At 41.4% G+C, this 144,179-nt stretch overlaps 5 protein-coding genes and 1 pseudogene across 16 annotated transcripts in view; all 6 read right to left on the bottom strand.

Moving 5' to 3' along the window:
• The window catches only part of ZNF233 (zinc finger protein 233), a 15,757-nt gene extending 805 nt beyond the window's left edge, over positions 1-14,952 (bottom strand). The window contains exons 1-5 of the mRNA XM_027619410.1: positions 14,772-14,952; positions 12,816-12,877; positions 4,470-4,593; positions 3,852-3,947; positions 1-994 (exon numbers count right to left, since the gene is read on the bottom strand). The exon at positions 1-994 is cut by the window's left edge and continues 805 nt beyond it. Of these exons, the coding sequence (XP_027475211.1) occupies positions 1-994; positions 3,852-3,947; positions 4,470-4,593; positions 12,816-12,877; positions 14,772-14,805 (1,310 nt within the window). The 5' untranslated portion in view covers positions 14,806-14,952. The remainder of the gene's footprint in view (positions 995-3,851; positions 3,948-4,469; positions 4,594-12,815; positions 12,878-14,771) is intronic.
• A 7,101-nt stretch (positions 14,953-22,053) lies between these two features.
• Positions 22,054-39,441, bottom strand: ZNF227 (zinc finger protein 227). Of its 4 annotated transcripts, none has more exons than XM_027618677.2 (6): positions 39,381-39,441; positions 36,665-36,740; positions 36,185-36,246; positions 33,759-33,885; positions 32,890-33,012; positions 22,054-24,340 (listed from the first exon to the last, which is right to left on the bottom strand). In XM_027618677.2, the coding sequence occupies exons 3-6, from the start codon at positions 36,242-36,244 to the stop codon at positions 22,218-22,220; spliced, it is 2,433 nt and encodes an 810-aa protein (XP_027474478.2). In that variant the 5' UTR covers positions 36,245-36,246; positions 36,665-36,740; positions 39,381-39,441; the 3' UTR covers positions 22,054-22,217. The 4 variants fall into 4 exon arrangements, with proteins under 4 accessions (XP_027474478.2, XP_027474477.2, XP_027474479.2 ...); XM_027618676.2 differs by having other exon boundaries at positions 39,189-39,429; XM_027618678.2 differs by lacking the exon at positions 39,381-39,441 and adding an exon at positions 38,636-38,871.
• Positions 39,442-48,570: 9,129 nt separating this feature from the next.
• On the bottom strand, positions 48,571-48,767 carry LOC113936807 (annotated as a pseudogene).
• A 6,014-nt stretch (positions 48,768-54,781) lies between these two features.
• On the bottom strand, positions 54,782-68,357 carry ZNF226 (zinc finger protein 226). 4 transcript variants are annotated; one of them, XM_027618681.2, is made up of 6 exons: positions 68,194-68,357; positions 67,637-67,687; positions 64,114-64,170; positions 61,312-61,438; positions 60,136-60,228; positions 54,782-57,711 (listed from the first exon to the last, which is right to left on the bottom strand). In XM_027618681.2, exons 3-6 carry the CDS (start codon positions 64,126-64,128, stop codon positions 55,526-55,528), a joined length of 2,421 nt encoding a protein of 806 aa, XP_027474482.1. In that variant the 5' UTR covers positions 64,129-64,170; positions 67,637-67,687; positions 68,194-68,357; the 3' UTR covers positions 54,782-55,525. The 4 variants fall into 4 exon arrangements, with proteins under 4 accessions (XP_027474482.1, XP_027474481.1, XP_027474483.1 ...); XM_027618680.2 differs by having other exon boundaries at positions 68,209-68,357; XM_027618682.2 differs by lacking the exon at positions 67,637-67,687.
• An 8,039-nt stretch (positions 68,358-76,396) lies between these two features.
• On the bottom strand, positions 76,397-95,502 carry LOC113935962 (zinc finger protein 234-like). Its single transcript, XM_027618698.2, has 5 exons — positions 95,322-95,502; positions 93,633-93,703; positions 89,731-89,825; positions 87,229-87,355; positions 76,397-78,834 (listed from the first exon to the last, which is right to left on the bottom strand). Exons 3-5 carry the CDS (start codon positions 89,743-89,745, stop codon positions 76,970-76,972), a joined length of 2,007 nt encoding a protein of 668 aa, XP_027474499.2. The 5' UTR covers positions 89,746-89,825; positions 93,633-93,703; positions 95,322-95,502; the 3' UTR covers positions 76,397-76,969.
• Positions 95,503-102,747: 7,245 nt separating this feature from the next.
• ZNF155 (zinc finger protein 155) lies at positions 102,748-127,764 on the bottom strand. Of its 6 annotated transcripts, none has more exons than XM_035725080.1 (6): positions 127,669-127,713; positions 117,941-118,032; positions 115,658-115,699; positions 115,312-115,488; positions 114,730-114,822; positions 102,748-107,107 (listed from the first exon to the last, which is right to left on the bottom strand). In XM_035725080.1, exons 5-6 carry the CDS (start codon positions 114,764-114,766, stop codon positions 105,714-105,716), a joined length of 1,431 nt encoding a protein of 476 aa, XP_035580973.1. In that variant the 5' UTR covers positions 114,767-114,822; positions 115,312-115,488; positions 115,658-115,699; positions 117,941-118,032; positions 127,669-127,713; the 3' UTR covers positions 102,748-105,713. The 6 variants fall into 6 exon arrangements, with proteins under 6 accessions (XP_035580973.1, XP_035580974.1, XP_035580972.1 ...); XM_035725081.1 differs by having other exon boundaries at positions 115,333-115,488; XM_035725079.1 differs by having other exon boundaries at positions 115,362-115,488.
• Between the last annotated feature and the right edge of the window lie 16,415 nt (positions 127,765-144,179).

Genomic DNA, 144,179 nt, shown 5'->3' with positions numbered 1-144,179 from the left:
TGATTAACTAGCCTGTCACATGCCTCCCATTTGTAGGTTTTATCTCTAGGGTGGGCCCTCTGACGGGCTTGAAGTTGTGATGTCTGATTGAAGCCTTTATCACACATCTCACATTTAGAGGATTTCTCTCCAGTGTCGTCTATACAGCGAATGTTGAGATCTAGGCTATGACTGGAGCTCTTCCCATACATGCCACACCTATACAGATCCCCTCCTGGTTGGAGGGGCTCATGGGTGGGAAGACAGGAGTTCTGATTGAAGCTCTTAGCACATACCTGACATTTGTAGGGCTTTTCTCCTTTGTTGACTCCCTGATGATTTTGCAGGTCTGAGCTCTGACTGAAGTCCCCATTACACTTATCATTCCTACCACATTTCTCCCCTGCATGAATACTCTGGCAAATGCAAAACACTGAGCTCTCACCAATGTCCTCCCCACACTCATTATATATGAGGTGCTTCTCTCTTGAGTGGGTTACACTATGTTGGCACGATTTCCTCATGAAGTCTTTTCCACAATTATTGTGGCTATAAGCCTTCTTGCTTTTGTGTACTTCCTGATCCTCACAATGATGTGAGATCCTTGTCATAACACAATGGTCACACTTACATGGTCTATTTTTTACGTCAACTTGCTGACACCTACTCTGATAACTGTGTGACTCTCTCAGATAGATTTTCTTCCAGAAATCTCCAGTGGTCTTAATTGGAAACTCTTCACTTCTGATATTATTGGAACTCTCCCCTTGAAGCTTTATTACATGGTTTTCATCTTCAGAAACCTGAGGAGATTCTCCTGCCCATATCTGACAGGAGGAGTTACCTCGTTTTGGCAAGCTGGACTTCTTGCTTTGCATATTTATCATTGAGTCTTGATTTCTGGTTAATTTACTTGTAAATTGTTCCCATACCTGCCAGCATATAACATCTTCATGTAAAAGGTATCTTAATCCTACTTTTTGAAAAGTCTCTATCTCGTTTTGATTCCTGAGGCCTGGAAGGGTAAGAGGATTCAGAGGTGAACACGTGGACACGTGAACGTTTGGTCGGAGACAGAAATATTCCACAGGTCAATCCCACTACGAGACCTATTTCAACCAGTGAAGACTTCACCTTGACCTTACCACTGGTTTTTTCATGCCTATGGAAATGAAGAGGTAATGAGCAGACTCCTGCCCACTAAGGGCCAAGGAGACTCGTTTCCAACTATACCAAGACTAATGTTTACTGAGGTCAAATTAGAAATACAAGGCTACAGGGCAACAAAAAGATGTCCCAGAAAGATTATACAGAGGAGAAACTTTACTTCCTTGTTCATAAAAATAATCACTTAAATAATTCTGGCCTTTTATGCAGCAGGGGTATAAAAGCTACAAAATCCTATGTATTTGTAAGCCTTAAAATCATGGTTACATTACACTACCTGCATATTTGTATAAGACAAGCCAAAAATGGCTAGAAAAGGCTGAATCTGTCTTTTAGTGTTTACAGGTGGATTATCATGTGATGCCAAGAGTTTCCACAGGAGGGCGCCTGGGTGGCTCAGTCGCTAAGCGTCTGCCTTCAGCTCAGGTCATGATCCCAGGGTCCTGGGATCGAGCCCCGCATCGGGCTCCCTGCTCCACGGGAAGGCTGCTTCTCCCTCTCCCACTCCCCCTGCGTGTGTTCCTGCTCTCGCTCTCTCTCTCTGTCAAATAAATAAATAAAATCTTAAAAACAAAAAAGAGTTTCCACAGGAAAAGAAAGAAAGGACATCCTTGAAAAGTGAAAAGAATGTATTTGCAAAAGGAAATATTTCCTCTGTCTTGATAATGAATCCATGAGATGGTACCTTTATATTCTCAATTTAGCCAGTAAACGCACATTAAACAAACTAAATTTGAGAGGATTCCCCTTTGGTTCAATGAAGTCCTAATATATAATAGTCAACTGATGAACATTATAACTAGAAAAAAACCTGGAAAATGTAATCCAGTGGTGGACACATCCCATGGGAGTAAACACCCTATGAGCATTGTGGCCACTTAATTTGATTGGATTTTCTGATAAACCTGGACGGTTAATGTCATCTTTTAGGTTCTGTGGATTCATCTCTGTACAAAAGGTGCTATGGTAGTCAGCACACAAGATGGTCTCCTGCGGTCCCCCTCCTGGTATCCATGCCCCTATAGAGGTCTCCTCCCACAATGTACCGGGATCAGTCTATGAAACCAACAGAATATGGCAGAAGTGATGCTGTCATTTCCAAAGTTAGATCATAGAAGACATGGTGGCTTCTGCCTTCCACTCTCCACAGCTCTTGGGGAAACCAGGTGCCATGTTCTAAGGACACTCGGGCAGCCCCAGGGAGAGGCCCACTTGGCAAGGAACTGAGACCCCCAAATAGCCAGTAAGGAACTGAGGTATCTTGCCAACAATGTGAATGAGCCCATCCTGGAAGCAGACCCTTCGGCCCCATCAAGCCCTCAGAGGACTGCAGCTCTGGGGGTGCTCCTTGACAGCAACTTCATGAGATCCTGAGCCTGAACCGCCCAGAAACGTGCCCCAAGATTCCTGGGCTCACATTAACTGTAAATAAATGTTTTGTGGTTTTAAGCCAATAAGTTTAAGAGTAATTTGTTATATAGCAATAGATAGTTAATACAAGTGCCATAGAACTTCTAATTAGGGTAGACATTAACAATGTTCTGAAATAATCCTTTCATCATGCCAGCTTATTCTGCTCATGTGAACTGTCTCCACGAGGAGAGAAGAGAGTGGGATTCACTTAGCACCATTCTCTGTGAGCTTCTGTTTGTAAAGACCATTGAGGGAGAAGAAACCCTTTAGTTTGTGCTTCTGTGCAGTGAAAACAGACCTCAAGAATATTCTTCATAGATGGAGTAGGGCACACAGATGGATAGACAAAATGCAAAATTCTGGGGTATTCTGATGTTTGCCAAAAGAACTTTTAATAAGGGACATGGGGATAAAACATGCTGTAAGATTTGCTCAGCATTCTGAGGAATATGGGTTACAGAGTAGTATCCATTTGTCAAAACTCATCAAATTGCGTTCTTAAGATACGTAAATTTAAATTGTACCTCAGTAAAAAGAACTGTAAGACAAATAAGTCATTTTACACCCTGAAAATTCATGGGGTTGTACGCTTATAATTTGTGCAGTTTTCTGTATACATAAAAACAAGGGAGCGAGTCAGATGGAACCAGCATCCAACATGCCTGACTGCCTGCGTTAAACCTTCATGCGGCAGGAGGATACACGAGAAGAAATAATCGAAGGACCAGGAAGACCTTCCCCTCACTACTCACATCAGATTAGCAGCTAGGTTTTCCTGGGTTTTTGTTTGTTTGATTTGGTTTTGGCTTTTGGTGCTTATCTCCAGTAGGAATGACTATGATTACTGTTATTTCAGGCTGGGTTTACCTGAGGGATACGCAAATTAAAGATAAATGAAGGAAGGAGGGAGCAAAGAAAAGGGGACAATGAAGGGAAAGGAGGGAGGACAGAGGCAAGGCCAGAGCAGGAAGGATGTAACTCCGCGAAGGGAGGAGGCAGCGCTCACCAAGGGCAAAGCAGAGACCACAGGTTAGGACAAGCCCAGAGGAGTCCTTCTCACTACCGTTCAAAGGGCCGCCGTGAGGACTGCGGGTCATACCAAGACGGGGTCACGGAAGGCTGAACAAATGGAGTGACATGGGCCAACCTCATGTGTGGGCAGAACAGACTGCCCCACAGGAGGAGGAGGCAGTGGGAAAGCTGCCGCGATGAGGCAGGGTAATGGATGGCAGGGGCTCGGGTGGGCTGGCCACTGGGGAGGTGGTGAGGACTCAGAGCTGCACGCCTCTCACCTGAACGCCCATCCCCTGGGGTTTGTGTCTCCATCATCCAAAGCTTCTCTTCTCTCCCCAACAGTAATGTCGTATCTAATCTGAAGGGTTCATATCCTATGAAAAAGAAATGGCATGTGTGCAACGTGAATAAACTGAAGGCAAAAACTTTAATTCCAGAATTACAATCTTTACGCTCTTTAAGTAGTATTTTCCCAAATTCTGACCATGGCCTGCTGTAATAAATACCTTCTACGCTGTGATCCAGTACACAAGCACACAGATGTGTTGACCTCATCCTAACCATTACCTACTTCTGTCACATTCCCTTTCCTGCTTTTGCTCACAATCTCTGTTGCACAGTATGCAGTTCCTGACAAGGAGCTACGCTATTTCCGACCTATCTCATTCAACACAATAATGACGTAACTCACCAACTGATCTTAAACTTCACAAGATGTCCAACTGTAATCGGACAAAAAACAGACAAGGTACAGACAAGGTGTCCTACAGAAATGAGGAAACTGAGACCCCTCCCGCAAGTTTGGGGAAGCACTGTAAGAGTCCCCAAGTCTTACACATTTGAACCAAGACATTCCAGGGGGCTGATATTGAGTCAGAGAGGGCCCCTGTGCTCACCCACAGAGAGCAGGTTCCTGAAATTCTCCAGCATCACGTCCCGGTACAGCTTCCTCTGGGTGGAATCCAGCAGCCCCAGCTCCTCTCTGGTGAAGACCACCACCACGTCCTTGAACGTCACAGCCTCCGACAACACCAAGCACAGGCAACCTCAATCTCATAACCAATGGCCAGTAGGGACAAGGCAGCACTGAGAAAGTGGACAGGATGGGTGACAAGCTGTTCCGGATTCTGAGGGCCTTGGATCTACCTAAGCAGTTTCCTCCTCTTCTCCATCTCGTGTGTCATTTCCACAGATTTAGCCACAGTCACATCAACAATACAATAAAAAAATTAAAAACTAATTTAAAATTAAAAATTTCCAATTAAAGTTAAATTTTAAAATTTAATTGAAATTTGAAAACTGGGGGCGCCTGGGTGGCTCAGTTGGTTGAGCGACTGCCTTCGGCTCAGGTCATGATCCTGGAGTCCCGGGATCGAGTCCCGCATCGGGCTCCCTGCTCAGCAGGGAGTCTGCTTCTCCCTCTGACCCTCTTCCCTCTCGTGCTCTCTGTCTCTCATTCTCTCTCTCTCAAATAAATAAATAAAATCTTAAAAAAAAAGATTTTTAAAGTGCTGAATGAAAAGAACTGTCAACGCAGAAGTCTGTATCCAGTAAGGATATCCCTTGAGAATGAAGGGAAAATCAAGACATTCTCAAATGAAGGAAACTAATGTATTTGTTGCCAGTTATACTGGAAATATAAAAATTAAAAACAAATATGACCCAGGGCACCTGGGTGGCTCAGTTGGTTAAGCATCTGATTTTATTTATTTTTTTGTTTTTATTTATTTATAAAGATTTTATTTATTTATTTGAGAGAGAATGAGAGATAGAGAGCACGAGAGGGAAGAGGATCAGAGGGAGAAGCAGACTCCCTGCCGAGCAGGGAGCCCGATGCGGGACTCGATCCCGGGACTCCAGGATCATGACCTGAGCCGAAGGCAGTCGCTCAACCAACTGAGCCACCCAGGCGCCCTGTAATACCTGCTTAAATCCCCAAGCTCTGGCCCTCACAAGCTGTTAAGATCTTCAACAGACAAATTCTTAATCATTTTCCTCATCTGTGTAATGGTATTCATCTTGCAAGATTCCTAGTTATGTAAATGAATATACATATTTTTGTAACTGTACTGTCCAATTCAGTAGCCATGTGACTCACATGTGACTATGTAAGTGCAAATTTTAAATTACATAAAATTAAAAATTCACTCCCTCGGTTGCACTGGCCACATTTCAGGTGCTCAAGAGCCACGTGTGGCTAGTGACTACTATATCGGACAGTACAATACAGACTATCTCCATCCTCAAAGAAGTTCCACTGCACAGTACTTAGAACATATACGCTTGCCACAGAGTAGGTCCTCAATGGAAACTAAGTTTTATTAATATAATTGTAAGTGATACGGTAACTGTAGGAGTGCACGTGCACATTGATTTAATATTGTATTGATTTAGTCATCCCTGCTTTCTTTTGATCAATGTTGCATGGTATATCTTTTTCTATCCTTTTCCTTTTCAACCTGCTGATACCATTATATTTAAAGTGAGGTTTTGGGTTTTTTTTAAATTTGAACATCTAGTTTTAGAAAGTGATTCATGAATAAGATAGCATCCCATCTAGCAAGAAGGGAGCCCCCTGAGGTGAGTTCCTTATAGACTGCATATAGTTGGGTCATATTTATTATTTTTTTATTTAATTTTATTTTTTAAAAAGATTTTATTTTTATTTATTTGTCAGACAGAAAGAGCACAAGCAGGGGGGAGAGGCAGGGAGAGGGAGAAGCAGGCTCCCCGCCAAGCAAGGAGTCCGATGCAGCACTCGATCCCAGGACCCTGGGATCATGACCTGAGCTGAAGGCAGATGCTCAACTGACAGCCACCCAGGTGCCCCAAGCCAGATTTTTTAAAAGATTTACTTATTTATTATTTTAGAGAGAGATGGGGGAGGGGCAGAGGGAGAGGGAGAGAGAGAATCTCAAGCAGACTCCATGCAGAGTGCAGAGCCTGATGCAGGGCTCGATCTCACAACCCTGAGATCATGACCTGAGCCAAAATCAAGAGTCAGATGCTTAACCAACTGAGCCACCCAGGTGCCCTGGGTCGTATTTGTTTTTAATTTTTATATTTCCAGTATAACTGGCAACAAATACATTAGTTTCCTTCATTTGAGAATGTCTTGATTTTCCCTTCATTCTCAAGGGATATCCTTACTGGATACAGACTTCTGCGTTGACAGTTCTTTTCATTCAGCACTTTAAAAATAGTGTGCCATTTTCTTCTGGCCACCATGGTTTCTGATGAGAAATCCACTGTCTTTGACTGTTTTTTCCCTTATAGCTAAGGTATCATGTATCATGTCTCTCTGACTGCCTTCACAATTTTTTTTCTTTTTTGTTAGTTTTCAGAAGTTTAACTTCTTGGTGTACTTCTTTTCTCTTTAGCTATTATTATTGCTACTACTATTATTAATGACAACAGAGTACTGAAAAGGGCGGAAGACCCCAGAATAGTTTGTGTGTTTATCTTCCTCATTATCAAAGCTTAAAGAAACATTTAGTTTAAACAAGAAGTAAAATTATTTTTATGAAAAGCAAAACCAAAACAACACTTATTTTCCCCCAAAATTGAGTTTTTTAAAAGTTAAAAAAGACAGTAGATGTGTTGGTGTATTTCTTGCAGTTTACCCTGTTTGGGGTTCACTCAGTTTCTTGAATCTGTAGTTTTATGTCTTTTGTCAAATTTGGGAAATTTTCAGCCATATTTCTTCAAATACTCCTTCGGTCCCACCCTCTTCCTCCTCTCCTCCTGGGACCCCAATGACATGAATGTTATATATTTTGTTATAGTCCCCTGGGCCCCTGAGACTGTTCTTTTTTTTTCAGTCTATTTTCTCTTTTATTCATATTAAATAATCTCTATTATTCTATTTTCGAGTTCTTTCCTCTGTCCCTTCATTCTGCTATTAAGCCCATCCACTGAATTTTTAAATTTATTTACTATATTTTTCAGTTCTCAAATCTCCATTTGGTTCTACTTTATATTTTCTATTTCTTTGCTAAGATTTTGGGGTTTTTTTTCCCCAGCATGTCTGTAATTGCTTATTAAAATATTTCTATGATAGCTGCTTTAAAATCTTTGTCAAGTGGATGAATCTAGAAGACATTTTGCTCAGTGAATAATAAGCCAGTCATAAAAAGCATTGTGTATATGATTCTACCTATATGAGGTATCTGGAATAGTCAAATACCTAGAGACAGAAAGTAAAATGGTGGTTTCCAGAGACTGGGGTGAGGGGTGGTAATAGGAGTTACTGTTCAATGGGTACAGAGTTTCAGTTTGAAGATAAAAAACTTATGGAGATGTGTGGTGGTAATGGTTGCACAACACTGTGAATGTACTTAATGTCATTGAGTGGTACGCTTAATATATGTTATGTATATTTTACCACAATAAAAAAAGTCTTAGTCAGATAACTAACATTTTATATCACTTACAACTGAGAACTAACATCAGTGAGCATCATCTTACTGTGTCTGTTGATTGTCTTTCATACCAGCTGAGATTTCACTGGTTCTTGTATACCAAATAATTTTCCACTGAAACTTGAACATTTTGAGTATTCTTAATCAGACTCAGGATTTCATTTAAATCTTCTGTTTTACTAGGCCTTCTCTGACACATCTCTCGAAGGGGAAGGGAAGCAGAGTTTTGTTACTGCCAGCTGGGGGATGTAAGCCCAGATTCTCCACTTGGACTCTGTTGACACCTGGTGGGGTGAGAAGTTCACTACTTCTGGGCTAAGACTTCTGGCCCTTTACTTAGTGGGAAGAATAACGTCTCCTCCATCTTTCCAGAAGTGGCAATCTCCAGAATTGCTTTTTGAGAACAGAGCTTTTATGTAGGAAAACTGTTACAGCAGTGTTCTCTAAAACATTTTTTTAAAAATCTGGGTGGCTCAGTTGGTTAAGCATCTGACTCTTGATTTTAGCTTAGGTCATGACCTCAGGATTGTGAGATTGAGCCCTTTGTCGGGCTCCATGCTCAGCAGGGGTTCTGCTTGAGATTCTCTCCCTCTCCCTCTGTTCCTCCCTGTCCCAGGCTCTCTCTCGCTCAAATAAATAAATCTTTAAAAAAAAATCTTAAACTACCTAAATGTCTAGGATTAGGGAATTTTTAAATTTTTTTAAAGATTTTATTTATTTACCAGAGAGAGAGCATGAGAGTGCACAGAGGGAGGGGGAGAAGCAGACTCCCGCTGAGTAGGGAGCCTGATGCGGGGCTCAATCCCAGGACCCTGGGATCAAACGCCCAACCAACTGAGCCACCCAGGCACACCGGGAATTTTTTTTTTTTTTTTTAAGGAACAGCAATTCATTGAAATATGATGCAGTCATCAAAAATGCAGGTGACAGAAACCTCTGTTTCTGGCTTTAACAGAATAACTGGTACTAAACATGCCCTTCTATCATAAGTAGTAAAATAGAAAAAATATGAAACAAACTGCTTTCAGACACTGAAAGCAGAATGCTTTGATCGCTGAAATGAAGGAAACAAATGAGGTGAGCCCTATGATCACCCTAGATATTTGCCTATTGATAACTTTTGAACTGCAAGTGCAGGAAGGGAGAACCCAAACAGAGCCTTGCTGGACTGAAGAGACAGAAAAATCAGAATGGGGAGCCTGGATAGGTGGAAAATGTGGAGCAGAGTTCCAGAATGGGAATTATGCATAAGAAAAGCACTGGAAATCTGCCCAGGAATCCCTTTGAGTCTAGTGCTAAAAACCAAACTGTGCACATATAGGAGGAAACTCCACAGGCCAGGCAAAAAGTATGTGAGGACCAATGGGCTGAATGGTTCCCAGAGCTTAGTAGGACTTAGAGGTGTCTGAATTCCAAACAACCAAAATGGAAAGCCCTCACTGGTCATTAGGGACATTTGGCAGCAACAAAAGGGCCACCCTTCAGTAGAAGGGCTAAACTATCTCTAGAACAGAGTTTCTCAACAGTTGACATTTTGCACCAGACAATTCTTCATTGCTGGATGCTATCCTGTGCACTGTAGGATGTTTAAGAGCATCCCTTGCCTCTGCCCAGTAGTTGTCAATGGTACCCACCCTCTAGTCCTGACAATCCAAAATGTCCACACACTGCCAAATGTCCCATGTTGGGGCAAAACTGCTCCTGAGAGCCACTGCTCTGGAATAAAGGTTACTCTAGACCCACCCTAACCAAGCTTAAAAAACAAGGTTCCAAAGAATCTAACTGAACCAAAGGAACATATGACTATCTATTAAAAGAAAATGCACTTACAAAGTTGATGCTCATTCATAATAAAAACTCTGAGTAAAGTAGGACTAGAAGGGAACTTCCTCAACCCCAATGATGGACATGTACAAAAAGCCCACCAGGTGGTGGAAGACTGACTGCTTTCTCCCTAAGATTAAGAACAAGGAAAGGCTATATATATCGAAATTGTTCTAACAGTTTTAGCCAGTGCAATAAGAAAAGAAAAAGAAGTCTACACAATGGGGACAGGAATGGTAAAAATACAACTCTTTATTTACTGATGTCTGTGTAGAAAATCTTGACAGTTTAGAAAAACGTTTCTAGATTTAATATGCAAATTTAGAAAAGTCAAGATACAAAAGTCAGTTATATTTCTATATTCTAGCAACAAACAAATAGAAATTGAATTTCAAAAACAACAGCATTCAGAATAGCACCCCCAAAACATAAATCATTTAGGGACAAATTTAACAAATACATGTAAGAAACCCACATGTTGAAACCTATAAAACATGACTGAGGGAAAGAAATAAGACCCAGATAAATGAAAGAAGATATAAATGAAAGAAGATCTAAATGAAAGAAGATCTAAATGCTCTTGGGTCAAAAGGACTTGTATTCAGAATATTATTATTATTATTATTTTAGAATTTTAGTTTTCTTTTCTTTTCTTTTTTAAGATGTTATTTATTTATTTGTCAGAGAGAGATTGAGAGAGAGTGAACACAAGCAGAGAGAGTGGGAGAGGGAGAAGCAGGCTTCCCGCTGAGCAGGGAGCCCGATGCGGGGCTTGATCCCAGGACCCTGGGATCATGACGGGAGACGAAGGCAGACGCTCAACCGACTGAGCCACCCAGGCGTCCTGTATTCAGAATATTAAAAGAACTACTAAAATTCAATACAAATAAACAACTTAATTTAAAAATAAGCAAAAGCATTGAACAAACGTTTCAAAAAGAAGTCTGCAGATGACCAGAAAGCAGAAAAAAGACATTCAACATCTCAGGCATCAGGAAAAAGGAAAATGCAAATGAAAGCCAGAGTGATATATCACAACATAACTGTCATTAGGATAACTAAAATTTAACTAAAACTAAATTAAGACTGAAAATATCAAATGTTAGAAAAAGTGTGGCGCCAACTGGAACTCTAACACCTTGGGGAAAGCATATAAAATATGCAATCACAATGGAAAATGATTTGACAATTTCTTAAAAAGTTAAGTGTATGACCCAAAGATTATATTCTCCTCCTAGTTACTTATGAGAGAGAGAGAGAGAGAGAGAAAGCCTGTGTTCATCGAAAAATCTAGTACACAAATGCTTACAGAAGTTTACTTTCAAGAGCCAAAAACAAGGAGCAACCCAAATGCCCATCAATGAGTGAATGGATAACCAACTCGTGGAAAACCCACACTATGAAATACTATGCAGCAATAAAAAGGACTATTGATTTGGGTCCAAAAACATTAGGATGAACAAATGGAGCCAGACACAAAATGAATACACACTGTATAACTTCATTTACATGATGTGGGGGGACATCATCAAAGAGATATGACAGCCTGGCCACCTGGTGGCTCAGTTGTTGGGCGTCTGCCTTCGGCTCAGGTCATGATCCCAGAGTCCTCGGATCGAGTCCCACATCAGGCTCCCTGCTCGGTGGGAAGTCTGCTTCTCCCTCTCCCATTCCCCCTGCTTGTGTTCCCTCTCTCACTGTGTCTGTCTCTGTCAAATAAATAAATACAATCTTTAAAAAAAAAAAAAAAGACATGACTGCCAAATGACCTGTGAGCTGGACCCTGGCAATCGGAGGCTCCTCACCCCCTCCTGTCCTTGGGATGTGGGTTCTGCTTGTCTTTCCTGCTCCCACAGACGGCTCCAAAGATACAGATTTGAGATAATGATGTGGTGTTGAAAACACCTGCACAGTATACTGAGGACAGGGCCTCTTGATAAACTTCTAAGATGTGGAGGGCAGCTGAGGGGACCCATTTGTCTTGGTGCCACCCAAGACAAGCCTCACAGGTAAATTCCCTTTGCTTAGTAAAACTGCCACCTACCAACCTGGACTGGCCCGCCCCTTTCTTCCATTTCTCCCTGCCTCCCGAGTATAGGGCCCATTTCAGATTACAGCTGGGAAGCTCCCGGGAGGGTTGAGGACCAACATACAAAGCTCAAGTAATTTAAGATTAATCTAATCTGTAGTGACATAAAGTAAATTGGTCATTGCCTACAGCCAGGTGTATGGGACTGGGATTAACTGGGGAGGGACATGAGGGAACCAGAACTTTTAGTGGTGACAGAAATGGTTTACATCTAGACCGTGGCGGTGGTCATGTGGGTGTGCATGTTCATCAAAATTGATCAAATGCTTTATTATATGTAAATATGTAAACTGTAACTCAAAAAATGATTTTATTTTTATTTATTTGAAACAGAGAGAGCATGTGCACAAGCAGAGGTGGGGTGGAGGAGGGGCAGAGGGAGAGAGAGAAGCGGGCGTGGGGCTCAGTCCCAAGACCCTGGGATCATGACCTGAGCCGAAGGCAGAGGCTTAACCGACTGAGCCCCCCAGACGCCCCTAGAAACCCTTTTAAGATGAGCACATCAAAGAATGCTGAATCATAAAAAAAACTCAAATAGTAACAGTAAGCGAAAATATAAAATTAGAAACTGTACATATACTGTAATTATAACTTTATAAATATAGCAAGGGGAAAGCAGCAGACATATGCAGTGTAGTAATGTGGATTGGTTTTTTAATTTTCTGAAATCTATAAATTTCTGAGCTATTACTTGTGAAATGAAGATGACGCTAAAATAAAACCAAAGCCAAAACCAAAACAAAAGCTAAGGATAGAAACAAAAAAAGAGAACCAATAAAAAAAGAAGTAACTGGCATGTAACAAATACCTGTTTTCCTCCTTTATCCTTCCCATAGAAGAGAAAAAAGATGTGTCTAATCTTTGAGGAAAAGGCATGTAATTTTGATAAAAATCAAAACTCAACTCACCTGAAACTTGGTCATTTTCTCCTGGTGCTTCTGGGAGAGGGCAGAGTCCTGGGAAGGCAGAACTGGCAAAGAAAGAAGCCATGAGACGTAGGCCCTGCCCAGATGGCTGCTCTGTGTGCATTGTAAACAAATCTGTGCCTCAAAACTGTCACCTACAAAAGTGAGTAATAGTGCTTCCCTCATGGGATTGTTGTGAGGGTCAACATGTGAGTAGAGGAAGAAACTCTTATAGCTGATTCCCCTGCAGCTGCAAAAAAAAAAGCAGGTGATATAACAAAATTATTATATATATGTATATAAATATATAAATTTATAATCATCCATTTGTCTTTGCAAATGTCTTCTGCCATCATTTCCAGTAAAGGAGTCTTTTATAAGACCTCCAGATTTCAGAGCCTGTACAATTCTTTCCTTCTATCTATTTATCCATCTATTATTTAAGTAAACTCTACCCGCAATGTGGGGCTTGAACTCACAACCCTGAGATCAGGAGTCGCACACTGCACCGACTGAGCCAGCCAGACGCCCCTTACAATTCTTAGTCTTAAGAAATTCACCTTAGGGGCACGTGGGTGGCTCAGTTGTTTAGCGTCTGCCTTGGGCTCAGGTCATGATCCCAGGGTCCTGGGATCCATCCCCGCATCGGGCTCCCTGCTCCGCGGGAAGCCTGCTTCTCCCTCTCCCACTCCCCCTGCCTGTGTCCCCTCTCTCACTGTGTCTCTGTCTGTCAGATAAATAAATAAAATCTTTAAAAAAAAAAAGAAAGAAAGAAATTCACCTTTATCTCTGAAAAGCCCATAATTCTGATTGGCTATATTACTTAATAATCTGTTGTCCTGAAATGATGTTTAATTGACATCAGTGTCTGGTTTTGTAGGAGGTATGAATGCTTGAGTTTTCCTCACGCAGCTAGAAGAGTCTCAGTGGTACCTGCCCCTCTCCTATGCACACCGTAGTAAGGAAAAACTAATTAAAATTAGGACTTCTAGATGTTTTCATTTGAAATAAAAACTCGACAGTCTCTCATTTAAATGAATAGTGTTGCTCTGCGGATTACGTGAGCAAGTCGAGCAAAACTGCCCAAGCAAATCCAGAGACAGAAAGTGAATTAGTGGTTGCAAGGGGCTAAGAGAGCAGGGAGTGAGGGCTGATAGCTAAGGGGTGTGGGGTTTCTTCTGGGGGCGATGAAAATGTTCTGGAACTAGATAGTGGTCGTGGTCACACAACCTTGTGAATATACTTTAAAAGGGTAAATGATATGATATGTGAAATACACCTGACGTTCAAAAAACAGCAAAAAAAGAAAAAAGCCTTGGGCGCCTGGGTGGCTTAGATGGTTGAGCGTCTGCCTTCGGCTCAGGTCGTGATCCCAGGGTCCTGGGATCGAGTCCCGCATCGGGCTCCCTGCTCCTTGGGAGCCTGCTTCTCCCTCTGCTCTCTCTCTCTCTCTCTCCCTCTGTCTTTCATGAATAAATAAAAATCTTAAAAAAAAAAAAAGAAAAAAAAAAGAAAAAAGCCTTGGCTCAGTGCCTGGCACATTATATAAACTCTCAGTAAGTGATGATATGATGATTACTGCTCCCATGTAATGGATGAGGAGGCGGGGGATTCACAAGATTAAGTTACTGAAGGTCCCAGAGCTTGTGAGAGACGACGATGGACCTGAATCCAACTTTGACTCCAGAGCTCGTGTTTCTATATGGTCTCTGTGTTTCTAACCACAAACATGAAGAGGACGTAGGAAGGCTGTCCCTTGGGATGAGAGAAAGGGGAGCCCCAGGGCACAGGTCTGCTGAAAGTGATCTGCTGGGAGATACTGGAGCCAGTTAGTCAGGATTCTACCATCGACTCTTCTGACTTGCTAGCTCTTTGTGCCTCTTTCTACATCTATAAGATAGGGTCGTAACAGTGTCTAGCGTCTAGAGGTGTCAGGAGGTTTCCATGAACACAACATACACAAATAAGCGTCCAATATGCGGCATCCACTCATGTTCGTGGCTCTTCCTACTTCAGACAGAAGTACTCGAGTAGAGGGGCGCCTGGGTGGCTCAGTTGGTTCAGCTTCTGCCTTCAGCCCAGGTCATGATCTTAGGGTCCTAGGATCGAGCCCCGCATAGGGCTCCTTCCTCAGCCGGAAGCCCACTTCTTCCTCTCCCTCTACCCCTCCCTTCCACTTGTGTTCTCTCTCTCTCTCTCAAATAAATAAATAAAATCTTAAAAAAAAAAAAAAAAAAAGAAGTACTTGAGTAGAGATGAAAGCAATGGATCCACTTCTCAAAGCCTGGACGGAATCTCAGTTCGTAACACCAATTCTGTTGTGCTGGCCCTCTTTCTGCCTCCCCCTACTGCTCTGCTCAGTAACAGGGTTTTGCAAGGAGACCTGACATTTCACAGTGTTTAGTGGGAAAAAGGAAGTGAGGTCTGGGGTCCCTGGCTCGGCTCTCCACTTCTGGACTCCGAGAAGCCTTCCATCACTGGGGAGCAACCAAGGGGATAATTAGTGGTTAAGCATCTGTTTTGCCTATGAGATAATTAACACACCTTTTTCTCCCCAGCACCCAGAATATACTGAGTACTCAAAACACAAGGAATCAAAAAATGATTGAAAAAACACTCCATCATATAAAGATATATATATGTACACACACACACACACACACACACACACACACACACACACACACATATATACATATATATAAATGACCGAATGAACAGTTCATAAAGACACATCCTGTATTATATTAGCTGAAAGCCTCATTACTACTCACCAAGCACATTCATTCATACATTCAACGAATACTTACTGAGCATTTGCTACGTGCCAGGCACAATTCCATATATTAAAGACACAGCAGTGAACAAAGTCTCTGCTCTCGTGAAGCTGATATCATAGTTGAGAAGACAGATAATTCACTAACCAATAGATATGTGTATTATGATTGATACTGTTAAGAAAAACATGGAGGGGGTGGGGCGGGGGGAGGGGCGATGGGGAGGTGCTATGGTAAGACCTGATGGTTTTATTTTATTTTAAAGATTTTATTTATTTATTTGACAGACAGAGACACAGTGAGAGAGGGAACACAAGTAGGGGGAGCGGGAAAGGGAGCCCGATGCGGGGCTCGATCCCAGGACCCTGGGATCATGACCTGAGCCGAAGGCAGACGCTTAACGACTGAGCCACCCAGGTGCCCAAGACCTGATGGTTTTAGTTCAGTGCTGTAGTTACTGGCTGAGTGATTTTCTGGAAACGACTTATCTTCTTGTATCTCATCTGTAACATGGGGAAAATAACAAGGTTCTTTTGAGAAATAAATGAGTTAATACATAAAAAACACTGGAAACTCTGCCTGACTCATAATAAGCTCCCAATAATTGCTAGTTATTCTTTTCACCACCTTCATTATTATGACGTGGTGATAAATCCAGAGATGATGCGTTAGTCCTGGTCTGTTTCTAAGAAAGTTTGTTTTAGGACATGGAAGTATTATCAGTAAATGTCTATCAATTTTTGAATACTCTGAAAAAGCTGTGGCTTCTGTATATAGCCACAGAGTGAGATAAAGGACAAAAATTTCTATATGGATCATTTTTACTGTTTTGTCACTTAATTTGTCTTCAGGAAACCATGAGCAATTAAATTCCAAAGGCACAAACTAAATTTGTCATGTTCTTTTCTTTAATTGCAACTCTTTTTTTTTTAAAGATTTTATTTACTTATTTGAGAGAGAGAGAAAGAGAACACACAGAGGGATGGGGGAGCGGGAGAGAGAATCCCAAGCCGACTCCACACCGAGCTCAGAGCCTGACGCAGGGCTCAATCTCACGACCCTGAGATCATGACCTGAGCCGAAATCAAGAGCTGGATGATTAACCAACTGAGCCACCCAGGTGCCCCTCTTTAACTCTAAGTCTTACAGGGCTCCTAGCTTTCTCACTAACCACCATTTTCCTAATCACCACATAAAAACTTTGGAATTGTTTATGTCCTCTCTCCCTCGACCTCCATATATTTATGATAATCTAGTATAAATCCTCTTGCCTCAATGTCCAGTTTTTTTTTTTTTTTTTGCATTAAAATATTCAAGGGCGCCTGGGTGGCTCAGTCGTTAGCGTCTGCCTTCGGCTCAGGTCATGATCCCAGGGTCCTGGGATCAAGCCCCCCATCCGGCTCCCTGCTCAGCGGGAAGCCTGCTTCTCCCTCTCCCGCTCCCTCTGCTTGTGTTCCCTCTCTCGCTGTGTCTCTCTGTCAAATAAATAAATAAAATCTTAAAAAAATAAAATAAATAAAATATTCAAGCAAAAAGAAAGGGATGGACAAAAGATGGACAAAACTTAGACTAACAGTTGAAGGTTGACGAAGGTTGATGGATGTGAGAATTCATTATAGCATTGTCTGTACCTGTATGTGAAAATGTTCACAATCACAAGTTACCAAATATAAAAATACCACAAGTATGATACAACTCCTGAGAAGCATAGAAAAATGCATATACACAGAAGTAACTAAAAAGAAATACATTAACACGTTTACAGCTGTTTCTACATCCTGGGATTATGGATCATTTTTGGCCTTCATCTATTTCTCTACTTCTCTATGATAAGCACAAACTACCACCATAAACAGAAAACAGAGTGTCATAGAAAATAAAGTAATTAAATGAGCATAGCTTTCAGGTCTTCTAAGGTCCCAAATTATTACCAAATGGCCTCCCTCCTTTAGACGTAGGGATTACTGTAGAGGCTGTGTTTTGGCAACAGGCTTGAGCAATGGAACCTTGAGCAAGGCAAAAGGGCCCACAGTGACCACCGAGCTAGTGCAAAGAGACTCATTAAGTGACCCACTCAAAATGGCCATAGTCCCTAACTAACCAGTGGGCTACTTACAACCAGGCACAGTGCCTAAGATTACCAGAAAAGGGAAAATTCCATACATCTCCATACCTCCTCATTCAGCCCTAAAACTGTGGCCCCTCACCACTGCCGAGAGGCAAACAGTCTCTCCTTTGCTGCCCTGCCTGCTCCTCTCTTGCAGTGTATTCGATAAACTTCTATCTCCTCTGTTCTGCCTTCGATGAATTCTTTCACCCCTGAGCTGCCAGCCCCCACCCAACTGGGATGCCCCATAATTACCACTGTAGGGCTGAAAAAGTGTATGGCATAGGGTCAAGAACCCAGACTGCCTGTGCTCAAATTCCCAATTCTGTCTCTTCCCTGTTGTTGGACTTTGGGAAAATAAATAACTTAAGTTCTTCACCTATCAACGATGTCATCTGTAAAATACAGATAATCACAGTATCTTTGTGTGTTAGGAAGATTAAGTTAATTAATACATATAAAGCTAGCTATCTGGCACTCAACATGTTACCAAATTGTTATTACTCATTCTTCAACACAGGTCTCATCTAACTCCCATTTATTCCATAAACATTTGAACATGTGCCCAGTAGAAAAATATCTGCTTAGGAGTGAAGAAGTCTGTTCCCCACTTGAGAGCAGAAATGGCACAGCAGGGAGCGTTGGGTGGATCAGTCGGTTAAGCACCTGCCTTCTAAGCATCTGCCTTCCGCTCAGGTCATGATCTCAGAGTCCAGGAACCGAGCCCCCCACGAGCTCCCTGCCCAGTGGGGAGTCTTCTCCCTTTGCCCCTCCCCCCGCTCATGCTCTCTCTCAAATAAATAAGATCATATAAAAAAGAAAGAAATGGCACATCATGTTCAATTCTCAAACGGTGGGACACTGTTACCAGCAGGAGGCAGGGGGTCACTCCCTCCTCCTCTCTGCACCCTCTGAGAACTCGGGGGCAGAGAAGGGAAAAGAGGCTGGGAGATACCACAATTTTTCCCCCCTCTGGTCCAGAATAAATCGCGGTGGACAATCCCAGGCACCAGCTGGGGTGAGACCAATCCTTCCTTTAAAAAAGAGGGGTGTGGTCATGGGGAGTCAGGAGGAATCCTAAACAGCCCTGATTCCCACGGGGACTCAGAGAAGGGCCAGCGACACCGCAGCTGCAGCTCTGAACCCATCCCGGGCTCACAGAAGTTTTCAGGGACTGAGAGCTTCTCGGAAAGAAAACGCAGATTGGTAACAACCGGCCACTGTTCCCGTGCCAGGATCGCTTCCAAGCATCTTTACGCTTCAACGTAAACCTCACTACACGTCTCCTATGGAGGAACTACCCTTAATTCCACTTTACGCAGGAGAAACGGAGAAATTAAGCAAGTCTACGAACGTATCGCTAGAAGGCGGCAGAGCGTGTAGAAGTGGGGAAGGCCAGGGGAACCGAGGTCGCGACCCCCGCCCTCCCCCAAGTCAGGGACGCGCGACCCGCCCTAAAACCAAGGTGACGCCCCCCCCCCCCCGCCTCCCCTGCTCTCCGAGGCTTCTATTCCCTGAGAGCGAGGAAGGCACCTGCAGGTCCCACGCCCAAGCGAGCTGGGCAGAGACGCAGGGGCTCAGCCTGACTCACGTCCCAGAAGGTACCACTGACCGCGGCTTTGCCCTCCCGCAGCGCAAGCGCCTGGACCGGTCGCAGCTCCGGGACCACGCTTCCCAGAATCCCTAGCGGCACAAGGGCTTATAGCGCCTCCGCGCGGTAGCGGAAGTGGCTCTGACTGCCCGGCTCTGGCGGACTACATTTCCCAGAATCCTCAGCAAGGTTCCGCTTACTCTAGGTTGCCACTTCTTTCCCTGTTAAACGTAAGAACTGTTGCCGTTCAGTGCGTTCTCGGGTGATATTAGCGTTTGTTTTCTGACTCTTGGTTTTGGCTCAGGTCCCGATCTCAGGGCCTTGAGATCAAGCCCAGCATGAGCTTCTGCACTCAGTAGAGTCCGTTTAGGACTGTCTCTCCCTCTCCCTCTGCCCCTCCTCCCCCCACTGAGGGGTGGGTGGGTGGGTGCGCGCTCTCTCTAAAATAAATGTCTTTTTTTTTTAAAGGGCCAGACCATAAATGTTTTAGGCTTTGCGGTCCAAATTCTTTGCTTCCTCATTTTTTTTTTATACTTTTTTTCCTCCTTAAAATTCTTTACAGGTGAAATTCCTCCTTTCAGGCCATACAAAAATAGGATAGAGGCTGGATTTGGCCAACAACCTATAGTTTACCGTTCCCTGGCTTAGAATTTCATGAATACATAGTAATAATTTTATCTATTGAAGATAATAGCTAATACTGTACAGCTCTTACTATATATATGCCAGGCATAAAGTTTCAACCCTCACAACAGAAGAGATATTATCATCCACACCGAACACATAAGGAAACTGAGGAACAGAGAGGTTAAGCATCTTGTTTGCAGTTACTCAACTGGCAAATGGCTGAACTGAACTAGTTCCAGAGGCTGCTTTTTAATTACAATAGACCACTTTGTAAATAATATTCTTGTTTGGTCTAACTGCAGTTTCTCCTAAAATACTTTACTTCTCTCAAGAAGTAATGGAGGGATGCAGTCCTTGATGTCCTGAGAATTGTCAAACTCACTCTGAGAAGTATAGGGGGAAATGGGAGGTGAATAGCAGATGGTGTAATGCAGGGCTGGTCAATGGCCAGAACTGCTCCCCAACCTGCCCTTCACAAGGTAGCATTCCTTCACATTAGCTGTACTAGTATCGGCAAGGAATCACTATCTGGTGGGTTCTCATTTGGATATGCCTATCTTTGGATTTATTTTTCTATTGGGTACTTTTTTTTAAGATTTTATTTTTTTATTTGAGAGAGAATGAGAGAGAGAGCACGAGAGGGAAGAGGGTCAGAGGGAGAAGCGGACTCCCCGTCCAGCAGGGAGCCTGATGTGGGACTCGATCCCAGGACTCCAGGATCACGACCTGAGCCGAAGGCAGTCGCTTAACCAACTGAGTCACCCAGGCGCCCCTCTACTGGGTACTTTTCTTCATGGTCCTGTGAGAGAGTCAATGCCCTGAGAACGGGAAAAGTTATGGTGGAAAGACTATGCCATTCAAATCACCTCTGGCACTTGTCCAATCCCCCATTCTTTTTCCATGAATAGAACCCCCAAGTTGTAGCTGGGTGCATGTTTACACTCTCCAGTAAAAAAGTGGATGATGCTGGGAGCCAAATTTTTTATTCTTGGAGAACAAAGATGCAATTTATAATGGGGGAAGGCTAGAAAGAACACTATGATGTCAAATTAATAATTGGTGGTAGAGGGGTGCCTGGGTGGCTCCAGTCAGCTAAGTGTCCGACTCTTGATTTCAGCTCAGGTCATGATCTCAGGGTTGTGAGATCGAGCCTCACATTGGGCTCCATGCTCAGCGTGGAGTTTGCTTGAGATTCTCTTTCTCCCTCTGCCTCTCCCCCCACTCGTGCTCTCTAAATAAAATCTTTTAAAAAATTGGTGGTATAAGTATAAACTCATGATTCATTCTACCTATGTATCTCCCTACCCACCGCCCTATTTATCATCTCCATCCCCTCAGTAACATATCTATCTCCCATGTCTTGATTTCTAAAAACCATTCCCTACTGTGAAGAACAGACACTCATATACATGCAAAGACTCAAACATGTTAACTGGTGAATCTGAGTAAAGGGTATACAAGAGATTTTATATAATTTTCACATTTTTTGTCAAGTTTTAGATTATTTCAAAACAGTGAGTTTAAAGAAATGTGTGTGTGTGTGTGTGTATATATATATATATTAATAACACAAAAATCCCATGCTTTGTTTTTTCAGGTTAATATATTCTGGACATCTTCCAACATCCTTAACTACAAACTTACCTTTTCCCATTTGATATTTGCATAGTGTTCCACTGGAATAAATCATAAAATACTTTGGCAATCCATTTGATTGTTTGCTATTATGAACAATGATGCAAAGACCATTCTTTTATATGCATCTGCAGCAGATACCAATTTACTTCTGAAGATCCAAGATTCATCAATGGGGATCTATTCCTTAATTTTAATCCAATATACCATATGAAATAAAGCAATCATGAGTTCTTGGTTACAGGAAATTTTAGTAATTTTATTCATTTTTTCATAGCTTTACAGCTTCAGTAAAAATAAGTCACTGTAAACAAGTATAAAATGTAAGTTAAAGGGAAAATTATCCAAAAACTTCCCTGACCCCCAAAAAACTAGCTAGTATATGGCAAGTATCCTTTCCATGCATTATCTTTAGGCATATATTCACTCTTAAAGACCATTTATATCACTTGGATCTTGCCAAGAGGGTCACAAGCCAATCCTCCCCTGAATATTAGTTCTATCTCTGTTATTAGGGTTCCATGCCATTATTTTAATGGATTTGTTAGAAAGATTCTATCTGAAGAAATCCCTTTCTTCTCAATGCTTGATAGTTTATTACCAGCCTGGACTCTCCAAACACGTGACGATGTGCATCCTGACCGAAGCCATTAACACATTCTTCACTTTTAACGATTCCTGCCAGTGTGGACTTTCTGATGGTATGTGAGACGTGAACGGTGACTGAAGTCCTTACCACATACGTCACATTTGTACGGTTTTTCTCCAGTGTGGACTCTCTGATGGGCTTGAAGACGTGAACTCTGACTGAAGCCCTTCCCACACTCTTCACATTTAAACAGTTTTTCCCTAATGTGAACACTCAAATGGACCCTAAGATTTGAGGGGAGACTGAAGGCCTTACCACACTCCTCACATCTATGGGGTTTCTCTCCTGTGTGGACCCTCTGATGATGGCGAAGGTTCAAGCTCCTTCCAAAGCCTTTCCCACATTCCTCACATTTATAAGGTTTTTCTCCAGTGTGGCCTCTCTGATGGTATATAAACTGTGAGCTGTACCTAAAACCCTTTCCACACACATCACATTTGTATGGCTTCTCCCCAGTGTGGACTCTCTGATGGGACTGAAGACCAGAGGACTGACTGAAGCCCTTACCACAAACACCACATTTGTATGGTTTCTCTCCAGTGTGGACTCTCTGGTGTACCCGAAAATCTATAGCCTGACTGAAGCTCTTATCACACTCCTCACATTTATAGGGTTTCTCTCCAGAGTGGACTCTCTGATGAGCATGAAGATTTGATCGCCAACTGAAGCCCTTCCCGCATTCCTCACATTTATATGGTTTTTCTCCAGTGTGAATCACCTGGTGCAGTTTAAGATTGGAACTGTAACTGAAGTCCTTCCCACACACATCACATTTGTATGGCTTCTCTCCTGTGTGGACTCTCTGATGGGTTTGAAGCTTGGATGACTGACTGAAGCCCTTCCCACACGTTTCACATTTGAATCGTTTCTCCCCAGTGTGGACATTCTGATGGACCTGAAGATTAGAAGCCTGACTGAAGCCCTTCCCACACTCCTTACACTTGTAGGGTTTCTCTCCCGTGTGAACTCGGAAATGGATGTGAAGATCTGTATTGCGGGTAAAGCCTTTCCCACATGCCTCACATTTGTATGGTTTCTCTCCAGTGTGGACTCTCCGATGGCATATCAACGGCGAATTGTGACTGAAGCCTTTACCGCAGATGTCGCATTTATAAGGTTTCTCCCCAGTGTGGACCCTCTGATGTATGTGATAGTGCGCGGCCTGAGTGAAGCCCTTCCCACACTCCTCACATTTATAGGGTTTCTCACCCCTGTGGACCCTCTGATGAACACGAAGATTAACACTCCAACCGAAGCCCTTACCACACTCTTCACATTTATATGGTTTCTCTTCAGTGTGGACTCTCTGGTGGCACTGAAAGTTCGAACTTTGACTAAAGCATTTCCCGCACTCCTCACATTTATAAGGTTTCTCTCCAGTGTGAGTCCTGTAATGAATGATAAGGCCGGTGCTGCTACTGAATCCCTTGCCACAACTGTCACATCTATAGGCCTTCTCCCCTGTGTGGGTAAGTGGATGAAAAGAGCTCTTACTAAAGCAATCACCAGATCCATGACATTTACTGAGTTTCTCTCTTGGGCGAATTCTCTGACGGGTCTGCAGATGTGAGCTCTGACTAGAGCATTTCTCTCTTGCGTGAACATTCTGATGATGTGGAAGCACCGAGCTATAACTGAGGCCCTTTCCACACTCACGACATGGTTGGAATTCCTTTCCTGGGGGTATATGATGATTGAAGCCGTCACTCAAGCTTTTGCCACATTTGCTGAATCTGTAAGGTTTCTGTTCTGTGTCAGTGTTAATATGATCGATAAGTGGTGATTTCTGCATGAAGGCCTCACATATATGCCGGTTATTTTTCATGTGAATTTGCTGACCTCTACTCTGATTCTGTGACTCACGCAGGTATGTATTCCCACAAGAGTCCTGGGTTCTCAAAATTGACCACTCTTGATTTGCAGTGTAAGTGGAGCCATTTCCTTTATGATTCATTACACTATTTTCATTTTCAGAAACCTGAACAGAATCACCTTGTAGTAACTGAGAACGCTTTCTCTGAAGACACCTGGTTAAATCACTTGCAACCTGTTTCCAGATTTGCCAGCAGGATAGTCCTTCATGGGAAAGGTATTTCAATGCAACTTTTCGAAGTGTCTCCATCTCATTTTGATTCTTGCTGCCTATAAGAAAAAGCAATACTCAGAGATGAGGACAAGCAAATGCTTAGGTAGAGAAATGTCAGGATTTCACATCTAGGCCATTGGATAAGGCCTCAATAAACCAGGGGCAGGGTCATGTCTGTACAACGTCATTTATCCTTTTATGTTTTCCATGCAAGTGGAAGCAAAGAATGGGGTCAACAGACTCTTACCCACTAAGTGTAAATGCGACCCTAAATTTAGAACCGTAAATTTGATAATTTAATATGAGAGCTGTAAGTTTGAAATCAAATGGCTGCAGGCCACAAAGACAATCCACACTCCATCCTACAATAACATCAGTTAAGTCTACTCACCTTTTCCTCAGGAGGCTTATGACAAGAGGGATTCTACCACTAGGTTACAAAAGCTCAGATTGTAGGCAGGAAATAATATTTTAGGTCCTGGCAGGAATTATCTTCCAAGAGTAAATTTGGGAAGTGGTTGGAATACTAACATTCATTATTCTAAACCTGGTAGTAATTCAGGGCTCTAGAAAGAAAAGGAAAAGGGAAAACTAATCTTGTATGACTGAGAAGGAACCTGGGAGAAGGAAAGAAACAGAGCCCAGCACAGACTCTCAAAGGCAACCCTGAAGAGGAAGAGGGGAGTTAAACTCGGCTTGGAAGGCTGTTTCCCAGGAAGTCGCAAGGCTCGCCTTTTCATTCACTCCCTTTAGACCCCCACTCAAATGTTGCTCAGTTGGGTACGGCCTCCCGCACCACCCAATACAAAATAATCCCTCCCCACTCCCACACACCTTTGATTCTCCGCCTTTCTCTTACCCTGCTTTACTATTCCCTACAGCGCACATTATTTGACTTACTGTATACGTCCTAACTTTTTCTTGTCTTTTTAGACCCACTAGAGTGTAACACGCATGAAGAAAACATGCGTTTTGTTTTCTTCATGACATTACCTCCACAGTAATACAATTTTTCAAATTGTTGGGATGCATTAATGAACTATGAAACCAATTCCATAAATTGAATAAAAATAGAAATAGAGTAAGAATATGAGAAGTGTATCACAAGCAGTAAGGATAACACTGTATGAAATGCTTGTTTCATCTACAGACACACACAATAAATATGCACATACATTACATCCATGCTGGGTGAAGACGTAAAATATTTGATTGAGGATCATGGCTAAAAATGAATGGAAGCCACTGGCTTAAAATGTTTGGGGGGGGGCGGGTACCAAGTCGTCCTTAATAATTAATTTCCTTAAATGTAAAGTTACATTCTAAAAATATAAGCTGAAAAAGTCTCAACACATATGTACACATTTCAGGTATGCTAACCAACTGGCCCCCTAAAGATGTCCATGCCTTAATCCCTGGAACCTGTGACTATGTTCATGTACATGACAAAAGGGGCTTTAGATTTAATTAAATTAAGGATCCTGAGATGGGGGTGCCTGGGTGGCTCAGTTGGTTAAGCATCCCAACTCTTGAATTCAGCTCAGGTCATGATCTCAAGGTTGTGGGATCAAGCCCATCAGGCTCAGCATGAAGCCTGCTTAAGATTCTCTCTCCCTGATCACAACCAACACCAAAGAAATACAAACAATTATAAGAACATATTATGAGCAACTCTATGCCAGCAAATTAGACAATCTGGAAGAAATAGATGCATTCCTAGAGATGTATCAACTACCAAAACTGAACCAGGAAGAAACAGAAAACCTGAACAGACCTATAACCACTAAGGAAATTGAAGCAGTCATCAAAAATCTCCCAACAAACAAAAGCCCAGGGCCAGATGGCTTCCCAGGGAAATTCTACCAAACATTTAAAGAAGAATTAATACCTGTTCTCCTGAAACTGTTCCAAAAAATAGAAATGGAAGGAAAACTTCCAAACTCGTTTTATGAGGCCACCATTACCTTGATCCCCAAACCAGACAAAGACCCCATCAAAAAGGAGAATTACAGACTAATATCCTTATGAACATGGATGCAAAAATTCTCACCAAAATACTAGCCAATAGGATCCAACAGTACATTAAAAGGATTATTCACCACGACCAAGTGGGATTTAACCCTGGGCTGCAAGGTTGGTTCAACATCCGCAAATCAATCAATGTGATACAATATATTAATAAAAGAAAGAACAAGAACCATATGATCCTCAATAGATGCAGAAAAAGCATTTGACAAAGCACAGCATCCTTTCTTGATCAAAACTCTTCAGAGTATAGGGATAGAGGGTACATACCTCAATATCATAAAAGCCATCTATGAAAAACCTACAGCAAATATCATTCTCAATGGGGAAAAGCTGAGAGGTTTCCCCCTAAGGTCAGGAACGCGGCAGGGATGTCCACTATCACCACTGCTATTCAACATAGTATTAGAAGTCCTAGCCACAGCAATCAGACAACAAAAAGAAATCAGAGGCATCCAAATCGGCAAACAAGAAGTCAAACTCTCACTCTTTGCAGATGATATACTTTATGTGGAAAACCCAAAAGACTCCACCCCAAAACTGCTAGAACTCATACAGAAATTCAGTAAAGTGGCAGGATATAAAATCAATGCACAGAAATCAGTGGCATTCCTATACACCAACAGGCAGAAGACAGAAGAAAGAGAAATGAAGGAGTTGATCCCATTTACAATCGCACCCAAAGCCATAAGATACCTAGGAATAAATCTAACCAAAGAGGCAAAGAATCTGTACTCAGAAAACTATAAAATACTCATGAAAGAAACTGAGGAAGACACAAAGAAATGGAAAAATGTTCCATGCTCATGGACTGGAAGAACAAATATTGTAAAGATGTCAATGCTACCTAGAGCAATCTACACATTTCGATGCAATCCCTACACATTCGATGCAATCCCTATTTTTCAAAGAAATGGAACAAGTAATCCTAAAATTTGTATGGAACCAGAAAAGACCCCGAATGGCCAGAGGAATGTTGAAAAAGAAAAGCAAAGCTGGCGGCATCACAATTCCAGACTTCCAGCTCTATTACAAAGCTGTCATCATCAAGACAGTATGATACTGGCACAAAAACAGACACATAGATCAATGGAACAGAACAGAGAGCCCAGAAATGGACCCTCAACGCTATGGTCAACTAATTGACAAAGCAGGAAAGAATGTCCAGTGGAAAAAAGACAGTCTCTTCAACAAATGGTATTGGGAAAATTGGACAGCCACATGCAAAAAAATGAAACTGGACCATTTCCTTACACCACACACAAAAATAGACTCCAAATGGTTGAAAGACCTAAATGTGAGACAGGAGTCCATCAAAATCCTAAAGGAGAACACAGGCAGCAACCTCTTTGACCTCAGCCGCAGCAACTTCTTCCTAGAAGCATCGCCAAAGGCAAGGGAAGCAAGGGCAAAAATGAACTACTGGGTCTTCATCAAGATAAAAAGTTTTTGCACAGCAAAAGAAACAGTCCACAAAACCAAAAGACAACCGACAGAATGGGAGAAGATATTTGCAAATGACATATCAGATAAAGGGCCAGTATCCAAAATCTACAAAGAACTTATTAAACTCAACACCCAAAGAACAAATGATCCAATCAAGAAATGGGCAGAAGATAAGAACAGACATTTTTCCAAAGAAGACATCCAAATGGCCAACAGACAGATGAAAAAGTGTTCAACATCACCTGGCATCAGGGAAATCCAAATCAAAATCTCAATGAGATACCACCTCACACCAGTCAGAATGGCTAAAATTAACAAGTCAGGAAACGACAGATGTTGGCGGGGATGCGGAGAAAGAGGAACGCTCCTACACTGTTGGTGGGAATGCAAGCTGGTGCAGCCACTCTGGAAAACAGTATGGAGGTTCCTCAAACAGTTGAAAATAGAGCTACCATATGATCCAGCAATTGCACTCCTGGGTATTTACCCCAAAGATACAAATGTAGGGATCCGAAGGGGTACGTGCACCCTGATGTTTATAGCAGCAATGTCCACAATAGCCAAACTGTGGAAAGAGCGAACATGTCCATCGACAGATGAATGGATAAAGAAGACGTGGTATATATACACAATGGAATATTATGCAGCCATCAAAAGGAATGAGATCTTGCCATTTGCAACGACATGGATGAAACTGGAGGGTGTTATGCTGAGTGAAATAAGTCAATCAGAGAAAGACATGTATCATATGACCTCACTGATATGAGGAATTCTTAATCTCAGGAAACAAACTGAGGGTTGCTGGAGTGTTGGGGGGTGGGAGGGATGGGGTGGCTGGGTGATAGACATTGGGGAGGGTATGTGCTATGGTGAGCGTTGTGAATTGTACAAGACTGATGAATCACAGATCTGTACTTCTGAAACAAATAATGCAATATATGTTAAGAAAAAAAAGAAGAAGATAGCAGGAGGGGAAGAATGAAGGGGAGTAAGTCGGAGGGGGAGACGAACCATGAGAGACGATGGACTCTGAAAAACAAACTGAGGGTTCTAGAGGGGAGCGGGGTGGGGGGATGGGTTAGCCTGGTGATGGGTATTAAAGAGGGCACGTTCTGCGTGGAGCACTGGGTGTTATGCACAAACAATGAATCCTGGAACACTACATCAAAAACTAATGATGTAATGTATGGTGATTAACATAACAATAAAAAAATTATTAAAAAAAAAAAAAAACCTCAATGAGATACCACCTCACACCAGTCCGAATGGCTAAAATTAACAAGTCAGAAAACGACAGATGTTGGCAGGGATGCGGAGAAAGGGGAACCCTCCTACACTGTTGGTGGGAATGCAAACTGGTGCAGCCACTCTGGAAAACAGTATGGAGGTTCCTCAAAAAGTTGAAAATAGAGCTACCATACGATCCAGCAATTGCACTACTGGGTGTTTACCCTAAAGATACAAATGTAGGGATCCGAAGGGGTACGTGCACACTGATGTTTATAGCAGCAATGTCCACAATAGCCAAACTGTGGAAAGAGCCAAGATGTCCATCGACAGATGAATGGATAAAGAAGAGGTGGTATATATACACAATGGAATATTATGCAGCCATCAAAAGGAATGAGATCTTGCCATTTGCAACGACGTGGATGGAACTGGAGGGTATTATGCTGAGCGAAGTAAGTCAATCAGAGAAAGACGTGTATGATATGATCTCACTGATATGAGGAATTCTTAATCTCAGGAAACAAATTGAGGGTTGCTGGAGTGGTGGGGGGTGGGAGGGATGGGGTGGCTGGGTGATAGACATTGGGGAGGGTATGTGCTATGGTGAGCGCTGTGAATTGTGTAAGACTACTGAGTCACAGACCTGTACCTCTGAAACAAATAATACATTATATGTTTAAAAAAAAAAAAAAGAAGATAGCAGGAGGGGAAGAATGAAGGGGGGGAATGAACTACGAGAGACTATGGACTCTGAGAAACAAACTGAGGGTTCTAGAGGGGAGGAGGTAGGGGGATGGGTTAACTCGGTGATGGGTATTAAAGAGGGCACGTACTGCATGGAGCACTGGATGTTAAATGCAAACAATGAATCATGGAACACTACATCAAAAAAAAAAAAAAAAGATTCTCTCTCCCTCTCCCTCTGCCCCTCACCCTCACCACCCGCCCTCTCCTCTGCTTGCATGTGCACTCTCTCTCTCAAAAAAAAGAATCCTTTGAAATGGGGAAGTTATCTTGTATTATGTGGATGGGCCCAAAATAGTTACAAGGGTCCTTATCAGAGGAAGGTGGGAGGGAACTCTCCCAGGCCCCACCCTATGCATCTTTCCCTTTTGCTGGTTCCAATTTGTATTCTTTTGGGGGCACCTGGCTGGCTCAGTCAGTAGAGCATTTGACTTTTTTTTTTTAAGATTTTATTTATTTATTTGACAGAGAGAGACACAGTGAGAGAGGGAACATAAGCCAGGGGGAGTGGGAGGGGGAGAAGCAGGCTCCCCGCTGAGCAGGGAGCCCGATGAGAAGCAGGCTCCTCGCTGAGCAGGGAGCCCAATGTGGGGCTCAATCCCAGGACCCTGGGATCATGACCTAGGCCGAAGGCAGACACTTAACAACTGAGCCACCCAGGCACCCCCAGCATTTGACTCTTGATTTGGGGCTAAGTTGGAGCCCCACCTTGGGGGTAGAGATTACTTACATATAAAATCTTTAAAAAAAATGGCTGATTTGTATTCTTTCTGCTATAATACCATTATAATTTTAAGTGTAGAGCTTTCCTGAATTGTTATTCTAGGGAATGCCAGTTGGGTCAGAAGTGAAGGCAGCCCTGGAAAGCCCAGCTGGTATCTGATGTCTCAGTGGGCAGTCTTGAGGAGGACTGTTCCTATAACCTGGAAGTCGGTGTTTGGTGAGGCTAACTTCAGGTGTTTGGTATCACAAGTCACTACAGCATGTAAAAGGCTTCTCACGTTGCTCTATCAGCTAGTTAATACCACCAGGACGCAAATTGCACTGGAAAACTTCAGGGAAGTCTGTAATTTTCTTTCCCTACCAGGACCCTCCTCATCTCCACGGGTATATGAGTGTCTTTTGACATCTGAACGTCCAAACTACTGAACAACTACCATATGTGGATGTTATGATTATTTCGGCGTTACAGAGAGGGGAGGGTGGTTAAGTGGGAAGCTGGCTGTATGAATGAGGTAGCCAACCTGAGCCTGTTACATGAGAGCTGATGAATGAAATGCCTGGCATACTGGCATTAATAATTTCTGATAGTTTACTTACGCATCCTGATAACTGTGAATAGCTTTTATCTTCTAAGGTTAATCAGTATGAATCTTTACATAGTCAAAGATGTCTCAGAAATGAGAATTATAGTAGACGTTCACTGGAAGACAATGTTCCAGAACAATCCCAACGGTCACACTAGTGTGCTCTAAACCTATCGGCCATCTCTAGGAGTAACAGAGATGTGATGTCCACTTGTCTCCAATATCGGTAAGCTTTTCATTTTTATAAAAATAAGCCTTTTAATTTGTCCTCTTGTGACCTACAAAGAGCATTTTAGGACAGTTTTTGAATGTGGGGCATGGTTGCAAAACGCACAAATATGCTGATGTTGAAGAGTTCAAAAAACCTTTGAGAGGGGCAGCCGGGTGGTTCAGTTGTTAAGTGTCTGCCTTCGGCTCAGGTCATGATCCCAGGGTCCTGGGATTGAGCCCCGCATCGGGCTCCCTGCTCCACAGGAAGCCTGCTTCTCCCTCTCCCACAACCCCTGCTGGTGTTCCCTCTCTCGCTATGTCTCTGTCAAATAAATAAAATCTTTAAAAAAAAAAAAAAACTTTGAGAAAAGGTGGCAGAAAATGCTACAGGATTTGTTACAAGAGAGACTTGGTCTATCATGCAAAACTGAGAAGTAACAATACTTATCAGGGTCATCATTCCTGAGGTCAAGTCTGCACGTGAAAATAAGACCCAGCGAAGGGAAGCAAGAATCTCATCCTGAACACATCAAACGTGAAGGAACATAAATACGGAAAAGGAGAAAAGAAGAAGGGGGGTACATCCATCAATTACTAACAGAGTTCATCGCCTAATTTATCACATTTGCAGAAAGGCTTCTCTGTTTCATTTTTCAAGCAGAGGGACAGCATACGAATTTACTTTGGGAATACTGAGTTTTTAATTTCTAAATGGGGAGAACTGAGGAATACGTAAATTAAGGAGAAAGGAAAGGAGATGGAGAAGTGAGGTGAAAGATAAGAGACAGAGCGCAAGAGAAGGATGGGGGCGGTGAAAAAGGCTAGGTGGGGAAGAAGTCGGAAGGCTGGGGACATGGACTAGGTATTCTTCCCATCTGGGAAAGGCTGGTATCATCGCTCACTTCTACAAGGACGCTAACTATTGAAACAACGTATTCATTTACCACGTGCACGGGATCCCCTCCTATGCAGAAGGCCCAACCGAGACTTTGAGTAGACACAACAAATGATGCTGCCAAAATTCCTACTTCATGGGGAGATCGATGGTGAACAAGTAAATTAAAATGTTTTAGTAGGTCAGGAGGTGATCAGTACTCAGACACAAAATAAGGCAGGGTAAGGGCCTGGAGAACGGAGAGAGGGATGATGTGTGAAAGGGCAGACACAGAAGGCCAAGCGGATGCCGATGAAATCCGAGCAAAGACCTTAGGAAGGGAGGAGCCACTGCCTCTCTGCCCAGGCAGAGGGGGAGCTAGTCGAAGGCCCTGCAACAGCAGAGACAACACCCCAGGGGAGCCAGGATGCCAGGAACGATCTAAGTCAGGGTAAAAGCAAGGTTGATCAAAAGGAACCTGGTGAGGAATCCAGATCGGGTAGGGTCTTGCAAGGCCACTGTGAGGGCTCTGAGTGAAATGGGAAGCTTTATAGGGTTTTCAGCAGGGCAACAGCATGGCCTCACTTGCTTTCTAACTGAGAGACCATGTGGTATCACTCTGGTACCATGTGGAGAACAGATGACAGGAAGGCAAGGGAGGAGGCAGGGAGACCAATGTGGAGGCTGCTGTCGCAGTCCGGGAAAGGGAGGAGAGTACTCGGACAAGAGTGGTCATCCCGGACGTGGTGAGGAGCAGGTTAGCTGGTACCTGAAGGAACAGCCACGTGGTCTTCCCTGGAATACCCATTTCTTTGGGGTTCTCCTTCCATCATCCAAAGCTCTTCTTCTGCCTCCAACTGGGATACCATATCTGGCCTGAAGGGAAGATGTCCTATGAAAAGGCAGATACACTTCTAAGATACACACGCAGCTAAAATATATTTTTGTCCAAGTTCTACAACCCTCAGAACCTTTTAAGTGATATTTTAGGGACTTCTCTGATCATGAACTGTAATAAGTAAATTTAGGTCATGACCTAGTTCATGTCCAGACAGAGATAAAATAGATTTAGCCAATGTCTGTTCTCACCCTATTTCCCACACTCTCACACCACTCACCACAAATGGTCAGTTTTTGCTGTAATGTGAGCAGGTCTTGATAAGGAACTCTGATAGTTTCTATCCTTATTCTATTTTATTCTATTTCATTGGAAAAAAACAAAAAACAACAACAACAACAAAACCACAGCACAGGGTACCGAATTAATGCCATGACTAAACAGGGTTTCTCAACTGAGGCACTAGTGGTATTTTGGACTGGCTAATTGTTTGTCCTGCAGGTTGTCCTGTGCATTGTAGGAGGTTTAAGCAGCACTGGTAGCCAGTGGCACCCCTCCCCACCCCCCAGTTGTAACAATTAAAAGTGTCTCCAGACATTGCCAAATGTCACCTGGGGGCAAAACCACCCCGGGACAGAATTTTACCTGAGCAGAAAGACCAGGAAAACCTATGCCTGTAATCCCAGGGATTAGAGAAACTTGTGTCTTCAGGGTCAGGGAACCAATTCAAAAGGTCCAAAGCTTTGGAACAACTAAGGACACTGATTGTCAAGGGGGTGTCATGGGGCGCCTGTTCTCACCCACTGAGACCAGGTTCTTGAAATTCTCCAGCATCACATCCCGGTACAGCTTCCTCTGGGTGGAGTCCAGCAGCCCCAGCTCCTCCATGGTGAAGACCACTGCCACGTCCTTGAACGTCACAGCCTCCTACAACACCAAGCACACACAACCTCAATCCTATAATCTCCACTGGAAAAGGGGCAGCACCGAGAAGGATCAAAAGGATTACCGAAAAATTTGTTGACAGTCTGGAGGGAGCCCAGGCAGATTTCAGTCCCACAGTTGTTTCTCCTCACTGTTCCCTCCCGACCACCCCACAAAGCTTGGATTCTGTCACTGTTTGTAATGTGTGCGGTGTTCACAGGCCTTCGGCAGCCCTCTCAGGACAAGCACACAGCTCTTCCGTGTTTTCAACGTACATGCTGTGTCCACCTGCCCCGTTCACAGCTGGTGAAGGCACTCTGCTCAAATTTCAAAGTTTTAATTCTAGGGCCTTGGGGAAATTCCTTAACTTCTCACTCTCTCCACTTCCTCTTCTCTTTAGATGTCTATACCACAAAGTGTTTGACAACATTAGATGACTAAGTATATGTTAAAGCACGTAGAATGGTGCCTGGCATGTAGCAAATTGCTCAATAAATCTGAACAGTTATCATCGTTATAGTGTCTCATTCCATTTTATGACCACAGAGTATAACTTTCCTTAGAACTGATGATTTATCTTTCATCATCCAAATCATGTATAATTAGTTACAGATTTTCAATTTTCTTTTTTCAGATTTTATTTGAAAGAGAGCAAGAGAGAGAGAGCACGAGAGCGCACAAGCAGGGGGAAGGGCAGAGGGAGAGGGAGTGGGAGAAGCAGACTCCCTGCTGAGCAGGGAGCCCGATGCGGGACTCAATCCCAGGACCCTGGGATCACGACCTGAGCCGAAGGCAGACACTTAACCGACTGAGCCACCCAGGCTCCCCCAGATTTTTAATTTTAATCAATGCTGCAAAGATCCTTTTACAGAGATCGTAGCTAAAAGCAGCAACTGCAAAGTCACAGAATAAACACTTTCAAAATTTTCAAAGCAGAGTGGCAAATTTCCATCTCAAAAGGTTTTCCCAATTCACCTTTCATGCAAGAGAGTATAAGTGTTCCTGAATCTCTAGACTCTGGCCAAATAGGACATAACTCCTTTTTAAAAAAATCTTCAACAATCTAAGTGAAATAAATAAATAGAAAGCCTTAGGCGCCTGGGTGGCTCAGTTGTTAGGCATCTGCCTTCAGCTCAGGTCATGATCCTGGGGTTCTGGGATCAAGTCCCGCATAGGGCTCCCTGCTCGGCGGGAAGCCTGCTTCTCCCTCTGACCCTCCCCTGTGTCTTCCCTCTCTAGCTGTGTCTGTCAAATAAATAAAGAAAATCTTTAAAAAAATAAATAAATAGAAAGCCTTTGTTAACATTTGCATTTACTTATTAATGATCATTATCTTTGTCAAAAATTTGCTTTGACACTCCATTTCTTTTACTCATATTCCAACTTGAGTTTTCCTTATCTTACTAATCTTAATAAGAGACTTATTAAGCCGTTCCCTAATGTATCTAAATATAGGTGACCCTTGAACACCAAGGGTCTGAACGGCATGGGTCCACCTTATATGCAGATCGTTTTATAGTAAACTATCCTCTCTTACGATTTTCTTAATACTATTTTCTTTTCTCTAGTTTATTTTATTGTAATACACAATATGTGATACACAGAACATACAAAATATGTGTTAATCAACTGTTTATGGTATTGGTAAGGCTTCTGATCAACAGTAGGCGGAAGAGATAAGTTTCTGGGGAGTCAAAAATTGTATGTGGATTTTCGACCATGCAGGAGATCAAGGTCTCTAACCCTTGCGTTATCTGAGCGTCAACTATATACCCATCACTTCCAATATTACAAATATAGAGTTAAGAATGCAAGCGAAAAAGGCATATGGGAAAGTGCAAAGAGGTGGCCTGTAAGCAACGTAGTAGTGTAAATTCTTTTGGTCCATTTCAAATTCATATTATTTTTTCAAAGATTGTTTTGTGAAATAATAAAGATAAAACAAAACACACATGCACACACACAGCCTGGCATACAACATGCACTCGAAATCTGTTGTTTTCCAGGGCGCCTGGGTGGCTCAGTCATTAAGTGTCTGCCTTCGGCTCAGGTCATGATCCCAGGGTCCTGGGATGGAAGCCCGACATCACATTGGGCTCCCTGCTCAGCGGGGAGCCTGCTTCTCCCTCTCTCACTCCCCCTGCTTGAGTTCCCTCTTTCGCTGTGTCTCTCTCTGTCATATAAATAAAATCTTTAAAAAAAAATGTTGTTTTCCATTAACTTTTACAAGAAAGAGGAGAGAGATGTGCCTAATCTGTGAGAAATTAAATCCCATGTGAGGAGACAGAAAAGAGGGCCTTACCTGAAACTTGGTCATTTTCTCCTGCTCCTTCTCGGGAAGGTCAGAGTCCTGGGAAGGCATAACTGGGGAAGGACAAAGAAACCATGAAATGCAGGCCAGGGAACCCATGTGGATCTTTGCAGAAATTATATAAAAGCTCTCCTACTTCCAGGCAGATGTAGCCACACAGAGCATGGTAAGCAGAGCATGGAGTAAATTCCAACTACCAAGTCTGTCAGCCAGGGGCGATTGGACAGTGAACAACCTATACAACCAAATGCAGTATCCCTACTATAAGAATTTCTCATCCTGAGGATGTCGGAAATGAAGGGTACTGTTAACATGTAGGTTAAAAAAAAAATGGCTTCTGAAGTCAAGAGCCTACGCTTAAATCCTAGAAACGATATTTACCATCTATATAACGTTGGGGGTGTTAAGGAAAAAACTGCGGCTCACTGTGATCATCTGCACATGAATATAAGAACTGCAAATCATACCCACCTCATAAGGTTGTTGTCCCACAGATTAAATGAGTAGATGGAAAGTTCAACGACCCAGGAGTCCCTTTTTCTTGCAGCTGCAAAAAAGCAAATGATACTTTCCATCATAAATTGTATCTGCAGATGTCTTTTCCAACAATAGCAAAAAAGACCTGAAAGGTATCTGAACGTCACATATTAATGTTCTCCTATAAAAGTCACCTTTATTCTCTGAAAATCCTAATTCCAACTTAAAATTTCTTCTTACTTATCTAACTAAAAATAAATAAATAAATAAATAAATAAATTTCTTCTTACTTAATTTGTTGCCCACCTAATAACATTTCATCCACACTGGTATTAGTAAAGCATCATTTCGAGTCAATTTACCTTATGAAGTCAAAAAGGATTATTGGTAAAAAAGCCTTTTACCCTATGTGCATGAAGATAAAGATACAAAATAAAAATCAAGACACAGAAGATAGATTGAGAGGCTCCAACATTTGTCCAATAGGAGGAGTATGAAGAAAAGAGAACAGAAGAAATAGCAGAGAGGTCTTATTTCAAAAGATAATTGCTGAGTTCATATACAACAATTCTGAACAATATAAATAAAAATAAATACACTCCTGGGGCGCCTGGGTGGCTCAGTTGGGTTAAGCGACTGCCTTCGGCTCAGGTCATGATCCTGGAGTCCCCGGATCGAGTCCCGCATCGGGCTCCCTGCTCGGCAGGGAGTCTGCTTCTCCCTCTGACCCTCCCCCCTCTCATGTGCTCTCTCTCTCTCTCATTCTGTCTCAAATAAATAAAATCTTAAAAAAATAAAATAAAATAAAATAAAATAAATAAATAAATACACTCCTGGGGCACCTGGGTGGCTCAGTCAGTTAAGCGTCAGGCTCTTGATTTTGGCTCAGGTCATGATCCCAGGGTTTGAGACCCAGCCCCATTTGGAGCTCTGCACTAGGCATGGAGCCTACTTGGGATTCTCTCTCTCCTTCTCCCTCTGCCCCTCCCCCACCTCTGAAAATTTTTAAAAAATAAATACATCCTGGGGCGCCTGGGTGGCTCAGTTGGTTGGACGACTGCCTTCGGGTCAGGTCATGATCCTGAAGTCCCAGGATCGAGTCACACGTCGGGCTCGCTGCTTAACGGGGATTATGCTTCATCCTCTGACCCTCCCCCTCTCTCTCTCTCCCCCAAATAAATAAAATCTTTAAACATAAATAAATAAATACATCCTAAAAAATCATGCTGAAACGCAGGAATGCAAAGAACTAAAAACAACAAGAATCCTTAAAGCTCCCAGAAAGAAAATAGTTCACCTAATAGAAATGACAATCTGATTGACAGAATCAAGGAAACAGAATGGAGATCTCAAACGACTGAATGCTATCTCCAAAAGGAAGAAAGAAAATAATTGTCAAACTTGAACTCTATGCTCAACCGAATGATTATTGACACGAAGGAGAAAAAGGACATTTCAGTTGAACAAAGGTGAAGAACAATCATAACTATGAACCCGAAAAGAAGCAATGGTAAGAAAACACCTGTAAATATGTTGGTAACTTCTTTGTTATTTAAAAAAAAAAAAAAAAGGCCCAAGAACGATAGGACCAATTTGGACGGTGGTTTTAACAAAATATAGACTTATAACCTGCCCTCCAGTTTAAAAAAGGCGGTGGTGCTGAGGTGCCATCATCAAATATCAAGTACATGTTTAGTCTCTACATTTCTCAGAATGAGAATACATGCTGGCTAAATTTAGTATCTGAGACAGACAACCGTTCTTATTCCAAACCAGCTGAGAGCAAATAAAAGGAAACCAAACTGAAGAAAGGAGAAAAGAAATGTAAAATGTGGTAAATTCAAAAATAAACACACGTGCGTGTGGTTAAAACTCACATATACACTCACACATATTAACACGGAGATTAAACATTCGCAGGTGGATGCAATCAATGTTGGGACCTTTCCCTAGGAAGTCACTCACTGAGTGAAGGAAGCCTGATGAGCGGAAAACAGACGACAGGTCAAGAAAGTACTTTCGCTGGTGCGCACCCGGGGCTATGCCCGGAGGAGCCAACGAGGAGTCTGTCCTTCCTCCCCTTTCCGAAGTCAGGGGCGGGGGTGAAGAACAGGACTCGATGAGACCGCACGACCCCGTCTGTCTCGCGGATAAACTGCAGCGGACATCCCCAGGCGCTGGCGCGGGTGACTCGGGACCTCCTAAAGGAGATGGGGAAAGCTCGGGGAGAGCTCGGTGTCCGGGAGGATGACAGCGGGGCCATGCCGTTGCTCCCACAGCCCTGGCCTCGCTCCCTGCACTGGGGCTTCCCGGCAAAAGGGCGCTGGGGACCGAACTACCGTTAGCAATAGCAAGAGCCGACCCGTTATCCCATGCCGCCACCTTTCAAAGCTTTGGACACGTATTGTCTCATTTACTGCGAATCACAACTCTACCCAGGAGTTACTTTCTCTCTCTCTCTCGCTACTTTACGGAGGAGGAAAGTAGAACGCAGAGAACAAGTCGCCAGAGAGTGTACCGATAGGAGTAGCAGCGCTGCTTGGTAAGTGAGGGAGGAGAGCTGAGGGATCCAAACTTCTGCCCTCCGTCTCTCAGCCGCCGCCGGCGGCCGCGACTTCTCCATCCTAAGACGGCCGGCTAGGTAGCGACTAGTCCCACGCTCAGGCCGAAAAGGCTCGGAGGGGTCGTGAGGGGTGCAAGGCTGACTCACCTCCGGACCGAAAAGATGGTGGCGGCCTTGCTTTTCCGGGGCGGAAGTGCCTCAGACTACACGGCGCCCCGGAACTACACTTCCCAGAAGTCCAGAGGGGGAACAAGCGCCTCAACCGCCCCTTGTTTCCGGACAGAGTTGAGGACTACATTACCCATAACTCCCAAGGGAAGGAAGAACTATATCCGCCCCCTTAAGCCACCCTTCCCCCCAACAAATCGCCCCATTGGTAATTCGAGGACTGCAATTTCCAGAATCCGGGAAGCCTTTTGCGGACATAAAGCAGTTAGTTGTCTGATGCCAGTGAAGTCGAGTTTTTTTCCCATTGACAAATAAAACGTACCTAGCAAATAGCTTTTTTTAAATTAATATTTTATTTATTTGACAGAGAGAGACACAGCGAGAGCAGGAACACAAGCAGGGGAAGTGGGAGAGGGAGAAGCAGGCTTCCCATCGAGCAGGGAGCCCGATGCGGGGCTCGATCCCAGGACCCTGGGATCATGACCTGAGCCGAAGGCAGACGCTTAACGACTGAGCCACCCAGGCGCCCCATACTTAACAAATTTATCTTAACAGTCAGAGGCTTAAAAGAAAGTTTGTAATAGAAGCAGGTCATGTGATACTTTACTAATGAAATTGTACCCACTACTACTAGCCGAAGGCATAAAATGATAGCCTTTATTTTGCAGTTTCAGACACTTTTTAGATATAAAAAAGAATGAGAGCCCAAAAAATTGCAATGGAGGCAGACTATATTGTAGATGTCAACTTTTGAGAGTAACACAAATAATTCAAAACTTGGCTTTTGAGGCCAACTAGACATACTCAGAGTAAAAAGACAAGCTTCAGCATACTTGTATGATCAATTTCCCAACCGGGGTGTTTGTCATCGTTCCTCAGAGAGACTTCTGAATTTGACGGATGGATACATTATTTTTAATTAGATTTTTATGAAATGGTCACTATTATTATTTACTCAAATATATGACAGCACTGATGTTTCAAAGAAATAAAGATGGGGAGCAGAGAGGAATACCTAACAATATCCATATATCCACTACAATATATGCTCCCATTTCTTATTTACTGAACGTGTTAGGCAGGAAGCTAGGAATGAGCAACAAGAGGATGGACCTTAGACACCCTGATGGAGAGCCCCAAACAAGAACCGCCCAGGGACCACCCTAATTCCGTCCTGTAGCAGTCATTGTGCAGTTACAACATCCTGGCAGAGGAAGAGTTAAGTTTGTTGTGCTCGTTGCTCTTGTGGTGAAAGCAGCCTCTTGTCCTTATTGGACCTGTCTCCAGAAGAGAAATAATGTTGCAGTTTCCTACCCTGTGCAGGCATTTCCAATATATTTTGGAAAAGGGCATGTGTAATTGGCTAATTTTTATATAATCCAGGCCTGTCACTCAAATGTTGTGACCCTAGGACCAGCCCCAAAGAAAAAATTGATACAAGCCCACCCCTGGGAGTTTGTCCAGGGTTGGGGGGAGTGCATTGTCTCTATAGATTGGCCTGCTCCTCCCTTGGAGTGTACTTTAATACTACTTTGCTCTGCTTTCCTTTCCTTTCGCTGTCCTGTAATTCTTAACTGTGGCAGCGAAAAGAACTGAGGCTTCCTTCCTTTTTCATCTAACTCTCAATAATAAACATGTATTTCTTCTGTTACACACAACTACCTCTCATGAAGTACTTTGTGTGCTAGGGACTATCCCAAACACTTTAGACTCTAGGATTCTCTTGTCACAACTTTTTTTTTTAGGTAAATACTATTACTTTTTTCATTTTACAGCTTAGGAGCCAGAGGCAGAGGAAGGTTAAGTAATTTGCCCGTGTTACTAAATTAGCAAGTGCTAAAGGCAGGTTTCAAAACTTGGCATTGGACAACCAGTGTATAATCAACACGAACAGATACTTCATTTCAATCTTTTTTTTTCCCTCCCTGACACCAGAGAGATATAGCATAACATGGAAATTCAGTTATTTTCACCTGCATTTCTATCCAGTGCCCTCAAGAGAAGTTCCAAATGCTTTAGCAAGTCACACAAACAGGAACCTTCCGTGTTTTTTTCTTCAAATCCACTTTCGGACCAAATTCATAATTACTCCTATCCAAATTTCAATGTTTCTATACCTCCTGACTTCCTTATATAACAACCATCCTCCTAGTTGCCAAGAATGAAAACCCTGAGGTTAACATTTACTCTCCTTTGCTCTCCATATACAATCAACATGTTAACGGATTTTGAACTCTACTGACTCTATGACTGGAACTTGGTTTTGGTTTAAAATACATCAGCTCTGGGGCATCTGGGTGGCTCAGTCGGTTAAGCATCCGACTCTTGATCTCAGTTCAGGTCTTGATCTCAGGGTCGTGAGTTCAAACCCTGCACTGGGCTCCATGCTAGGCATGGAGCCTACTTAAAAGAAATATGTCAGCTCCTCCTTCCCCCAATCCTCCAAGAAAAGTATTTTGTGTGAGAAGGGGAACGGATGAAATAGGACAGGAAAAACGTTGACAAGGGTTGCAGATTATTGATGTGGGGTGCATTACACTATTTTCTCTGTTTGTGTACATTTGGGCTTTTCCATAATAAATATTTAAGGAAGAAATACCATTTGTAGTACAGCATCAATGCATAAATGCATTACAAATGTTAACAGAGGTTATGTCTAAATCCTGAGGTCATGGGTGATTCCTATTCTTTCTTTTTTATATTTTTGTAGTCTTAATCTCTCTATAATGGGCATGCATTTTTCTATAATAAGAATATAAAGTATAAAGCCCCAAACCATCTTCCAAACCTGATAGAAAAAGACTTCCTCAAACCATATACAGAACTATTTCCTATGTTATTTTTTTAAGGGTACAACATTGAGATTAAACCATAGACTTGAGGCTCTAGCACCTTGGGTTCAAATGGCAGTTCTGTCTCTTACCAGCTGTAAGTTCTGGGCAAACAAGGTAAGTTCACCAAGAGTAAGTAAAAAGAAAAAAAAAGAATTTTCCTTGTCCAAAGATGCATTCTCCCTGCCCTTTTTCTTAGAGCATTTCCATAGGAAACCCAGTGCTTTTTGGATCTTTTCTCTGACCTTTAGACACACATGTAAATCTTGTTAGAGGCTAAATAAGCTTCTTACCAAGTTTAAAATCCAGAGGTGTTTTTCAAAGGTGTGGGTTTTAAATTTAAAAATTAAAAATTAAAAAATAAAGGTCGGGGCTTTGTACCCTTTAAATGTAAACGTCTGAGAAAATAATCCAGTGTCCCTATCACTGTGGGAGTTGAACCAAGCTGCTTTTCTCTGAACTATAGATCTGTTAACAGGGGAGATAAGATACATTTCATTACTCCCTCGGAATTAACTAAGACGATTCCCAAGTAAATTTAGCATAAATTTATCAAAGAATTTGCAGCAAATGGTGCAGTCAAGTCCTCTTATAGGAAGACAAGATATTGTTAATCTTGAGAATGCATGTATCTAGTGGTTGGACTGCATGTATCCAGTTTTTAAAAATATAATGGTATAAAAAGCCTGTAACTGCTTGAAACTTCATTCTTTGTAATCTCTTCCCCCAAATTACCTACTATACTGTGCTCTGAATGTGAGTATTCAGTAATAAGATGGCTTACTTTTCTACATTATGTAGAGAGAACTTTCCGTGTTAGTAGGATGTTTTATTTCCAACTACCTGTGCTTAAAAAAAAATAGCATTATCTATCTCATAAGGCTGTTGTGGTCATTTCATTAATTAATTCATGTAAAATGATAAGGAACCACTACCAATGACACTACTTGAAAGATGAGAATAACGAGACCAAGAGAGAGTAAGTAAATCGCATAACGTTGTTCTGCTAGGAAGAGCTGACTGGTAGATGAGGAAAGCCGGCTGGAGGGCTAGGAGACCTTCAGACACGACACCCGGACCGTCCCAAACCCTAGCAGCACCAGGTGCTCCATGCGGGACGCTTAGCGGAGGGGAACGCAAATCTCTCCCAACTCCACCCTCCTCTGCCGGCCGCGGCTTCTCTTACTTTTCCCGGGAACAGGGGCCCCGCTGGCTCCCCGCCCAGCCTTGGGCAGTTCCAGGCTTGGAAGTGTCCCTGGGATGGAAGACACATCTACTTGACAGGAAGGTGAGCAGCAATGTAGCCCTCCTGCAGCGAGTCTCCTTCCTACTGGAGGGAGCTCCTGGACCACTTCCCACAATTCCCGCGCCCCGCCGTCCAGAAGCGGAAGTGCTGCTGGCTACAAGGACCCCAGACTACACCTCCCAGAATGCCCGAGATGAATGACGCTCGAGCTCCGCCCCCGGAAGCGAAAATACTTCCGGGTACCCTGAGCATCTGTGTATTAACTCCTAGAGTGCCAGAGTGAATCTTGGTGAAATTCTGTCATTTTAGGCTGTGAGTTTCTCCCTTGGTGGCTCCTACCGATTCTGTTATTGAAAACTGAACAGCACTTTAGCCACTCGGGGGGTAGGGGCTCACGAGGGTCGGGGTAGGGTGGTGAGTAATCCCAAAGAACTGCCCTATAGGAGTAAAAATAGAACGGAAATGGATTGTCTTTGGTAGAGAGTGAAGACAAACTCCAAATCACCTCACTATTTGAAATTGGATTAGAGCGAAACTTTTTTGTTACACTCTTCAAGCACCTAGCAAAAACAAATGAAAATCTCTTCTAGAGAGAGGGAACATCATCCTAGGCTTCAAATTATTTCTATAATTTTACAATGTATTAATACTGAACAAATTAGTCCTTGAAGATAAAAGCATTATGAGGTATACAAAGAAACACTTCATAAGCTTCAAATTATCAAGAATAACAGCCTCAACGTAATATAAAGCAAACTTTAAAAAGCAAAATTAAGAGGCACCTGGGTGGCTCAGTTATACTGACTCCTGATTTTGGCTCAGGACATGATCCTGTGGGATCCAGCCCCATGCAGGACTCTCCACTCGATGTGGAGCCTGCTTGAGATTCTCTCTTACCTGCTCCCTCTGCCCCACCCCCCCCAAAAAAAACCAATATTGACAGAATTACAAGGAGGAAAACATTCGCAATCAGAGTGGAAGCTTTTAATACCTAGGAGGAACTGTAGAGTCTTAAGAGCATTTACTAAAACAGAAGAAAAGCTGAAAATAAAAATGGAAACATCCATCTCAGGAATTCAATAAACAGAAAACAAAAACTACAGTAAGTAGATGGAAGGAAATGATGAAAATAAGAAATTTATGAAATGAAAAACAAAATAGACTGAATTTTTTTAAAAGGCCAGAAAACCAGTCTATGAATAAAACAATAAGATTGATGAAGTTCAGTAAGAGTGACCCAACGAAAGACAAAAAGGACACATTACCAATTTCAGGGATAAAAATGGCAATATCAGTAAAGATATTAAGAAAAGATTAGGGGAAACATTACAGTGATAAATTTGAAAATAAATGTGAAATGGTTATAAACTCCTAGGAAAATCCACCTTAAAACTAAAATAAACTTACACAACAATTACATGTAATACTTAGTGATAAAATGTTGAAAATTTTATCTCTGAGGACAGGAATCAGAAGAGAATGCTGAATAGCACCCTTTTAATGAAATTGTACTGGGCCTGGTATCCAGCAAACTGGTCATGCTTATTTATCAATTCCAATAACTTAGTTGTAAGTTATTTTAGATTTCCTAAATACATAATCATGTCATTGGTAAATAATAAGTTTTGTTTCTTCTTTTCCAATCTTTATATCTTTTATCTCTTTTTCTTTCTTTTGTGCATTGACAAAAACTCTTGTTCCTTTTAACCCATTCACACTTTTCAAAAAGATTCTTGCTGAAATATTTTAAAGCATATTTTAGAAATTTTTTTCAGTACAACTGAATCCTGGACAAATGTGATAAAATATGATAAAATAATTTTGCATTTATTCCTTTATTTTCCTCATGAAACACTTTCATTTACTCGTCTATCCCATAGGATATTATTTCATTTGATGTACAATTGACTTTTGAACAACACAGGTTTTGAACCATGCAGGTTCTCTTATACATGGATTGTTTTTCAATAAATATAGTACAGTACTATAAATATATTTTATCTTCCTTATGATTTTAATAACATTTTCTTTTCTCTAGCTTAATTTATTGTAAGAATACAATGTATAATACATGTAACACACAAAATACGTGCTGTTTATCAGTAATGCTTTGGTCAATAGTAGGCTATTAAGCTTTGGGGAAGTCAAAAGTTATATGCAGATTTTCAATTGGGTGGGACAGTGTCCCTAACCTCTTTGTTGTTCTAGAGTCAACTATTTCTTTTTGTGTGTGTTCTTGTGCAAAATATGTATGTTGTGGTTTTGTGTGCACATATTTTTAATTTATATGTGGTATTGTGCATAAAACTAAATTGATTTTTTACTTTCCTCATTCAGCAGTATGTCTGTAAGATTCATCCATGTTTTTAGCATACATCTAATCTATTTTTTTTAGATTTTATTTATTTGACAGAGAGAGAGCACAAGCAGGAGGAGCAGCAGAGGGAGAGGAGAAAGCAGGCTCTCTGCTGAGCAGGGAGCCCGATGCGGGGCTTGATTCCAGGACGCTTAACAGACTGAGCCACCCAGGTGCCCCACATCTAATCTATTTTATAGAACTCACCTACAACATCTTATCTATTTACTCTTCCATGACAGACACCCAATTTTCCATTGGCAATAATGATGCAATACATCTCCATAGTCCTATACAAATGTATGAGAATTTATTTAGGACACATATCTAAGGAATGCATTTGTGGGTTCACAGCAATGTATATGTAAATATGTTTTTGTAATGTAAAATGTGTAATGTAAAATGTAAAAATGTAAATATGCTTACATTTACAAATGATAGCTAGATTAACCTTTGAGAAACTGCTGGACTGTTTCCCAAAGGCTTCAGACCATTGTACATTCCCACTCACAACGTGTGATGGTTCTGATTTTTCCACTTCCAATGTGGGATGCGATCCCAGGACTCCAGGATCATGACCTGAGCCAAAGGCAGTCGCTTAACCAACTGAGCCACCCAGGCACCCATACCAGCACTACTTTTAATAGCCAAGGACAGGAAACTGCACAGTGCCTATCTACAATCAAATGGATAAATAATTTTGGTATATTTATACATTAAAATAATATACAGCAATGAGAGTGAATCAATTACTTTCACTCCCAACAGTATGGATGAATGTCATGGACCTAATGTTGAGCAAATGAAGCCAACACAAAACTGTACATATATTATGTTCTATATCAGGTATAAAAACAGCAAAACAAATCTGTGCTATTATAAATCAAAACAGTGGCTACATTGTAGGGGAGAGTAGTGATTTGAATGAGGCATGAAGCAAGCTTCTAAGGTGATAGTCTAGTGCGGGTCTGCAAATGTGCAAGAATTTTATTAGGGGAAATGACTGTGAGAGAAAATGGAAAGTGAGCAGAAGAGGCTGGAAGAACTGCCAGACTATGATGTAAGTCTAACACTGAGTAAAGGACAACGGAAGGAAGATTGGGTGGAAATGCTCTAGATTTCTATCTAGGTAGTCTCAGGAAAGTTAGGTAAGTTCACTGGAGGGTCCTAGAGACAATCTTATCTGCTTGACAGATGAGTCCCACATTCCCAGGAATGGGCCTAAATTAGAATCCTTGCCACATTTACTTACTGACTGGGGGTGGTACTTGGGGTGTTTGGCCTCAGTACAAACAGCAATGGTCTTAAAACACAGCAACTGGAAGCCTTCGGTCACTTGCATTAGGATATTTGTGAAGTGCATTCTCATGGCTGTCATAGGTGCTGGTTTTGTTTGGTTTCTTTATCTAGGTTCTGGTGATTTGACTGTTGAAAATTAACCTACGATGTGCATTTTTTAAACATGTATTTATACTTCAATGAAAATTTTAAAAATATATAGTGCTATTCATATATTAGAAAACTCAATACTGTAAAAATATCAGTGCTCCCCTGAATGATCTATATATTTAGCAAAAATCCTAGCAGACTCTGTGTGTGTGTGTGTGTGTGTGTATGTAAACTAACAAGCTGATTCTAAATTTTTTTTAATTTTAAAGTAATCTCTACACCCAATCTGGGGCCCGAATTCACAATCCCAAGGTAAAGAGTTATACGCTCTACTGACTGAGCCAGTCAGGTGCCTTATGATTCTAAAATTTATAAGGAAAAGCAACAGTCAGTAATAGCCAAGACCATCTAAAAGAAAACAGAAAAGGGAGGATTTATACTACAAGATGTCAAGACCTTTTATGAGTTTACAATAATAAAACAGTATGATATACATGCAAGGATATATGAATAAACGAGAAGACAAGAGAAAATTCAGAAACAGATTCACACGTCTAGTCACTTGATACATGACAAAGATGACACTCAAGTATAATGAGGAAAGGACAGTCTTTTAAAGAAATGAAGCTAGGTCTTTTGCATAGTCATATGGAAAAATAATCTTGATCTTTACCTCATCCTGTATACAAACATCAATATGAGGGGCACCTGGGTGGCTCAATCAGTTAAGCATCTGCCTTCGGCTCAGGTCATGATCCCAGGGTCCTGGGATCGAGCCCCGCGTCGGGCTCTCTGCTCAGCAGGGAGCCTGCTTCTCTCTCTCTCTCTGCCGCTCTGCTTACTTGTGCTCTCTCTCTAATAAATAAATAAAATCTTTAAAAAAAACATCAATATGAGATGGAATGTGGATCTTAAAAGATTTTAAAAGAGCTACTAAAATATCTTCATAAAAAATAAAATGTCTTCATGAATTTGTGATAGGCAAAGATTTCTAAAAATCACTAAAAGAAACTATTGACAAACTTAAAGCATGATTGTTCACTGCAAGGTACCATAAGGAAAGTGAAAATGCAAGCCACAGAATTGAAAAAAAAATCACAATACACACAACTATTGAAAGATTCTTAGCAGAATATAAAGAAATCCTGTAAATCCAAGATAAGACTGACAGCCCAACAGAAAATCCACAAATCACTTGAACAAGCACTGCATTAAGGAGGATATACAAATGTTCAATAAGCCTTTGAACAGGTCCTCAATTTGCTCAACTGCATTAGTCATCAGAGTAATAATGGAAACCTCAATGAGACACCACTCTCCACCTACCAACACGACCAAAACAATTTTTTTTAATTAAAAAATAAAAACATCTGACACTACAAAGTGTCAACAAGGATTTGGAGCAACTGTAACTCTATTACTTTGCTGTGAGAGTGTAAATTAGTTCAATCACTTGGAGAATGTTTGGCAGTGTCTGCTAGTATTAGCAATAATCACGCCTTGGATAAACCTCATTGGCTACAATACTGCCACTGCACAAAGCTATGTCTGCTAGAATTAAATATACACATCCTCCATGACATAAGATTTGTACTTCCAGCGAGCAGAAAAATAAACACACTACACACACATCCCAAAATATATATAATATTTGGCCCATGGGATGTAGTTTACCTACCTCTGCTCTGCAATAACAAAATAAGTAAATGATTGCTTATAAACAGCAATATGGCTCAATCTCACAAACACAATTCTGAGCAAAATAAGTGGGACACAAAAGAATATATACAATATAATTCCATTTATGTAAAGATAAACAAAAGGAAAAGTAGTCAATGGTGATAAAAGTTAGGAAAGGGCATTTGAGAGAGAGGGGTAGTCACTGAAAAGGAGCAGCAGAAATGGTCTATTGTGTCTGTCCAAGCCTACGATGGTAATGCTCTTGTCTATGGATGCCTGAGGCACTGGTCCAGGCTCTGTATTACTTGTATAGAGCCCCACTGGGGCCAGTGTTGTGCCTGGACCAGCCCTCATTGGTTCTTACTATGATCATAGGACACACTTCAGCAAACAAAACAAAACAGGAATAAGATTTATAACTCACATGTCCTGGAGGGTACATGGCATGCCCAAGGGCCACACAGGGAGGTCAAAGAGAAAGAACAAGCTCAGATCTGGAGCTCTGCCTTTGATTGAGTCCAAGGGTGGGATGTCTGGGGTTTCATGTGGGTTCACTCATTATTGGCTAAATGGCAACATACAAATGGAATTAGGGGATGGAAGAGCAGAGGCCAGGTCACCAAAGTGGTCACTTATCTAGGTCACCCACGGCGACTAAAAGGGTAAGTTCATGGATGTGGATGGCCTAGATCCTCATCTGGTTGTTTTGCTAGAAACTATGTCATATAGCTGGCAATATGATTATTCAAAATGACTTTTTTAAAAATGGATGCCTCAGCAATCAATAGCTTAACATCAGGCACTTACACTACAGGGTTCAATATCAGCCAGTGTTCAATCAGGAAAGCTGTGTCACAATGATTTTAGAGATAAGGGAATTTTAAAATAGGAATTAAACCTTGCAAATGTGGAAGGAGGTATCAGAGTTTGTAGGAATTCTGAGAATCCAGGCACATCCAGCTACTGAAGAAGAACAGTTAACAGGGAACATGGTATAAGATCAGTGAATCCTGCAAACATGAGCCTAATTGCTATAATTCTTTTTTTTTTTTTTTTTTTTTAAAGCACAAGCAGTGGTAGATGGAATACCATGAGGGAGAACACAGTATTTTGTAAGGTCCACAGATGGTTCTTTTGCAGAAGCACTGGAGCAGGAAAGGCAATTCCATATCTAGAGCAACTTTTCTCCAATGAAAACAGTGTGCTGTCCCTTCCATGGTGGAAGTGGTCTTGTGTAACCAAATTCCTAGCAGGGTTTGGGTAATTCTCTTTGGAGAACAGTACCAAATTTTTCCCTTCTCATTCAACTGATCAGAGAACTCCTCATGAGGCCACTGGCATGGGTTGAGAGATGGGAGTCACAGTAGCAGGAATAGGAGCCATTCCCTATGGCAATCTGAGTCACTTGTTCAGGCAGCTTGCGACTTCTGTCTAAACCTAGTCTCATCTGTGTCACTGCCCCTTGATGTTGAAGTGCTACTGGCATGCTCAAATTTATGACTTCATTGCATGGTAATTTCCTGGTTCGTGGCCAAATATTTAGTTTTAACTAGGGATCAAAGAAGCTAGAAGCTGCTTTCTTGGGAGTAATGCCATCTGCAGAGAATGACATAACTTTGCTTCCAAATCCCAAATATGTATGCTGCGAGCTCCATGCAGTGTCCATATCTGTCATAGACACTTCATATGTCATCAGATATATATCAGGGGTCAAAAATCATTTCTGTAAAGAGCCAGATAGTTAATATTTTAGGCTTTGCAGACCACAAAGACAACTCTCACAATTACTCAACGCTGCCATATTAGCCTGAAGGCCCCATAGACAAAATGTAGAGTGGTCATGGCTGTTTCAGTAAAATTTTATTTACAAAAACAAGTGGCAGCCAGATTTGCCCCTTGGGCAGTAGTTTGCCAATTCCTGGATTAAACTGTGAACGAAGATTGAAAAGTTGGTATAGCTCTGAGCTGGGACCATAAAAGCATATTAATGGCCCTACCAGATGAAACTAAACTTCTCTGGATGATGTTTACTAATCGGTATAGAGGGAAAAAAGCACGTTAGCACAATAGCTGCATATCAGGTGCCAGCAGATGTGCTGATTCACTCCAGCAATAAAACCTCATCTGAAGCTGCAAGTCATGTCAAGTCCTAATTAAATTTACAATAATCCCATGTCATTCTCCAAGATTCACCTGTCTTCTGCACAGGTCACATGAGTAAACTGAAGAGGGGTATGGTAGAAAACATGACCCCTGTGACTTCCAAGATACCGCTAGGGGTACTAATCTCTAGAATCCTTTGAAGAATGTGGTATTGCTTTTGGTTTTCTATTTTGGTACATACAAGGCAGTTACAGTGTTTACTTGTCCTTTATCAAAACAGTCCTTGTTTCATTGGTGAGGGAACCAATGTAAGGATTCTGCCAATTGTTGGGTATTTCTATTGCAACTCTGCATTCTGGAACTTGGAAAATAACCAGATGATGGGCTCAGGAATCCATTCAGACCACCACATATGGACCTGAGCAAAAGCATCCATTATTTGTTTATAAGCCCCACTATTAATTGCTGAGCACAATGCACTTGAGGTTCCAGGAGTAATGTCATCTCTAGTGTCCAGTAATCCCTCCATATTCTGGTTATTTCCACTTACCTAATATATAACCTCCATAAAATACAGCTGCAAGTCACTTTGAGGAAGTCTAGAACAATTTATGGTATATAGTTTTGGCAGTATATCAGATTCTTTTAAAGGGACCCAGCCTGACCTTTAAGGTGCTCTGGAAATGGGAACTGACTCACGTTATGGAATTGGCTGAGGGGCCACAACTCTCATGTTGACTCAGGCCAGAATAAGAAAAGCTCACCAGAGGATCTAGTTTCCTGCAAGGAAACCATCTTGGGGGAGATCATTACAGGTTCTTCAGGCAAGAGGAGACTAGGTCAGAGCAAAAGCCTTCCTCCTAATGGCAAAGGAGACTCACCTAAGTTTAGAGGTCAAAGACCTCAACTTTGTTAGAATCTGCCCATATATTCGCACCTCAATTTTTCAGGATTCTATTCCTTCCCTTTGATGCCCTATAACATAAGAGAATCTACAAGGTTGTGAACCAATCAATGTGTTATCATTCGGTTGCTGACTGAATTTGACTTTGGGTCCCTTTTTTGTTCAAAAAAAAAAAGAAAGAAAGAAAGAAAGAAAGAAAGAAAAAGAAACGCTTACTCTATATAACAAGTCCCCAAAGTGTTAATATGTAGCCACGCTCAAAACTAAGATAGGAAAATCCCCCAGAGGCCAAAATAAGTGTGAGCCGACGGTGTCAAGTGGGAGTTGAGACTAAATGGCCTGCAAAGGCCAATGGAACTGGATACACAGAGGTTTAATCTTTAGTGTAGATGGGAGTCAAGGGCAGAGGAGCCATGCACACTCGGAGAGAGTAGTGAACTACCCATTATTACAAATGAAAGACTAGTTCTCTTTCACTGGTTGTGAAGAAACAGGAAGTCCCTATTGTTACCACCATCTTTGGACCAACCTAAAGAACAAGATCAGTCAGAAGGGCAGATAAAAGAATCAAAAGGAAACCATTCTGAAATCCTGACTGAACCAGGTTGAAATTCTGCTCTACTTGTGGCTTTTCCAGTTATGGGAGACAAATCTTTTTGGTTTAACACAGGGATCAACAGGTATTTTCTGTAAAGGGCCAGAAAGTATTTTGGGTTTTGTGGGCCAGTGTTTGTCACAACTACTAAACTGTCACTGCCATGAGAAAACAGCCATAGATACATAAATGAATGGGCATTACGATGTTACAATAAAGCTTTAAAGGTAGTAGACCACATTTGGCCCACAGGAAACAGCTTGCCAACCTTCTGTTTAACACACTAAATTAAAATTACCTTGAGAGTTGATGGGCTATCCTGGTATCTACTAAACAAAACTGAACATGGAAGGCCTAGGATTTCTCATATCTAATGCAACTTGAGGTAGCATATACTTTACATAGCATGTGAAGGTGTGGTCCAAGAAGTCAACTTTGGAATACATATATATATATATATATATATATGTATTTGCTGAGTAAAGCCCTTTAACCAAATAAGCGTTAAGTATCAGTGAAATGACTAAGTAGGAAATGGTATTCAAACCCGCTCAACAGCTTGTTCCCATCATGCTAGATGCTCCCTTATGGGTATCTTTTCCTTAGGGAATCTTTGTTAAATTTTACCTCAAAACACAGTACCTTCATTCTCCATCTTCATCATTTGCCTACTCAGTTACTCTGTAAACAATTTTCTCATCATTCCTTTTCTGCCACAGCTCAAGGTTCTCTGTGCCATGGTGTCTGTAAAGACACAGCTACTTCCCTAATCAGACCAAGCACTGGAAGGGACTGCCAGCAGTCCCTTGGGATATCCATTCACCCAGTAGGGAGGTCTGACAAGAATCAGGATGTATAAATTTCCACTGTTGGAATTACACTAGAATCTTCTGGTCACATGGACTTATGCCTAAACTTCAAATACATTAATTACAAATATATGGTTACACTCACTAATGTATGTCTCTGAATGACCACAGAAATTTTTTTAACAACGGATTTCCAGAGTTCTATTCCTTAGTTTTGGTTTTATATACCACATGATGATAGAGTTTCTTACTGTAAGGGATATGTTCTTACAAATTTTTAAAATTATAGTTTACTGTTACTACAAAGTAACCGTATTTTACTATAAAACTGATGCTTAATAAGAAATCTGAGTAAAATTTTGAAAAGTCCCTGAAAATCTTGCCACTTTATATAGGGTAAATAGCCCTTCACATGACTGGATGCATTATTAACACATTCAGAGACACACATATGTTTAAAGTATTTGATGTCCCTAAACTACCTTAAACTATTACTTCTTCTATCTTAAGTCTTAGCCATCATTTTAATGAATCTGTTATTGTATAAGTTTATCAAAATATATTTATATAAATTCCTACTGATGAACATTTCCACTTTTACAAAATTAACAGCAATGATGAGCTACTGATCTTTTTCTCCTATTTGAATCTCCTAATCATAAGTTCTTATTCTATCATCTCCTGATGAAAGAGATTCCACATTCTGTATTTTGATATATACTGACCAACTTCAAAAAGCAATTATTTCGGGTACCTGGGTGGCTCATCCAGTTAATCGTCCAACTCTTTTTTTTTTTTTTTAATCATCCAACTCTCGATTTCAGCTCAGATCATGATCTCAGGGTTGTGAGATCAAGCTCAGTGTCAGGCTCCACGCTGAGTGTGGAGCCTGCTTGGGAATCTCTCTCTAAAAAAACAAAAAACAAAACTAAAAAGCCATTACTCAATCCACTGCTAGGAAAAGGTGTGAAAGTCAGTCATGCCCCACTAACCAATATGTTTGATAAAATTACCACATTCCAACAAATATTTTTTTTCTTCTTTCTACTCCTGGGGAGAGGAAGGAGTAATAGGGTAGAGAACTTGACAAAAGTAATCTACTTCAAATAGCCTCTCTTACCCAAGTTTTTGGGTGTTTTTTTTTTCCTAAAGTTTTATTCATTTACTTGTCAGAGAGAAAACACAAGCAGGGGGAGCAGCAGGCAGAGGAAGCAGGCTCTGCACTAAGCAAGAAGCCTGATGTGGGACTCAATCCCAGGACCCCAGGATCATGACCCGAAAGCAGATGCTTTACTGACTGAGCCACGAAAGTGTCCCTACCTAAGCAGTTTCTATGAAAGTCATGCTAAAACCCTTATTTAGAAGGCAGTCACATCAAGTCTGGATGGAAATGTGGAGAATAAGAAACCAATGATCAATTCAACATTTACTAAGAAATGTTTGTCATTAGTATAACTTTGACACGTAAACCCCTGCCTTGACATTCTTGAGAATAGAAATAAACAGTGTAATGGCTTATTGTAGGATTAGCAATCAATTTTCAGTCTATGCTGTCACAAAAGATAACTATCCACTGATTTTATGCAGTGTAAATTCAAAGTCCAAGATGATAAGACCCAACTTGATAAGAGGCTGGGAAAGACAGGAGCTCATCACAAGGCAAAGCCCAATTACTAGGACAGATTGCAGTACTGAGTAGTTTTCTTGCATTTCAACTCTGTCTCCCTGAATTAATTTTATGAAGGCCACATTTAGGTTACCTGTTCTGAATACAAATTTTTATGAAATTCTGGAGGTAATCTCAACACAATTTTCAAATATACATTTCCTCCATTTATTAATTTAACAAATATTGAGCACCTCCCAAGTACCTGGCAATGTTAAGACCATGTAGAACCAGAACAAGTCTCTGCATTTATGGAGCTTACATTCTAATGGGCATTAATTTTAGTGTGTCCATTATACTTTTATACAAGGCCTGATAAAACTCATCCTTTCCAAAGCCTCTCCCCTGAGTAGTATTTAATAAAGGTCAAAGTTCAAACTGTACCTCACTATGCCACTTACAAGTGTTCTCTGCTGTGTGGCCTCCTGACTACTGGGATATGTTAAGCTGTGGCTCAAACATTGACTTTCATGAAATAAATGATTTTTTCTTTTGAACTTCAGGATTGGAAGAATTCACATGACACCTGGGTTTTCTTTTAAAAATCATTTTATACAACTATTTTCCTGGGTGGACTCTCTGATGTTCTTCCCACTCCTGTTACTTTTATAGGATTTATCACCAGCATGGATTCTGTGATGAATGGTAAGATTTGATCGCCAGCTGAAGCTCTTACCACACGTCTCACACTTGTAAGGTTTCTCCCCTGTGTGAACTCTCTGATGAGACTGTAGCTGTGAAGAGCGACTGAAGACCTTACCACACACATCACATTTGTATGGTTTCTCTCCAGTGTGGACACTCTGATGAAGCTGAAGACTTGAGGCCTGACTGAAGTGTTTACCACACTCCCCACACTTGTAGGGTTTCTCTCCTGTGTGGACCCTCTGATGCATGTCAAGATTCAAGCTCCATTTGAAGCCCTTCCCACACTCCTCACATTTGTATGGCTTTTCTCCCGTGTGGACTTTCTGATGGGCTTGAAGGTGTGAACTGCGACCAAAACTCTTCCCACACTCCTCACATTTGAATGGTTTCTCTCCACTATGGACTCTCTGATGGGCCAGAAGATTTGAGGCCTGCCTGAATACTTTCCCACACTCCTCACAATTATATGGTTTCTCTCCTGTGTGGATTCTGCAATGAATTTTGAGATCTGCTCTACGACTGAATCCCTTCCCACACTCTTCACATTTGTACGGTTTCTCGCCAGTATGGATCAGCTGGTGAATCTGAAGTCGGGAACTCTGATTGAAGCCCTGCCCACACTCCTCACACTTGTAAGGTTTCTCTACGCTGTGTGCCTTCAGATGGATTTGAAGATATGAACTCTGACTGAAGCCCTTTCCACATACCTCACATTTATAGGGTTTCTCCCCTGTGTGGACTACCAGATGAACTTGATAATGGGAGTTCCTCCTGAAGCTCTTCCCACACTCATCGCATTTGTATGGCTTCTCTCCTGTGTGGACTCTCTGATGTGCTTGAAGATTTGAACTCAGAGTAAAGCCTTTACCACACACATTACATATGTAGGATTTCTCTCCAGTGTGAACACCCTGATGGGCCTGAAGACTTGAAGGCCGACTAAAGCCTTTACCACATTCCTCACATTTGTAGGGTTTTTCTCCTGTGTGGACCCTCTGATGAATGTATAGATTTGAGCTACAAATGAAGCCCTTCCCACACTCCTCACATTTGTATGGTTTCTCTCCCGTGTGGACTCTCTGATGGGACTGAAGATGTGAATTCCGACTGAAGCTTTTACCACATGCATCACATCTGAATGGTTTCTCCCCGGTGTGGACTCTCTGATGGTCCTGGAGATGAGAGGCCTGACTGAAGGCCCTCCCACATTCCTCACAATGATAAGGTTTCTCTCCTGTGTGGACTTTGCAATGAACAGTAAGTGCTGATCTACGACCAAAGCCTTTCCCACACTCCTCGCATTTAAATGGCTTCTCTACAGTGTGGACTTTCTGATGGGTTTGCAGAAGTGAGCTCTGACCGAATTCCTTACCACTCTCACCACACTTATAGCCTTTCTCTCCCACGTGAACTCTCTGATGAATACGAAGAACTGAGCTATAACGGAAGCCTTTTCCACATTCACTACATGTATGCAACTTTGCTTTTGAGTGTAATTGCTGATGAAGATCAAAGGTAGAGAGATCACTGAAGGATTTTTCACATTCATTACACTGGTAAGGTTTTTGTCCTGTGTGAGTCATACTATCCTGGTCCAATGTTGAAATCTTCATGCTGTCTTTCTCACAATCATCGTCACTGTAAGATTGGTCACTTCTGTGTATTCCATGATCTAGGTGATGTGAAATCCAACTGATGACATCAACATCCTGTTTACACTGACACAGCTTATTTTTCTTGGAAATTTGTTGGTTTCTATTCAGATAACTCTGTGACTCAGTCAAAGAAGTTTTCCTCCATGAGTCCTGGGCTCTCAAAATTGGAAAGTCTGAGTTTTCAGTACCATTAGGACCATCCACTTTACAATTCAGTATACAGTTCTCATCTTCAGAAATTTGAATAGAGAATCCTGCCCCAAGCTGGCAGGGGGAATCACCTTGTTTGTGAAGCTGAGAACTATTTATCATGGAGTTTTGACATCTGGATAGGTCATTTGCAATGTGTTGCCAGATTTGCCAGCAGGAAAGCTCTTCATGTGGTCCTCTGTCTTGAACGGTCCTCAGCTCACTTTGATTGCTCCCTCCTATAGGGACAGAATTCAGAGATGTGGACAAGTGAAAACTTCATTCAAAGAGTCAAGATTTCACACTTAGGATACAGTATGATACTTTAATGAACCTCAGGATGGTTCAGCTTATCTTTTTCACCATATATGAAATACTCTGGCTTATATAGTGATGGAAACCAACCACTTAGCATTAATGAAATCCAACAAAAACAAAATTACTGCCACCTGACATACGATTTAAGTCATTTTTCAAAAATTACATGTCTTTCCCACCATAGTACAGTATCAATAAGGACAAGCATTTTGCAGTGTTGACAGCTTTTAACAGTGCCTAGCAGTTAGCAGGTGTTTAAGAAATGCATGCATAGATGGATTCGAAACTGATGTCTGAGATTATCCAGAATTCTAAATCCCAGTTTAAGTGTAAATAAGTCAGAGTAGAAAAGAGCTTTTATAAGTAAGGTATGTGAAATAGGACAAGAATGGGAAAATACAGTTTGCTAAGAAGTTGAAAGGCTACACCAGAGACAGCAGTATACCAAGGGGGTACTGAGGAGAAAATCAAGGGTGCTAAACAAAGAAAAGCATGAAGATCTATACACTAGATCCTTCTGAGGCTTCTGTACTGTCTCTCTAAATGCCTTCCCCCCACCCTCTGCCCCCGCCTCAAAAGGAATCAAAATTTTTTTTTAAGATTTTATTTATTCATTTGAGACACACAGATACAGAGAGAGCATGAGCAGGGGGGAGAGGGAGAGGGAGAAGCAGACTCCCCACTAAGCCAGGAGCCCAATGTGGGGTTCAATCCTGAGCCCAAGGCAGACGCTTAACCATGTGAGCCACCCAGGCACCCCAAAAGGAGTCAAATTTAGAGGCCAGGGAAGAATGCTGTCTCTTTGAAAATAGTGTGGAAAATTTTTGGATATAGATACACTGGCCTTCAACAAGAATGACTGTTTCTAAGTGCAGAATGCAGTTTATTGGTGAGCTGGGAAATAAATTCCATCACTTATGATATTTAGAAGAAACAGACTAGACTATTAGGGAATCATCACAGGCAGTAAAGCTGTCATCGTATGAAATGCCTTCGAAAGTCGTATATTTACATCTATACACCAACGCTATGTCTGAGGTAACGACATAAGATCCATTTATGATTCCATATGTGCATTTCGGAAGAAGCAAACGGGATGCAGGTGGACAAATCTTTTAAGGGAAAGGCTAACTCACAACCTGGCTATTTTCTGAGACCTTCCATTCCCTGATATAAGAGATATGGAAGTTGAATTTCTTCCCTCCTCTGGGGGAGCTGCCTAAGAAGTGGACCAAAGAATCCTCTATCAAAAAACAATCTCCTCCCCAAATGAATATGCTCTGCTACTAAAGGAAAGTCACAGGGAGAGAATGGTGTTCGATTTGGTTATAACAACAGTGCTACGTGTTCTGTACAGGTCTCTGTACAGGCTGGTGCGGGTCAGCTTGTACAGAAAGGCAAACACACACACATATACCATAGGCAGCCGAGAAATTAGAATCAGGTTAAGAATTCATTTAAAGACAAAAAATATTTTGCAATAATCCCTTCTTCACATGGATCTGTTCGCCTCTTACCTATTTCTGTGGAGGGCAGGCTTTCCTATACAGTAATTCATTCATTTATTCAACAAAGATTTACAGAGCCCCTGCCGTGTACCAGGACTATTCTAAGCACTGAGAATAGTGAACAATCAACAAAACAAACAAAAGTCCTCCACTCTTGAAGATTACACTCCAGTGAGGAGGCAAAGATAAAATAAACAAATGAATAAAAATATGTGAGGCAATGATCACCCAAAATAAAGCAGCGCAGAGAGAGTCAAGAGAGAATGGCATTTTCAACAGGGTGGTCAGAGTCCTCACATGAGATTAGAACTGAGTGACCTGAAAGAAGTAAAGAAGGGGCCTGCAGGGTTATAGGTGAGAGACTATTCCAGGCAGAGAGGAACAAGTGAAGGGTTCTGAGGCAGAAGCTTCCTTCGCAGGTCTGAGAAATGGCAGGGAAGAGACTGTAGGCAGAAAAAATGGAGCAAGAAGGACAGGTGTATTTAGACAGGCCGTAGGAGCAGACCACAGAGGACTCTCTAGAAGCTACTTTAAGTGGTTTTTACTCTAAAGAAGCCATAAGAGAATTTTGAACAGAAGACTAACATAATCGGACTTAAAGTTATAAAGGATCCCTCAGGCTGCTACTTAAAGCACAGACCACAGAAGGGCAGGAGCAGGCACCCCTGCGAAGGCTGTTGCAATAATCCAGGAAAGGGAGCAGGCACCCCTGCGAAGGCTGTTGCAATAATCCAGGAAAGGGGTTTGGCACTTGGACGAAGGTGACAGCACACAGGTGGCGAGAAACAAAACAGATGGACAGGTAACTGCGACAACGCACAGTTGCTTCGTTCTTACCTACATTTCTCTCTATCGGGGTTGCTGTCTTCATCAACCAGGGCCTCTCTTCTCTTTCTATGTGCCATTTATCTCGTTTAAAGGGCTGATGTCCTGAGAACATGCAAAATCATGAGTTAAAATGAATGCGACGGAGCCACCCAGGTGCCCCTCCGTGTAGATTTAATTATATGGATGGATTAGTAATAAAAGCAACCCTGTGACTTTTGGACAGTAGATTTATCAGTCTATAAAGTGAAGCCGACTTCAAAAAATATATCCTCAAGATTTGTACTTATGTTAAACAAGGGCCTTCAGGGTGCCTGGGTGGCTCAGTCGTTAAGCGTCTGCCTTCGGCTCAGGTCGTGATCCCAGGGTCCTGGGATCAAGCCCAGCATCGGACTCCCTGCTCCACGGGGAGCCTGCTTCTCCCTCTCCCACTCCCCCTGCCTGTGTTCCCTCTCTCGCTGTCTCTCTCTCTCTGTCAAATAAATAAATAAAATCTTAAAAAAAGAAAAGGGCCTTACCAAGTATATAAATCTGTTTTTGATTATAACTGTTAATTAAAATTGCAAGTAGGTATGTTAAAAAATAAATAAATAAAATGAACATGCTAGAGCTAAAATTTACCGGAAATTTGAGTTCCAACTGCATATTCAAGCTATCGAAAGTGTGTTTTCCAAATCTTTTTTAAATCATGACCCATTCAAGAAATAGCACTTATTTCATGACCCAACTACATACATAGAGATACGTATTATCCAAAGAAAGTCTGAATGACCTATTTCTAACCCATGTCTGTTTTCACTGAATCTCCCAGCGGCCCTCACACACTCATGCAATCAACCAGTTTTTTGCTGCAATGTGTCCTAAGAAGTTCTGATAGTCTCTCCCCTACTGATTTCATTCAAAACTGCTCATAGAATTCAATAAATCAGTTTTAGAATTCACTAATGCGATGGGAGTGAAATCTGAAATCAAATCGACAAGGTATAGCAGTATACTGTCCATTTATAGTCCTTTACAAAAACCCAAATGAAAAAGACCTGAAAGATCCTGTTCAGAAAGATCAGAAACATCCTGTGTCCTACAAGAATTAGCAAAGTCCAATCCCCAAATTCAGGGAACCATTTCAAGAGCCCCAAAGTCTTAAAACCCCAAGGGGACAAAGATCCTCCAGAGGGAGGCTGTTCTCACCCACTGAGACCAGGTTCCTGAAGTTTTCTAACATGACATCCTGGTACAGCTTCCTCTGGGCAGAGTCCAGCAGTCCCAGCTCCTCCTCTGTGAAGGCCACCGCCACGTCCTTGAACGTCACTGCCTCCTACAACAAACACATACAAGCTCAATCTTATACCCAAGGGCCACTGCAAGAGGTGGGAGGATGGGTGGGGAGGTGCTCTGGCTCCTGCGCAATCTGTAGATTTCCCAGCCCTTCTCCTTCTCTCCTGCTGATGCCACACACCGATTTTCCTCAGCCTCATCAAAAGCACTGCTATGGAAAAGAAAGCTCTATTTACCTGGCCCTCTCAGTGAGCACTGTAATAAGCAAACTCCCTAGAGTTCTAACAGCTGCATCCTAAACTAAAAAGGTTTTACTTTTTAATTAACATTGCCAATTACCCCAGAAACATTGAACAGTTTAGCCCCAGCAGTGTTTGATAGCACCTGCCTTCCCGCTGAAGTGGGAACCAGGTCAGGGGTAGCGTTCTTTGTGGAAATAAACCAAAAGGGCATTCCAGGTCACTGAATGAGAAACTCTCTCTCCTCCTGCATCTGTCTTCACTTGAATACCATACTCTGACCCCAGATCTCTGATGTTCTGTGTGAATTTAAGCAGATGTCTTTTTCACAACTGCTTGTCTTTGTATTTAAAATGAAGATAGGGGCGCCTAGGTGGCTCAGTTGGTTAAGTGTCTGCCTTCAGCTCAGGTCATGATCTTAGGGTCCTGGGATTGAGCCCCAGGTCAGGCTCCCTGTCCAGCAGGGAGTCTGCTCCTCCCTCTTGCGCTGCCTCGCCCCCTCTGCCCCTGCCCGGCTTGAGCGCTCACAGGTTCCTGCTCTCTTTCTCAAATAAATAAAATCTTTTAAAAAAATAAATAAAATGAAGATAAAACCAAGCACCTCTTTATAAAATTGTTCTGAGGTGTCAATGCAGTGAGCGACAAGTCCTTTAGTATCCCTGGATTTTTTAAACTAAGGTTATGTATTACTTTGATTAAAAAAAAATACACTGGGGGCAGCTGGGTGGCTCAGTTAAGCATCTGCCTTCAGCTCAGGTCATGACCCCAGGGTCCTGGATTTGAGCCCATGTTGGACTCCCTGCTTAGTGGGGAGCCTGCTTCTCCCTCTCCCTCTGCCCTCCCCCTGCTCGTGCTCACTCTCAAATAAATAAAATTTTTAAGAAATAAATAAATCAATAATAAAAAATACACTAAGAAAAAAAACAGTAAGTAAAATACACATAGGGTTTGTGACTTAGGCATGGGGGAGACAGAATCTAGCTCTCTAATTAGAAAACTTCTAACAGTTATCTTTTCTTGTGAAGCTGAAGCCTGATCCTGATGCACTGTGCCATATTTGAATATCCTACCAAAAAACATCCAATGCACCAGATATAAAACATACCTCTTAAATTTTGAGTACTTGTTAAGGACAAAAAAAAGGCAGTAATTTTCAGGACTGTTTTTTGAGAAATAGATTAAATCAGGAGAGATTACTTTTAAAAAAATAAATAAAAACTTAAAAAAAATTGTTGCATAGTATTAAATGAAAAAAAAAAAGATTCAAGTGTATGTTACGGGGTTGGGGGATCGACAAACAGGTGAGAAGGAAAAAAAGTACAAACTTCCAGCTATAAAATAAGTCAGGGGATGAAAAGTACAGCATAGGGAATATAATCAATAATAATACAATAACTTCGTGCAGTGACAGACTGTAATTACACTTATCATGGTGAGCATTTTGCAATGCATCTAACTGTCAAATCACTATATTATACACCTGAAACTAGTATGTCAACTACACTTCCATTTAAAAAAATAAAAATTTAAAAAGTAAAAAATAAAACAAAATAAAGGTATGAAATACTTTTTAAAATTCTTAAAAGAAATAAAGCTGTATCTATGTTATGAATACAAATACACAGCTACAAATACATATGATGAAGAGATTATGGAAATAAAGCATCTATTTGCAGAGGAAGTAGTAAAGTGCAAAATATTTTCATTTCTATTGTTTTCTACTTTTTTTTTTTAAAGATTTTATTTATTTATTTGACAGAGAGAGACACAGCAAGAGAGGGAACACAAGCAGGGGGAGTGGGAGAGGGAGAAACAGGCTTTCCGCTGAGCAGGGAGCCCGATGCGGGGCTTGATCCCAGGACCCTGGGATCATGACCTGAGCCGAAGGCAGTCGCTTAACGACTGAGCCACCCAGGCACCCCAAGTTTTCTTCTTTTACTTGTGAGATTAAAAAAATGATGAAATAAAAGCTAAAACCAAAACCAATTAAACTTAAAAGTCATAAAGAAAAAAGCACCTGACACGCTCAACAAGTCCTCAGATGCACTCTCCTTAAAAGAGAACTTGTGTCCAGTCTCTGAAGACTAAAACGTTAAAGATTTTTTATGTATTTATTTGACAGAGAGAGACAGTGAGAGAGGGAACACAAGCAGGGGGAGTGGGAGAGGGAGAAGCAGGCTTCCCGCTGAGCAGGGAGCCCGATGTGGGGCTCGATCCTAGGATCCTGGGATCATGACCTGAGCCGAAGGTAGACACTTAACGACTGAGCCACCCGGGTGCCCTAAAATGACTTTTTTTTAAAAAGATTTTATTTATTTATTTGAGAGAGAGAGAGAGAGAGAACGAGCAGGGAGCCCAATGTGGGGCTTGATCCCAGGACCCAGAGATCACAACCGGAGCTGAAGGCAGATGCTTAACCAACTTTAGCTCCCCTAAAGTGACATTTTTAACAGTAAGAAAGACAAACTCTACTCACCTTGAACACGTTCATATTCTCTTTCCTTCCGGGGAAACAGAATCCTAGAAAGATAGACTGGAAAGGAGAAAAAAGTCAATGGAAACTCGTCAAGTATGTCACTAACCTATGGGACGGTGCAGGTGAACATGGCTTGATGAGCAGAACACGGCATGCATACCAGATACCCCCCGACCCCTTTCAGTAGGAGTTCAAGGAACAACCTGCCCAACCACATGAATGGCCTCATCCCAGTGTGCCTGTAGCTTCTGCAGTAGTAATTCTTATTCTGGGCCGGGTATAAATTGAGACAATAGCAATAAGAGAAGGCTCTGGAGTCAATATGCATGGGCTGAAGTCCTGGCTAGGCTATTCAGTAGCAGTGTCATCTTGGGAAGATGATTAACATCTCTTTGCCTCAGTTCTGTCATCTGCAAGTGGGGGAGAACAATGGTATCAACCTCATGGGATTGCTGTAAGGTAGGAAGCTATCAGAGCACTCTCAGTTTCCTATTTCTTTCCAACTGCAGAATGATATTCTATAGTTTGAAATTATCCCTATAAATGTGATTTCTACCAAGAGAACATTGTTAAAATATGTGGAGTTCACAGGTTGTTGCTCTATCACGTCATGAGTCAGGGACTGCTCAAAATCTCTGGCTGTCTTCCTGATAATTTGTTACCTCAACAATAATATCTAAATTGATATGGCCAACTTTTTATAAAAAGGTATAAAAATAAGTGAAGTTTCTTTCTTTCGAAGCAGGAAGTGCACTTTTGACAGGTAGGCATTGAGGTAAAGAAAACTAATCAAACCCAAGATTTTGCAACAACAATAGGTTGACAGTCCATACCTAAGTTAAATAAAAAAGACAAGCATCTGAGTTGTAAACGCATTGTTATAAATAAAGGAATGTACAAGAAATAAACAGGTGAGAAGAGAAAGTTCCCCCTATAGCAGAAGGCAAACCAAAAAATGTAGAATGAAAGATAGTTAGATAATCATCAATGGATGCTAAAAAAATGGTGAAAGTTTGGGAAGAAATAAGATAGTCACATGGTCTCAAAATATTAACTGGAAGATACCTTACCGAAGAAAACAAAGTTGAAACCAGCAATTGGGACAAACCCACAAACGGACACGTACTTCCCATGATGCACTGAGAAGGTGCCTTACCACTTACTTCTGTAGCATCCCGGCTGCTAATGCAGAGCCTGAACCTAATCATAAACATCAGATAAACCAAAAAAAGAGGGACATTCTACAAAATAATTTGCCAATATTCCTCATGAATATCATGAATTAAATAAATAAAGTCGGAGGATTCATTCTCTTTTTTTGTTTTGTTTTAAGTAATCTTTATATCCAGTGGGAGCTCAAACTCACAATCCCGGAGATCAAGAGTCACATGCTCTACCACTGGACCAGCCAAGTGCTCCGGAATCATTCCAGATTAAAGGAGATTAATGAAATAAAAACTAAGTTCAATGCATATCACAGGACTGAACCCTGAACTAGAAAAAGAAAACTGCTCTCAGAGACTTTATTGGGGAAACTCGAAAAACTGAATATGGGCTGTGGATTAGATAATAATTTGTTATCAATGTAATTAATTCCATTTTGATCAGTTTCTAGCTTGCCCTCAAATGGTTCAGCAAAGAAAAACAAAAACAAAATACAAGTATGATAAAGCTGTGAAAGAGACCCCAAAAATGGCATTGGAAGCTAGCAGGACCAACAGCTAGAACTTGGTGTTTCCCACTAATCAGCGAGAATCTCACAGGGCCACTCAGTCTCAGTGATCGTGATGAACAAGAAAAGGACAAGAGACTCCGTAACACAGAGACAAAGACATTCTACAATGACAGGAAAAAAAAAAAACAAACCCAAGAACTGCCCCCCCATGAGTGACTGACTACTTTATTAATAGTGACAACTGAAGTCTCAATTTTGTTTCTCCCATCTACTAGCTAAAAATAATTACAACATCCAGTCATCAACTTGCTTCTGCTTTTGAACAGCATGCGAACCAGAACAAATCCTCACTGCTTAAAATTCCCCAACTCAGCTAACACAAGCCAAAACCCTGTAAGCAGCCCCACCTAATAGCCTTTTACCAAGACACCTGGGTGTGTGGGCTGCTTTGCTTCAGCGAGCTAAAATAAACTTAACTCTTTGACTACAGGTATGTTCCTGGGAGGTGTTGGCTGACGGTCACTAACAGAGCAAACAGGCCAAACATAAGTAATTTGATGGGCACCAGGGTGGCTCAGTTGGTTAAACGTCTGACTCCTTTTTTTTTTTAAAGATTTATTTGAGAAAGAGAGAGAGGGTGTGCACACAGGTGTGTGGGCAGGGAAAGAGGGAGTTCTCACTCCCCACTGAGTGTGGAGCCCAATGTAGGGCTTGATCCCAGGACCCTGAGATCCCCTGAGGGGAAAAAAATATATCCAGCTCAGTTTTTTTTTTAAGATTTTATTTATTTTTTGACAGAGAGAGAGAGACAGTGAGAGAGGGAACACAAGCAGGGGGAGTGGGAGAGGGAGAAGCAGGCTTCCTGCGGAGCAGGGAGCCTGATGCGGGGCTCGATCCCAGGACCCTGGGACCATGACCTGAGCTGAAGGCCGAGGCTTAACGACTGAGCCACCCAGGCGCCCCTCCAGCTCAGTTTTATCTGTTACATCCAGCAAAGTCAATCTTTTAGGCCTCAGTTTCTAGACAAGAACCTTTCCTGAGCTTCTCGAATTTTCACATGCACAGGAATCTCCCCAGGATCTTGCTGGAATGCAGATTCCTGGGCCCCACAGGCAGAACGTCTGAATCAGAATGTCTCGGAAGGGGCTCAAGGATGAGCATTTCTACCCAAGTGATGCCAATGCCACTGGTTTGTAGACCACAATTTAAGTGGCACTGCAGCGTACCACCAGGCCCAAAGAAAGCAGCCTCCACTAAACAGAAATATACACAAAGAGAAACCAGACAAAAAGGCTAAGATGTTATCATTACATTCCAAGGTTATACGTAATTAAAGTTTTTATTTATATATTTCTGTATTTTCCATAGTGATTAGGCTACTTCTATGACATAAATATTATTTGAAATAAATGACACAGATCAGAAAGCTACCTTAAAGTAGGAAAGATAGGGGAGCCTGGGTGGCTCAGTGGGTTAAGCATCAGACTCTTGGTTTCCACTTAGGTCATGATCTCTGGGTCATAGGATCCAGCCCCATGTAGGGCTTCGCAGTGGGGAGTCTGCTTGAGATTCTCTTTCTCTCCGTCTCCCTCTGCTTCTGCCCCTTCCCAGCTCGTGCTTTCTCTCTCTAAATAAAATGAATCTTTTAAAAACAATAAAATAAAGTAGGAAAAACAGCAGTACCACTTAACACAGCCACTGTGTGACGGAAATGGGTTCATTTGCGTAAAGCTTTTAGAATCGAACTTAGCAACTAAGGCTCAGCTATAATCATTACTCAAGTGCGTGTCCCACACATTCTCCAATTTACGTGACTATCGCAGTAGAAGAATGCCAAGTCCTACTCACGCGGAGCTCTGATGCCTCCTCCTCCGCGCAGTGCTTTTTGAGAAGTCAGGGCTGGGGAAGGAAAGGAGGTTGTGAAATACCGGGTTTGTTTCCGTTCCCGATAAATTACACTCCTCAGTACCAGCTAGAAGCAACTCTCCTTCCAAAAAAAGGTCAGGAGTCCAGGACAATTCAGCTGCCTGGGCTCACAGAACCTCACTGCGAAATGGGCGCTTCTCGGATAATTACAGCAGTATTAGTAACAAGAAGTCTCCTGCCAGGCAGTTATAAACCTTTTACTTGTACTACCTCGTTTCTTTCCTCACAACACTGTAATAGGAAGGTATTACTTTTATTTCCCTTTTACACAACAGCAAACCAAGACACAGAGGGATTAAGCACCCTACCCAGTAACCCACCCATATGAAGACGGCTAGTTCGCAGGTGGGGAGCCAGGACAGGGGTGCAGAGAGCCCGGGAGACCCTTAAACCCGGAGAAGCACAACCAGAGCCCGCCCCATCCAGGGCAGGTCCCCAACGCGCAAAGAAGTTCCGCCCAGGAGAACGCAAATCCCTACCCCGGGCTATCACACCTCCGTTTTTAGCCGCTCTTCCTCTTTCTCCCCAAATGAAATGCTGGTGGCTGCGGGACCCAGGTGCGTTTTCGGGAGAAGTTTGAATGGGTCGTGGACAGCCGACATGAAACACCGTAATCAGGGAAAAGATGGCTGCTACGGCGTCCTCCTGGGGCGGAAGTGCCTGCGACCAACCAGCACTCCTGGACTACACTTCCCAGAATTCCCGAGAACCACCTTCTTCAATGGAAGTACCTGTGACTACACGGAGCTCCTGGACTACACTTCCCAGAACTCCGCAGCACCACCGTCTTGAATGGAGGTACCTACGACTACATGGAGCTCCTGGACTACACTTCCCAGAATCCCGCGGCGGGGTGGGGGTGGGGGGACGTTTACAGACCGGCCTCACTGTAGCTGCGGGATGTGACTACTAGGACTCTGGACCACAACAGGTTCCCAATTGCCTGGGGCGGGAGATAGGCAGAAGCACCGCCCCATTACCCTTCACCAACTCAGGGACCGGAAAACAGACAAAGCCGCTCCCCTTTTGCGGAAATGCCTGACTACTCTAAGATCCTGGTTTTCACTTGCTGGAATCCCTAAGAAGGTCTGGGCAGACGTCTTGCTATTCTAGCACGTCGGCCGTAGAAGAGTGTAGATTCTGTTCATCGAAAGGCTGAGAAGCTGAGTACCACTTTAGATAAGCTTGAGGGGCTAAAACAACGTAAATCCGCTGCTTACCACAGAGGCGTCCTGGTAAACCCCAAAGAGCTTCACCATAGGACTAAGAGCAAAAGGAAACTGGGCCTTCTTTGGCAGGAATTAAAGGCAAATGTTAAAATTACCTCAGTCCCTGAAATTACGTGAAAATGAATTGCTGGCCTCTTCCAACCCTTGCAGAAGCAAGTGAAAATCCTTTGTAAAGGAAGATGTCAGTCATCATCCTGGGCCTCAAATTATTTCTATAATTGTAGAATTTGTGATGTCAATATTACGCCAAGAGAACTTCGTTGTGGGGTGGAGCATTACTTGGCATAAAGAGGGTCATTTCATAATGATAAAATTTCCAAAGTACCAGAAAGTAAAAACTTCAGTTCATACTTTATAAAGCGAAAATTGACAGAAATACAAAGAGAAAGATTCCAACTCAGTTGGAACTGGAGGGGTTTTTGTTTTTTTTTTTTTAGATTTTATTTATTTTAGAGAGAACGTGCATGAGCAGGGGAGGGGCGGAGGGAGAGGGAGAGAATCGCAAGCAGCCTCCCTGCTGAGTGAAGCCCCTTGCAGGGCTCCATCTCATCACCCTGAAATCATGACCTGAGCCCAAATCAAGAGTCAGACACTTAACCAACTGAGCCACCCAGGTGCCCCAGAACTAGAGATTTTAACACACACATAGAAGGAAATGTTGAGCCTTAAATGCGTGTATTAAAATAGAAGAGAAGCTGAAAATCCATCCTGAAAACATCAATCTCAGAAGGTGAATAAACAAATGGCAAAACTAAAGAAAGCAGATAGAAGAAAATAAGACCAGGTTGATGAAATACAAACAAAATTAAGTGGATCTTCCCCTCCCACAAAAGGCCAAAAGATCACCCTGTGGATAAAGCAATAAAATTGATGAGAGTATGGTGAGAATGACTAAGAAAAAAAACCATATATGAAAAATATTATCAGGAATAAAAAAGAGAACATCACTAAATATTATGATACTGTGAACAACTTTATAAAAATGTATTTGTGAATTTAAATGAAATCAATATATTTCTAGAAAAACAAAAATCTAAACTTACATAATAAAATTAATACTTAATGAAATGACAGATATTTCACTTTTGAAATTGGGAATGAGAACACAATGCTGATTATAACTACTTAAAGTTGTACTGGATCTTGTATCCAGCAAACTTGCCAAACTCATCTATAAATTTCCATGTTAATGCCACATTTATCTGGACTTTCTATACACCTAATCATGTTAATTGTAAGTAACAACAATTTTATTTTTTCTTTTCCAATTTGTACACCTTCTCTTTATTTTTCATTCTTTCTTGAACCGGCCAATATCACTTTATTTCCTCTAATATATTCTCAATTTTTGTCTTGAATATTTTAAAGCAAATCCCAGAGATGTACTTGCACAAGTAAAAACATTACTATCTATCTCTTACTAATAAGAACATTTTTTTTTAATTAGTCTCCACCCCCAACGGGTCTTGAACTCATGTTCCACTACCTGAACCAGCCAGGTGCCCCTGATAACATTTTTAAAGCCTAAATATATTGTACAATTATACATTTAAGAAAAGTAAAAATATTTGTTTAATAACAATTTATGCCCAAATCCTGATAAAAATTTTTTCAATTGTGTTAAATGTCTACTTAATTTTATTGAATCCAGATATAAAAAAAGACCCATACATTTTATTTATTGGTTATCACTATTAAATATTTCTAAAAAATACGCTTTTCTTTCTTTTTTTTTTTTTTTTTTTAGTATAAGACTGAATTCACGGAAAATCACATTATTTTCCCTACACTTGGACTACTTTGGATTTGGCTAATTGCCCCAGCAACATTGAAACCTATAACTCAATGGAACAATAATTAAAGGATTCTTTTGTCTTTTTTATGTTTTTGTGTTCCAAATTCTTCTGGAATATCATCCTCCAAGAGCCATGCCTGGCTTAATACAACATGGCACACAGACCAGATACAGAAGTTCTTCCCACTACAAGTAAACTGAAATCTTGAATGTAGTATGATAAAATATGACAACATAATTTAACATTTTATTTATTCATTCACCTTTTCCCCATGATATCCTCCATTCCCTTCTCTACCCCACAAGCAATCGTTCTAATTTGTTTAGCATGTTACCTTTTCAGTGTGTTTTTGTGCAAAATGTGTGCAGTCTATGTGCATGTGTTGTTTTTTTTTAAAGATTTATTGATTTATTTGACATAGAGAGAAATTGCACATGTGTTTTCAATTTACATAAATGATACTGTGTCATAAAATTCATTCTGGTGTTTTTCTCCATTCAGGTGTATGCTTTTAAGATTTATCCACCCATCTGATTTATTTTAGAGGACTCCATTTTCTGCACCCATAACATCTTTTTTTAAGTTTTTATTTAAATTCGTTAGTAAACATACAGTGTAATATTAGTTTCAGGTGTACAATTTAGTGATTTAGCACATCAGCACTTCAGTCCCGCATTGGGCTCCCTGCTCGGCAAGGAGTCTGCTTCTCCCTCTGCGCTCCGCCCCCACCCCCCGACACACACAGCTCATGTGCACACTCTCTCAAAAAAAATAAAATCGTTTTTTAAAAAACCACAAATATTTTATTAGGGCTAATATCTATGAGAGAAAATGAAAGGGAACCTGGGAAGGGGGCTGTCAGAACCATCAGATCATGGTACAAGTGTGACCCTGAGTGAAGGAATTTTGGAAGAAAGATTTGGTGATCATACTAGACTGCCTTGTAATTTTTTTTTGTTTGCACATTCATAGTTTTCATTAGTTTCAGGGGTAGAATTTAATGATTCATCAGTTGCATATAACACCCAGTGCTCATTACATCAAGTGCCCTCCTTAATGCCCATCATCCAGTTACCCCATCACCCCACCCAACTCCCCTCCAGCAACACTGTTTGTTCCCTAGATTTAAGAGTCTCTTATGGTTTGTCTCCCTCTCTGATTTCATCTCATTTTATTTTTCTTTCCCTTCCCCTATGTTCATCTGTTTTGTTTCTTAAATTCCACATATGAGTGAAATCATATGGTATTTGTCTTTCTCTGACTTATTTCACTTAGCATAATACCCTCTAGTTCCATCCACGTGGTTGTAAATGGCAAGATTTCATTCTTTTTGATGGCTGAGTAATATTCCACACACACACACACACACACACACACACACGTGTGTGTGTATATATATATACCACCTCTTCTTTATTCATTCATCTGTCAACAGCTCTTTCCATAGTTTGGTTATTGTGGACGTTGCTGCTATAAATATTGGGAGACTGCCTTGTAACCTAAGTAAAGTTCTTCAAAGCTGTCAGGGAGTCCCTGAAAAAAAGTCATTGGATAGCCAGGAGTCCCAGCCTCCAAGAATGGCCCATCTTAGGATTTTTATTGTGTTGACTGGGAGCAATCATGGTAAGACACCTCCATGCAAATGTGGTGGTGGATTTTAGCACACAGCAGTGGGAGCCTTTAATCAATTATGCTCCCTGCAGTCAGGTAATTGTGAAGCAGGAAACTGTCTTGTCAATTTGGGTTTATCTGATATTCCCTCATGATTAGATTTGATTGTGTATTTTTTTTTTTTGGCAGTAATAAGAGTGAAGCAACATCATATCAGGGGACTTAAAATGTTGGTTTGTTCTATTATCAATGATATGAACATCTTGGCTAAGAGATTATTCACCAGATTTCTCCATGATATACTTACTCTATTTCCTTTTATAATTAATAATACTTTATGGAGAGAAATTTTCAGCTGTGTAGTATCCATCCTGTTTCTCAGTAACTTTAAACCAATAAGCCATACCTGCTGTCTTATGGGTTGAGGATGACAAATCATTTTTTTTCATCTACTGTGTTTTCTGTTACAAATTCCCTGATAACCTATTATGGTATCTTATGACAGCAAAACGACAAAAACCAAACCAAACCAAAATGAAGGCACTGGTTTCTGACATCATGTGTGCAGAAAAGTTTAACATAGAGCTGAGAGTGCTACCTGTAAAGAGGCCTGCTTGCTAGCCTGGCTCTTGATCAGTATCTGCGTACTTGGATTGCGCCGGAGGATTCCTAACATTCCCTAAGAGTATCTCACATTGCCTAAACTCTTTGTGCAACATGGTTTATGTTGAATATCTATTTTCCTTCTGAGAGTCTTTAATTTTGGTACATGCCAGGCAGAGAATGCCTAAGTGACCAGCCCCCAGTAAAAAAATCTAAGGCACCAAATCTCTGATGCACCTCTCTGGTGACAGTTACACGTTATCACAATTTAGTGCTCAAGGAACTTAGTACATTGTGATTCCATAAAGAGCGAACTCTTGGAAGCTAAAACCTGATTTCCTCCAGACTTCATCCTTTGTACCTTCCCTCTTTTCTCACTTTACTTTTATCCTTTCAGTGTAACAAATCAGTTGTGAGTACTCCTAGTGTCTTGTGAGTATTCATAGAGAATGAAAGAACATGGAAGTAGCCTTAGGAACCCCCAACATACCACACAAATTGATACAACACAAGCCTTAGTGAATACCTACTAACATCCTATGAATATGTGGTCCAGAAAATCAATTGTGGGAACCTGTCTCAACTAGATATAATTTGGTGAGTTTAAAGCTTTAATTAACTACAATGAAAAATCACCATTGTGTCTGACTGTGGACTGGCATCCAAACCTGCTCTCCATCTTTATTGGTTCCATATCCACAGGGTCAACTATTATTTTTTCTTTCTTCATGCACACCTTTTCAAAAAGGAATCTTTTTTTTTTAATGCCTCCATGATGTATGTATACTCATTTTGCTTCTAGCTCCAGGATTTGCCCTCTCGCTGTTATGGATTTATACTTCAAGCACAGCATGCATCAATTACAAAGATACAATTGTTAAAACTCAACTTCTCTGTATGTAAAACAATCAGAGAAGTTCTTGGCTTTGAAATTGGCTTCCAGAACCCATTCCTTAATTTTGATCTTATACGCCATATGACAATATAGAACACTCATAATGGCTTAACGTCAAGGGACAATTATTTGGTACTTTGATAAATTCTATTACAGTAATTTACTGCTTTGGTAATATTCCATATTCAATGAAAAACTAAAACATAACTTAAATGGAAAAATATCAGGGGTGGAGGAGAGAGGAATTTAAAAATGGGAAAAGACCACAAAATGCTCCTTGCCAAGGAAAAGCACTATGGAAGAGCATCCCTTTATATGTTATCTTATACATGTACACATATACACGTGCATGCACACAGAAACACACAAGGATCTATGGTGGATTATGCTATGAAGGCTACAATCTGATTTTTCAAAGCCCATACTATGTATTTCTCTCATTACAGATATCTGCCATAATCTTAATGGCTTCAATATAGGAATATACCAAAACTCAAATTCCTACGTATGTGCACTTATCCCATTTATAAAAACTCAGTGACATCATCAATACAGTGCTCATCTTTTTAGTATTTTAATCTCATAATCTTAACTTCCAAATATGATTCCCAGATCAAAGAATGTACAATCTATATTGACATATAACTCCTTTCCCAGAACCATGCTTCAGTGCTGCCAATAGGGAAAAGCATATAAATATCAATCTCACCTCAGAAATACATCTGATAAAATTATCAAATTCTCACAAACTTGGGGCATATTCCTTTCATGGGTGTGGGGAATAAAGTATAGACTCTATGTGAGAAGTTTTGATAAAAGAAATACTACAGTAATTAGAAGGCAAACATTACGAGTTGGGATGGAAATGCAATTAGAAATCACCAATTCAAGGTTGATTAAGAAAATTGTTATTGGTTAACTACTGGTGACACTTTCAAAGTGTTATAGTAAATACCTGCCTTAACATCGATAGATAAAAAAAGATTAGTTGTGTGAAATGCAGTTAAGTCCTTGCTAAGTTAAAAAAAAAAAAAACTTTTTCAGTCTGTACTGTCAGAAAAATTACAAAAGACAGTTCAATGTATACAATCCTTGGAAAAACTGGACAGGGGCCAGATAAGAACCCAACTTGAGAACAGAGGCTGTGGGAGGAAAGGAACCAATTGTAGTACAGTAATAACATTAATGTGTGGATTGTAGTATCAGGTGATTTTCTACATTTCAACAAATGTCCATTTCCCTGAATTAATTTTATTTTGCAGGTTTCCTCCTCTGGACACAATTTTCCTGTTTATTTAACATACACGTAGTAAGCACACCTACAAGTGCTAGTCAATGTTAAGGTTGTGTAGATTTTTTTAAACTTTTATTTAAATTCCAGTTAGTGAACATACAGTGTATTAGTCTCAGGTGTACAATACAGTAATTCAACAATCCCATATATCACCCAGCGCTCATCCGAAGTGCACTCCTTAATCCCCATTACCTGTGTAACCCATCCCCCCAACCACCTCCCCTCTGGTAACCATCAGTTTGTTCTCTATATTTAAGAGTCTGTTTCTTGGTTTGCCTCTCTTTTTCTCCCTTTGTTCATTTGTTTTGTTTCTTAAATTCCACATGAGTGAAATCATATGGTATCTGTCTTTGACTTATTTCACTCAGCATAACAATCTCTGGCTCCACCTTTGTTGTTGTAAATGGCAAGATTTTTCTTTTCTATGCCTGAATAATATCCCATTGTATACATACACATCTTCTTTATCCATTCATCAATTGATGGAAACGGGCTATTTCCGTGGTTTCGCTATTGTAAGTAATGCTGCTATAAACACTAGGGTGCATGTATCCCTTTGTATTAGTATTTTTGTATTCTTTGGGCAAATACCTAGTAGTACAATTGCTAGATCCTAGGGTATTCTATTTTTAACTTTCTGAGGAACCTCCATACTGTTTTCCACAGTAGCTGCACCAGTTTACGTTACCATCAACAGTGCAGGAGGGTTCCCCTTTCTCCACATCTTGCCAAAACCTGTTGTTTCTTGTCTTGTTGATTTTAGCCATTCTGACAGGAATGAGGTGCTAACTCATTGTAATTTTGATTTGGATTTCCCTGACAATAAGTGATGTTGAGCATCTTTTCATGTGTTTCTTGCCACCTGGATTTCTTCTGGGAGAAATATCTATTTAAGTCTTGTGCCTATTTTTTAATTGGATTATTCACTTTTTGGGTGTTGAGTTTTATAAGTTCTTTATATATTTTGGACATTACCTCCTTATCGAATATGTCATTGGCAAATACCTTCTCCCATTCAGTAGGCTGCCTTTTAGTTTTGTTTCCTTTGCTATACAGAAGCTTTTTATTTTGATGTAGTCCCAATAATTTTTGCTTTTGTTTCTCTTGCCTCAGAAGACTGATCTAGAAACAAGTTGCTACAGCTGATGTCAGAGAAATTACTGCCTGTGCTTTCTTCAAGGACTTTTATGGTCTCAGGTCTCACACTTAGGTCTTTCATCCATTTTGAATTTATTTTTGTGTATGGTGTAAGAAAGTAGTCCAATTTCATTCTTTTGCATGTGACTGTCCAGTTTTTCCAACACCATTTGTTGAAAAAAAAAAACCTCTTTTTCCCATTGGATAGTCTTCCCTGCTTTGTTGTAGATTAACTGGCCACATAATTATGGGTTCATTTCTGGGTTTTCTATTCTGTTTTATTGACCTATGTGTCTTGTTTTTGTGCCAGTACCATACAATTTTGTTTACTACAGTTTTGTAATATAACTTGAAGTCCAGAATTATGATGCCTCCAGCTTTGAGGGCTGTATAGATTTAGCAGCAAAGTCCCAGCCCTCATGGAGCTTACATTTTAGTGGGTATCAATTCTAGTATACCCATCATTATACTTGTGTTAAAGGCCAGACCAAACTCTTTTCCTAAGTACTACTACCTCCTAAGTGATTCTGAACAAAGACTTACCACATCACTTACAAGGTTTCTCAACTGTGATCTTGTGAAAACTGAGCTATGTTCAATTATTGCTTAAATACCAACTAAACTAACACAAGTATTTTCTCTCTTATGAGACTCAATGATGATAAGAATTCAGGGTTTTATTAATAAGCATCATTTTGGAGAACTTCTTTCTGATGATTCTTTGATGTTCTTACCACTCTTCTTACTTTCATAAAATGTATTGCCACCATGAGTTTTGCGGTGATGTGAAAGTTTTGATCGCCAACGGAAGCTCTGACCACACGTCTCACACTTGTAAGGTGTCTCCCCTGTGTGAACCCGCTGATGAGACTGCAGCTGCGAAGAGTGGCGGAAGACCTTGCCACACACATCACATTTGTATGGTTTCTCTTCACTGTGAACACTCTGATGAACCTTCAGACTTGAGGCCTGACTGAAGTGTTTACCACACTCCCCACACTTGTAGGGTTTCTCTCCTGTGTGGACCCTCTGATGCATGTCAAGATTCAAGCTCCATTTGAAGCCCTTCCCACACTCCTCACATTTGTATGGCTTTTCTCCCGTGTGGACTTTCTGATGGGCTTGAAGGTGTGAACTGCGACCAAAACTCTTCCCACACTCCTCACATTTGAATGGTTTCTCTCCACTATGGATTCTCTGATGGGCCAGAAGATTTGCGGCCTGCCTGAATACTTTGCCACATTCCTCACAATTAAATGGTTTCTCTCCTGTGTGGATTCTGCAATGAATTTTGAGATCTGCTCTACGATTGAATCCCTTCCCACACTCTTCACATTTGTGTGGTTTCTCACCAGTATGGATCAGCTGGTGAATCTGAAGTCGGGAACTCTGATTGAAGCCCTGCCCGCACTCCTCACACTTGTAAGGTTTCTCTATGCTGTGGGTCTTCAGATGGGACTGAAGATATGCTCTCTGACTGAAGTCCTTCCCACATACCTCACATTTATAGGGTCTCTCTCCCGTGTGGACTACCAGATGAACTTGATAACGGGTTTTTGTACCAAAGTTCTTCCCACACTCATCACATTTGTATGGCTTCTCTCCTGTGTGGACTCTCTGATGTGCCTGAAGATTTGAACTCATAGTAAAGCCTTTACCACACACTTTGCATACATATGGTTTCTCTCCAGTATGGATTCTCTGATGGGCCCGAAAATGTGAAGGCTGAATGAAGCCCTTCCCACACTCCTCACATTTATAAGGTTTCTCTCGTGTGTGGCCCTTCTGATGGATATGAAGATTTGAGCTACAAAAGAAACACTTCCCGCACTCCTCACATTTGTACAGTTTTTCTCCTGTGTGGACCATACAATGACTATTAAGTGATGATCTACGTCGGAAACTCTTGCCACATTTATCACATTTGAAGGGTTTCTCCCCAGTGTGGATTCTCTGATGTTCCTGAAGATGTGAAGCATGAATGAACGCCCTTCCACACTGCTCACAATTATAAGGTTTCTCTTCCATGTGCAATTTATAATGAACATTAAGTGCTGATCTACGACAGAAGCCATTCCCACACTTCTCACATTTGAATGGCTTCTCCACAGTGTGAACTTTCTGATGAGTTTGCAGACATGAGCTCTGGCTGAATTCCTTACCACACTCATCACACTTGTAGCGTTTCTCTCCCAGATGAACTCTCTGATGAATATGAAGTGCTGAGCTGTAACAGAAGCTTTTTCCACACTCACGACACGTATGAGACTTCACTCCTGAGTGTGTTTGTTGATGAAGATCAAGGCTGGAGACATCACTGAAATATTTCTTAAATTCACTAGACTGATCAGGTTTCTGGCCTGTGTGAGTTACAGACTGTCCTGCTCCAACCTGTCCAGGTGAATCACCTTGTGTGGGGAGCTGAGAACTCTTTATCATGGAGCCCTGACACCTGGTTAAGTCACTTGCAATCTGTTGCCAGATCCGCCAGCAGGAAAGCTCTTCAGGTGGTTCTGCTTCTATAACAGTCTTCATCTTACTTTGGATCTTTCCTCCTGTAAAGACAGAATGCAGAGATGTGGACAACTGAAGACTTTGTTCAGTGTTCTCAAGGTTTCACATTTAGGAGACAGCATGAGACTTTAATGAATCCAGAGAATATTGGGTAGGTCTTTTCCATTGTGTATCTTATTCTCTGGTTTACACGTGTGTGGAATCCAAGAGGGGGTCCAGTGGGCTCCTATCCACTATGCAAGTACACACCAAGTCTCCTTTTTTTTTAAAGATTTTATTTATTTATTAGAGAGAGAGAGAACAAACGGGGAGGAAGGGCAGAGGCAGAGGGAGAAGCAGGCTCCCTGTTGAGCAGGGAGCCCGATGCAGGGCTCAATCCCAGGACCCTGGGATCATGACCTGAACCGAAGGCAACCACTTAACTGACTGAGCCACCCACGCACCCCCCACACCAAGTCTCCTAAGAGAGGTACAAGTTAAATGCCAAAGACTTAATTCAAAAATTGATAATATAATTCAAATGTTAACCTATGGCCATTTCCACTGAATTTGGAAGTCAGTGTAGAATTTGAATAGCAAATTATATAGTTAATAAATTATGGAGACAGAAACGTTATATAAGTCCACAATAGCCAAACTGTGGAAAGAGCCAACATGTCCATCGACAGATGAATGGATAAAGAAGATGTGGTATATATACACAATGGAATATTATGCAGCCATCAAAAGGAATGAGATCTTGCCATTTGCAACGACGTGGATGGAACTGGAGGGTGTTATGCTGAGTGAAATAAGTCAATCAGAGAAAGACATGTATCATATGACCTCACTGATATGAGGAATTCTTAATCTCAGGAAACAAACTGAGTGTTGCTGAGTGGTGGGGGGTGGGAGGGATGGGGTGGCTGGGTGATAGACATTGGGGAGGGTATGTGCTATGGTGAGCGCTGTGAATTGTGCAAGACGGTTGAATCACAGATCTGTACTTCTGAAACAAATAATGCAAGATATGTTAAGAAAAAAGAAAAAGAAGAAGATAGCAGGAGGGGAAGAATGAAGGGGAGTAAGTCGGAGGGGGAGACAAATCATGAGAGATGATGGACTCTGAAAAACAAACTGAGGGTTCTAGAGGGGAGGGGGGGTGGGGGGATGGGTTAGCCTGGTGATGGGTATTAAGGAGGGCACGTTCTGCGTGGAGCACTGGGTGTAATACACAATGAATCATGGAACACTACATCAAGAACTAATGATGTAATGTATGGTGATTAACATAACAATAAAAAATTTTAAAAAATAAAAATATATATATATAAAAAAAGAAACGTTATATAATAAAATATGAATTGACTAGAACTTCAAGAAAAGCAATAACATAATCAAATTTTGGGTTCATGTTATATATCCTAATATCCAATACCCTGAAATATTTCTATTTATATTTATATATTCAAAGTATTCCTGGAAATTCTGCACGTTTACCTAATCTTATCTTTGTTTTGACAGACATTAAATGAGTTGGCTACTATTACAAATTTTTGACCACTTCTAATAATTTAAGTTCAGAAATGTGTTTTCTAAATTATCTCATTGGTATTCCCAGGTCTCTATATTTATACAAAGGTTATCTGAACATTTGGAGATTATTTTTTCAATAAACTTTTCAATTAGCTTAAGAAGTACTTTTCTTAAAACTCAACAATAAGAAAAAAAAGAACCTGGTTTAAAAATGAACCAAAGACCTTAACATACATCCTACTGAAGAAAATATACAAAGGGCCAGTAAGTGTATGAAAAGATGCTCCACATCTTACGTAATCAGGGAAATGCAAATCCAAACACCGAGACACCCTACACACATACTAGAATGGCCAAAATCCAGAACACCAACACCATCAAATGCTGCCAAGATGTGGAGCAACCAGAAATGTCATTCATTGCTGGTGGGAATGCAAAATGGTACAGCCACTTTTGAAGAGTTTGGCAGTTTCTTCCTTTCTTTCTTTTTTTAAGATTTTATTTATTTGAGAGAGAGTGAACACAAGCAGGAGGAGGGGCAGAGGGAGAAGCAGACTCCCTACTGAGCAGGGAGCCCAATGCAGGGCTCAATCCCAGGACTCCAAGATCACAGCCTGAGCCGAAGGCAGACACTTAACCAACTGAGTCACCCAAGTACCCCAGGTTTGGTGGTTTCTTACAAAACTAAACATACTCTTACCATACCTTCCTGCTATTGTACAATCTGGTATTAACCAAAAGGAGTTGAAATTTTAAGCCCACACAAAAAACTATACACAGATTTTTATAGCAGGTTTATTCAAAAGGACAAAACTTGGAAGGAACTAAGGTGTCCTCCAGGAGGTGAACAGATACATATTAACTGTGGTACATCCACACAATGGGACATTATTTGGTGCTAAAAAGAAGTGAGCTATTAAGGCATGAAAAGATATGGAGAAAATGTAATGCATATTACTAAGTGAGAGAAGCCACACTGAAAAGTACAATTCCAACTGTACAACATTCTTGAAAAGGCTAAAGTATGGATGGAGTAAAAAGATCAGTTGTTGCCAAGGGTTAGAGGGGAGGGATGAAGAGGTGGAGAACAGGATTTTTAGGGAAGTGTAACTACTCTATGTGATATAATAATAGTGTGTACACGGCTTTATCCATTTGTCCAAGTCCATAAAATGTACACCACCAAGAATGAACCCTAATGTAGAGTACAGACTCAGTGATAACAACGTGTCAATACAGGTTCATCAATTTTATCTGGCAGGGGATATTGATGTAAGATGCTGTGGGTACATGGGGACGGGTTTATATGGGAGATCTCTGTCCCTTTTTTTGCTATGAACCTAAAACTGCTCTAAAAAAAATAGTCTTTGAAAGCACTACTGAAAAAAATGTTTACAAAAGAAAAATTTGGGCCCCTTGGGTGGCTCAGTCAGTTAAGCATCTGCCTTCGGCTCAGGTCATGATCCCAGGGTCCCGGGATCGAGCCCCACATCTGGCTCCCTGCATGGTGGGGAGCCTGCTTCTCCCTTTGCCTGCCACTCCCCCTGCTTGTGCTCTCTCGAGCTCTCTCTCCCCACCCCATCAAATAAATAAAATCTTTAAAAAAGAGAAAAATTCACTCCCCTACCTGTATGAACAGTCAATTAAAAGCTGCCCCCTCTTTCAATCCAGCAGACATGTGGTAAACAGCCTCTATATAACTACATAAGCCTTGCATCACTTTATTGGAAAGTTACTTCAGTGTCGAGGTATCTTGAATGTCTAGAATGACTTGTGGGTTTGGGAGCAAATACCCAAAGCACATGGACTAAAATAAGCATAAAGCAAAGAGTGGAACTTAAGTTTCTACAGGCAAGTTTCCTTCATGAGGACAAAAGGGAAATAAAGTTGAACAGAAAATATACATGGCTCTAAAACCTGACAGAAATTCAGATCTCTAGGAAAACTGTGAAAACAACAGAAATGGAGCCTGGGAGAAGGAAAAGGTAAGGTTACAGTATGAGCTCTGAAAGCCAATCCTAGAGTGGGCGTTCAATCCTGCCAGGAACTCTTCCCAGACAGATGCATGGATGGTTCCTAATGATTTTTAGGTCTCTGCTCAAAGTGAGCCCAGCAACAAGCCCCTTTACCGCCCAGTGTAAAATAATCAATCCTGTCCTCACCCAGTTCACCTCCGGTGACTCCTATCCCTCCTTTTTTATGTTCCATGCAGCATCCTGCACCATGGCTAACACGCTAAGTGATCTGTTGCTCACCATGTCTTTTCCACCACGATGCAGCATCAAGGAGGGAAACATGTTACACTTTTTGGGCTGAACACATTTTACACTTTCCTACTTTATAACCAATGTCCAGAATCATGTCTGGAACATGGTGCATAGTCAACAAATGCAATGAATAAATGAATCCCAGTTTGACTATTTTGGTGAGAGTTTAAGCCAAGTCTTAGAAGGAAAACATCTTTTCCAAGTAAGTTATTTGAAACAGAAAAGGGACAGAACACTGTGGTTTTGCTGGGAAGCTGAAAAGCTGTATAGGGGACATCAAGAACCAGAGGTACATGACGCAGGATGCTAATAAGAAAATCAAAGGTGGGGGCGCCTGGGTGGCTCAGTCGGTTTGGCATCTGCTTTCGGCTCAGGTCATGATCTCAGGGTCCTGGGATTGGCCCCACGTCAGGCTCTCTGCTCAGCGGGGGTCTGCTTCTCCCTCTCTGTGCTCTCTCTCTCGCTCTCTCTCAAGTAAAAAAAAATAAAAGAGAAAATCAAAGGTGGCAAGAATCCCTGGGATGAAAAGAAAGAAGGGCCTATTGCTGGTTCTTTCTGAAGCTTTAGGACTGTCTGTCTGATAAGAGTGTAGAAACATAGTACATATACAAATGTGTGGATAAAATAGCCCATCACAACAATTTTTCAAATTAAAAAGCTCTAATACTCCAGTGAGCTGGAAATATTTAAAAGCGTGTAATAAGCTTTCAGAAAAAAGAACCAGGACAGAAACTATCAAAGCACCACAGCCAACAGGACAGGGGTCATTACATAAAATGCCTATGAAAGTCACAGATGTGAACTCACACGTGAAATGTTTGTTCTGATTACAATGAAAGATCCATTTCTAACTATGGCTCATGCTCAAAAAAACTTGAAAACTTTGGTTCTAGAAGTTCCCCAGTTCTTAATTAAACAAATTGTTCAAATGGAAAGATAAGTTGCAAGAACAGAATCTTGGAAAAATATTACGTAGGTGAGTATGTACTTTTTTGGTAGGTAATGTAGTTCATGGTTATATTTAACAAACTGACCCTTGGAAAGAGTAGTTGTGTGGGGTGCCTGGGTGGTTCAGGCAGTTGAGCAGTCGGTTCTTGGTTTCGGTTCAGGTCATGATCTTAGGGTTGTGAGATCGAGCCCCGCGTCAGGTTCCGTGCTTGGCAGGGGGTCTGCTTGAGGATTCTGTCTCTCTCCCTCTGCCCCTCCCAACACCTGCACACATGCTCTCTCTCTCAAATAAATAAATCTAAACAAAACAAAACAAAAAGAGTAGCTGTGTGAGGGGAACAGGAAATACCTCTGAGGATGTGACAGTAAGTTTCCTGATTCTCTCTAGGTTAGAATGTTCACTAGTTGAAAAACACCCAATCTTCATTAAAAATCAAGGGAAAACTGTATGACATCTATATTCTTTAACATTTGTTTAATGGCTAAATTTGTAGAAAAAGCACGATATATTTCTGAACCAGATATACAGGCAGCATTCACGTATGTGTCTCCTATTACTCTCACTTTAAATCTTCCCCCTCAAGGACAAGGAAGGGGAAACCAGGGGGCAGTAACATGGGTGGGGGCTTTGAAAGAGGCAAATGGGCTGCAGATGGCAAATCTTCAAGAGGAAGGCAGCTTACAACCTGGTTGACACTGACACTATAGGAAACAGATCTTTTTCCCTCTGTTGGGGGATCTGAGAATCAGAATCAGAATTCTCGTCCCAAAAGTATTCTTCCCAGAAATGAAAATGCCCCCTAATGGAAGATTCCAGGAAGGCCACAGGCAAAGGGTGTTACTCAGTATGGTTACAACCACAATGCTTCTAAGTTTCTCTGGGACACGGGTCAAGTGCACAGACCAACACACATTCATGCCAAGGGCACCCCCAAGAAAGTGAGTGAAATAGAAAGTAACTGGATAGGCATTAATCAGAAGACAAACAATGTCCTGCAACATCTTTCATTTACTCTGGTTTGCACAGGACCTACAGCTATCTCCCCGACCCATGGAGACACAGGGGTCTCCCATCCATTGACACATTCACCAAATCAACACATATTTCCAGACACCTGCCACATACCTGATGATTCTAGGCACTGAGGACAGAGCAATGAACAAAAGAGACACAGTCCCTCACTTGTGGGGATCACACTCCAGAGGAGAGAGAGAAGAGATGACCAAACAAACGAAAACACATGAGGCACAATATAAGGAGGAATAAGGAGAGTAAAGGGAGGGTGATGTTTTATGTAAGTTGGTCAGAAAAGGCCTCTCTTGTGATACTGAAACTGAGCACAGACAGGAAGGATGCATGGATGGAAGGAAGGAAGGAAGGAGGTGGGGAGGGGAAGGAGGGATGGGAGGCAGGGGACGAAGGATTTCAGGTAAGAGTACGCCGGCCAGGGGGTAAGGGCTCTGAGGCAGAAGGATATGTAGTAGGCAGATTAACTGGCTCCCGAAGAATCCATATCCTGATTTTTGGAGCCCAGAATATGTTACATAACACAGCAAAGGGGAATTAAGGTTGCAGATGGAATTAAGGCTGCTAATTAGCTGACCTTAAAATGGAAGACTATTTTCTATTTTCTGGGTGGGCTCAAAGCAATGGAAAGGATCCTTCGAGATGGAAGAAGAGCGTAGGAAGGCAATGTGACTGCAGAAGAACGGACAGGGAAAAGCAAGGCTGCTGGGCAGTGAAGATGGAGGAAAGGGGCCACAAGTTTAAAAACCTGGGGTAACTTCTAGAAGCTGAAAAAGCAAAGACACAGATTCTCTCCTAGAGCCTCCAAAAAGAAATGCATCTGTGCAGACACTTTGACCGTAGCCCAGTAAAAACCATGTCACACCGAGGACCCGGAGAACTGTGTGGCAGTCCACCTGTGTCGTTCTAAGCCGTGAAGTGTGTGGCAATTTGTGACAGTGGCAGTGGGCACTGCAGCGTCTCTGGCCAGGCTGAGAAACACAGGGGGCGCAATGTGAGTGGAGGGGGTGGAGCAAGAGGAAGTGGAGAGGTGATGTGGGAGAGAGGAGCACACTGTGGAGGACTCTAGAAGCCACTTGAAGAGGTTTTAACTCCGGAAACCTGAGTGGCTCAGTAGGTTAAGCGTCTGCCTTCGGCTCAGGTCATGGTCCCGGGGTCCTGGGATCGAGCCCCGCATCGGGCTCCCTGCTCGGAGAGGAGCCTGCTCCTCCCTCTACCTCTGCCTCTCCCTGCTTCTTGCACTCTCTCTTTCTCTCTAAAATAAATAAATACACTCTTAAAAAAATAAAAAATAAAGAGGCTTTAACTCAAAGAAAAATAAGCCATACAGGGTTTTGAGCAGAGGAATGGTGCCCTGACTTGCACTTCCTAAGGATCACACTGGCCACTACATGGAGAACAGACAATACAAGGGAAGGTGTGGAAACAGATGTGCCGTACAAAGACGGCTGAAATGATTCAAGACGGGGTCTGGTCATTTGGACCAGGTGAGATGGTCACCTGGGGGGGAAGAAGTAAGACACACGGAAGAACACCGGCAAGGACTCCCATCTGCTTGGTTCTTAACCTGATCTCTCTTCTCTGTTGGTTGCTGGAATCATCCAAAGCTTTTTTGCTCTAAGTGGAACATATCATGTCTAAAGGGGTGCTACGTTGTGAACATGCAAAGTTACATATTTATTTTTATTTTTTTTTTAAGATTTTATTTATTTATTTGACAGAGAGAGACAGCGAGAGAGTGAACACAAGCAGAGGGAGTGGGAGAGGGAGAAGCAGGCTTCCCGCTGAGCAGAGAGCCCGATGCGGGACTCAATCCCAGGACCCTGGGATCATGACCTGAGCTGAAGGCAGACGCTTAATGACTGAGCCACCCAGGCACCCCTGCAAAGTCACATATTTTTTTTTTTTTTTAAAGATTTTATTTATTTGACAGAGAGAGACACAGTGAGAGAGGGAACACAAGCAGGGAGAGTGGGAGAGGGAGAAGCAGGCTTCCTGCTGAGCAGGGAGCCCGATGCGGGGCTCGATCCCAGGATCCTGAGATCATGACCTGAGCCGAAGGCAGACGCTTAACGACTAAGCCACCCAGGCGCCCCGCAAAGTCACATATTTAAGATGAACACACAAGGGCGCCTGGGTGGCTCACTCAGTTAAGTGTCTGCCTTCGGCTCAGGTCATGATCCTGGGATCAAGCCTCCCATCGGGCTCCCCACTTAGCAGAGTCTGCTTCTCCCTCTTCCTCTCCTCCCCTCTCAAGCCCTCTCTCTCTCAAATAAATAAAAATCTTAAAAAAAAATTAAAAAATAAAATGAACACACAAAAGGTACAAATGAGTATTTGGATTCCTACACATACCGGTCAATTAATCAAAATCAGCGTTTTTCAAACATTTAAAAAAATATGACCTATTTCAAGACCCAGACATATATGCATGACAGAAACCTATTTCTAACCAATGTCTATCACACAATTGGCAGATTTTTACTGTGATGTATTCATTACAGCTAACTGAGATTTTCAAACTGAGATAACAAACTGAGATTTTCTACTTTATTAAAAAAACTACTGGTACACCATCAACACAGGTAACCATTTCAAAAGCCCCGAAGCCTTGAACACCCAAGGACACAGAGTCAATCCAGGAAGCAGATATTGAGGCATACAGCGCCTATGCTCACCCACAGAAATCAGATTCCTGAAGTTCTCCAACATCACGTCTCCGTACAGCTTCCTCTGGGCGGGGTCCAGCAGCCCCAGCTCCTCCTCCGTGAAGACCACCGCCACGTCCTTGAACGTCACCGTCTCCTACAACATCAAGCACACGCAACCTCAATCTTGCACCCAGTGGCCACTGGGAGTGGGGCAGCATTGAGGAGGTGGAAAGGATGGTGTGAAGTGGTTTCAGAGTTTGAGGGACTCAAGTCCATCGGCAGGCTTCCAGGCCCTTCTCCTCCTACCCTGCCAATGCCACACACTGAAGTTCCTTCAAGGATTAAACAAGGGAATACCTATTGCCTTTGGAACAGTACATGGCACAGAGGAGGTGCCTAACAAACATCTGATATCAATCGTATTATTTCTTCATGTTGCCAACACCAGTACCTTTTTCATCACATTTTGTGGCTCTGTGTTATCCCAGAGAACAGATCCTCTATCCTTACCTGTTCTGAACAAATGATATTTAATTTTACATATTTTTCTCATTATAACCCATCTGCAAAGTACGTCGTTTTACGTAGATCTTGTTGCCCTGCCTGATGACTTGAAAATAATTGCTAGAGAAAATTAAAAGGTCAAAAATGGGCACATTTAAAATTACGATCATATGATGATAGATTTTCTTCCCAATCTTTTTCCTACTTCCCTGATCTTTCAAGGGAATACAACAACCCGGGTTCTCCATACAATGGCCAAGAGCAGGTTACGTGTTTTTCTATGGTTTTGGCAATCTGATTTGGAAGAACAAGTTGTATAAGTATTCCCACTTATTTGATTGTAAATTAACAGAACTACCTTTTCAGGGGCGCCTGGGTGGCTCAATTGGTTAAGCGTCTGCCTTCGGCTCAGGTCATGATCCCGGAGTCCCGGGGTCAAGCCCCGCATCGGGCTCCCTGCTCAGCGGTGAGCCTGCTTCTCCCTCTGCCTCCCTTCTCACCCCCACTCATGCTCTCTCTCAAATAAATAAAAAATATCTTAAAAAAAAAAAGGACTACCCTTTTTAGATGTTTATTCGTATTTCTCCTTTTTAACATGGCTGTGCATATCCTTCTTTATATTCCATTGGGGTTTTTTTTTCCCCTTTCCCATATGCGTAAGTTTCCTATTATGGGCTTTGTCTCTTTTTTGGCATCCCTGTGGTAAATATTTTTGCCCCAGGTTACTGTTCTGGTAATTCCATGTAAAGTGTCTTTTGCCACAGAGGAATTTAAAGATTTTATACAAGAATTGTGCTAACTGCTGTCTTTGCACCTGCAGGTCAGTGAAGGGGAGCAGCCACAGGAAGAGACACAGCCCAAGACAGGGGTCAGGGACAGCGCCACCTGTGGAAATCATCTCACAGAAGAGCGCTCCAGGGGCGCCTGGGTGGCTCAGTCGGCTAAGCGTCTGCCTTCGGCTCAGGTCATGATCCCAGGGTCCTGGGATCGAGCCCCACATTGGGCTTCCTGCTCAGCGGGGAGCCTGCTTCTCCCTCTCCTTCTGCCGCTCCCCCTGCTTGTGTTCACTCTCTCTCTCTGCCAAATAAATAAAAATCTTAAAAAAAAAAAAAAAAAAAAAGCACTCCAGACATACACACCACAGGGCCCAGGGCCTGAAATGAACTCTGTCTTCCTGTCTACCTCTTTCACTTGAGCAGAATGCCTCACATTCCTGCCCCTGGCTCCTTGTGTGAATCTGAGTGGGTCTCTCATAGTCACATGTTTAAGATGAAGATAAGGCCGACACCTCCTCCCTCTGCTGCTCTGAGAAGTCAAGGCACAGAATGCAAGTCACTGGCCGATACTAGGACCGAGGCACGGGGAAGATGGAATCCAGCTCTCCCTGAGTGCAAACCTCCAGCAAGATCTGTGTGAAGCAGCACTTCCAGCCTGCTCTGTTCTGCCTGCAATTAGATATTCCACATAAAAAATAGCCTCCCTGGCACGTATCAAATGTGAGGACAAAAAGCTAGCAGACTGTTTTCAGAGCCGATGTGGGGGGACAAGGTTTTCTGTCAGAAAGTGGTCGCCGCAGTGCTGCTTGAGACAATAAAATTCCTAAACCAGGGATGTGCCTATGAATGGGATGGAGTTAAAGATAGAAAGATACATCAACTCAATGGGAATGGGATGCAACCGTAAAAAATGAACATTACTTAACATCAAAGGGAAAAAAAAATCAGAATTTAAAATTAAGTGTATATTATGAATACAAATTCAGTTATGTATGCCCACAAAGATAAGAGTAGGAGAAAGTTGAAACGGTTCATTTGTCAGGTGGGAAATAATGAAGTGGGAGAATTACTCATTTCTAGTCATTTTTTTACTCTGTAAGATAAATAATAATAAAACAAAAACCAAAAATACCTGCAAAAATAGGTCCGCAAATGCCTGTTGCTCTGTTTGAGTCATCCCCAGAAAAATGTGTGACGACCTGAGTAATGAGATGGAATTTGTAAAGTGAGAAAGGCAAGCCCTACTCACCTTGAACATGGTCATGTGTCCTCCTACTTCCGGGCGTGTGTAGAGTCCTGAATTGCACAGGTACCAGGAAGGTGGAGCTGCACCTGGCGAGGTGCCTAGGAAGGCAGAAAAAAAGACTTTAAAGGTAGCCCAGGATGCTGCTCACCTACACAGATGATGACTGTGAATCCATACATGATCTGTACACGAACGTTCACAGCACCATTATTCATTAATAACCCTCATACTGGAAACCACCAAGATGTCGAGCTATGACCTATGCAGGAATGAACAAATTGTGGCAAATCCATACAATGGAATATTACTGGCCAATTAAAAGGAAGGAGTACTGATCACGCTACAGCATGGATGAACCTTGTAAACACTGCTGAAAGTGAAAGACACCAGTCACAAAAGGTCAGATACTATAGGATTCTTTTTCTATGAAATGTCCAGAAGAGGGAAATCTACGGAGACAGAAAGCAGGTTAGTGGTCTCTGGGGTATTAGGGGAGAAAATGGGGCGTTAACTGAAAATAGGCATGAGGAATCCAACTGGGGAAACAAAAATGGTCTAAACTGAATTATAGCAATCGCTGCACCACTCAGCAAAGTTACTAAAAATCATGATTCATGGGGTGCACCTGGGTGGCTTAGTTGGTTAAGTGCCTGCTTTTGGCTCAGGTCATGATCCCAGGGTCCTGGGATCGAGCCCCATGTTGGCCTCCCTGCTCTGCAGGGAGTCTGCTTCTCCCTCTCCCTCTTCCCCACCCCTTACTCACAATCTCTCTCTCTCACAAATAAATAAAAATCCTCTCTCTCAAATAAATAAATCTTTAAGAATGCCCACTAACAAGTGTATCTTCCCATAAGAAGACTTTATTAATTCTGATGAAAAAAAATAGTACCTTTAAAATGGAGAAACCTAATAGAAATCACCTTAGCTAGTCAACAAAGTTGAGTTCACCAAAACGTAGACAAACCAACATCCTTTGGCTCCTGTTACACTGCAATGACAAGGATGCCTCAATGGTTCTGCGGAATCCCTGCCAATGACTCAGAACAAAACCTAAACATGTATACATCAGATAAACCCCAAATGAAGAACTTTCTCCAAAACGACTTCCCTCTATACTCTTTAAAAAGCATCAAGAACCGGCTCCTGGGTGGGTGAGTCGACTAGGTGTCCGACTGTTGATTTCAGCTCAGGTCATGATCTCAGGGTCATGGGATTGAGCCCTTGTCGGGCTCCACACTGAGCACAGAGTCGGATTGAGATTCTCTCTCTCCCTCTTCCTCTGCCCCTTCCCCCACTTGCATTCTCCCTCTCTCTATATAAATAAAATCTAAAAAATAATAAAAAATAAATAAATAAATATTGCTTCAGGAACAGGGGCACCTGGCTCAGTCAGTACAGCATGCGACTCTTGATCTTGGGGTCACGAATTCGAGGCCCCACACTGAGCGTAGAGCTTACATGGAAAAATAAAAAGTTAAAAAAGAAAAGCATCAATGAAAAAGACAAAGGCTATGGAACGCATTCCACGTTAAGGAACATCAAGTATGATAAAGTTTTTGTAAATGTTTATAAACAAATATACAGCTTAGCAAAGCATAAAATTGGGACTTTGAACTGGGATGGGGAGGGGAGACTGGTTATAAGGCCTTTGAATGAAAAACAGAACAAAATTAACTACAAGACTGTGGATTACATAACAGGATGTTATATAACGTTTTCCACCATTATCTAACAGGTAACACTATTAACTACTGTTAGTAATAACTTACTAGATACCTAACATCTAATTGATAACTAATAGATACTATTATGTAGTATAATATCTAATATTACCAACTAAGTGGTGCTAAATTTCTATAATCAGCCTCTCCTAAATCCCTCTTCCCAAGATACCTCCTGTGGGACTTCCTTCCTTCAGAAAGCTAAAATAAGCTGTCATTGAATTACAGGTATATTCCTGGTGTTATGTGGCTGATGGAGCCACAAAACAGGCAAAATGTTAACAATTGGGGTATCTGGGTAAAGAGCATATGAGAATTCCTTATACTATTTTTGCAACTTTTCAATGGAAAAACTTTTAATTATATAAAAACAAAGTCTTGGGGCACCTGGGTGGCTCAGTTGTTAAGCGTCCGCCTTCGGCTCAGGTCATGATCTCAGGCTCCTGCGATTGAGCCCCGCATCGGGCTCCCTACTCAGCGGGAAGCCTGCTTCTCCCTCCCCCACTCCCCCTGCTTGTGTTTCCTCTCTCGCTGTGTTTCTGTCAAATAAATAAATAAAATCTTAAAAAAATAAAAATAAAAAATAAGTAAAGTCTTAAAATATCAGGAAACAGCCATAACAGTAACAATGGGAATAACAAAGATGATCATGAAATTTTATGGAAGCTCATTAGTTTATTCTTTCTTGGCAGTGTTTAAAAGTTTCCATAGTTGGTCGCCTGGGTGGCTCAGTTGGTTAAGCGACTGCCTTCGGCTCAGGTCATGATCCCAGAGTCCCGGGATCGAGTCCCGCATCGGGCTCCCTGCTCAGCAGTGAGTCTGCTTCTCCCTCGGACCCTCCCCCCTCTCATGCCCTCTCTCTATCTCATTCTCTCTCTCAAATAAATAAAATCTTTAAAAAAAAAAAAAAAGTTTCCATAGTTATGGGGCACCTGGCTGGCTCAGTCAGTGGAGCATGCAACTCTTCATCCTGGGGTTATAAGTTTGAGCCCCACATTGGGTAGAGATTACTTAAAGATAAAATCTTAAGGGGTGCCTGGGTGGCTCAGTCATTTAAGTGACAGACTCTTGATTTAGGCTCAGGTCATGATCTCAGGGTCCTGGGATCAAGCCCTGCATCAGGCTCCACGCTCAGCAGGGAGTCTGCTTAAGATTCTCTCCTTCTCCCTCTGCCCCATCCCCTGCATGAGCAGGCACACTCTTCATGCGTGCTCTTTCTCTCTCCCCCCTACCCAATAAATAAATAAATAGATCTTTTTTAAAAAATAAAGAGGGTGGGGGGATGGGGTAACTAGGTGATGGGTATTAAGGAGGGCACATGTTGGGATGAGCACTGGGTGTTATATGCAACTAATGAACTGTTGAACACTACAATAAAAACTTATGATGTACTGTATGCTGGCTAACTGAACGTAATAAAATATAAAAAAAATAAAAAGAAATTATCATAAAAAAATAAAGAATAAAATAAAATCTTAAAAAAAAGGTCCATAGTTAAAATACACCAGGGGACAAACACAAAGAAATATATGATAATTTGTTTATAAACAAACATAACAAACATACACAAAGAACCACCAAACAGAAATGCATTAAAAGCTTCACAGTTGCTATCTTTACATTATGGATTAATGGATAATTGAAAATTTTTTTCCCTCATATTTCTGTATTTTCTGAATTTTCCATCATGATTCCATATGAATAAAACATATTATTAGTAATAAGTGAAACAAAATAGTTGACAATATTTGAAAAAACTCAGAAAAGTCGAAGCCCATTAGCCTTGCTTTTCAGGTCCTCCAGAATCAAGTGCTAACTACCCGGGGTCTGATTCCTGCTAGTTCCTATGGCTTAACGAGAACATATCCAAGAGATTAGGAACTCGAGTTCTGGACTCGGACTGCTTTCATCCCAACCCCAGCTCAGCCTCTTTACTAGGTGGGGACTATGGGCAAATCATTTATGCTCCGTGGGTCTTAATATCATTTTAGAGAACAGAAAAAGAAAGCAGAATTTCTTCACAGAGTTATAGTGTGGTACAATGTATTCGTTTGTATAAAACCGTCATTGGTGAGGTCGGCAATTAAGGATTCATTATTAATGCCCGTGCCCGATTACACATCCTATATATTATCCGACTGATGTGAATACCGTTATAAAAGAAAAATGCCAAATCCCACTCACGTGGAACCTTGCTGTCAGTAGCCAAGGCGTCACTCCTTCCACCTCTGTGCAGCCCTTTGTGAGAAGTCAGGCTGGGGAAAGAAAAGAATGTTATGAAATGCCATGGTCGTGTCGCCCTTCTCAATAAAAGTTAAAACCTCCCCTCCCCTCCGTGCAATCTGGAAGCAACCCTTGTCAACAACTAGAGCCCAAGACCTGATGTTTACTGCCCACCTGCTTGTACTCATTAACCTTTGTCTTACATTTTTCCTTAAGCTCTTCTCCCCTAGCTTACCTTGGGAGAGGGAGAAGCAGGCTTCCCGCGGAGCAGGGAGCCCGATGCTGGGCTTGATCCCAGGACCCTGGGACCAAACGACCGAGCCACCCAGGTGCCCCTCTAGCTTACCTCTTAACTCAGGCAAGTGAAACCCGAAACCACGCCTTGGGTGATGACAACTGCCAAGACATTCCCCAGGCCCAGACCACCCAGACCTTTGGAGCCCAACTCATGCTTGCACAGAAGAACCATGGAGTGACTTCTGGAATGACCTATTTCCTTTGCTTCATTATAATACTAAAATCTCTGCCCCAGGTGGGGGGAGGGAGGGAGGGCTCAGCCTCATTTACATAACAGTGTATGTATAGGCATGTTTCCTTAAGGCGCATGCTCAACCTTATGCCCACCTCTACATAGGATGACAAGACTTCCCTATCTAAAACTCCTTCCTAACCCTAAACAAAAGGAACCCATTCACCCCCTTTTGGGGAATCGCGGTTTTGGAAGCCATTCCCTGTGATTTCTTTATTTGTGGCAAATAAGCTTCCTTTGTGCAATGATTCAAGCTGATAGTTTCTGACTCACCAAGGAGGGAACTCACGTTGGTTCTGTTACACCCTCGCCTTCCTAAAAGAGAGTTTATAAGGGTCCTGGGATTACCCAGCATCATGCAGGAATCAGAGAAGAGAGAAGGTTCTGTCGTGGGATATCTGACCCTAACCCAGGGACCTGACTGCTCCTCAGGAAATTAATACTAAGAAAGGTCACCATTCACCATGTGCCAGAACCCGTTTTTAGATTTTTATTTGTATCACTATAACTGACATGCACCTGGCTCTGGGATTCCCAAACAGACCAGATTCGGCCTCTTGCCCCTGACAAAATCCACAGGCAGAGAAACGAGTGGTGGTGAAATAAGAAAGGAAATTTATCTCAGTGAGGCCAACACCAAAAAGACTACAAACAGCTCAAAGGTTGTCTTCAGGGTACTGAAAATACTTCCAGGTTTATACAAGGAAAATGTGGGGCAATGGCAGGTGCGCAGCAAAGGGCAAGTGATCACTGTCTCAATCACGGGTGGGGCCCTGCTGGCTCAGAGCAGTCCTTATTGCATGAGGGGGTAGTCTGGGTTCCCACCAGGGGATGCTATGCCCTCGGGGGTCTCCCACCCGAGCGAAGAGACAAGCTGGAAAGAAGCCAACTAGAAAGTTTGAGGTCAAAATGGAGGCAGCTTTCACCACCTCTTTCAATTCCCCAACACCAGGAAGCAGAAGCACCCGTGGGTGTAAGGGAGGCAGACACTGGGCGAGCTGAGACACGCAGAAACTCTCAAACCAGGCCATAGGTGACCCCACCCCACCCCAGGACTCGCAAACCACCCTGAACGCAGAGACTCCCCCTGAGATGCACACCACAGCCCTCCAGCTCCATACCTCCGTACTCTACCCAGGTTTCTTTTCTCCTCAATCGCCCGGTCGCTGCAGGTACCAAGCGCAGATCCAGGAAGTTTGGAAGCGCCGGGAGAGGCGGAACTGACGCACCTCTCCCAAAGAAAATTCGGTAGCAACCTCACACTCCCCCAACGGAAGTGCCCGCGAGATCGCGGAGCTCCTGGACTACACTTCCCAGAAAGCACCAGATCCGCCTTCCAGAGCGGAAGTGCACGCTACCACACAGAGCGTCGGGACTGCACCTCCCAGAATGCATCAGATCTACCTTCCGGAGCGGAAGTGCTCGCCACCACACAGAGCGTCTGGACTACACCTCCCAGAATGCTGAAGGCAGAACATTCTTAATCTCACCCTCCAAAACAAGTGTTGCGGCTACTGGGAGCTCCTTGTCTATACTTCCCCAAATGCCAGAATGGAAGGAATCACATAGTCCCGACTTCTTGGGTGGTCATACGGGTTTCTACATTAAGAGTCTGCGTCACCTCTGCCTGAGTCCTCAGCAACATTATTCCATGGATACAACTTCCTGAATTCGAAATGCCTCCCAATTGTGACAGGAGTATTGTTGGAAAGGGAAAGGGTGAGGAGATAAAATCTTCAGGAAATTAACGGGAAATGATCGCTTAGGCGACACTAGGTGATTGAAAGGAGGATGATGTTTAGTCATAATCTGACGATATGAGGCTAAAACAGAGTTTAAGAATGGGTGGTGTAGAATGATTCGGGAGAGGCGGTGAGGAGCGAGGAAGTTACCCGCCCCTACTCCAGACCCTGATGTACCACAAGTTTAGTAGTAAAAACAGCTTAAAAGGGCCAAAGTGGAAGCTTGTCCTCATCGAAAATCGCTCTTCCCTCACTTAAACTTTTCATTAAAATTATCACTGCTTCGGAGGTGAAAACGTCAAGTTTCAGTGAAGTTAAAAATTGTCCGCTCTCTCAAAACAAGCAGGACTGCTGCAGAGCTTGACATTTGAGTTATTCTGATTCCCAAAGCCTACGACGATTTAATGCCAAAGCACTGAGGAGGATTTTGTAGGTGAGGGAGCATGTTCTAGTGTTAAGAGTTTTTTCCTTTATATTTTCTGGTTAAAATTCTTTATTATAGTTAGCAATTATTAAACAGGTATGTTACTGAAAACTAAAAATAGCATGAAGTAAATAAGAAAAAAATGCGCCTAGAATCTTTCCCCTTGAAGATAAAAAATGTTTGTCTCAAATATGTTTGTCTCTACATAAAGTTACATATACCTATCAACATACATATTTGATTTTTAAAAATGAGGTCTCATGTTCTCTATCCATTTTTCTAAACTCAGTATAAGCTAAACATTTTCTAGTATCAGTCACTGAAAATCTAACTCTTCCCACATGATGGCTGTATGATGTTGCATTGAGTGAATTGAGAATGAAAAACAGCCCCTGACATCTGGTGAAACAATATTACACACTGGACATTGATTTAGAGCATATACAGCATCTGGGAGGATGGTGTGCAGCCCCACAGGTTACTGCCCCCTAATTGGCAGTATAACTGAGGCTTCAAATATAATTTCACCATACCATGAAGCCAATTACTTCAGGATGATAGGGTAAATAGAAAGTGGCAGAGCAGCTTACATGGCTGCCGAGACCTATTGCAGAATCTTCTCTTGTTCTGGGCCCAGTCAGAAAGTTTTCAGGTCATTCATAAAGGGCAAAGTGGCACACCCTGATTAGGTTTATATTACCTCTAAAATCCAAAGAGGCTCACTAGATATTGTAACTCATTTTTGTGGGAAGATACAAAACATTCTTTTTTTTTTAAGACTTTATTTGACAGAGAGAGAGAGTAGAGGGAGAGGGAGAAGCAGACTCCCCACTGAGCAGGTCCAGGACTCGATCCTAGGACCCTGAGATCATGACCTGAGCAGAAGGCAGACGCTCAACCGACTGAGCCACTCAGGCGCCCCGACACATTCTTCACCTAGAAGGACAGCTCAACATGCAACACTGAATGCCTGGAAATTTTACGTGAGGTGCAAGACCCCTGCATATTTCTGGGATTTATTCCCACCCTCTGACATGCAAGTCAATACATCTAAGGTAGTTCCTACCTCTTGCTCACCAGATCCAATCAGCACAATATCATCAATGTACCATTTGAGAGCAGCAATGATTCAGTCACTGCAAAAAAAAAAAAAAAAAAAAGTTTGATTATTTCCTCTCAGTGCATAGTCACCCAGGTACAATAGCCGTAGGTCCCTTTGGGGAACTCTGGAGAAAAGATTAACAGCCCACATTTTTGCAGTACGGAAGGTTCCATCCTCAAAGGGACCTGGCCTCTCCTTTACCCAAAGGATTCTGGGTTTGTAAACTGGACATGTCTCAGAATTGATTCAGGAGCTGTGATTCTCTGTTTTGATGATTCAAGTTAGACTTCTATTTACTTGACCTAAAACTCTGCCACCTGTGTAGATCAAATAATAATTTAGTAGCTTGCCATCTTTTTATTCACTAGGGACACAAAGATCAACAAGGAAATGTAGAGTTATGCTTTTTTTTAAGATTTTATTTATTTATTTGACAGAGAGAGAGCACAAGTAGGTGGAGTGGCAGGCAGAGGAAGAGGGAGAAGCAGGCTCCCCGCCGAGTGGGGAGCCTGACGTGGGTCTCCATCCCAGGACCCTGGGATCGTGACCTGAGCCGAAGGCAGATGCTTAACTGACTGAGCCACCCAGGCGCCCCAAGTGTAGAGTTATTCTTAGAAAATATATTGTAAGCCCTAAGGAGTGATTGTGGAAGCAGCTGAAATGTCAGCAGTGTTCCTGTTCTCAGGCATTTGAACGCAATGGCCTGGTAGGAACAGGATCCCATGATCCCCAGGGGCAGGGCATAAGTTAGGAGCTATGAAAGAATGTAACATTTAGTCTCCCCCTTTCTGGTCCTGGCGATTGCTAGCCCAAACATCCTGCTCCTCCTTTATCCCATGACTGACTCCCTGCGTGCCTACGCATAGGAGAGAGTGCAGGCCTGCTTTACAGCTTCAGGATATTTGCCATCCCTTTGTACTCCTTTCCCATGCTTCCAGGCATCTGTCCTTGCTTTTCTGATAAAAAGATAAATAAATAAAAGCTATGTACAGGATTCAGCTGCTGCCGCCCTCCCTTGCAGAAGGCAGCCCTGCACAGCCGCTCAGATTGGTGTCTGAGAACTTTATTTCAGTGCACGACAACAGGAAAGGTCAAGAAGCCAGTGCATAATGACTTGAACTCTCAAGTCATTAATACTTGAGCTGGAATTTGAAGCCACGTGCTCTTTTTCCCCCCACTCTCTCCAACATAGTTAGGAACAACCCCCCGTTATACTCCTTAGCTTGACCAATATGTTCTAAGGTCTTCAATAGTTATTTCCTTAGGAATATTGAATATATATTTCATATGTTTGCTGTCACACTATGGCAAATGCCCTATTTTCCATGGGAAATAGAGTCATTCATGCCTTTAAATATAGTAAGATTCAAGAACCAGTTCTAGAAAACACAATTCAGAAAATTTATTCTTAACATTCTGTTCCTCTAGAACCACCCTTGGAGCAAAAATCCTTTTTTTCATAGATTCAACCAAAGAAAGAGAATTAAGTGAAGAGATTTATTCCAAGAAACTGACTTACTAGATTGTGGGGCTGGCTTGGCAAAGTCAAAATCCTTAGGACAGGACATCAGGAAGGCCAAAATGGACCTCTTGGCCAGAAACGAAAGATACTACCAACAGACAGAATAATGGTTTCTTACAGGGAAGCTTCAGCTCTGCTCGTAAGGACTTTCAACTTGTTAGATCAGGCCAACCGAAGTTATCTAGGATACTACACCCTACGCAAAGTCAATTGATTCTGAACTTTAATCACATTTACAAAATACCTTCCTAACACCTAGGTCTGTGACATAATAACTGGGGACTGTAGTCTAGGCGAGTTGCTACATAAAATTGACCATCACACAGATCTTCGTCAGCAGGAAACTGGTTAAGGAAAAAATGATGGTTGGTACACCTACTGTGTAGGCACTAGAAATGCGGTTGGAGGTTAATTTATTGACATGAACTTCAAGAATTGTTTCAATTTAGTGAAAAACTCTAATTAGAAAATAGTATGCATTAGGTTCTAAGTTTGTAAAATTCTATACAACTCTTACTTGTATACATAGATGTACTGAAGCATGCTCATCAAAATATTAATGGTGGTGAATTCCTACTACTTCCCACTTTCTTCTTTTGACTTTCCTATATTGATGTGCTGCTTTTCAATGTCCAGGCATTATTCTTGGCAGTAAAAAAAATCAAAGTATTTATACTTTTTTTTTAAAGACTTTATTTATTTGAGAGAATGAGAGAGAGAGAGAACATGAGAGGGGGAGGGTCAGAGGGAGAAGCAGACTCCCCACTTTATCAGTCTCAGAACCTCTGCCTATTCATCTGGAGATTGATATTTTGTTACATATGCTATGTCTTAATACAAATATTTAATTCTTGAGAGAGATTAATCTGGTTATGTCAATCTCCAGATGAATAGGCAGAGGTTCTGAGACTGATAACTTTAGAATCAGTCACAGTGTGTCAAATAAACAGGAGATGCTGTGGTACTGCACTCAGATCTTTAAATGGATATCCTACCAATATGGTTAGATGTTAATGACTTGGGAAGCTTCTCCTTTTCAAACAGAGAAAGGATGATGACCTCAAACAAGCCCCATCAAAGGTAGGTAAGTTCAAAGCTAAGATAGGGAAACATGGTGACAAGTGGGAGCTGAAACTGGATGATCTCACAAAAGCTCTGGAACTAGATACAGATCTAAAAATTTACTGCTGAGGGTGGTTGGGAGTCTAGGCCTCCCACTTTGGGAGACACGAACATGAACACAAGGCAGCCAGTCTCAGGTGCTGTCACTACCTGTGACAACCTTGAGGACCCCTGCTATGTAGCTTAGGTATACACCATACCTGTAGTCTTTTTTTTTTTTTTAAGATTTTATTTGACAGAGAGAGACACAACAGGAGAGGGAACACAAGCAGGGGGAGTGGGAGAGGGAGAAGCAGGCTTCCCGCAGAGCAGGAAGCCCAACACGGGGCTCGATCCCAGGACCCTGGGATCATGACCTGAGCCGAAGGCAGACGCTTAATGACTGAGCCACCCAGGCACCCCTGCCATACCTGTAGTCTTTTCAGTTTTAGGAGTTAAGTACTTTTGGCTTAATCTGGTGAGATTTGTTACAAATAATTGCTTTGGTGATGATTTATCCAGTATTTGGTGACAGTTTAAAAGGAAAAAAAATTATAGGCCCTAGATTTTTGTACACCACGTATGCAGGAAAGTTTATAGAGCAGTTCTGAAACCGTGATCCTTAGAAAGCCCTGCTTGCAAGCCTGGACTTTGGCTGGTGTCAGGGAACATGGATTTGGGAAGACTATGCCATTTCATTACTGCTAAGAGAGGTTCACTGTGCCTGAACTGTATGATGTGGTTTACTCTGAATACCTGCTCTTCCTCTTGTAGGCTTGGATTTTGTTACATGCTAAGTAGATGGTGCCTACATGACCAGCCCTTAATAAGAACCCTGGGTACTGGTCTCTAATGAAGTCTTTTTGTAGGCATTTCACACGTGTGGCCACAATTCAATGCTGGAGTTGAGTGAGTCCTGATACCGTGGGAAGAGGGCTTTTAGAAGCTCACGCTTGGTTTCCTTTCACTCGTATCTGGACTATAAGGAATAGAGCACAGGATCATGGGGGAGGGAGGGAAAACTGAATGGGAAGAAATCAGAGAGGGAGACAAACCATGAGACTCTCAACTCCGGGAAACAAACTGAGGGTTGTGGAAAGGGAGGTGCATGCGGGGATGGGGTAACTGGGTGATGGGTGATGGGCATTAAGGAGGGCACGTGATGTGATGAGCTCTGGGTGTTATACACAACTAATGAATCATTGAATACTACATCAAAATCTAATAATGTACTATATGTTGGCTAACTGAATTTATTTTTTTAAAGATTTTATTTATTTATTTATTTATTTATTTGAGAGAGAATGAAAGATAGAGAGCACGAGAGGGAAGAGGGTCAGAGGGAGAGGCAGACTCCCTGCAGGGAGCTCCTAGCTCCCTGAGCAGGGAGCCCGATGTGGGACTCGATCCCAGGACTCCAGGATCATGACCTGAGCCGAAGGCAGTCACTCAACCAACTGAGCCACCCAGGCGCCCTTGGCTAATTGAATTTAAATTAAAAAAAGAAAAGAAAGGACATCTATGTACCTTTTCCCTTTACTGATTTTGCTCTGTATTCTTTCACTGAAATATAGTCCTAAATCCAACTATATTCTGAGACCTCTGAGCAAATCCAAGAACCTCAAGGTGGTGTTAGGGACCCTCAAACGACTACATAAATTGAGACAGCATGGATCTCAGTATCTGGTATCCTGTGAAGATATAGCCCAGAAAACTGATTATGAAAATGAATCTAATCAGATATATTTTGTAAATAAAGCCCTTCAGTGAATACACTTAAATTATCACCATGGTGTCCGAGAAGTGTGGAAAGGCATCCAAAGCTGCCCTTCCTCCTTAGAGGCTTGACTGCTATGCTATGATCTCTACCCATGCATTTTTTTCTTCAAAGCATTTCTTTTTGGGGCACCTGGGTGGCTCAGTCAGTTAAGTGTCTACCTTTGACTCAGGTCACGATCTCAGGGTCCTGGGATTGAGCCCCACATCAGGCTCCCTGCTCAGTGGGGAGTCTGCTTCTCCTTCTCCCTCTGCCTGCCACCCAACCTCCTGGGCTTGTGCTCTCTCTCTTTCAGACTCTTTATCTCACATAAATAGATAAAATCTTAAAAAAAAAAAAAAAAGCATTTCTTTTAACCTCCACAACATAACCACTTTACTGGTATCTCCAGTATTTGCTCCCTGGCTTATGCCTCAAGATGCATCTTGTGCATCAACTACAAAGCTGGTCGATCATACTCGTTAGCTTATCAGTGCATTCAAAGCAAAAATTTTTTTTGCTTTTGAATACTGCTTGAGTCCTACTCCTTAATTTTGATCTTATCTGCCATACGATAATGTAGAGCCATCTTAATTAGGTGACTTAACTGTAAGGGACTCATAATTTTTCAAATTCTATTGTACATAATTTACCAGTTTGATCAAATGGATGTTCATTAAGAAATAACATAATAGAAGGGTGCCTGGGTGGCTTAGTTGGTTAAGTGTCCAACTCTGGGTTTCGGCTCAGGTCATGACCTCAGGGTCGTAGGATCAAGCTCCGCATTTGGCTCTGTGCTCAGCAGGGTCTGCTGGAGATAATCCTTGCCAGAGAATATTAAGAGTATCCACTCCTACATTATGTATGGACATACACAGAATACACACATATATACAAGAGAGTTATGAATTTTATTATACTACGAAGGCTATGGTCTGATTTCACAAAGCCTGTATTATGTTCTCCTGATATTACATGTCCTTGACATTACCTCAAACGCCCCATGTTATTATGGGATCATATGAAATTTAAACAAATTCTTATTGGTGAACATTTGTTATTTCCAGTTTAAAAACTGTGTGACATTAATGATGTGGTTTTCATCTTTTCATTGTTTGAATCTCATAATCATGTATTTCTGTAGTATGATTTCCAGATCACAGTTGCATGTTACACATTCCATTATATACTGCTTTTCAAAAGATATGTATTGTCACCAAGAAAGAAAAACATGTAACTGTCATTTCTGCACCAGTAATATATCTGATGAAACCACCAAATTCCAAATTTTTCTATTATTTATTTCATGGAGATGAAGGAAGAATATGGGAAGCTGACAAGCTAAATGTCCTTCAAATTTGGCATAGCTTCTACCAGAGAAATTTGATTTAAAAAAAAAGTGCTACAATTAGAAGGCAATCATATAAAAGATTACACAGAAATGCAGAAATTTAAAAATCAATGAACTCAAAATTAAGAAAATTTTTATCATTACTAACTCTGACACTTCTAATGTTACTTTGAACCCTTGCCTTAACGTTGTTGAGAAAATTCAATTAAGCTATGTGCAGTGGCGTTGTCATAGAGTTAAAATTGTTTGTCTGCAATGTGAGAAAAATCACAAAATAAGAGTTGATTTTCTACTGTATAAACCAATGGAACATGAAATCAAGACCGAAAAAATAACCCAACCACAGAATAGAGGCTGAGGGTTTACCAAGAGCCAACTGCAATAGGATACTACCAAAATAATGCTGTGGAATGCAGTACTGGGTATTTCTGTGTTTCAATTCCTATTTGTTTCTCTGAATTATTTAATTTTTTGTATTGTTATGTTTCTGAATTTTTTTTGCTGGATTCCTTTTCCAGATACAATTTTTAAATATTGCACATTTTCTTTGATTAAAATATTTTATCACAACTTTCTCCCATTTTAAGAACTATGTCTCAGTATGGACCTTCTTGGGCTGATTTTTGGGGTGCTCTCTGTGCCTCCTGGATCTATGTTTCCTTCCCCACAAAAAGGAAGTTTTCAGCAATTATTTCTTCCAATAAATTTTTTTGTCTCTCTTCTTCTTCTGGGATCCCTTTAATGCAAATGTTATTATGCTTGATGGAGTCAGAGTTCCCTAAGACTATCCTCAATTTGCGTAATTTTTTCCTCTTATTTGCTCAGGTTGATTACTTTCCCATTACTCTGCCTTCCAGGTCATTAATTCATGCCTCTGTCATCTAGCTTATTTATTCCATCAAGTGTTTTATTGTGTTCTTCATCTCCGATTGGTTCTTTTTAATCTCTGTGCTAAGGTTCTCACTGATGTCCTCCACTCTTCTCAAGTCCAGTGAGTATCTTCATGACCATTACTTTAAATTCTCTATCTGGCATATTACTTGCATCTGTTTTGCTTAGGTCTCTTGCTGTGGTTTCGTCCTGTTCTTTCATTTGGAAATACTCCCTCCCCGCCCATTTTGTCTCTATCTCTGTGTATTATTAAAGTCAGCTAGGTCTCTTGGCTCTTGAAGGTAATGGCCTCACGAAGGGGTCTGCACTGCCCTGCAGTGCATTGTCACCCGTTCCTCGGGAACTGTCGCTTCAGCGAGTGTCTCCTAAGCGTGCTGCCTGTGCCTGCTGTGGCGTCCTGGCCTCTTTTTCCTTTAGTCATCTGCGGAGGCTCTCTGCCTGTTGTGGGCAGTGTTTGGTCCTCAGCTAGGTGGGGCACATCCTAATGTGTGTTGGTCTGCATGCTGCCACTGCCACCTCTGGATGTGCTATCCCATGAAACACGCAGGTCAGGAGACGAGGTGTTCGTGGGGTTTGCTCTGATCTCCCAGGGGAGGGGACGTGCAGTGTCGGGGCTGAAGCAAGTGTGATGGGGAAAGGCGGATCCCTGGACCACAGGGGTGTGGGGCTTCGTGTAAGCAAGTTAGGTAAGGAGTGTTGGCGCCGCGCTGGTTCCAGCAGGTGGCCATGTGTTTATGCTGGGGGGCTGTGGGGGGAAATGGTGCCTACCAGCTCCTTTGTTCCTGGAGGGGTCCCTGCCTCTCCAGGCCATGCTCTGAGTAAGACATTCTCTCTCCCGTCCGCCCCTGGCATTTTTCAAACTGCTGATTCCTGGCTGTACCTCCACTGGTTGGTTGTCATGCTCTCCCAGAGCCCAGCCCACAGACATTGAAAATCCAAGCTTTAAGTCCCGCTGGTTGTAAGAACTCATGAAATTTGGCCCCTCTCACTTTCAAAGCCAAATGTTATGGGGATTTGTCTTCCCCATGTGGTCTCCCCCCGTGATAATCTGTTTTTTGCCTTCTCCACACCACCAGCTCTGTCCCCACCACAGATGGCCACAGTCTGTTTCACTCTCAAACTGCACCTTTGCCCTTCCTACCTTCTTTGATATTGCCTCTTCTCTACCTTTAGTTGATGAGCTTGTTATGCCAGTCTTCAGGCCGATTTCTGGGTTACTTACGCTGATGTGATTGTTGTCTAGCTGTATCTAAGGGAGGAGGAAAGCTTAGGGTCCCCCTACTTTGCCATCTTCCCTAATTCTCTCTCTTCCTTTTGACTCACTTAGCAAGTACTAAGTGCACATACAGAGTGCTACTCAATATTGATTGTGTAAATTCAGCATAAAATGAACTCCCTGCCCTCACAAAGCTTATATTTCAGGGGACATCAATTTTAATATCCACCATTAGAGTTTGATAAGTGCCTAAAGAAAGATTATTTCAACAGCCTGTTTCTTGAGTGAAAACTATAACTGCTAAGGTTCTAACTAAAGTCCTCATTGCACCATTTGTGTGATCTTGGGATCACTGGGATGTAGTCAGCTATGGCAGAAACATTGTTACTGAAACAAATGGTTTCCCTCCTATGAGACTGGATGAAATTTATCACCAGCATGGATTCTGTGATGAATTTTAACATACGAACTTGAACTGAACTGCTTACCACATATCTTACACTTATAAGGTTTCTCCCCTGTGTGAACTCTCTGATGAGATTTTAGATGTCCAGACTGACTGAAGACCTTACCACACATATTACATTTGTACGGTTTCTCTCCAGTGTGGACTCTCTGATGAACTTTAAGATTTGAGGTCCTAGTGAAGTGCTTACCACATGCCCTACAGGTGTATGGGTTCTCTCCCATATGGACACTCTGGTGCACATCAAGATCCAAGCTTGTCTTGTAGCCCTTCCCACACTCCTCACATTTGTATGGTTTTTCTCTGGTGTGGACTTTCTGATGAGCTTGCAGGCATGATTTCTGACCAAATCCCTTCCCACACTCTTCACATTTGAATGGTTTTTCTCCACTGTGGACTCGCTGATGTGTCAAAAGAGGTGAGACCCATCTGAAGCTCTTCCCACATTCCTTGCAATTATAGGGTTTCTCCTCTGTGTGGAACCTCCGGTGGTAATAAAGATGTGTCCTAGAAAAGAAGCTCTTTCCACATTCCTCACATTTATGTGGTTTCTGTCCCATGTGAACTTTCTTATGGATACGAAGACGTGAACGCCAAGTATAGGACTTCCCACACTCCTCACATTTGTACGGTTTTTCTCCTGTGTGGACTACACAATGACTATTAAGTGCCGATCTACGACGAAAGCTCTTACCACAGATATCACACTTGAACGGCTTCTCCCCAGTGTGGACTCTCTGATGGTCCTGAAGATGGCAAGCATTAATGAAGGCCTTCCCACATCCCTTACACTTATAAAGTTTCTCTCCCGAGTGTAACCTGCAATGATTACTAAGTTCTGATCTACGACTGAAGCCTTTCCCACATTCTTCACATTTGAATGGCTTCCCTATAGTGTGGACTTTCTGATGAGTTTGCAGATGTGAGCTCTGACTGAATTCCTTACCACATTCATCACATCTATACCGTTTCTCTCCCAGGTGAACTCTCTGATGAATACGAAGTGCTGAGCTATAAAAGAAGCATTTCCCACACTCATGACATGTATGAGACTTCTCTCCTGAGTTTAACTGTTGAAGATCACAGTTGGAGGTATGACTGAAGAATTTTTTACACCCATTTCCCTGGTAAGTTCTCTGGCCTGTCTGAGTTATAAACAGTCCTGCCCCAACCTGGCCAGGTAAATCACGTTGTTTGTAGAATTGAGAACTTTTTATCATGGAGTCTTGACACCGGGTTAAGTCATTAGCAATGTGTTGCCAGATTTGCCAGCAGGAAAGTTCTTCATGTGGTTCTGCTTTAGGAATAGTCTCCATCTCATGTTGGACTTTTTCTCCTAAAACGACAGAGAATGCAGATGTGGACAAATGAAGGCTTTGTTCAATGTCTTCATAGCTATATGTTAGGAAAGAGCATGGGACTTTATTTTTTTTTTAAGATTTTATTTATTTATTTGAGAGAGAGAGACAGTGAGAGAGGGAACACAAGCAGGGGGAGTGGGAAAAGGAGAAGCAGGCTTCCCGCGGAGCAGGGAGCCCGATGTGGGGCTCGATCCCAGGACCCTGGGATCATGACCCAAGCCGAAGGCAGATGCTTAACGAATGAGCCACCCAGGCACCCCAAGAGCATGGGACTTTAATGAATCCAGGGAATATTCCCTACATCCTTCTAGTGTATATCATGGTCTCTGGTTTAAATGCCTACACAAACCAAGAGGTGGTCTAGTAGGCTCCTATCCACTAAGCAAGCATCAATGAAACAAATTGATAATCACTCCAAGCCTCCTATGTGATATACAAGTTAGAAATCAAAGACTTAATAACAAAAGTAATAATGATATAGGTTAATTTTGCTGTTTGTACTGAATTTCATAAATCAGTGTAAACTCTTATTTTTTTAAAAAATAAGCTCCACACCCAGCATGGAGCCCAATACAGGGCCTGAACTCACAACCCTGAGATCAAGACCTGGGCTGAGATCGAGTCAGACACAACTGACTAAGCCTCACAAATGCCCCAAGAAACTCTTCAATAGTAAATTATGCAGCAAATAAATTATATACACAATGAAGGCCTTTGTCCTCAACATCTGAGAGATAGTTCTAAGCCCCTGGCATGTCAGGCCTCAAAGGAATGTCATAGGGTCTTCAGTCACATTCGAGAGTTTAACAGTATGATTTAGGGACAAGGCTGACCACACCAGAAAGACCAAGAATATGATTTTAGGTGGGGCTTTCAATCACCTGGTAGTGTGGACCAAGAGGCTGAGAATAACCATATGAAACCATTCAGTCTACACTGGTCATATGACAGAGCTCCAATAATTACTCTGGACACAGGATCAGAGTTTCCCTAACTGGTAATATCCTGTGTATAACCGTACACCTTCATTTTGGAAAGTAACACAATAACACATCCCTGACTCCACGGAGAGAAAACATGGCAACTCTGCATCTGGTACCTCCCTAAACTCCTTCTCATATGCTTTTTCTCTTGCTTGACTGTAAGGTGTATCCTTCCCTGTAATAAACACTAACTGTGAGTATAATAGCATTCAGTTAATTCTGCCAGTCCTTTTAGAAAATGATTCAATCTGAAGGCAATTTTGGAAACTCTCAAACCCGTAGTTGGTGTTAAGTGCCAGGAGGTCTGTGTAAACTGTCCCTCTAAACTTTATAGTTGCTTAAACAATTTGCAATCCTATATATCAAGCACCTAGAACTGATTATAGCTATATATTCTAAGTATTCCTGCAAATTCTACATAATGTGTATAGTTCATCTTATTTTCCTGTGTTAATACACACAGTTAATACACCTTAAAAAGGGAGAGCAAACTGTAGTTTTGCTGTGAAGTCAGACTACCCACAAGGAGGATGGTGTTCCTGATCAAATAATTGAAAATGGCAAGAACCACTAGGGGTGAAAAGACTACACAAAGGTTTATGCACTGGTTTCTTCTGAGGCTTCTGGACTGTCTCATTCAAAACAGAGTGAGGAAAATCTTTGAATGTAGATAAATTAGGCTTTCACATCAGTTTTTCTGATTGAAAACTGCAGCCTTTTAGTCAGCTGTAAAATAAATTTAACATCATGGAATAAGCATTTAGGAAAAAGGGACAGAAACTATCAGAGCATCGTTACTCACAGGAGTGGGGTGACTGCATGAATTCTCTTATAAAGTCATACATATAAATCTACATATGCATGAAATATTTTTTTTGGATACACTGAAAGATGCATTTCTCAGTAGGGCTTGTGTTCTAAAAAGTCTGAAAACTTAGTTCAGGAACTCAGTAGGTCTTTCATTAAACAAATTGTTCATATGAAAGGTAAGCCCTAAGGGTGAAAACTTGGAAAATTATTAACAGGTGAGTGTGTACCTCTTGGTAGATACTACTTTATGGTTATATTTAATAAACTATCCCTTTATAATAGTTTTCTTTGGGGTACCTGGGTGGCTCAGTCAGTTAAGCATCTGCCTTTGGTTCACGTCATGATCCCAGGGTCCTGGGATCAAGTCCCGCATTGGGTTCCATGCTCAGCAGGGGAGTCTGTTTCTCCCTCTTCCTCTGCCCCTCTGCCTGCTTTTGCACACATGTTCTCTCTCTCAAATAAATAAATAAAAATCTTAAAAAATAATAATAATAGTAGGGGACTTTAACACCTCACTTACATCAATGGACAGATCATCTAAACAGAAAATCAACAAGGAAACAATGGCTTTGAATGATTCACTGGAACAGATGGATTTAACAGACATATTAAGAACATTCCATCCTAAAAAAATAAAACAGACATTCAAAATACAAAATGTATAATTAAAAAAAAAAAAGAACATTCTATCCTAAAACAGCCAAATACACATTCTTTTCAAGCGTACATGGTACATTCTCCAGAACAGATCATGTATTAGGCCACAAAACAAGCATCAGCAAGTTCAAAAAGATCAAAGTCATACCATGCATCTTTTCTGACCACAATGATATGAAACCAGAAGTCAACCACAAGAAAAAATCTGGAAAGACTACAAATACATGCAAGTTAAATAACATGCTAGTACACAATAAATGGGTCAACCAAGTAATAAAAGAAGAAATAAAAAGTACATGGAAATATATGAAAACACAACAGTCCAAAACCTTTGGGATGCAGAAAAAGCGGTTGTTTTTTTTTTTTTTAAGATTTATTTATTTGAGAGAGAGTGAGAGCACAAGCAGTGGGGAGGGGCAGAGGGAGATGGAGAAGCAGACTCCCTGTGGAGCCCCATGTGGGATTCAATCCCAGGACCCTGGGATCACCACCTGAGCCAAAGGCAGACGCTTATCCGACTGAGCCACCCATGCACCCAGAAAAAGCAGTTCTAAGAGGGAAGTTTATAGCACTACAGGCTGACCTCAAGAAGTAAGAAAAATCTCAAACAACCTTAACTTTACACCTTAAGGAGCTAGAAAAGGAACAACAAACAAAACCTAAAAACAGCAGATGGAAGGAAATAATAAATATTAGAGCAGAAATAAATGATATAGAAACAATAGAAGAGATTAATGAAATCAGGAACTGATTCTTTGAAAAAAAATCAATAAAATTGATAAACCTCTAGCAAGACTTAGCAAGAGAGAAAGAGAAAGGACTCAAATAAATATAATCACAAATGATTATATTTATATATATTTACATATATTTATTATATTTATTTATATATTATATATATTTATATATATATTTATATTTATATATCTCACAAATGAGAGAAGAGAAATAACCAATCACAGAAATACAAATAATTACAAGAGAATATTATGAAAAACTATATGCCAACAAATTGGACAATTTAGAAGGGATAAATCTCTAGAAACATATAACTTACCAAAAGTGAAATAGGAAGAAACAGAACATTCGAACAGACCAATTATCAGCAAAAAAACTGAATCAGTAATCTAAGAAGTCCCAACAAACAAGAGTCCAGCACCAGACGGCTTCACAGGCAAATTGTGCCAAACCAAACTATCCCAAAAAATAGAAAAGGAAGGAAAACTTCCAAATTCCTTCTATGAGGACAGTATTACCCTGACACCAAAACCAGATAAAGACACCACACACACACAAAAAAAGGAGACAGAGAGAGAGAGAGAACTACAGGCCAATATCTTTGATGAACAGATGCAAAAATCCACGACAAAATACTAGCAAACTGAATCCAACAATATATTAAATAAATCATTCACCACAATCAAGTGGAATTTATTCGTGGGTTGCCAAGGTCATTCAATATTTGCAAATCAATCAATGTGGTACATCACATCAATAAGAGAAAGGATAAGAACCATATCATCATTTGAATAGATGTGGAAAAAACATTTGACAAAGTACCACATCCACTCATGGTAAAAACCCACAACAAAGTAGGTTTAAAGGGAACACAAAGGCCATATACGAAAAACCCACAGGTAACGTCATCCTCAAAGGGAAAAAACTGAGACCTTTTTCTCAGCAGTCAGAAATAAGACAGGAATGTCCACTCCTACCTCTGTTATTTAACATAGTACTGGAAGTCCCAGCCTCAGCAAGTAATGAAAAGAAATAAAAGGCATCCAAATTGGTAAGGAAGAAGTAAAACTTTTGCTATTTGCAGATGATATGATACTATAAATAGAAAACCTGAATGACTCCACTGAAAAACTGCTAGAATAAATTAATTCAGTAAAGTCACAGGATACAGAATCAATGTACAGAAATCTGTTGCATTTCTACACACCAATAATGAAGCAGAATTAGAAATTAAGGACTCAATCCCATTTACAAATGCACCAAAAATAATGATACATCTAGGAATAAAGCTAACCAAAGAGGTGATAAGATCTGTACATTGATAAAAGAAACTGAAGATGACATAAAGAAATGGAAAGACATTCCATGCTCACAGATTGGAAGAACAAATACTGTTAAAATGTCTATACTGCCCAAAGCAATCTACACATTTAATGCAATCCCTATCAAAATACCTGTCAGAATGGCTAAAATTAAAAACATAAGAAACAAATGTTGGTGAGGATATGGAGAAAAAGGAACCCTAGTGCACTGTTGGTGGGAATGCAGACTGATGTAGCCACTGTGGAAAACAGCATGGAGGTTCCTGGAAATGTTAAAAATAGAACTACCCTACAATCCAGCAATTGCACTATTGGGTATTTACCCAAAGAATATGAAAGCACTAATTCAAAGGGATACATGCATCCCTATGTTTATAGCAGCATTATTTACAATAGCCAAATTATGGAAGCAGTGCAAGTGTCCATCGATTGATGAACAGATGAAAAAGGTGTGGGGTGTGTAGGTATGTACTGTGTGTGTGTGTGTGTGTGTGTGTGTGTGTGTAAAATGGAATATTATTCTGCCATCCAAAAGAATGAAATCTTTCCATTTGCAATGACATGAATGGATCTAGAGTATAATGCTAAGTAAAGTAAGTCAGAGAAAGACAAATACCATATGATTTCACTCACACAGGGAATTTAAGAAAGAAGACAAACGAGCGCCTGGGTGGATCAGTCGTTAGGCATCTGCCTCCACTCAGGTCATGATCCCAGGGTCCTGGGATTGAGTCCCTTGTAGGGCTCCCTGCTCCGCGGGAAGCCTGCTTTTCCCTCTTCCACTCCCCCTCTCCCTGCTTGTGTTCCTGCTCTTGCTATCTCTCTCTCTCTGTCAAATAAATAAATAAAATCTAAAAAAAAAAAAAAAAGAAGACAAATGAGCAAAGGGGGGAAAAAAGAAAAAGAGACAAACCAAGAAACTAGAGAACTTATGGTGACCAGAGGGGAGGGGGGATGGGTGAAATGGGTGATGGGGATTAAGGAGGGCACTTGTGATGAGCACCAGGTGTTATATGGAGATGTTGAATAACTATATTGTACACCTAAAACTAATATAACACTGTATGTTAAATAACTGGAATTAAAATTAAAACTTAAAAAAAAAAAGTTTTTCTTCCCAGAAATGACTATGCCCCCTACAAAAGGAAAGCCTACAGGGAAAGCATGTTCCCTCGTGTGGTCACAACCACAGCGCTTGGAGGTTTCCTTGGGATCTGGGTCAAGTGCTCACATAGAAACACACAATCACACTTCAAGTCATCTAAATAAGTAAAAATTGGATAGGCAGCGATTTGAAGACAAGTAATAATTCCTCAGTATCTTCAGTTCACTCTGGTTTATGGTCACTTATTAGCTTTTGCCATGAGTTATGGAGTGACTGGTGAAAAGGAAGCCTATGCCCTGGTTTCTTACAAGGCTTCTGGCCTGTTTCTTTGAAAATAGGGTGGAAAAACTTTGGATATAGATAAACTGGTCTTTTGCACCAGATTTTTAAGTTGCAAACTAAAGACCTTTAGTGAGCTGTGGAATAAATTTAAAAGCCTGTAATAAGCATTCAGAAAAACAAACTACCCTGCATCACCAGCAGCAAGAAATACAGTTAAATTCTCCTATCCATTCATTCATTCACAAAGTCAATAAATATTTACAGGTATCTGCCACGTCCCTCCACTAGTCTAGGGGGGATGGGTAACACCAATAATCAAAACAATTAAAATTCTCCTCCTGCAGATTATACCCACTGAGGAGAGAGAAGTAAGAAGTAAACAGAAACGTATGAGACACAACAGAAGGCAAGAGGAGTAAAGACAGCATTGTATTTTACATAGAATGGTCAGAAGGCCTGTGTCATGGTATTAAAACCCAGCAGAGACCTGAACAAAGAAGAGAAGAACCAGTAGGATTTTTGGTGAAAGACTATTTCAGGCTGAGTGAAGAAGTAAAGGACCCCGAGGGAGAAGCTTCTGTAACAGACTTAATAATGGTTCCTGAAAGATGTCCATGTCCAATCCCCAGAACCTGTGAACATGTTATGTTATGTTAATTGGGTTGCAGATGCAAAGGAAGGTGCTTATCAGCTGATCAGGAAAATAGGAAGATCATTCTGGATTATCTGGGAGGGAGCAATGTCATCAGAAGGGTCCTGAAAGGTAGGAGACAGAAAGGAATGCAGCCTTGTAGACACCTTGATATTATCCCCGTAAGATGTGTCAGAGTTCATACCTGAAGAACAAAAATACAATAAAAGTTTATTGTTTAGTCTGCTATATGCATAGTAATTTGATAAGGTGGCAATAGGCAATGTACAGTATCCTTGGAAGGCCTGAGTAATGGCAGGGAGGACAACATGGTGGAAAAATGGGAGCGAGAGTGGTGCCTGGCTGGCTCATCTGGACAGCATGAGACTCTTGATCTCAAGGTTGTAAGTTCAAGCCCCACGTTGGGTGTAGAGATGACTTAAAAATAAAAAAACCTTGAAAAAAAATAAAAAGGGAGCAAGAAAGAGAGGACAGATGACATATTCAAAGGAGAGGGCCTGGAGATGCAGCGCAGACTCCAGGGGACTCCAAGAGCCACTTGAAGTGGTTTTAACTTTAAGGCGGGAGAAAAAAAGAAGCCGTCATGGATTTTTTTTTTTTTTTTAAGATTTTATTTACTTATTTGAGAGAGAGGGAGCATGAATGGCCAGGGGCGGGGTGGGGGGGGAAGGGAGAGGGAGAGGGAGAAGCAGCCTCCCCGCTGAGCAGGGAGCCCGAAGCGGGACTTGATCCCAGGACCCTGAGATCATGATCTGAGCCAAAGGCACACTCTTAATGGACTGAGCCACACAGGTGCCCAGACATAATGGATTTTGACCAGAGGAATGGCAATCTCAATTACATTGCCTAAGGATCACTTTGACTGCTCTGTGGAAAACGGGTGTAGGACAGGAAGGGTGGAAGCAGGACAACCCGTACAGAAGCTGCTGTAATAATCCAGGAAGGAAGTTCGGCAATTTAGAACAAGGTGATGGAAATAAGCATGAAGCAATGTATGTCACACAGTCGGGAGAGTTGCCTCCAAGACTCAGGGTTACTTGGTTCTTACCTGAATTGCCTTTTCTTTGGGTTGCTAACTTCACCATCCAAAACTTTTCTTCTCTTACCAAGTGGACCACATCGCGTTTAAATGGCTGATGCCCTGGGAGCACACACAGTCATATGTTTAAAGTCAACACACTCTAGGGAAAATTCACTGGAAAATGCGGTTCCTACTACATGTTCTTCAAGCAATCAGAAGCAATGTTTTTCAAACATTTGTTTTCATGCCCATTTGAAGAAATATCATTTGCCAAGTCTCCTACACATATACAGAATGAGTTAGGAAGTACTTACTCTTCTTTGATTTTTTGGAAGAGTGTGAGGAGGACTGCTATCATCTAATTTATTTATTTCATTAAAAGTTGATAACAGGACTCACTGTACTGGTTTTATAACTCCTGATAGGGTCAGAAATACATGAGGCAGAGCTGTATACCGTCCATTTACATCTCTTCAACAAAACAAAGATTGGTCTGTTGTTAAAAAAAGAAATAATGCTCCTGCGAGTCCCACATATATTAGGAAAATCAGATCCCCAAACTCAGAGAACCAGTTCAAGGGCCCCAAAGCCTTGAAAACCCAAGGATACGAAGCCACTCCTGGAACTAACATTCAGTAATAGAGGGCTGATGTCCTCACCCACAGAGACCAGGTTCCCGAAGTTCTCCAGCATCACGTCTCGGTATAGCTTCCTCTGGGCGGGGTCCAGCAGCCCCAGCTCCTCCTCTGTGAAGACCACCGCCACGTCCTTGAATGTCACGGCCTCCTACAACACCGAGCACATGCTGTCTCAATCTTACAACCAACCTTCACTGAGAGGGACAGCGCTGAGAGATATATCTTCCTATCTGTCACTTTTACTCAACAGAATGGCTAACATTTCTGACCCCTGGTTTCCTGTGTGAACCTGAGTAGGTTTCTTATATTTTACATACCTAAGTAGAAGATGAAATCAGGAACCCCCTTATACAGCAGCTCTAAGGAGTAAATGCAGAGACAGAACTAAGTGCCTGGCAAATCCAGCAAGCCTGGATGTTTTATTTTTATTTATTTATTTTTAAAAGATTTTATTTTTATTTATTTGACACAGAGAGAGAGAGCACAAGCAGGAGGAGTGGCAGGCAGAGGGAGAAGCAGGCTCCCAACTGAGCAAGGAGCCCGATGCGGGGCTCAATCCCAGGACCCTAGGATCATGACCTGAGCCGAAGGCAGTTGCTTAACCAACTGAGCCACTCAGGCGCCCCAGGCCTGGATGTTTTAAACTAAGGTTATACCTCAGTTTATAACTGGAAGCAACCAAGATGTCCCTTAGGTGGTAAATAGATAAACTGTACATCCAGACCAGAGTATAATTTAAGGAGTAAAAAAGAAAAAGAGCTATCAAGCCATGAAAAGACATGGAGTTACCTTAAATTCATATGACTAAGTTAAAGAAGTCAACCCGAAAGGTTACATACTATATGAATCCAACCATATGACATTCTGGAAAAGGTAAAACTATGGAGACTACAAACTATGGAGTCTGAGAAAAGATCAGTAGTTGGCAAGGGTTAGGGGAAGGGAAGGATAAATAGGTGGAACACAGAGGACTTTTAGGGCAGTGAAACTATGTAGGATACTCTAACGGTGGGGCCACATCATTACAAATTTGTCCAAACCAACAGGAAGAACAACATCAAGAGTGAATCCTAAAGTAATCTATGGACTCTGGGTCATAATGATGTGCTGAGAGAGGTTCATCGATTGTAACAACTGTACTACTCTGGTGGCGGATGTTGATGATGGGAGAGTCTGTGGGTGTGTGGGGGCAGGGTGGGAAATCTCTGTACTTTCTGGATTTTACTGTGAATGTTAAACTGCCCTAAGAAATAAAGTCTATGTATATACACATATACACAAACCTAAGGTTATACATTACTTTGAAAAAACTAATACACGACAGAATGAAAGCAGACCAGTAAGTGACATGCAGGGGATGACTCAGACATAAGACAGACTCTAGCTCTTCCTGTGTGAAAATCTCCAACGAGATTCGCATAAAGCAGCAGTTAGCCTATCATGCTGTGGTGTATTTGAATACCCTATCTACAAAACTCTAACATGGCATGTATCAAATGTACTTTTTCATTATCGAGCTCCTAATACATTGAGGAGAAAAAATAGGGAGCTTATTCAGAGAAGTGATTTTTTGCAGAAAAAAATTGCAGGTAGCAAAACGATCACTGCAGTGTTGCTTCAAACAATCAAACTCCTAAGCCACCTTAATGTGTAGGAGCAGCAGGCAGTTAAAAATTAAAAATCATATCAATTTAGGGGCACCTGGGTGGCTCAGTTGGTTAAGCGACTGCCTTCAGCTCAGGTCATGATCCCAGGGTCCTGGGATCGAGCCCCGCGTCAGGCTCCCTGCTCGGCGGGAAGCCTGCTTCTCCCTCTGACCCTCCCCCTGCTTGTGTTTCCTCTCTCGCTGTCTCTCCCTCTCTGTCAAATAAATAAATAAATAAAATCTTAAAAAAAATCATATCAATTTAATAGAAATATGATATAACCACAAATAACGAATGTTCTATTAAACCAAGAAGCACAAGTCAATATTAGATGTATATCATGAATAGTAATAAATCTATGAATATACATAAAAAGAGTATGAGAAAATAAAAATAGTTAATGTGTCGGTGGTGAAGCAAGCAGAACTGGTCATTCCTAGTAATTGGTCCACATTTACTATTTTTAATATATGTATATTTGAGTTTTTTTATTATGTTCAATTAGCCAACATATAATACATCATTAGTTTTTGATGCAGTGTTCAACGGATTCATTAGGTGCATATAACACCCAGTGCTCATCACCACACACGTTTATTTTTGAAACAAAATGAATAATGATAAAATAAATGCTAAAAGCAAATACAGAGTAAACAGGTTATTTAGCCTGGTGTTCTCAAGTCACCCCAAGAAATGAAAAAATATGTAACTTTTTTTTGAGAGTGAAGAGAGAGAGCTGTAGGGAGGGGCAGAGAGGGAAAGAGAGAATCCCAAGGAGGCTCCTGGCTGAGCACAGAGTCAAGGCGGGGCTCGATCTCAGGACCCTGAGACCATGACCTGAGCCAAAATCAAGAGTCGGACGCTCAACCAACTGAGCCAGCCAGGCGCCCCAACACGTAACATTCTGAGTAGTGAAATGGAATTCTAACAGCAAGAAAGGCAAGCCATATGCACCTTGAACATGGTCATTTTTTTCTTCCTGCTTCTGGAGAGGTAGATTCCTGGAATACGGAGTCCTGGCAAGGCAGACCTGTGCCTGGTCGTGTCTGGAAAGGCAGAAAAGGACATGAAAGGGTGCCCAGGGATGATGCTCGCCTACATGAATGCTTACTGTGAATTAGCCAAGAAGCCCCTTCCTTGGGGTGGCTGTTGCTGTCCACAGCACGAAGAGCAGATCATGGCTACTCCATTCCTACACAACACACACACTGGTTGTTATGTGTTGCCTTGTGCTATCTTGCCTTGCTCCCAAGGCAGCAGTTCAGATTCTGATATGATGGAAACTGACACAACGTAATGCATCAAGCAAGAATCATCTCTGCGGCAACAATATCTGGGTTCAAATCCTACCTCAGCTTCTCACTAATTGTAACATCTTGGACGAATTAATAACATCTTTTTTCCTCAACTTTGTCATCTGTACAACTGGGACAATAACATTTCCAACTCATGGAACTGTTGAGAGCTGGACAACACTTGGAATACACTCAGGGTTTCTTACTTTTGCAGCTCTAGTAAAAAAAAAGATGACACTCTGCAATATGAAATTGCTCTTATGTATGTGATTTCTACCGAAAGACATTGTAGGATACCTGACTGAAGCTCTGACGTTGACTGTCCTGTTGCATGAAGGTCACTCGTAACCTCTGAAAAATCAGTTAACTCTGCCTCATTGTCTTCCCTAATATTGTGTTACCTTAGTGATAATTTTTAAATTGTTGTGGACAACTGTTTACCCAAACAACAACAACAACAACGGTTTCTAGTATCTATTAAGAAAACACAAGATTCTGGGGGGTGGGGTGGGTGGGGACAGTATGATGAAGCCAATCTGGAAAACAGTTTTATGCAGTTTGTCAAAAAGTTAAACCAAAAGCTACCAGTCAGCCTAGCAATTCTACTCCTCGGTATCTACCCAAGAGAAATGAAAACCTATCTCCAAACAAAAACATGTACATATGTATTTATAAAACTGGAAACTAAGATATCCACCCATGGGTGAATGGACAAAGTGTGGTGTGTCCACACTGAAATATTAATAGGCAATAAAAAGGAATAAAATTATGATGTATACAACATGGATGAACCTTGAAAATATCACAAGTGAAAGAAGCCAGTCACAAAAGACCACATCTTGTATGATCCCATTTAAATAAAGGGTTCACAATATAGAGACAGAAAAGAAGTTAGTGGTTGTCTGGGTTTGTTGAGAACAGGCATTAACTATAAATGGTAACAAGGGGTCTTACTGGAGGAATGAAAATGTTCTAAAATTGAATTATGGTGAGAGCTGCACCCCTCGATATTACAAAAATCACTGAACTGTACACATGCAAAGGGAAAAATCTGATATAAAATCAAGATCAACTAAGTTGTTTTTAAGAATTGTCTGAGAAGCAACATCTCATTTAAGTTAACAAACCTGAACTCAGAGTCCATATAAAATTTATATTTGACTGAATCAAAAAAAAAAAAAAGTGGGACGAAAAGGGATGGTGATCTTCACAGCAGAAAGCCCACTAATAAAACATGTCTCCCCACTGGAAACTTTAATTACAAAAAGAAATATAGTAACTTCAGTGGTAAAATGGCAGACATCCCCTTCACCAAGTGAACAAAATTGACATCACCAATATAAAAACCAAAATACGTCCTTCAGCTCCTGTTATGTTGATTGAAAAGGCCACGTCACCACTTCTGTGGAATCCCCGACAATGCATAATCTGAATCAAACTGTGAAATCTATCACATAAAATTCAAAAGATGGGCTTTCTCTGATAACAACTTGCCTACACATCATGAACAAAAACATCACGAACAAAATAATGAAGGATGAGGAATCATTCTGGATTAAAGGAAACAAGAGAAAACATGACAGCAAAACGCAGCCCACAAAATTGGCTTTAATCAGGAGAAAACAGTTATAAGGATTTTAAATGAAAAACAGAACACATTTAAGTATGGACTGAGGGTCAGAGAATAGCACATTAACAATGTAATTTTCTGATTTTGATCTAGATACTGTGATTATAGAAGAGCCTATCCCGATTCCTAGAAAATAAACACTGTTTAAAAGAAAAACACAGGCCTAAAATGACATCACTCAGGCCAAGTCACCAAACTCAGGCTTAATGACTAACCCAACTGCAGTTTCAACCTCCCCCAGAAACACAGTGTTAACCAGGAATTCACTCAGGAATTTTCTGATAAGCACCTATGAAGTTAATCTGACACACAGGCCCTCTCCATCCCTTCTAGATGAGGTAATCTGCATAAGATCCGCTGCTCTTCCCTCCAAGGGAAAGTGGCCTTGCTTGAAACAATCTTTTCTTTCCTCTTGCTAATAACTTCCTTGCCCCACCCTCCTTCCTACAAAAACCTTGCATTTTGTACAACTCCTGGGAGCTGCCTTCTACTTGCTTTATGGGATGCTGCCCAGTGTATGAATCATTTAATAAAGCCAATTAAGTCTTCAAATTTAGTCAGCTGAATTTTTGTTAACAATACAAATACTTAGGGACAAAGAGGTATCATCTACAGAATAATCTCAAATTCTTCGGGGGGAAAAAAGATGCGTGAAGCAAAAAAGGCAAGGGCAGTTGATAGCTAGAAGCAGCTAGGCCTTGGTGTTTTCAACTCATCATAAATAATTTCAAGAATATCAGCAATTTTCAGACATAACTACTTAGTGTCAATGGTGCAACAAGAAAGGAAGTCTTTTTTGAGACAAAGGCCAAGGACAGAAAGGAAGCTCTGAAATACCACAATTATGTCTTTGTCCCTGAGAAATCAGGCGATATTCTGCCCCCGCCCCGCCCCTCCTCCTTTCCAGCCAGAAATGGTTTGGGAGTGTTAACCTTAAAAGTAAAACTGCCAAGGGGCGGAGCAAGATGGCGGAGGAGTAGGAGACCTAGATTTTGTCTGGTCTCAGGAATTCAGCTGAATAGGGATCAAACCATTCTGAACATCTACGAACTCAACAGGAGATCGAACAGGAGAGTAGCAACAACTCTCTGAACAGAGAAGCGACCACTTACTGGAAGTCATCTTCCATCCCTTCATTGTATCAACCCTTATTTTGTACATATATGTCTTTCTTCCTTTAAAATTTTAGGAGGCACTTTTTTCTAACAGACCAAAATACGCCCAAAATCTAGTGTGTGGCACTGATCTATGCACTAGCCTGATCATATTTGATCATATTCTGCCTTTTTTGAATTGTTTTGTTTTTGTTTTTATCTTTTTTTCTTTTTTTTTCTTTTTCTCTTTCTTTTTTCTTTCTTTCCCTTTCCTTTCCCCTGGTTTCAGGTCTTTTCTGATTTGTATACAGTATATTTGCTGGGGACGTTGTAAACCTGTTAGCCTTTTGTTCTCTCATTCATCTATTCTCCTCTGGACAAAATGACAAGACGAAAGAAATCACCTCAGCAAAAAGAACAAGAGGTAGTACCGTCTGCCAGGGACCTACTCAATACGGACATTAGTACGATGTCAGACCTAGAGTTCAGAATCATGACTTTAAAGATACTAGCTGGGCTTGAAAAAAGCGTGGAAGTTATTAGAGAAACCCTTTCTGGAGAAATAAAAGAACTAAAATCTAACCAAATCGAAATCAAAAAGGCTATTGATGAGGTGCAATCAAAAATGGGGGCACTGAATGCTAGGATAAATGAGGCAGAAGAGAGAATCAGCGATATAGAAGACCAAATGATGGAAAATAAAGAGGCTGAGAAAAAGAGAGAGAAAGAACTACAGGATCACGAGGGCAGAATTCGAGAGATAAGTGATACGATAAGACGAAACAACATTAGAATAATTGGGATCCCAGAAGAAGAAGAGAGAGAGAGAGGGGCAGAAGGTATATTGGAGCAAATTATAGCAGAGAACTTCCCTAATGTGAGGAAGGAAACAGGCATCAAAATCCAGGAGGCACAGAGAACCCCTCTCAAAATCAATAAAAATAGGTCAACACCCCGACATCTAATAGTAAAACTTACGAGTCTCAGAGACAAAGAGAAAATCCTGAAAGCAGCTCGGGAGAAGAGATATGTAACCTACAATGGTAGAAACATTAGATTGGCAACAGACCTATCCACAGAGACCTGGCAGGCCAGAAAGGACTGGCAAGATATCTTCAGAGCACTAAACGAGAAAAATATGCAGCCAAGAATACTATATCCAGCTAGGCTATCATTGAAAATAGAAGGAGAGATAAAAAGCTTCCAGAACAAACAAAAACTAAAGGAATTTGCAAACACGAAACCAGCCCTCCAAGAAATATTGAGAGGGGTCCTCTAAGCAAAGAGAGAGCCTAAAAGCAGCAAAGAGCAGAAACGAACACAGACAACAGACAGTTAACAGTCACCTTACAGGTAATACAATGGCACTAAATTCATACCTTTCAATAGTTACCCTGAATGTAAATGGGCTCAATGCCCCAATCAAAAGACACAGGCTATCAGATTGGATTAAAAAACAAGACCCATCCATATGCTGTCTGCAAGAGACTCATTTTACACCCAAAGACACCCCCAGATTGAAAGTGAGGGGGTGGAAAACCATTTACCATGCTAATGGACACCAAAAGAAAGCTGGGGTGGCAATCCTTATATCAGACAAACTAGATTTTAAAACAAAGACTGTAATAAGAGATGAGGAAGGACACTATATCCTACTTAAAGGGTCTATCCAACAAGAAGATCTAACAATTGTAAATATCTATGCCCCTAACATGGGAGCAGCCAATTATATAAGGCAATTAATAACAAAAGCAAAGAAACACATTGACAACAATACAATAATAGTGGGGGACTTTAACACCCCCCTGACTGAAATGGACAGATCATCTAAGCAAAAGATCAACAAGGAAATAAAGACTTTAAATGACACACTGGACCAAATGGACTTCACAGACATATTCAGAACATTCCATCCCAAAGCAACGGAATACACATTCTTCTCTAGTGCCCATGGAACATTCTCCAGAATTGATCACATCCTAGGTCACAAATCAGGTCTCAATCGGTACCAAAAGATTGGGATCATTCCCTGCATATTTTCAGACCACAATGCTTTGAAACTAGAACTCAACCACAAGAGGAAAGTCGGAAAGAACTCAAATACATGGAGGCTAAAGAGCATCCTACTAAAGAATGAATGGGTCAACCAAGAAATTAAAGAAGAATTAAAAAAATTCATGGAAACCAATGAAAATGAAAACACAACTGTTCAAAATCTTTGGGATACAGCAAAGGCAGTCCTGAGAGGAAAGTATGTAGCAATACAAGCCTTTCTCAAGAAACAAGAAAGGTCTCAAATACACAACCTAACCCTACACCTAAAGGAGCTGGAGAAAGAACAACAAAGAAAGCCTAAACCCAGCAGGAGAAGAGAAATCATAAAGATCAGAGCAGAAATCAATGAACTAGAAACCAAAAGAACAGTAGAACAGATCAACGAAACTAGGAGCTGGTTCTTTGAAAGAATTAACAAGATTGATAAACCCCTGGCCAGACTGATCAAAAAGAAAAGAGAAATGACCCAAATCAACAAAATCATGAATGAAAGAGGAGAGATCACAAGCAACACCAAAGAAATACAAACAATTATAAGAACATATTATGAGCAACTCTATGCCAGCAAATTAGATAACCTGGAAGAAATGGGTGCATTCCTAGAGAAGTATCAACTACCAAAATTGAACCAGGAAGAAATAGAAAACCTGAACAGACCTATAACCACTAAGGAAATTGAAACAGTCATAAAAAATCTCCCAAGAAACAAAAGCCCAGGGCCAGATGGCTTCCCAGGGGAATTCTATCAGACATTTCAAGAAGAATTAATACCTATTCTCCTGAAACTGTTCCAAAAAATAGAAATGGAAGGGAAACTTCCAAACTCATTTTATGAGGCCAGCATTACCTTGATCCCAAAACCAGACAAAGACCCCATCAAAAAAGAGAATTACAGACCAATATCCTTGATGAACATGGATGCAAAAATTCTCACCAAAATACTAGCCAATAGGATCCAACAGTACATTAAAAGGATTATTCACCACGACCAAGTGGGATTTATCCCTGGGCTGCAAGGCTGGTTCAACATCCGCAAATCAATCAACGTGATACAATACATTAACAAAAGAAAGAACAAGAATCATATGATCCTCTCAATAGATGCAGAAAAAGCATTTGACAAAGTACAGCATCCTTTCTTGATCAAAACTCTTCAGAGTATAGGGATAGAGGGTACATACCTCAATATCATAAAAGCCATCTACGAAAAACCTACAGCGAATATCATTCTCAATGGGGAAAGGCTGAGAGCTTTTCCCCTAAGGTCAGGAACGCGGCAGGGATGTCCACTCTCACCACTGCTATTCAACATAGTATTAGAAGTCCTAGCCACAGCAATCAGACAACAAAAAGAAATCAAAGGCATCCAAATCGGCAAAGAGGAAGTCAAACTCTCACTCTTTGCAGATGATATGATACTGTATGTGGAAAACCCAAAAGACTCCACCCCAAAACTGCTAGAACTCATACAGGAATTCAGTAAAGTAGCAGGATATAAAATCAATGCACAGAAATCAGTGGCATTCCTATACACCAACAACAAGACAGAAGAGAGACAAATCAAGGAGTCGATCCCATTTACAATTGCACCCAAAACCATTAGATACCTAGGAATAAATCTAACCAAAGAGGCAAAGGATCTGTACTCAGAAAACTATAAAATACTCAGGAAAGAAATTGAAGAAGACACAAAGAAATGGAAAAACGTTCCATGCTCATGGATTGGGAGAATCAACATTGTGAAGATGTCAATGCTACCTAGAGCAATCTACACATTCAATGCAATCCCCATCAAAATACCATCCACTTTTTTCAAAGAAATGGAACAAATAATCCTAAAATTTGTATGGAACCAGAAGAGACCCAGAATAGCCAGAGGAATACTGAAAAAGAAAAGCAAAGCTGGCGGCATCACAATTCCGGACTTCCAGCTCTATTACAAAGCTGTCATCATCAAGACAGTATGGTACTGGCACAAAAACAGACACATAGATCAATGGAACAGAATTGAGAGCCCAGAAATGGACCCTCAACTCTATGGTCAACTTATTTTTGACAAAGCAGGAAAGAATGTCCAATGGCAAAAAGACAGTCTCTTCAACAAATGGTGTTGGGAAAATTGGACAGCCACATGCAGAAGAATGAAACTGGACCATTTCCTTACACCACACACAAAAATAGACTCAAAATGGTTGAAAGACCTAAACGTGAGACAGGAGTCCATCCAAATCCTAAAGGAGAACACAGGTAGCAACCTTTTCGACCTTAGCCGCAGCAACTTCTTCCTAGAAACATCGCCAAAGGCACGGGAAGCCAGGGCAAAAATGAACTATTGGGATTTCATCAAGATAAAAAGCTTCTGCACAGCAAAAGAAACAGTCCACAAAACCAAAAGACAACCGACAGAATGGGAGAAAATATTTGCAAATGACATATCAGATAAAGGGCTAGTATCCAAAATCTATAAAGAACTTATCAAACTCAACACCCAAAGAACAAATAATCCAATCAAGAAATGGGCAGAAGACATGAACAGACATTTCTCCAAAGAAGACATCCAAATGGCCAACAGGCACATGAAAAAGTGCTCAACATCGCTTGGCATCAGGGAAATCCAAATCAAAACCTCCATGAGATACCACCTCACACCCGTCAGAATGGCTAAAATTAACAAGTCAGGGAACGACAGATGTTGGCGGGGATGTGGAGAAAGGGGAACCCTCCTACACTGTTGGTGGGAATGCAAGCTGGTGCAACCCCTCTGGAAAACAGTATGGAGGTTCCTCAAACAGTTGAAATTAGAGCTACCGTTCGATCCAGCAATAGCACTACTGGGTATTTACCACAAAGATACAAATGTAGGGACCCGAAGGGGTACGTGTACCCCAATGTTTATAGCAGCAATGTCCACCATAGCCAAACTGTGGAAAGAGCCAAGATGCCCATCGACAGATGAATGGATAAAGAAGATGTGGTATATATACACAATGGAATATTATGCAGCCATCAAAAGGAATGAGATCTTGCCATTTGCAACGACGTGGATGGAACTGGAGGGTGTTATGCTGAGTGAAATAAGTCAATCAGAGAAAGACATGTATCACATGACCTCACTGATATGAGGAATTCTTAATCTCAGGAAACAAACTGAGTGTTACTGGAGTGGTCGGGGGTGGGAGGGATGGGGTGGCTGGGTGATAGATATTGGGGAGGGTATGTGCTACGGTGAGCGCTGTGAATTGTGCAAGACTGTTGAATCACAGATCTGTACTTCTGAAACAAATAACGCAACATATTTTAAGAAAAAAGAAAAAGAAGAAGATAACAGAAGAGGAAGAAAAGGGGAGTATGTCAGAGGGGGAGACGAACCATGAGAGATGATGGACTCTGAAAAAGAAACTGAGGGTTCTAGAGGGGAGGGGGGTAGGGGGATGGGTTAGCCTGGTGATGGGTATTGAGGAGGGCACGTTCTGCATGGAGCACTGGGTGTTATGAACAAACAATGAATCATGGAACACTGCACCAAAAACTAATGATGTAATATATGGTGATTAACATAACAATAAAAATTAAAAAAAAAAAAAAAAAAAAGTAAAACTGCCAGTTATGTTACTGGAATAGCAAAAAATCGCAATCCAGGACAAGCAAGATACAGCAAAAACACAGGCAAGTCCACAGAACGAAGGAGAGGAACACTCTTTTACAGGGTAAAGGGAGAACGGGAATGCTGTCATAAAGAAAAAGTCCATTGGAGCAAACTGGGGCTTGGAAGTATAGTGGCTTTTCATTGGCTGAGTTTTGACAATCTCTCATTGGCTGGGCTGACGCGGGGCGGGGGGGGGGGGGGCGGAAGCCATTCTTCCTCCCTCTGGGATAGTAACCAAGAGCTAAAACAGTATCAGGTGGTCTCTTCCAATTGGGTCTGCAACTGACAAGAGTTATGGTAGGGTATGAGGGCTTTCCCCTGCCAGCCTCGGACTCCATTCTAAAGGAGGTTTCTATTAATTTTACACAGGACTAACTCCTCAGAAGGGGTTCGGGACTATCGAGCTTCCTATAGGGATCAAAAAGAAGTGCCAGGACTCACTGCAGCCACGATATTCGTGGCTGTCCGGTTACTAAGCACAAAATTAAAGAGTCTAATACCAAGAGACCACCATTCGCCACGCGGCAGGAACTGTCCTTAAGACTTTTATTTATACCATCTCCTTGGATTCTCAAACCACTGGATTACAGGAAGGTAGGAATGTCATCCCAATTTTACAAAAAAACAAAAACAAAAACAAAAACACCCCAACCCCCCCACCCCCCGGAGACAGAGAAATTTAAGTAAGTGGCCCAATGAATGTTCAACCGCGCGACAAGGGCAGAGCGAGGGAAAGGCGGGCGGCCTGGGGAGGCAGGACTGCAGGCGGAGAGTCCGGGAGACCCTCCGCCAGGCCATACGCTGCTCAACCGCCTCAAACGCCAAGAGGGTCCCCGGAGGGGAACGCCACTCCAGCCCTCAAGCCACCTCTCTCGCGCGCAGCTCTCCCCCCCAAAATAAATGGGCAGTGGTACTAGCACCCAGGGAAGTTCAGGAGGGTCCCGAAACCAGAACCCACTTACCACAGCGACCGAAGAGCCTGCGGCAGAGCCCACAACGGAGCCCGGAGCAACCTTGCCACCTGAGCGGAAGTGCCTGAGACCGCCCCGCCCCAAACTCCGCTGGGGATCGACTACCCAGAATTCCTCTCTCCCGGCAGCTTTGCGGAAGTACCCGGGTCTCTGCCGAACTGGCGGACTACATTTCCCAGAAGTCCACGGAACACCGGCCCCATTCCCACCCTCCCCGGCCGGAAGTGCTTGCGACTCCTGGGAGATGCGGCTCTGTAGTTCCCCCGCTGGTCGTGGGGGCCGAGTTCGTGTTGTCGAGTTTGTGTTGTCCAGTTCTTGGGCGATAACGTGCGTTCCCATACTGGGGCTAGAGTTCACCTCTCCCGGAATCCGGCATCAGAAAAAATTCTGTTATTTAAGCTATTAGTTTTGTCTCTACAATAATAGCAAACCTAGCTAATATATCACTGGAAAGGTTAGTCTGAAACTGCAATGATGAACTTAAGATCTTCAGAAGAATGCACAAGGTCAAGGCTTAAGAAACTGTACATTTGGAAATCTACACAGCAGAACTGTTGAGAAAAACACTTTAAAACTATTAGAAAATTCATGGGCCCAAGAGAGGTATGGTAATTTGGTTGATTCTTTATTACCTCTCCCACAGGAGTCTGAATCACCCAAAATCCACGAGTCACCTCCATTCTGTCAGTACACTATCACGTGATGGTCTAAAGGAAATATTGTGCCACAGAGAAGCGCCTTTAACAGGAATAACCAAGGCACCTCAACAGAACCTCATGGACACAAGTCTTGGAGTTACCTGGGATATTTGGTAGACCACTCAGATGGAATAAAGGCCAGAGACAATGCCAGAAGGACAAATAAGACTGGACACACGTGGTTCCAGGTCCCGGCTCTAGGCACCCCAACTGGACAACACTCACTACCAGTAATGACCAAATTCAGGCAGCAGAGGGCAACATAAAAAAAATTGGCACTGCATAATGTGGGCCTTCTCGAGGCTAGGGGCCTGGCCCTATCTACTTGGATCTAAGAGCTATATAGTCTCCTTCATTCTGACTGACAATCTCACTTCCTTAAGCACACATAGTCTTTTGTTTTTATTTAAATTCTAGTTAGTTAACATACAGTGCAATAGTAGTTTCAGGGGAATTCAGTGATTCATCACTTACATAAACACCCAGTGCTCATCATAACAAGTGCCCTCCTTAATACCCATCACCCATCTAGCCCATCCCCCACCCATCTCCCTTCATCAACCTTCAGTTTGTTCTCTATCATTAGGAGCCTTTTATGTTTTATTTCCCTCTCTCATTTCCCCCCCTCCTGTATGTTCATCTGCTTAGTTTCTTAAATTCCACATATGAGTGAAATCATATAGTAATTTGTCTTTCTCTGACTGACTCATTTCGCTTAGAGTAATATACTCTGGCTCCATCCACATCACTACAAATGGTAAGATTTCATTCTTTTGATGGCTGGGTAATATTCCATTGTTTTTATTTATATACCACATCTTCTTTATCCATTCATCAGTCAATGGATATTTGGGCTCTTTCCATAATTTTGCCATTGTTGATAATGCTGCTACAAACATTAGGGTGCATGTACCACTTTAGTACATATAGTCTTATAAGCTGCACAGCTGTGAGTATCTTCATCTATGATGTCAGCCCTAGCCTGACATCACCAAAACTGGCCTTTACAAAGATTGGGCTTATGACAGAAATTCCACTCCCAATACCCAAGAGAAATGATACCCAAGAGAAATTAAAACATATGTACACACTTGTACAAAAATGTTCATAGCATTATTCAGAATAGCCAAATTATAGAAACAATCCAAATGTCCAGTAACTGATGACTAGGTAAATAAAATGTGGTATATTTACACAACAGAATCTTATTCTGTGATTAAAAAATGAAGTACTGATTCATTCGAGGGTTAACCTTGAAAACATGCTTAGTGAAAAAAAGCTAGACACAATAAAGAATGTATTTTATGATCCCATTTCTATGAAATGTGCAGAAGACATCAGTCTATACAGGAAGATTAGTTGTTATCAGGGACTTGTCCATTGGGAGTGGAAAACGGCTGCTAATGGATGGGGGCATGTGTTGGTGGGCTGCTGAAAAAGCTCTGGAATGAGATAGTGGTGATAGTTTAAATCTTTGTGAGTATACCAAAAATCATGCAATCATACACCTTACAAGTGTGAATATTAAAGTATGTGAATTATATCTTAACTGAAAAAAGATATTGGCCTGTTTGAAACTATTTCCCATTCACATGTTACTATGGACTGGATTGTGCCCCTCTGCCATGCATATGCTGAAGCCCTAAACTCCAGTGTGACTGTATTTGATATAGGGTTTTTAAGAAGGCAATTAAGATTAAATAGGTCATCAGAGTGGGGCCCCAATATGATAGGATACAAACAAATGGAAAAGTATTCATGTTCATGGATTGGAAGAATTGATACTATTAAAATATCAATATTACCAAAAGCCATCTATAAATTCAATGCAATCCCTATCAAGATTCTAATGGCAATTTTTTTTACAGAAGTAGAAAAAACACTCCTAAAATTTATGTGGCACCACAAAAGACCCCCAATAGCCTGAAAAAGAAGAATAAAGCAGGAGGTAACACACTTCCTGATTTCAAGCTATACTAAAAGTTATAGTCATCAAAACAGTATGATGCTGGCATAAAAACAAATAGATCAATTGGACAGAATTGATAGCCCTAAAATAAACCCAAGCATATATGGTCAACTAATATTTGACAAGGGAGTCAAGAACATTCAATGGAGAAAAGACTTTCTTTCCCAATGAATGGTACTCGGATAATTGGATATTCACATGTAAAAGAATGAAACTGGACCCATATCTATACCACTTAAGAAAATTAACTCAAAATGAATTAAAGACTTAAATGTAAGAAACTCCTAAAAGAAAACAGGAATAAAGCTCCTTAACATGGGTCTTGGTTATGATTTTTTGGATATGACACTTAAAGCACAAAGAACAAAATAAAAAATAAACAAGTGAGACTATATCAAGTTAAGAAGCTTCTGCACAGCAAAAGAAACCATCAACAAAGTGAAATGACAACCTATGCAATGGGGAAAAAAAAATCTACAAGCCATATATCTGGTAAGAGGATAATATCCAAAATAGATAAGAACTCATATAACTCAATATCAAAACAAACAAACAAGCCACCCCCCTCCCAAATAACCTAACTAAAAATGGTCATAGGACCTAAACAGACACTTCTCCAAAGAAGATATACAAAATACCAACAAGTACATGAAAAGACGCTCACTTTTACTAGTCATTAGTAACACCCCAATTAAAATCATAGTGAGATATCATTTTGTGCATGTTAGAATGGCCATCAACAAAAAGACAAGAGATAACAAATGCTGGCATGAATCTGGAGAAAAGGGAACACCTGTGCACTGTTGGTTAGATTGTAAATTGATACAGCCACAGTGGAAAACAGTACGGAGGATCCTTAAAAAATTAAAAATAGAACTACTATATGATTCCAGCAATTCCACTTCTGGGAATATACCCAAAGGAAATGAAAACACTAATTTGCAAAGATATCTGCACCCCCATGTTTGTAGCAGCATTATTCACAATAGCCAACACAAGGAAACAACTTAAGTTTTCATCAATGAATGAATGGATAAAGAAGTTTGGGTATATATTTACAATGGAATATTATTCATCCATAAAAAGAAATGATCAATGCTCGCTTCAGCAGCACATATACTAAAAAAAGAAATGATGAAATCCTACCATTTGCAACAAAATGGATAGATTTTGAAGACATGCTAAGTGAAATAAGTCAGACAAAGACAATTACTGCATGATTTCACTTATATGTGGAATCTAAAACAAAAACAAAAATCTAAAACAAAAAACAAACTCATAAAGAAAGGGAACAGATTTGTGGTTACCAAAGGCAGAGGGTGGGGAGTGGGGGGAATTGGAGGAAAGTAGACAAAAGCTATAAACTTCCAGTTATAAGATAAATAAGTACTAGGGATGTAATGTATAACATGATGACTATACCTAACACTGTCATATAATATATAGGAAACTTCTTAGAGTAAATCCTAAGAGTACTCATCACAAGGAGAAAATGTTTTCCTTTCTTCTCTTTATTTATGCGAGAAGATGGATGTTAGCTAAAGCTATCGTGGTAATCATTTCACAATATATGTAAATCAAACCATCACACTGTACACCTTAGACTTACACAGTGATGTATGTCAATCATTTCTCAATAAAATTGGGGCTAAAAAGAAAATAAATATTTGGTTAATATGTATGTGAAAATATTTATAACAAAATAATGGGTATTTATAACTATTAGAGTCATCATTGTTGGAACTGACGTAATAGTGTTATCTACAACTATCACCTTTCACTACTCATTCCATATTCCCCTTACTCTCAGAAAACACCTCACTTCACTGTGGTTCTTTTCCTATTCTTTTCCTAGTGGGGGAACCAAATTCTCATTCTTAAAGGTTTTGAGACATTAACAGTCCTGCCTGAATTGTGGTGTTGTATTTTTCCATTGTTTTTTAATCGTAAGACATGGTGCTTTTAAGAGACACCCTAAGTGATCTCTTGCATTCTGGACATATTCTCACTTACCTCCACTGTGTTATAGCAACTCAATTCTCTCATTGTTATCAGCATCAATTACCCAGCCAGTAAAATAACCCCCTTCTTTGACTATTCATTTAGAAGTAAGAGACATCAAGTGCCCAGTTGGAAGTATCAAGTTCAAATTCAATGGAATCATTATTGTGTCTTCTGATGGAATCATTCATTCCCTTGGAAATAAGATCTCTACAGAGCTTGTTCATGGAGACAGGAAGCAAAATATTTGCTATTGGATCACTTGAAGTAATAGTGAGTGGAGCCACTCAAATTTCTACCCCTGGATTCCTGATCTTGTGAAACTTGTTTATGGGTAAAAGAGCACTGTATTCTGGGCACTGATTTAAATCATATACAGCATCTATGAGGACGTTGTTCCAGCCCAACAAGATACTGCCACCTACCTGGTAATGCAACTAAATTTTCAAAAGGTTAGTCCATTTTCTATCAATTCAACTACTTCAAGGTAATGGGGAACATGATAGAAACAGTGCATTCCATGAGGATGGGCTCATTGCCACACTTCATTTGCTATGAAGTAAATCCCTAATCAGAAGCAATGCTGTGTGCAGATTCCTCAAAAAAATTAAAAATAGAACTACCATATAATCCAGTAATTGCACTACTGGGTATCTACCCAAAGAATATTAAAACACTAATTCAAAGAGATATATGCACCCCTGTGTTTATTGCAGCATTATTTACAATAGCCAAATTATGGAAGCAGCCCAAGTGTCCATCAATAGATGAATGGATAAAGAAGATGTGCGCATATATATATATATATATCACATATATATATATATAGTGGAATATTATTCAGCCATTTAAAAAATGAAATCTTGAGACACCTGGCTGGCTCAGTTGGTTAAGCATCTGCCTTCAGCTCAGGTCATGATCCCAGAGGCCTGGGATTGAGTGCACTGGGCTCTTTGCTCAGCGGGGAGCCTGGTTCTCCCTCTGCCTGCTCTGCCTGCAGCTCTCCCTGCTTGTGCGCTCTCTCCCCTGACAAATAAATAAAATCTTTTTTAAAAATAAAATAAATTAAAAAATGAAATCTTGCCATTTGCAACAACATGGATGGATCTAGAGAGTATAATGCTAAGTAAAATAAGCCAGTCAGAGAAAGACAAATACTATATGATTTCACTCATATGTGGAATTTAAGAAACAAAAGAATAAAGGAGAAAAAAGAGACAAACCAAAAAACACTCTTAACTATAAAGAACAAACTGATGGTTACCAGAGGGGATGTGGGGGATGGTTGAAATAGGTGAAGGAGATTAAGAGTACACTTATCTTGATGAGCACTGAGTAATATATGGAATTGCTGAATCACTATATTGTACATCTGAAACTAATACAACACTGTATATTAACTACACTGGAATTGAAATAAAAATAAATTTTAAAAAAGAGAGTTAATGCTGTGTGGAATCCTACAACAGTGGAAAAGAACTGTTAGAGTACACAATTGGTAGTTTTGGCAAAAGCACTACAGGCCTGGAAGGTGAATCTATTTCCAGAGTGTCTATTCAATTCAAAACAAGGCACTACCCCTTCCATGATGGGAATGATCTAATGGGACCAAACTCCCACAGGTAGTTGCAAAATCATCCTGGGGAAAGGAGCTATATAAAGGAACTGGTGTTGGTCTCTGACGCCAGCAACCGGGCACTCAGCAATGGCTATGGGCAGGATGGCCTTGGTACATGGAAGTTTAAGTTGCTGAAACTGTGGATAACCTCCATTCCTGCCATTATGGCCACTTGGCTCATGAGTTCACTGGGCAATGACAGAAGTGGCTGTTGACAAAAGCTAAAAGGTAGCAACACACTGGGTCAAACTACTTACTTATTAAAACCCTCCTCTACTGAAAGTACCCTATGGTGGTCATTTACATGGAGCACACTTATCTTCACATTCTTTCCCCACTCAGTGGTCTATCCAAAATACCTCTCCCTTAGGATCCTGTGCAACCAATTTTCCAATCATTTATCTTTGAAGAACCTGAAAATCCAGCCAAACACTTGGCCATCACCCATGAAACTATATAGACTCTTAATTCTAGCCATTTGTTTCTTCAGGCCAAATGAGCAACCAAGGTGCACTGCTCAAAGTTCTGCCCACTGGAAGGATTTCCCTTCACAACTGTCCTTCAGGGATGTCCCAGAAAGAGTGTTATGTTTCAGTTGAACAATTCCAGGTCTGTGCCTCCATATCACACAGAACCATCTGCAAATTGGTCAGGAGTGAGTTTTCCCTTCCTCACCCAACTAGTCATAAGGAACTTTCTGTAAAACTATACAGGCACACTGGGAGAAAGTAATGTAGCACAAGTATGGACCATGGGCATTTGGGCCATTTACTGATGCTTTCAATGCCTCATATATATTTCCATTTACTTCTCATATATATATCTCTCTCTTTCATTTGATAATGGAGTGCTTCCGTACATGCCCACATCTAAGCTTACATTGGTAAGATGACACCTAGTCCATGAAGGCAAGGTCAGGGTATATGGTAACTTGGTAGCCCATGGTTAACTATTCAGCCACTACTAAAGTGCAATAGTAAAGCAAAAGCTGTTTCTTAAAGAGAAGATAGGTGTGTCTGTAGAGGATGCAGGGGTTTGTGCCAAAATTCTAAGGGTCTGTGCTATGAATCATCTATAGGAGCTGGCCAAACATTAAAAACACCATTTCTGTCTGCCACTGACATTTCAAGAACCCTTGAATCTGCTGGATCATATGGCCCAAGTGGCAGAGCAGCTTATACATGGCAGCCCAGACTTATTGAGAGCCTTCTTCTCCTCTGGGCTCCAGTCAGAAAATTTTCAGGTCACACATAAAAAGAACAGAGTAGCACGCTGCAATGAGGAATATGCTTGTTCAAAAATCTTGAGGGAGCACACTAAGCAGGGTGGCTCTCTTTTGGTTGTAGGAGCGGCCAGATGCAACATGTCCTTTACTTTAGAAGTGGTATTTCAACATGCCAACACCAATGATCCCCCTAGAAATTTTACTGAAGTAGAAAGCACCTAGATTTTTAGGGAATTTATTTCCCACCCTCTGGCATGCAGTCTTACCAATATGCCTAAGACAACAGTGACTTCCTGATCACCAGGGCCAATAAGCCTCAATCAATGTGCCAGTTCAGAACCAGGATCCAGCAATCCCAGGTAAATGGTCCCTTTGGGGGAAGCCTGGGAAAAAGATTAAAACTGCAGTATTTGGCAGGGTAGCAGGGTACTTACTCAGGAAGATGCAACCTTTCCTTAATTCAATAAATTCTGGGTGTTAAAACTGGCTCATGTCTGGGTGCTGTTTAAGAGGTAGTTAATCTCTGTTTTTGGTGGATGCAGTTGGAATTCTGTTCAAATGACATAGAACTATTCCAGTTATACACATCAAATAAGAATTTAGTACTCTTCACATCTATTTATTTCAGGGACATTAAGGTCAATAGCCAATGTAATATTATCAGGCTATTCTGAATACGACATAGGCTCTGCTGTCCATTAAAGTATCCCTACCCAACTTGTCTTGGGATTAAATGCCACCACTTGGCTGACATCACACTAGGAGCCCATCATTTAATTTCATTTAGGGATCCCAGTTCAATGGCGTTCCCACTGTAATACCTCATCTACAGAGAAAAACAAACCTTGAGCTCTTCAAAGATGCTGAGATTCCTCTCACAAATTCCTTCTCATGGTGAATTATGATTTCTCTATTCCTCCATGGTGGGTGAGCATGTCTAACATGATAAATCTACTCTAACATTCAAATCTCCCTATGACTTTGATCACTTTCTTCCACATTGTACCGAAGAAATTCTGGAATTTCAACACACCGTAGCTACATCTCCTTCCATTTTTTTTCAAACTACCAACCAACTAAACAACCAAAAACAACAACAACAACAACAACAACAACTCTTTCCAACTTATGGAGCTAAAATATTGAATCCAGAATCTCTGCTTAGTGAGCCTCTTTCAGTATATTCATCTGACCCAATTTTATACTCCTTGTACATGATCCATATCCCTAAGATCCATTGCCAAACACGTTCCCAGATTTGTCTATATAAATTGAAGAATTGTGCAATTCTCTTGATGTGTGGAGTACCACCTCAGTGTCATATTTGTACCGAAGTCTTTGGTCCCAGGTGTGACTTGAATCTAAGTACAGGTGTGGAAGCAAAGAAGTGTGGCAGGATTTGGTCCTGAGGAGAATCAGCAGTGTCTTTCACGGTATCTATCTCAGAGAAAATCACTGCATGTTATTCAGGCATAAAAGGGCCAATTTTCTCAGGCAGTGGTGGAATGGCCGCTTCTAGTGGCAAGGACGACTTTGCAAAATTCAGGGGTTTGAAAGCAATCAGTCATGGACAGGGGTACATTTGTAGGTATTCTGTATTCCAACAGAAAATTTCCAGCACTGTTGGAACGATACTTCTGAGAAGAGATGCATTGAAGAGGATAAGAACATTTTCACTTTACCTGTGTCACATCTCCTCCAAGGCAGCAGGGCTCACTGCCGAGAGAGATCCCACTGGCCTCCAATTTCTCCCACATGGGAAAGTATGATCATGTGAGTGGGTACTCGGCTTCCCCAGCTGTGTGGGATGCTGCTCAAGAGGCTCACTTCTTTCCTGCTCTACCCAGAATACTGAGGTGATCTGCATGGTTGAAGGGTTGGGAGAGTCTGGGAGCACAGCAACCAGGGCTTGGAACTCATCAAAGGTACACAGATTCTACTAAATGCTTCACAGATTGTCAGGAAGCCTGCCCACAAGCTGCTGTTGGGGATGCCTCTCCTGCAGTTCTGCAAACTGCCCATTGGCACCCCCAACTCTCCACATGCCTCATTGCCTCTACCTTGTGACTAGCTCCCTGCACCTACCCCAGCAGATGATAAGCATGAGGCTTTGCAGACCTCTAGCAAACACACACAGAAAGCCAGCCCAATTCTGCAGGATTTGGAAAAGGAACACAAATGTAAGAACTTCAGGGAAAAACCATAAGGGGGAAAAAGGGAGGCTCTCAACATCAATCCTGGCTTTGTGGGGTAGAGAAAAGTCACACAATCTTATAAATGTCCCCATCAAGGGAGCCTGGGTGGCTCAGTTGGTTAAGCGACTGCCTTCAGCTCCGGTCATGATCCTGGAGTCCTGGGATCGAGCCCCGTATCAAGCTCCCCACTCAGCAGAGAGTCTGCTTATCCCTCCCCTTTTGCCCCTCTCCCCCATTCCTTCTCTCTCTCTCAAATAAATAAAATCTTAAAAAAAAACTTAACTGTCTTGAAGTTTATAGATTTAACAGAGCTTCAAAGTGCTCAAAGCAAAAACTGACAGAATCGGGGGCGCCTGGGTGGCTCAGTCATTAAGCGTCTGCCTTCGGCTCAGGTCATGATCCCAGGGTCCTGGGATCGAGCTCTGTATCGGGCTCCCTGCTCTGCAGGAAGCCTGCTTCTCCCTCTCCCACTCCCCCTGCTTATGTTTCCTCTCTCCTGTCTCTCTCTCTGTCAAATAAATAAATAAAATCTTTAAAAAAAACCTGACAGAATTGAAAAGAGAAAAAGACAAATTCACAATTACATCTGATAACTTAAATACTCCTCTCTCAGCAATTGATAGAATAGAAAATTAGTAAAGCTACAGAAGACCTGAACAACATTATCAATAAGCTTGATCTAATTGAGCTGACATTTATAGACTAATTTACCCAATAGTAGAATACACCTTCAAGTACACATGGAATATTTACTAAAAGGAACCATATTCTGGGTGATAAGACAAACCTCCACAAATTAAAAAAAACAGAAATCATGTAAAATATTTGCTCTGATCACAATGAAATTAAAATAGAAATTGGGATCACATAACTGGATAATGCTCAAACATACGGAAATTAATATAAATGTCGATTAGTTAAATCATCTAACCTAATATGGAGTTGGGCAATTTCACTGGAGACACAAGTTTATTAGTGCCTATGATGAAATCATTGAACTAAGCTTCTACCTTAAGAAAGAAGAGTGAAGTAAAAAAAATGGCGAGCAGAACATAGTAAGAATTAAAAAATCAGTACAGAGTAGAGAAAAATCAACAAAACTAAGAGCTAGTTCTTTAAGACCAATAAAATTGATAAACCTCAAATGACAATAACCAAGAAAAAAGAAGAGAAACAGTATCACCAATATCAGGAATGAAAGCAGGAACATCACTATAGGCTCCAAAGCTATGAAAAGGACAAGGAAGCTCCTCCCAATTAACAAGTCTCATTACTGTCATTAATAGGCTAGACCAACACTAGGGAAGCTCCTAATTAATTAGAACTAATGGCAACAAATGAATCTGTGTTGGATACCACCATTTACCATATTAATCCTAGAGTGGCTCAAATAAAACTTTATTGTGGTGGTTACAAAGATAAAAATAGAGTCCATCAAACAATGCTTCCTCATCAGGACTAATTCAAAAATTGGAGGGGTATATTTATGTTTGTTGTTGTTTACTGGAGATTCACACACTTAGACTCCCCAATCATCTGAATCACAGAAAAGTCCAACTTAAAAATGCAAGCCTTATTCCCAACAGGCCATTCAATTACTAAGTATAAACCTCAGTCTTTCCACAGCTCCTAACATCCTTACAGATGCCCCAGCTCCACTCATTGACATACACAATGCCTCCTCCCACAGCTCAGTGAATCTTTTAACCAAAACAAACCCCTTTACCAACCTCCATCAATGGCAATTATTTGCCTCTTACCCTGGTTAGGGACTAGAAGTCTTCTGTGCCCTGATCACCTCCTGGAAATTCATGCTGATATACTTCATTGGTGGGTAGTATTTTGGTCCCCATAAAATGTTCAATTTTATTAAGTATTTCATTGACCTGGGATGCTGGGTTACATTGGTGCCTGGTGACCCTTCAGAGTTTAAAAAGGGAAAATCCCTCACTACAAGGAACGTCACTGGACACCAAGTCCATGGAATTCAAAAACTTATTTTTCATCATAGGCACTAATAAACTTGTGTCCCCAGTGAAATTGCCCAACTCCATATTAGGTTAGATGATTTAACTAATCGACATTTATATTAATTTAAGCCCTGAGATATTGTGATATAATAAGAAATATATATATTTGGTCTTCATCCCCAGTTCCTGGCATAGAGTTCCTAAATCCCTTGGAATAGCCAGTGTGATAGAAGCCTCTTTTGTTCTAATGATGTGCCCCTTAATAGCTTCAGGACGGGGGCACCAGGAAGACCAAGGTATGATTCAACGGTTTGAACTCTCAGTCCAATAACCCCAACATCTGGGGAGGGGATAGGGGATGGAAATTGAGTGCAATCATTAATGATCAATGATTTAATCAATCATGCCCACATAATGAAACTTTCATAAAACTCCCCAAAGGATGGGGTTTGGAGAGCTTCTGACTTGATGAACACATCAAAGTGCTGGGAGGGTGGTACATCTGGAGAGGGCATGGAAGCTCCAAGCCCTTTCATCCATACTTTGCTTTATGCATCATTTCCATTTGGCTGTTCCTGATTTGTATAATATCCTATAATATTAAGTAAACTGATTTCCTGAATTATTCTTCCTGGTGTGCTTCTGCCAACATCACCATAATAGGCCTTAAAACTTGATTAATTTCCTCTGGGCCCCCAGATATCATTGACTCTGATCAGGATACACATTAGTGCTCATTCAGTTCAGGCACAGACCTTACAAAAAAGCATCACTTGGAACATTCATTTGTCCTATCATCTACATATAGAGAAATAATAGTCTACTGAAGGATGCCCTATTAAAATCACAAAATGGATGGCTTCCAAATGGCTCTTTCACACACTGCTTTAGTCGCCCTGAACTTTCAATCTATAGGTCCCAAGACTCTCTGCCAAAATGCCATCAGGGGACCATCCCTCTTCTTTCCAGTCTCTACAATACCCAGACAGAACTCCCTTTTTCACTTAACGACACCCTCCCCATTCTCCTGCCTCTTTTCAATTCTGGCATAACGTGTGCTGGGTTGGCATCCAGTTCTAGGGCAGATAATGGAATGGGATTCACTGAGAACTGAGGGCCCATGACCCCTGAAAAGATTCTATAGGCCACAAGAAAGGTCTCTGGCAAACTTGCTTCCCTTCCCCGCTAGTATAAACATTGGCTAATGGGAGGTCTCCCTTTACAAGAAATATGTCTTGGTACCTAGTCCCACACCTAGGGACTAGGTAATTGTGTATATCTTTAAACAAGAGGAAGATCTTAAATTAGTTCCCAGCACCAACTTTTTTTTTTGAGAGAGAGAGAATGCACATGAGCACACATGTGTGTGAGCAGGGGCTGAGGCAGAAGGAGAGGGAGAGAGAGAATCCGAAGCAGGTTCCGTGCTCAGCATGGAGCCTGACACGGGGCTTGATCTCATGACCCTGAGATCATGACCTGATCCAAAATCAAGAGTTGGACACTTAACCTACTAAGCCACCCAGGTACCCTCCCCAGCACCAACATTCTTAAATAGGACACCAGCTTTGGCTTCAGCCCATTATGTAAGCACTTAATGGGGGAGCCACTACAGGATCTGGGATGACAATGCCCATGACCCCCATCATAATAAACAGGCACCCCCAGTATGCTGAGGCCTACACATCAAAGGCAAAAATATGTCATTGTGGGACATTATGGCCCTACTTGGCCTGACCTTATCTCATTTGGCTCATCATCTGGGCCAGGGATCCTCCCACTCCAGCTCAATGCCAAACTCCTTGGGCTTCCTTTCATCTTCACTTACTCCAGTTCAATGCCGAACTCCTTTGTCATCTCCACTTGCTTGGGGCATTCAATTACTTCACAGCTTTACTTGATACAGATTGTGGCAAAAGTGACAGAAGACAAAATGTGTATCTGCATAGGCAGTGCTCTTAAGGCTACTTATATGCTATATCTGATGCATATGAGGTCGCCTGATATTGCCAATGTGCCCCAGAGCATCCCTTGGTCTTCAGTCACTCTTGCAGTAATTTCTCAAATGTAGAACTTCGCCTTGAGGTCTTGGGTGTTAGCCCAGGACTCATATTAGGAGTTCCCACCATCTACTACACAGGGTCCTTACAGGTGCTATCCACAAGTCAATCACAGATGACAGTGCAAACAACCACCACCAGCTCAGGGATGAGGATCTCAGCCCAAGAGACCAAAGCATCCCAAATGATAACTTCAGCACAACCAACAGTTCCAACTTTGATGCTGACTCAAGATATTCTATCACAATTTCATGCCACAGCCCATCAAATAAAAATTCTGACACCCACCCTGCTCCAAGTCCAACATAGTTTCCCCAACCAACTCATACCCCCTTTTGTGGCCGCTATAACCTCCCAACTGCCCTTTTTAAAATCACTCACCTTCTGCCTTATCCCCAAAGATTCAATCTACGTAGCCTTGCTTACACTTTGTTCCTGACCTAGCCAATGCCAATGTTATCATAGGCAACTTAACTGAAGCTCCCGATTTCTCTGCTTATGTATATCTCTGCAACCTCCATATTCTCCTCCTTTATACAATGTAGGCACACTGCAAGAAACTAAAGCTTATTGCCAGGCCCTTACCTACCTAAACACACCCAGGTCCTAATGAAGCACATGGGGACCTACTATTGCCTATTACCTACTCCAATGCATCAAGGAACACAAAGTAAATTTTTAAATTTGTGCTTGAACCATTCTTTTCCTTCTTCCTGTGTTGCCCTTTTGTTGCAAGATAGCACCCTGCAAATTAGCCAATTTATATACACTGGTGCCTCACCACTTAATTTCAGCTTTGGGTGAAATTAGCCCTATACAAGTCTAAAACTCCACCTCCTTCCATGCTTAACAGCTGGGACCTGGACATGGTAACTGCTCCCACACCACTCCCCACTATGACCACCACAACCACATCAGCTCCAATCCTTTTGTTCAACAATCCATGCTACTCTCCGCTATTCCCACATCACCACACCACTTCCTACTTTCCTCCACTTGCTGGATAAGAGCTATAAAAGTTAAGATGCTACCCAAAAGATAAAACTCCCAACAATCCTGGACCAGGCACCCCAGCTTGGGTAACCACTTATACAACTAATTCCCACCCCCTCGGAGGTCTCTGCTATCCGTATCAACCACTCACTATCCTCTTTGGTCACCCTCCAGTTCCTTTACTTCCCCCAGCACTTCCTGAACCTCACCAGGCTCTTCCTCATTATCTTTCCCTTCACAAATCCCTTGCCCTTCCTAGCCTCTAACAATTGCAGTTACATACAGCTATTGAAAGTATGCCCCCCCTTATGTATACACTAATGTACCCACAACAGGGTACACACAGGCTATCTTTTAAATCTATTACAAATTCGGCCTCATTTTTTATATACCACATTTTATATATACCACAATTTTTGGTATAATAGGCACAAGTCTAGGTCTTTTCAGTTCTGTAGCACAGACTTAGCACCTAGAGGCCAGCCAAACAATGTCACAACTCCTGGCAGACCACATATATCAAAAAGCCCAAGATTTAGAAGCCTTTAATAAGAGAGAAAGTTCAGGGGTACCTGGGTGGCTCAGTTGGTTAAGTGACTGCCTTCAGCTCAGGTCATGATCCTGGAGTCCCAGGATCGAGTGCCACATCGGGCTCCCTGCTCAGCGGGGAGACTGCTTCTCCCTCTGACCCTCCCCCCTCTCATGTGCTCTCTCTCATTCTCTCTCAAATAAATAAAATCTTAAAAAAAAATAAGAAAGTTCTGTAGGTGCTGTAGACATTGCATTGGCATCTCAATGTAGATCCTTGAAGGGTAACTCTGGCTGTATGTAGGTCAATAATATAGTTAAAAGTCTCTAAAATAATTCAATAGATAAAACAACAAATCAAAATAGTCAATGATTTTGCCAAGTTATTATAATACTCCAAGAGATTTCTTGAACCCCCATTGATTTCTTCTCTTGGATCCTTCTTCTACCTGGATTTTTATTATCTGGCCCCACATTATCTTTCATAAAGCTATCATAAGAATTATTGACCTAATTATTGTAGGTCAACTTTGCAAATGTGCCCTCTCAAATACCAGTTTATTTACAGGGATACCTGGAGGTTGCCATGCTAATCCAAATGTCAGGAGTGAATTGTGAAGATCACAGGAAAGAAACTTGGACATGTGATTTAGTGTCAGCAACTTATAAGCTTCATCTCCTGCCCATGTCCACTGCCTCCTTCACAATTCTGGTAAGTTTCACCTACTACTCCCAAAGTGCAACCTCCCACCATTTTTTTAAACTTGTTCAGGGAGGATTTCCACTGTATAAAATACCTGAACACTGACCATTCTTTCTGTTCTGGGCCTTCTCCTGGACAGCTATCCCCTCTACCTTTGATCATCCCAAACGACTACCATCACGAGTTTTGTCACCCAAACCTAACGTTGGTGGGGGTGCTTCCTTACATTACAATGAAGTTGCTGTAACATGTACATCAATTGGCATGGAAAAATAAAGCTTTTTGCAGATGACATGATTATCTACACAGAAAATCCCAAGGAATCTATACAGAACGGCAACTTTAACTAATATGCAAGTTTGGCAAGATTATATAAGATACATAGAACAATCAACTGCATTTTTATATACTAGCAATAAACAATTAGAAGTTGAAATTTGAAAATAGTACCATTTAATTTAGCACCAAAAAACACAGAGTACTTAGGTTAAATCTAATAAAATATGTGCAGAATCTGTGCTGAAAACTACAAATTACTGATTAAA

The sequence above is a fragment of the Zalophus californianus genome, chromosome 17 (assembly GCF_009762305.2).
Source record: "Zalophus californianus isolate mZalCal1 chromosome 17, mZalCal1.pri.v2, whole genome shotgun sequence".
NCBI classification, from domain to species: Eukaryota; Metazoa; Chordata; class Mammalia; order Carnivora; family Otariidae; genus Zalophus; species Zalophus californianus.
Note: the sequence above shows the minus strand (reverse complement) of the source record. Positions and strands in the feature narration are given on the sequence as shown.

Bases quoted from the DNA above. Each gene is read 5' to 3' on its own strand.
- ZNF227 (XM_027618677.2), bottom strand. From the start codon at position 36,244: ATGCCTTCCCAGGACTCTGACCTTCCCGAGAAGGAGCAGGAGAAAATG. The intron at 33,886-36,184 runs GTAAGGCCCTCT...TTGGTGTTGTAG, and splicing joins AGAAAATGACCAAGTTTCAG to GAGGCTGTGACGTTCAAGGA. The intron at 24,341-32,889 runs GTACCAGCTAAC...TTTTTCTTATAG, and splicing joins CCACGTGGCTGTTCCTTCAG to GCAGCAAGAATCAAAATGAG.
- ZNF226 (XM_027618681.2), bottom strand. The intron at 60,229-61,311 runs GTGAGAACAGCC...GCATGTTCTCAG, and splicing joins CAGGAACCTGGTCTCAGTGG to GACATCAGCCCTTTAAACGA. The intron at 57,712-60,135 runs GTAAGAACGAAG...CTGTCCCTATAG, and splicing joins CCCGATAGAGAGAAATGTAG to GAGGGAGCAATCAAAGTGAG.
- LOC113935962 (XM_027618698.2), bottom strand. The intron at 78,835-87,228 runs GTGAGCATAGGC...CTGTCTTTACAG, and splicing joins CAGGAATCTGATTTCTGTGG to GAGGAAAGATCCAAAGTAAG.
- ZNF155 (XM_027618696.2), bottom strand. The intron at 114,823-115,361 runs GTGAGGACATCA...GTGTGCTCCCAG, and splicing joins CGGGAACCTGGTCTCTGTGG to GGCATCAGCCATTTAAACGC. The intron at 107,108-114,729 runs GTAAGAACCAAG...CTGTCGTTTTAG, and splicing joins CCAAAGAAAAGGCAATTCAG to GAGAAAAAGTCCAACATGAG.